The sequence below is a fragment of the Dama dama genome, chromosome 25 (assembly GCF_033118175.1).
Source record: "Dama dama isolate Ldn47 chromosome 25, ASM3311817v1, whole genome shotgun sequence".
NCBI classification, from domain to species: domain Eukaryota; kingdom Metazoa; phylum Chordata; class Mammalia; order Artiodactyla; family Cervidae; genus Dama; species Dama dama.
Genome location: NC_083705.1, coordinates 42,260,220 through 42,404,398, shown reverse-complemented (window position 1 = coordinate 42,404,398; position 144,179 = coordinate 42,260,220). Strand labels below are relative to the sequence as shown.

Below are 144,179 nucleotides of genomic sequence, written 5' to 3'. Positions count from 1 at the left end.
TCTGTGATATTTGATAAATATTTATTGAACCCTTTAACAAGGTATAGTTCTAGTACATTTATTGAATTTTACTTATAAATATTACTTAGATAATTTTTTCACCCCAAATCTCCAAGGGTAATTTTTACACTTGATCTTAGCCAAAAGGCCAAGAAGAGATCCAAGGATAATTTTTGTTAGTAGACAATTATAGATTTCAATCCTTTTAAAGAAAATATAAATGGAATGATATTTGAGATACATTAATAATTTAAATGAACATGAACTTGGGCAAACTCCAGAAGATGGTGAGGGACAGAGAGACCTGGCATGCTGTAGTCATGGGGTTGCAAAGAGTTGGACACGACTGGGTGACTGAACACACACAACACAATAATTTGCAGTTCATCACCTAAGCATGGGCACACATGGGGACATGAGGATGAATTTTTTATTTTATTAAAAAAACTAAATTTATTTATTTTTGGCTGCACTGGGTCTTCATTGCTGCATGGGCTTTCCCTAGTTGTGGTGAGCCGAGGCTAATGTCCAGTTGCAATGCATGGGCTTCTGATTGTAGTGGCTTTTCTCGTTGCGGAGCACGGGCTCTTGGGCACATGGGCTTCAGCAGTTGTGGTGCATAGGTTTAGCTGCCCCATAGCATGTGAAGTCTTCCCAGACCAGGAATAGAACCCATATCCCCTGCACTGGCGGATAGATTCTTAACTACTGGACCACCAGGGAAGTCCAACATGAACCTTGACTGCATGCATTTTTTGTTGAAGACTTACTTTCAAAATTATATTTTATATTTTGTATAAATTCGCTTTAAGACTATTTTATTATTATAAAATATCAAAGAATATAAAAAAGAATAAAATAAAAAGCAAAATTTTTTTCCACCACATTTTTTTTTTTTGCACATTTCTCCCTCAGTCTCTCCCAGACCAAACCACTTTTAAAAAGATTTGGGTGAATCATTTAGAGTTGTGAATTTTTTGAACTAAAAATCTAATTTCAAGAAGATATTTTTATCCTTCCTTATTTTTATAGATGAGAAAACTGAACCTCAGAGAGGTGGAGTGACTAGCCCAAGATCACACAGTAAGCTTCAGGGTCAAATTTTGAAATCATGACATTTGATGGCAAGGTCAGCTTTCTTCTCACTTCAGCAGTAGTTTCCATTCATGACCACATGTTCGTGACTGGTATGCTTTTAAAAATATTAGGCTTTCCTCTCTTCTACTTCTCCACTATCAGCTGACTCTTTAAAGGTGAGTCTTAGGCATTTGCATTTCTGAGAATGCTCTTAAGTATTTCTGGTCAGAATGAAAAATTGAGAACTCCAGCACCACTCTTGATTATAAATCTGCCAATGACTAGCAAGAGAAGTAATATTTATACCAAGCAATTTGTATTTCTTTAAAAAGTTATGTACTGACTTAACATTAAGGATGGGTTAGGGATTTTTCCATTTTCACCCAGTTTTATTGAGATATGATTGACATATAACGCTGTGTAAGTTTAAGGTGGACAACATAATGACTTGACATACACACATATATATATTACAAAATGATTGTCACAAAGTTTAGTTAACATACATCACCTCATATGGTTACAAAAACGATTTTTTCCTTGTGATGGGAACTTTTAGGATCTATTCTCTTAGCAACTTTCAAACACATCACACAGCAGTGTTAACTAGAGTCATCATGTTGTATATTACATTCACAGTATGTGCTTATCTTATAACTGGAAGTTTGTACTTTTTGACCAGTTGGGTGAGGATGAATTAGGGATTTTGAGTCAGGTGGAAAATTAGAGTGTTAAGGAGATGGCTTTGGCCTTCTCCTCTCTTGATGGACACAGACAACACCTCCGCTAGGCCATTCAGAAGCTTTGTTAAAATTAGGGGAAAATAAAGAAAACTTTCCTTAAGATATTTTTCTACCATTGGTATTCTACCATTGCCATGATAAATATACAAATCTTCCATGACCACTGTGCCAGAGTTGTGCACTTCAGGGCCCAGCCATTGAATACATGTCCCCAAGTTACTTTTGTTTATAGCCATTTGGAAAACACTATAAAGATAAAATAGTTTTGGGGAATTTCCTGGCAGTCCAGTGGTAGGGACTATATGCTTTTACCACCAAGGGCCCAGGTTCGATCCCTAGCCAGAGAACTAAGATCCCACAAGCTGGTGTGGCTCAGCCAAAAAAAATAAAAAGAAAGAAAAAAATGTAAAATAGCTTTAAACACTTTTAGTTTTTGTTTTGTTTTTAAATAAAGAATCGAGACAATAAAGAAGACTCATAGTGACAGGGCAATTCTCATGGACATTTCTTCCTTCTTTTTACCCAAGTAAGTTAGATCATACTTACCCGTTTCACCGCTACCCTTCTTTGAGCAAGGGTTTAAACCAATATTTCCTGTAACTTCAACTCCAACCCTCAGAGACAAATCCAGATTAAACCCGAGGCATCTCTGTACGTCCCTCAGTTCAATACCTGTTTAATATATTTAATTAGAAATTATTAGATAATATCTATCAAGATCATCAATAAATTCCAATTTTGTTATTTTGTAAGAAACATACTGACTTAGATTCCTAGATATTATTACTGAACTCAACTGTAAGGTTATATCTGCCCCGCTTTGCCCTCATACTAGAATCTAGTGGTCTCCTTTGACTTTGCTTGTCAACTTAATGGTAAAGGACAAATATATTTACTGCTTGTGAAAAGGAACATGAGTCAGACAAGGGTGGTTATTGTGAAGACCTTTATCTCTAATACCATAAAAGGGAGACAGTGTCTAACATGTACTGAATAATTATGTGCCCAGCATCATTCTAAGTATTTTGTGGAATTAACTAACTTAATCCTCACATTAACCTCTGGAGGTAAGCTTTATCATTATCCTCATTTTACAGATGAGGGTACAGAATCATGAAACAGTTAAGGAACCAGCTTTGGTTTAAACCAGCAGATGGTTTAAATACATGACACTTTGTTCTAGTCCTATGAATGCTCTTTAGTAGACACTGGTCTTGGGAGCTGACTCATTGTGGTGTGTGGATGCTCCAGTAATAAGGAAGAAAAATCCTAATATTTATTTTAGTGTATAATTTATCATCTCTTCCCCTGTTTAAAAGAGGAAACTATTTCTTTAAGAGTAACTGTCCAGGCCTCAGCTCATTGACCCTATAGCTTTTGCTCTTATTTATCATTTCTGATCACACACACATATATAAACATGTAGTTATTTGTCCTGGAAGCCAAAATACTCTTAGCCTGAAGGGCTCTTTGTGATTTGATCACCCTTCTCTTCTGATTTTCAGGTTATTTAAGACATATCCCTTTTGTGCCCTTTCTCCATGTGATATCTGTCAATATAGCCTACCAGTCAGGGCTCCTAGAGACCTATTTATACCATCTCTCAGAAATAGCCTTGTGAGGCAATATAAGCCAAGAAACATCATACTCCACTTCCCCTGGCAATGCTTCTACTGGTCCAAGACTGAGGCATCAAAAACAATTGGTTCTGGCTATTCAGATTTGTTTCATCTACAAAATGTTTATCCATTGTGGGGACAGGTCAGGCTTTAGGATCAGAACTGAACCCCCTTTTATTTTCACTTGACACAGAGGTTAAGGATAAGAAGCCATAGAAGTGGTTTTGGCAACATTTCCTTTGCTAAGAGATACACCCCAAAACTTTGAGAACAGAGAAAAAAGATATGCTGACATCTATCATCTCTTTAAAGAGTATTGTAATTAGCCATAATTACCCACAAAATCAATAATTAAAATTTATTAACATATAAAATTTGCATTTAGTTTATTTTTAAAAGGCTTTGAGGAAGTCTTTAGGCTAGGATTTTAATTATGTAGATCACAGACCTATTCTGTACATATGGCAGACACTGAGGATCAATAAGAGTCTTTTCTATGATTTCAACTGTGGTCAGAAACCTACTCAATATGGACCCAATTCAACTACCACTCTATGGTTAGAATTGTTATCATATGAGGTAAAACTAATTTTCCACACTTGCTTTAGACTTATATGATGTTACCACTGCTTCTTCCTTCTACTCTCGGAGAAACTTTACAACATTTTCTTTCCAATTCTCAAGAATACTTTGAAGATAATTGGCACAAATATAATTGAACCAGTCTACAGATTAAGCAAGAGGTTATATAAATGATGTCTCTCGTACTTTCTTTCACCTTGTAAATAGTGCTGTGGACTGTGATAAGTTGCCTCTGTCAGGTCCAACTCTTTGTGACCCAATGGACTGTAGCCCACCAGGCTCCTCTGTTCTTGGGATTCTCTAGGCAAGAATACTGGAGTGGGTTGCCATGCCTTCCTCGGGTCTATTCCCAACTCAGGGATAGAACCTGCATCTCTTAGGTCTCCTGCATTGGCGGCTGGGTACTTTACCCATTAGCCCCACCTGGGAAGCCGTTTGTAAATAGTGCTTCACTAAAAGCAGCATCACCAAATAACATTATATTGCAATATGAATTTGTGCATTTCTCAGTAACCTTGCTGAGTAGTACATGGCCAAGTTATCCTGTCTGAGGTGGAAGTCAACTTGCTGTTTGATAGGATTTTAGAGGCCAAAAGGCAGGGAAAGAATTTTTTCAAAGAAGCAGGTTATAGAACTCTACCACCATTTTTAGTGCTAAACACTGGAAGAGGTTAGTGCTAGAAATAGTGGTAGATTCAAACAACATTGGAAGCTAGAGCTCTATTTCTCAGTATACCTTTCCGCTCCATGGACTTTTTATCCAAAATATATATTAGTTCATAGAATCCTCCAAGAGATCCAGAGCTACTGTAGTGGGTTCCATAGGTTTCCAAAAATGCAAAATATTCCCCTTTTTCATAAGTAGTTGGCAGAGTATTTATAGAATCCAAGAAAGTTGTTTGCAGCATGACATCCCGACTTCTCATCACAAATCTTCCCAGGTGAACTTTTCCTTTTACATGCAGATACATTTTTTCCTTTATTGCAGAGCAGAAGAAAAGAAACATGAATTTTATCACCCTTATTTCAAATTCAAAACTCACAAAATTTAGACTTTCCATAGTCAATACGTTTTTTAGCCATGACTGCAAGGTAACACTTTAACCCATATGAACGACAAACTAAAAATCCTATCAAAAGTGTTGATGAAGATGTACAGAAAATGGAACTCTCACGTATTACTGGTGGAAGGGTAAAATGGTACAACCACTTTGGAGAACTGTTTGGCAGTTTCTTAAAAAAGTCAGCACTTCCATGGCCAGCAAATTCATTTCTACATAAGATCAGTAAAAGCAGTTCACAAAAAGATCTGTAAGAGGCTTTTATAGCAACTTAGAGCAGAATAGCTTAAAATGGAAAATGACAAATGTCCACTGACAGAAGAATTAATAGACAAATTGTACTCTATTCACACAAAAGAATACTAGTGAGCAATAAAAGGGAATAAACTACCAATACAACAACACTACAAATAAATCTCAGAAATATTTTCCTGAGTGAAATATACACCAAAGAGTTTATACTGTATGTGTGCATGTGTGTATGGTTGTTTCAGTCATGTCCAACTCTGCAACCCTATGGACTAAAGCCTGCAAAGCTTCTCTGTCCATGGGATTTTCCAGGCAAGAACACTGGAGTGGGTTGTCATACCCTCCTCCAGGGGATCTTCCCAACCCAGGGATTGAACTTGTCTCTTATGCTCCTGCATTGGCAGGAGGGTTCTTTACCACCAGTGACACCTGGGAAGCCCATATACTATATGACTCTATTGTATTTATATAAAGTTCTAGAAGAGGTGAAACTAAGCTGTGGTCAGAGAAATCTGGTCAGCAGTTGCTTTCTAGGTGGTAGGGGATTGATTCAAAGGGCATGAGGGAATTTTCTTGAGGAGATGGAAATATTTTGCATTTGTTTGAAGAGGTGGTTACAAAGGTGGATATAACAGTCAAAACTCATGGAACTATATGCTAAAATATTTTCATTTTATTTTATGTAAATTATACCTCACTAAGTTGACTTAAAATGTTAACAATGGAAGGATATGTAGACATTATATATGAAGCCCAATCTTATTTTACATACAAGGAAACTGGGATACAAAGGTATCAAATTATTTTCCCCAAATCTGTGGCAAAGATTGGTCCTGAAAACCTAGGTCTCAGGCCTTTCTGTGCCTTCTCCTAAGTCCTCTGAAGCTTTGATAACAGGGAAAGACAGACAATGTTTTAAGAAGTAGTTTTTAAGTCAATCTAAACACCTCAGCACTTAAATGTTCCCAGGGATGATGGCTTACATTTCCCAAGGAAAACTGGGGTGGTGACAAAGAACTATGTGATTCAATGCTATAGACTGTCCCAGGCAAAACTAAACCACAATTCAGATCACATGATTTTGTGGAAGGTTCTTTTAAAATTTTCCTGCTGTAGTTGTGGTGAACACATGTTGATTGCATAGGAGTTTAAAACATTTTATTATTTTTTTTAAAGGTGAATCTTGGTATGTATAAACATCACAGCAACTTTTTTATGTTTTAGAAGCACAACTGTTTACACTGTAGGGCTTAACTTCAACTGATACTGGGTGATTCAGTATCTAACAAGAATCTTAAAAAAACTTATTCCATATTTATATGTTTTCCATTTGGTTAATTGCATGATAATTCTTAACAAAATCTCAAAGATGCACAAAACATATTTGAATTTCTTTTCATTTGCTAACATTGAGAGGTGTATCTTGTCAGAAAGACATTATATTCTTTGGTTCAGCTTATTTTAGAGATAGATCATTCCCATCCAAATCCATTCTTGTTTCTTCCATCTTAAGGGAATAAAATAATTTCTTGGTTTTACTTGTCTGACCACTTGCCATCCATTTCTTTGCCCTCATTGTGTTTAGTCTACAGTCATGTCCGACTCTTAGTCACCCCATGGACTGTAGACCACCAGGCTCCTCTGTCCATGAGGATTCTCCAGGCAAGAATTCTGGAATGTCTGCCACGCCCTCTTCCGGGGATCTTCCCAACCCAGATAATGAACCCATGTCTCCCGCATCGCGGGTGGATTCTTTACCATCGGAGCCACCAGGGAAGCTCAAGAATACTGGAGTGGGTAGTATTCTATCTTCTCCAGGAACTCTCCCCAGCCCAGAAATTGAACCTGCATTCAGATCTGAATGCAGGGGTCTCCTGCATTGCAGGCAGATTCCTTACCAGCTGAACTACCAGGGAAGCCCAATTAGAAGTAAAATTCCTTTAAAGAGTTTTCTAGTCTGGTTGTTTCCAATTCTTTTCCCATTTTCTCTTAAATCTAAACCAGTCATGCTGCTGCCCTCTCCACTCCCAACAAAACTTCTCTTTTATTCAAAACCTCTTCTGAAGGTGCCAGTGATCTTCATAATGCTAAAGCCAGTGGTCACTTCTACATATCCTCTTACATATATTAGTACATTTGACACAGTTCATCACTCTTTTCTTTTTTGTCATCTAGGATAGTCCTTCTCAAATCATACAGTATAAACATCTAGAGAATCTTGTCAAAATGCAGTTCTGACTCAGTAGGTTTGTTGTAGGGTCTGAGATCCTAACTTCCCAGTGACATTGTTTCTACTGGTCACAGAACACACTTTGAGTAATTAGGTTCTATGGCATTACCCTGGCTACATTCTCTTTCCTTCACTCCTCGTTCCTCAGACCACTTTCTATTGAAGTTTCTTGAGTTTAGTCTTTGATCTTCCCTTTCCTAACCACACTAATTTTTTAGTGGTCTCACCAAGGCCTACAGCTTGAAGCAACCATCTATATATTTTGTTATTCAGTTGCTTAATTGCATCTTACTTTATGGGACCCATGGATTGCAGCACACCAGACTCCTCTGTCTTCCACCATCTCCCACAGTTAGCTCAAATTCATGAGCTATCTAACCATCTTATCCTCTGCCACCTACTTTTTCTATTGAACTCAGTCTTTCCCAGCATCAGGGAAATGAGTAGGTTCTTCGCATCAGGTGGCCAAAGTATTGGAGCTTCAACTTCACCAACTGCCCTTCCAACATATGTTCAGGATTTATTTCTTTTAGGATTGACTGGTTTGATCTTCTTGCTGTCTGGAGAGTCATCTGCAGCACCACAATTGCAAAATAACAATTCTTCAGCTCTCAGCCTCCTCTGTGGTAGAACTCTCACATCCATACATGACTTCTGGAAAAATCATAGCTTTGACTATATGGAATTTTGTCAGCACAGTGATGTCTCTATGCTGTCTAGGTTTGTCATAGTTTACTTCCCAAGGAGCAAGCATCTTTTAATTTCATGGCTGCAGTCACCTTTTGCAGTAATTTTGGAGGCCAAGGAAAGATAATCTATCACTTCTCCTTCTTTTTCCCCTTCTACTTGCCATGCAGTGATGGGACCAGATGCCATGATCTTAGCTTTTTCATGTTGAGAATTCAAGCCACCTTTTTTACTCTCCTTTTCATCCCCATCAAGAAGCTCTTTATTTCCTCTTCACTTTCTGCTCTTACAGTGGTATCATCTGCATATCTGAGGTTGTTGATATTTCTCCCAGCAATCTTGACTCCAGCTTGTGAGTCATCTAGCCCAGCATTTCACATGATGTACTCTGCATATAAGTTAAATATAGCCTTTTTTAAACTCCTTTCCCAATTTTGAACCAGTCAGTTTTTCCATGTAAAGTTCTAACTCTTGCTGCTTGACACATGTACAGGTTTCTCAGGAGATGGGTAGAGTGGTCTGGTATTCCCAACTATATAAGAATTTCCCACAGTTTGCTGTGATCTATACAGTCAAAGGCTTTAGCATAGTCAATGAAGGAGAAATAGATGTTTTTCTAGAACTCCCTTGCTTTCTCCATGACCCAAAGGATGTTGGCAATTTGATCTCTGGTTCCTCTGCCTCTTTGAAACCCAGCTTGTTCATCCGGAATTTCTCAGTTCATGGACTGCTGAAGCCTAGCTTGAAGGATTTTTAGTATAACCTTGCTAGCATGTGAAATGAGTGCAATTTTACAGTAGTTTCAACATTCTTTTGCATTGTCCTTCTTTGGGATTGGAATGAAAAATGACATTTTCCAGTACTGTGGCCATTGCTGAGTTTCCTGAATTTGCTGACATGCTGAGTGCAGCACTTTAACAACAACATCTTTTAGGACTTGAAATAACTCAGCTGGAATTCCATCACCTCCACTAGTTTTTTTGTAGTAATGCTTCCTAAATTTCACTTGACTTCACACTCCAAGATGAGTGACACACACGCCTTAGATGAGTGACCACACCATCATGGTTATCTGGGTTATTAAGGCCTTTTTTGTATAGTTCTTATCTGTATTCTTGCCACCTCTTCTTAATCTCTTCTGCTTCTGTTAAGTCCTTACCGTTTCTGTCCTTTATTGTGCCCACCCTTGCATGAAATATTCCCTTGATTTCTCCAATTTTCCTGAATAGATTTCTAGTCTTTCCCATTCTATTGTTTTCCTCTATTTCTTTGCATTGTTCATTTAAGAAGGTCTTCTTATCTCACCTTTCTATTCTCTGGAACTCTGAATTCAGTTGGATATATCTTTCCTCTTCTCCTTTGCCTTTATCTTCTCTTCTTTCCTCAGCTTTGTGAAGCCTCCTCAGACAAACAGCTCACCTTCTTGCATTTCTTTTTCTTTGGAATGGTTTTGGTCACTGCCTCCTGTACAATGTTATGAGCCTCCATCCATGGTTCTTCAGGCACTATATCAGACCTAATCCCTTGAATCTATTCATCACCTCCACTGTGTAATCATAAGGGATTTGATTCAGGTCATACCTGAATGGCCTAGTGGTTTTCTCTACTTTCTTCTTTTTAAACCTGAATTTTGCAATAAGGAACTCATGATTTGAGTCACAGTCAGCTCCAGGTCTTGTTTTTGCTGACTGCATAGAGCTTCTCTATCTTTGGTTGCAAAGAACATAATCAATCTGATTCCAGTACTGACCATCTGGTGATGTCCATGTGTAGAGCCATCTCTTGAGTTGCTGGAAAAGGGTGTTTGCTATGACCAGTGTGTTCTCTTGACAAAACTCTGTTAGCCTTTGCCCTGCTTCATTTTGTACTCCAAGGCTAAACTTGCCTGTTATTCTGGATGTCTCTTGACTTCCTACTTTTGCCTTCTAAACCCCTATGATGAAAAGGAGATCAAACCAAACAATCCTAAAGGAAATCAGTCCTGATTATTCATTGGACAGACTGATGCTGAAACTGAAGCTCCAATACTTTGGCCACCTGATGCAAAGACCTGACTCATTAGAAAAGACCCTGAAGTGGGAAAGATTGAAGGCAGGAGGAGAAGAGGATGACAGAGGATGAGTTGGTTGGATGGCATCACTGACTCAATAGACATGAGTTTGAGCAAGTTCCAGGCGTTGGTGATGGACAGGGAAGCCTGTTGTGCTACAGTCCATGGGGTTGCAAAGAGTCGGACATGACTAAGCAACTGAACTGATGATGAAAAGGACACCTGACATTAAGTGTCAGTTCTAAGAAGGCATTGTAGGTCTTCACAGAACCAGTAATCTTCAATTTCTTTGGCATTAATGGTTGGGGCACAAACTTGGATTACTGTGATGTTGAATGGTTTGCCTTTGAAACAAACTGAGATTATTCTATTGGTTTTGAGATTGTACCCAAGTACTGCATTTCAGACTCTTTTGTTGACTATTTGGTCTACTTCATTTCTACTAAGGGTTTCTTGTCCATAGTAGTAGATATAATGGTCATCTGAATTAAATTTGCCCATTCCCATCCATTTTAGTTCACTCATTCCCAAGATGTCAATGTTCAACCTTGTCCTCTTCTGTTTGACCACGTCCAATTTACCTTAATTCATTGGACCTAACATTCCTTGTCCCTACACAATATTAAATCCTATGACTTTAGGAACCATCTATTTATTAATAGCTTGTGACTCAGTTGGTAAAGAATCTGCCTGCAATGTGGGAGACCTGGCTTCGATCCCTGGGTTGGGAAGATCCCCTGGAGAAGAGAAAGGCTACCCATTCTAGTATTCTGACCTGGAGAATTTCATGGACTGTATAGTCCATGGGGTCGCAAAGAGTCAGACATGACTGAGCGACTTTCATACTTTCTCAAACTTTAAGCTTAATTCCAGACCTCCTTCCCAAATGTCAGACTCATGACATCAACTTACTACTTTATGTCTCCAAAGGAATGTCAAATAGATGTCTCAAACATAACCTGAAACTTAACTACTGGTCTTCTTCTCCAAACCTGCTCTACCTGAAGTTTTCTCCATCTCAGCTGATAGCAACTCCATTCTTCTGGTTGCTCAGATCAAAAACTGAGTCACGTTTGACTCTACAACTTCCTTTTCTGAACTGCCATCATCTCTCACCTAGATTCTTGCAGTAGGTTTTAACAAATCTTCTTGCTTTTGCTACTAACTTTCATAATCTTGTCCCAACAATATCCACAGTAGTCATTTAAAATATATGAAAATATGTCAATCTCCTATTCAAAACATTCCAATGGTCCCTCATGTCACTCACTGAAAAAAATTAAACTCTTATCATAGGCTGTGAGTCCTTTTATTATCTGATTCAGGGTAATCTCACTAACTTATTCTCCTTCTGGTTTACTTTGGCCCAGTGTGCAAGTATGTTCCCATCTTAGGGACTTGTCTTTAATAGATCCTTCTGCCAGTTATATTTGACTATTTCCTCTCCTTCAAATCTTTATTCAGATCTTATCTTCTCAGTGAAGCCTATCCTAAACTTCTTTTTAATTTTTTTTTAAATTTATTCATTTATTTAGCTGCTCCAGGTCTTAGTTGCAGCACATGAAATCTTTTCTTTTCTTCTTTTTTTTATCAGTTGTGGCATGCATTCTCTTAGTTGCAGCCTATGGGATCTAGTTCCCTGACTAGGGATCGAACCCGGACCGCCTGCATTGGGAGCCTGGAGTCTTAACCACTGAGCCACCAGGGGAATCCCTTAATTTTTTATTTTAATTTTTTTGTGCTGAGCTGAGTTTTCATTGCAGAGCATGTGCTCCTCTAGTTGTGGTGCACAGGATCAGTAGTTGTAGTGTGCAAACTTAGCTGCCCAGTGGCATGTGGATTTTATTTTCTTCATCAGGTATTGAACCCAAGTCCTTTGCATTAGAAGGCAGATGCTTAATCACTGAACTGCCAGTGGAGTCCCCTAAGTTTCTTTCTAAATACTGCCATCTGCCCAGGACTCCTGATTGCCTTATGCTACTCTACTCTTCATTTTATTCTGTAGCACCTGTCATTTTTAAAATAATCTATAGCTTCCCTTTTTTGCTGTTATGCTTATTTTTATCTATCTTCCCTGCTAAACTTTCAGCTCCATGAGGAACAAGAATCTTTGTTAGTTTGGTTCACAAATGTATTCTAAGCACCCAGAACAATGCCTAGCCACATAGTAAGTCCACAATTAAATAGTTGTTGAATGACTTCAAGGATTTTCCAACTGCACTCTTTGAGTGAGTGTGCATGTGAATAGAGGCAATGTACTGACCTATAAGAAACAGTTATATGGTTGTTGGGAGTTAGGGATAGTTAGGGAGTTTGGGATGGACACGTACACACTGCTGTATTTAAAATGGATAATCAACAAGGACCTACTGTATAGCACATGGAATTCTGCTCAATGCTATGTGGCAGCCTGGATGGCAGGATAGTTTGGGGGAGAATGAATACATGTATATATGTGTGGCTGAGTACCTTAGCTGTTGACTTGAAAACTATCACAACATTGTTAATAGGCTATACCATAATACAAAAGTTTAAAAAAAAACAATTATACAATTAGGCATAACATAAATACTAAGAGTAAAGGAGTATTATTTTTTAAGTGGTAGGAGGATACCTAAACAGGTGACTGTGATATCAGAAAAGGGAGGTGAGCATTTTACCAGCATCATACTGATTATGGAAAGTATATTCTATATTTATTCCAAAGATGATACAAACCACTAAACCTGGATTAAATATTAAAAAACAAACACATTTTCAAAGTCTCAGATTAAATGAATGATTACAAAGTAAGCAGACAATTTCATATGTAATGTATATAATTTCATGGCATTGTTACTTTAGAAGTACACTTTATAGTAAGTAGTCATCATTTTAAGACATTGCAATGAATTACCAAAAAATTCCTGAGCATGATTTTTCATTGTAATTCTGAAGAGAATATAGATTAAACAGTCTGTTACCACAATCTCAGTCAGAAAGAATGTTCTGAATTCTTCTCTTTTTTTTTTGGCTGTACCACAGGCATGTGGGATCTTAGCTACTCCTAACTAGGAATCGAACCTGTGCCCATTACAGTGGAAGCACAAAGTCTTAACCACTGTATTGCCAGGAGAGTCCCAAAACATATGCTCTGAATTCTTAATATGCTTGTTCTATTTGTAACCACAAACACTCACATTACTACTGAATTGAAGTGATTTTTCTCCAGTTAACTTTCTTCCTCTGGACCCTCTAGCTACCTACACATTTGAAGATTTGTTGAGTATTATTTTTCTCTATCTTATGAGCACTATCTGTTCTAAACAATTAAACTTAAAAAAGGATGCTTGGTTAGTTTGCAAAATACTCCATTATATTTTCTATGCTAAAGTTTGATCTTACCTGCTTAGAAGAAAATGATGACAACAGTTTGTAAATTTCATCTTTGGAATATGTAAATCGAAATGCAGCCTCAGCACCCTTGTTGGAAGGACTTGAGATGTATTCTTTGTTAGAATGTCCACAATCCATACATTTATGCTTTTCAGTTGCTTCAACAGGTGTATATTTTATACTTAAATCTGCATTAAAATTTAATTTCTTCTCTTTGATAATAGTTCTGAGTACCTGTATCTCTTCTTCACGATTTTCAGTTCTGAAGTTCTTGTCAGCTTTCGTCTAAGAGAAAATATACAAAAACCACCCACAATAAACATGAAAAGACAAAAATCAGGCAATTTATTTGAAAGAGAGTAGAGCAAAGAAGTTAAGAGTGAAGGCACAAAAGTGAGACTGCCAGTATTTAAATACAAATTCGATAACCTTGAGAACATTGCACAATAACCTCTCTGTGCCCAGTCTGATCCCTAGTCTATAAAATAGGGATAATCACCACACCTGGCCCAAAGGTTGCTATGAGAAATCAATGAAATAATGTATATGAAGGGCTTAGAACATAGCAAGCTTTCAAAACTTAACATATTGATAATTAAAAAGCAAGTTGCATAATAGATCAGATGTACAATATATTTCTATTTGTGTAAAAAAAGAAAGAAAAGAAATGATAAAGCTAACCCTTCAGAAGCCAACTACTGGAAAAATAGACAACCCACCGAGTGTTCACCCTTGGGAAGGCAAACTGTGAAGAGACAGATCTCTGGAGTAGTGGCAGGCTTGCTTTTTCTTGCATTATCTTTTATGTTGTTTGGACTTTTTGATTTTTTTTAACTGCGCTCATTTTTGCATGAAAAAGACTGAAGTAAACAACCTAGTTGTTTAGTTAAAACTAGCTGTTTAATTAAAACAACCTGGTTGTTACTAGTTAAAACTAGTTGTTTAGCTAAAACAACCTAGATGTTTAGTTAGCTGTTTAATTAAAACTTTCAATTAAAACACATGAACTTATTTACAAAACAGACTTACAGACATAGAAAAGAAACTTCTGGCTACCAAAGAGGAAAGGATAGGAGAGGGATAAATTAGGAGCTTGGGCTTAACAGATAACAAGCTACTATATGTAAAATAGATAATCAACAAGGTCTTACTGTATAGCACAAGAAACTATATTTAATATCTTGTAATCAATAATAGAAAAGAATTTTAAAAAGAATATATGTGTATATATATATATATATATATATATATATATTTGAATTAGCTTTCTGTTCACCGGAAATTAACATAACACTGTAAATCTACTATACTTCAATAAAACAAAACTTTCTTTGCCAACTTGGTTACTGTCAGGCGTCAGTAGGAGAGCTGTTAATCTCGACAATTAAACTCTCTTTCCAGAGGTCCCCTGAAGCAGGCTGCAACTCTTGTCTAGAAAGAGACAGTCATCTCTTTAGTCAGTGACACAGATGGGACTTAGTAGCATACATTGAGTGACTTTTATGCACGGTGAATGCTAAGATCTGAATGTGTATGTCTCCCCTTAAATACATGTGTTAAAATCCTAATGCCCAATGGGATGGCATAATTAATAGAAGGTGGGGCCTGTGGAAGGAGCCGGTCATGAAAAGACTAGTGCTTTTATAAAAGTGACTCCACAGAACTCCCTAGTCCCTGGAAACCATGTGAGGATACAGCAAGAAGTCTGTAACCCAGAAGAGGGCCCTCACCTGACCCTGCTAGCTCTCTGATCTGAGATGCCCAGTCTCCTGGACTGTGAGCAGTAAATTTCTGTTGTTTCAAAGCTACCTGGTTCCTGGTATTTCATTATAGCAACCCAAGAAGACTAAGACAAGAAACCCAAAGTTATCATCTAATGGGAAAGATTGAAATGTATATAATTTTCTTTAAAGGAAGGTGCTCAATGAAAAGGGGAAGAGTAACCTAACCATGTCACTTCCCTGCTTAAAATTTTTGTCTTCCCACTGCCTTTGAGATTAAAGTCTAAACCAGATTTGTTCCAAGTTAGTCTCTCCCTATCTACACTCCAGCCCGCTGATCTCCTTTCCATTTCCACCGCCTATGTTTCCTCCCACCACAGGGCTCGTTTATATTGTCTTTACTCTCTGGAAACTTCTTTAATTCCCCTGCCTCCTCCACCTTCCCATAACACAAACATTATACCCACTCATACACACATACGTACTATATATCCCTTGGTCTGGTGAATCCCCACTACTATTTCAAGTCTGAGCTTAAACATTACTTCTTTAAGGAGATGTTTCCTCATCCCACTGACTAACAAATCTGTTTCCTATAAGTTCTCATGGTTCTTCTTACAAAATGAAAAACTCTTCCCTTTTATAATTGCTTATTTAATAGACTTTCAGATGGTAAACTCCTAGAAGTCAGGGACCATACCCATCTTACCCACATGCCACTGTAGTTTCACCATTTAGTAAATTGCCTGGTGAAAAGTGGATGACAATAAAAAATTTATTAAATTTAATATGCAGCTTCAATATAGCTAACATAACATATGTTTTGAGTGCTTACTCTGTGTCAATAGTTGCTAAAAGTATTTTGCATAAATATTTAATTTCCTATCTTTTAATTTCTCAAATTATCCCCATTTTACAGATAAGAAGATAAAAGTTAAAAAATGCGTCCAAGATCACACAGCTAGGGAGTGGCCCAGTCAGCAATGAAACCCAGGAAATCTGATTCCAGGGCAGAATTGTTCATTTTTATGTTACACTGCCAAAGAGGGCTTGACAAATTCTCTGTGGTAAACAAAGAAAAGGTTCATGGAAAAGTTTTTCTGGAACATTTGGCCTTGAAAAATTAATACATATATATATATCATGCAATAATATTGTATGCTATATTAAACTGAATCACTTTACTGTACTCCAGAAACTAACACAGCATTGTTAATCAACTATACTTCAATTAACAAAAAGAGAGTGAGATGAATAAATTTCTATTGCCTTGAAATCTAAGGAGCGATTGAAGACAATTCCACTCTTTCCACAATTTCCATGCTGAGAAGTGCCAAAGCTGAACAAAATGGCACCGGAAAACTCTCTCTCTCTAACTCTTCTAGAAGGCTAAGTTCTTCCTAGTTCATTGTCTTCTAATTGGTTGTAGGATTAGAGTGGCATAATTTGTAGGCTCTTGTGCTTACATCTGAATTGGCTAGAAAGGAACCAGCCCTGGGCAAGGATCAACTTAGTTGTGTGAAGCACTGCTTGCTGGTATAAAGGAATATTAGTCAGGGTGTCAGTTAGAATGCTGTTGAATGGTCTTGTTTCACTATGCTAAAATGGTAGTAGTGAGTAAAGCCTGAAATAGTGAGGGTTGGGTCGTCCCCCAGAAAGCCTAGAGACAAGAGCTGGATTGAAAAGCCCCAAATCCATCCATTCAAAAATAAGTCTGAGCTCCATGATAGGCATTCAGAGACGGACCAATATGTGGGATCATTCTGAAGAGAACAAAAGCCTTTGAAGAGAGGTCAAGAGGCAAGACTACAGAAAGCAGGAAGACACAAAGATGGAAGTAAGTTTCTTTATGAGAATCAAATAAACAGATGTTGGAGAAGCTGAAAACAGAGGAGGGGGGCAAGTGTGGCTGTGTCTTCCAGAAGGTCTTTATAGGGGTTAGAGAAATCTATCCTGTTTAAAAATTTATCAACGGATGCTTCTTGAATAGAAACAAACACTACTTGTGGCCCTGGGAATGGAAGAGATAGAACACCTCAGAAAATACTTCATAGTTCAAACTGAGGAGGTTTGGAGAGAGAGTGGAAATAAAAAGTAAAGAGAAAAAATTATTAGAAGTTTCACTAAAAGTTTGTATGTACAAATAAAGAATAAAAAAATACATTACTTACTATTATTATTAAAAGCATCTCTCACTAATTGACAAAAGGAACCTGGAAAGAGCAGATTGCTGAAACCTTATGAGTCATCCTCAACTAAGGTACCTAGTCAAACACCTAGCCATCCCCTTTTAACTGTTAAATTTCAGGATAATTTGAAAGATAACAGTAGATAATGAATATAGTTCTCTATTATCTTCAAAAGATCATCTTCTCTGCCTAGGTCTTCAATATTGGCATGTTCTAGAATTCCATTCTCTCTGTTCTTTCCTCTCTCATTATACACCTCCTGGACTGGCCTTAAGCACTCTCAAGACTTCAGTGATGCTCTGGTATACGCTGTTGGTACCTAAATTTCTGTCTCCAGTTCAAACTCCACCCTCACATTTATATATTTTATATAATCTATTTTGGGCAAGATAACTCTACCCAGAGATCAATCGTTATCTTCTTCTTGGAATTAACTCTTCTTTGGGAACATTCCCCATCTCCCCTTCCAACACACACACACATGCATATGCACACACACCCACACCCACATCTCAGGTCTTCTCTGATGGCCTACCATCCACTGGAGGTCTCCTTTGACTTCATGTCTCCATATTTTTCATCTATGGTGAGTTTACTTTGCATTGGACCCTGTTCTAAGCACTTTGTACTTATTAACACATTTAATCTTTTCCAAATTCCTATGAAGTATATATTATTATTACCCCACTTTATGATAAGAAACTGAGATTCAGGAAAGATAATTAAGTTGCCTGGAGTCATGTAAATGATAAGTGAAGGAATTTATCAGAATTCAAACCCAAGGAGTCTTATTCAGAACTGAGCACTTGACCTTATGCTCTACTGTCTCCAATTCACTACTGAACTGTTGGTTCTTAAGCTGAGCTGCATCTCTTATCTCCTTCTCTGCTTCTAGAATTACAGACAGAGTTCAGTTTTTCATCATCTCCTTGGACCATAAAATAGCCTTCTTCACTTATTATCTCTGTTGTCTCCTCAAAATTCATCTCCACAAAACACAAAGATTTCAAATGCAACTCTGACCATGTTATGATCCTCAGAGGTTCCTTTATCATCCTCAGGATTATGCCCAAGTTACTTAGTATGGCATATGAGTATCTTCATAATTTGACTCCTACCTATGACTCCAAATTTGAATCCATAATAAGTTCATTGCAGACTATAGTTCCTTTCAAGATAGCAGCTTCTATAGGCATAGTCTTACTTGTTCCCCAAGAATATCAATATATAACAGATAAACTAACATGTAAATATACAATAAATTTTATTTGTTCACTGCCAAGTTTTCTAAATGCATGCAGAGAGAGTAGTTGGAATGTTTATTAAGCCTGTTTTCACTTCCTGTCAACTTTAATGGCAATTCCAATTATATGTTCACTTGAATATGGGTTATTCCCTCCATTAAAAAAAAAGCATTTGCTTTTCTAAAGAGTGTCAGTATTCTGCATGAATTTAGTTACTATTTCAGTAATCATTTATTTCCCTAGAGGAGGAAATGCAACCCACTAAACTATTCTTATCTGGAAAATCTCATGTACAGAGGAGTCTGGTGGGCAATAGTCCATGGGATTGCAAAGAGTCAAACATAACTGAATGACTGAACACACAATTATTTATTTAGCATGATATATGATGTTAGTTTCTTAGGATTCCATGGTAGATAAAATGACTAGAAACTCGACTAAAGGTAGACATGATACAGCAAAATCAGCACCTGAACAGAAAGAAAAAGCAAAGACTATTGCATAATTTGCAGAAGAGGCATCTAACCAAAATAAAAGATTCAGAGGAGAAAGCGGAGGGTGGTGTAGCAATTAAAAGCCAGATGAAGAATGACCTTTTCCTCCCTGTTAAGGAGATTGATCGTTATTCAGAAGGCTATAGGGAGACAACACCAAATTTAAGCAACAGTGTGATAAGGTCAGATTTATCATATATCTTCATACTGAAGTGTGTGGAATGAAGTGAAATTGAGCAAAACTAGAGGTCTCAGACTGATAGGAGGACTAACAGAGTAGCCCCGATGGAAATGATGAGAGCCCAAGGCAGAGGGCATGGCAGTGGGAATGGAGAAGAAACAGAGATAAGAGACTTTACAAAATAATGGAACTTGCAGATTGATTGGATGTTGTGGGCTTTGAGGGAGATGGACCTGTAGAGGGCTTTAGGAAGATTTACAGATTTTTGAGTTTAATGATTAGGAAGATATTGTTTCAATTACTAAGCAGAGAATTCAAGAGAAGAAACAGAGGATTGGCAATAAGATGGGATATAAGGTTTGGATATGTGAACTGTGTGATGTTTGCAGTCAACTAGCTACACAGACCAACCTGAAAGTGAAAGTGAAAGTCACTCAGTCGTGTCTGACTCTTTGTGACCCCATGGACTATACAGTCCATGGAATTCTCCAGGCCAGAATACTGGAGTGGGTAGCCTTTCCCTTTTCCAGGGGATCTTCTCAACCTAGGGATCGAAACCAGGTCTCCCACATTGCAGGTGGATTCTTTACCAGCTGAGCCACAACATAGACCAACCTAGAGAGCATATTATAAAGCAGAGACATTACTTTGCCCACAAAGATCCTTCTAGTCAAAGCTATGGTTTTCCCAATAGTCATGTATGGATGTGAGAGTTGGACCATAAAGAAAGCTGAGTGCTGAAGAATTGATGCTTTTGAACTGTGGTGTTGGAGAAGACTCTTGAGAGTCCCCTAGACTGCAAGGAGATCCAACCAGTCCATCCCAAAGGAGATCAGTCCTGAATATTCATTGGAAGGACTGATGCTGAAGCTGAAACTCCAATACTTTGGCCACCTCATGTGAAGAGTTGACTCATTGGAAAAGACCCTGATGCTGGGAGGGATTGGGGGCAGGAGAAGGGGAGACAGAGGATGAGATGGCTGAATGGCATCACCGACATGATGGACATGAGTTTGAGTAAGCTCTGGGAGTTTGTGATGGACAGGGAAGCCTGGCATATTGCTGTCTATGGGGTTGCAAAGAGTCGGACACTACTGAGTGACTGAACTGAGTTACACAGATATCCAGTTCAGAGGGAGACCTGGGCTATAAATGCAGTATTTGTAAGCCATCTGGATGGAAGGGAAATCTAAAGCCACAGGAGGGAATGAAATTGCCCAATGTACAGAGAGATTGTGAAACAAGATGGAAACTCTGGTAGCAGCAATATTTAAGGGCTGTTTCAAGTAAAGGGAACTCAATGAAGCTTAAGATGAACTTTGGTGAAAACAATTTGGGTAACAAGATAACAGAGGTTTGGTGTTATGGGCTGAAGTGTGACCACCCCCCCCACCCCCCCTGCAAAATCCACGTGCTGAAATTCCTGATGTCAGTTACCTCAAAATGTGATGGCATTTTGAGACAGAATCTTCAAAAAGGTTGTTAAGTTAAAATGAGGTCATTAGGATGGGCTGTAATCCAGTATGACCAGTGACCTTATAAGAAGGGGAGATTAGAATCAGTCCAGCATGGAGGGAAGACCACGTGGAGATATAGGAGATAGCCCCCTACTGTTAAGGAGAGGGACCTCAGGGGAAACCAACCCTGCCAACATCTTGATCTTAGACTTTCAGCCTCCGGAACTGTGAGAAAATAAATGTCTGCTATTTAAACCATCCAACTTGGGGCACTTTGTGACGGTAGCCCTAGGAAACAAATCCAGTTGGGGAATTCATGGGAAGTACAAAAATTGAGATAGCAAGTGTAGATGAGAAGAGTATGTAGAGATGAGGACATCCTTTCTGTGTTTTTGTGTTTTAAACGAGAATCTTAAAGATACTTACATATTAAGGACAGGGTGGAAAATGAGGGAGACAGAGGTTGAACTGAGCATCAAATAAGTGTGTACATAAGTACAACTTTGAAGAAAAAAAAAACCTGAGAAGATTCTTATCTGTGGCTTGGATATTCTCTGTCCAGTTGGAGCTCCTGCCATCTAGTAAGATAGGCAGAATAATAAGTTAAAGAGCTGGAGGAGGTTGTCTGACATTTAAGCTACCCTGTGGAGACGGGGAAGGGTGTGGACCTGCTGAGATGGGTGGAAGACCTGGTTGTGGTTATAATGCTACCCGTTCCTGAATTATTAGCATGATTTTCTCTATGGTGCCCAGTAAGGTACATTTACGTAGAAAAATAATAGGGTTCATCCAAAGATGGAGTTTTTCTAGAAGGAATAGAAAGCAAGGACAATGATAATACTATCAAGAGTGGTCAAAAATGGATGTAGATTGATTAGAGGAAAAAACTGGACATAGGAGGAGCAAAACAGACTGGAAGGAAAATAGATGCCCCCAAACTGGGTCTGCTGCTGCTGCTGCTAAGTCACTTCAGTCGTGTCCGACTCTCTGTGACCCCATAGACGGCAGCCCACCAGGCTCACCCGTCCCTGGGATTCTCCAGGCAAGAACACCGGAGTGGGTTGCCATTTCCTTCTCCCAAAACTGGGTCTAGATGGGGTTTAAGACTAGATGAGTGGTCACAAGTGAGGATGTGAACTGAGAGACTGGATAGTTGTGATGAGGCAAAACATAAAATGTTTCAGATTTCAGAGGCAGCATAGTTCTGGTGAATACAAGGTTAAGGATGTGTCTAGAAAATTGGTGACTCTACTAGAGTAGATATAGGAAGTTAAGAGGCAGCAAGAAATTACTGGCAATGTACATGATATAAAATCACTCAATATTTTGTTAGGATTTGGGGTGGAAAGGATGATTATAATCCAGGTGCACTTTCCAAACCTTTGTTGACCTCCAAAATCTTACATTCTCATGGAGATTCAGGTTTAAAAAGAATTGTAATGAAAACCTGAAACCTGATTTACAAATTGTTACTTTCAACAACAAAAGTAGAAATGACTAAAGATAGACAAGTGAAAAGGAACTAATTCACTCATGTAATCATCACTTCTGATTTACAGTAACCAATAAACCTTGAGTGAGAATGTAACTGCTAATCAACCAGAACTGCATTTAACCAGAACTAAGTCTTCTTCTGTTTATACTTTTAAAAAGAATAGCAAATATTTATTGAGTGTTTGCTATGTGTCAGTAACCTGAATGTTTCACCTATTTAGACTCATTTATCTTTACAGGGTAGGCATTATTATTTCTATTTTACAGATGAGGAAACTGAGGCATGATGAGGAGAAGTAATCTTCCCAAGGGCTAGGATTCCAAACTCTGCAGTGTGCTCTGGAGCCAAAGCTGCCTTTGAGAGAAGAGGCATTGAGGGAAAGTGAATGTGTCAGAGTAAGATGTCATTATTAAGGGATATTCCCTGTGGAATGATAGGTTCATAGAATTCTCTCAAAAAATGAAAGGTAGTAAATTATTGCCCATAAGTAACTGAAACAAGTTTTTAAAAATTGTCATCCAGTACAATTTTGTTGAGCACCTATCCTACACATACATTGAGTGACAACTGGTAATAGGTTATAAGGAAGTAAAATATGCATTCTCTGCCTTTAGGCACTATCATAAGAATATACATGAAAAAGTAGGTAAAATATGCCAAAGAGTATTAGAAGGTGTAGAAAATAACCCTTTCCTAAGAAGTAAAAATAGAGATTTCCACTCAATAAACTCAAGTTCTTTAATGTCGAGCTAGTTGTGGACCTTAACAGATTAGGATACTGGGAGCATTAGCGTTACTAGCACCAAGGTGTGGGGGATGATTTGGGGACTTTAACAGGCCCCCAGCCAACTCTGTCAGCATCCTTCTTCAGGTGGCATGAAATAAACACTCAGGTCCACAATCCCTATCAACTTTTTTATAAGCTTGATGCCAAAACTCATTTGGAGGCATTAATCTGATCTGAACTGAAAAAAAGTTATTTATGGTCTTCATTTCTCCCACTTTTTGTAAATATCAGTTAATTTTGCCATAGATATGTTAATGTGTTTGATTCTAAGATGCTGCTCCCAGCTCCACCTGGGATGTAAGTAATATACAGGATAAGCACCACATCATCCTTGTAAAATTCATATCCTTCTGAATTAGGAATCACATCCGTTTTCAGAGTTGTAGATAAGGGACAACAGTTTGCTTACTTTCCAACTGTAGCTTCAAGATCAGTCCTGAGCAACCCTCTAGCCCTCATCTCTTGGTTCACACCTGTTACGAACCTCACAGAGAAGCTAACAGGCTGGTGACAGTGTCAAAGAAAAACTGTACAACACAGACCTGAGAACTAAAAAAAAAAAAAACCCACAATAGCCCTTCTTGCATCAGCAATGACAAAGCTTCCCTTCTTTGGTATACTCTTGCAAAGAAAGTAGAACATGTGTAATACTTCTTAGAAAGATGAAAACTCCCCTTCAAAAAATATGCTTAAAGAAGGTTAACCTGGCATGATGGGAAACATCAATAATGTTCCCTTAGATTTGTGGAAAACTGATTTTTTTTTCTGGACTTACAGGTACCAAAAATATGACAGTGTGCACATGGGGGAAAGAATGCCAGTCAAATATTTGAGACATTGAGCATCTTTAACATTCACAAGACAGGATGATCACTTCAGGCTGCAATGGGTAGGGACTGATTTATAACATTGTTAGAAATAAAAGGAATACTAACTACAATTATGGAAAAGTAATATGTTTCTCAAACTGATGGGATTGACAGCAATAATAAAGGACATTGTTGTGACTAAATAAAGTAAATTTTATGGGTCACCAGTGGAACCATTTAAAGAAACAGATTATTGTAGTTCCTGGATCAGAGTAAGTTATTATTCTTTATTATATCTTGTTTAAGTCAAAAATGAATCTCTAAAGGTGATAAATGCTATTCCTTTGAATGGGGGCAGGTACAGTTTGTGGATCATTTTAGAGAATTTAGGTGACTTATAGAGAGGCAATAGGCTTGAGCTGGCATTTTATAGAGTAAAAATCACTCTAGGAAATAATTTCACTAAAACTGGAGATGGGGGGTTTTGAGGTGAGTGAGAATAACCACTCACATTAGTCAAGCAGGTGTTACAAAGGGGACATGAAGGAAAACAAATCTAGACATGTTCTTGGTAGGTTAGCCAAAACCAAACCTCGAGAGTGTGGCAGCAATGTACTCAGTCCTTAAGTCAGCACTAATTTAATTTTTAGTTTCATCGGAACCTCAGATGATTCTTTTCAGAGATGAGATATTTGCCAAAACTCTACCACTAACTGCATGCTACTGAGGATTGATCATAGACTGCTGTATATTAACTAAAGAGACTCAAGCTATACCTCTTCTTTAAGTCAATCTTATGTTTACATTGAATTTTCATTCTACTGAATTTTTCACATCATTTAGAACGAAACTCATGGAAACAATTGGTCAGCTAAAGTTGAACAATGTATTGTCTTCTAAGAAGACTTACGTCATAGGTCAGCGAAGCCACGTTCCAGGGCCTGCGGTAGTACGTCAAGGTGTTGCCATCCCAAACTCGGTCACAGAGTCCATTGTAGTACTGGTTGTCAAAAGGGGTGCTGAGTGGATCCATGCCTAGGATGTTGATCCTGAGAGTGAATAGAGTAACTTCAGGTGTGGAGATACCTGTAGCGAATGCCAGGAGCCCTCAGGAACTGGGAGAAGAGAGCTTCAGCTCATCGTGTCCCCAAAACCCGTGTGATGGTGTGATAGAATCAGGAACAGAAGCCAGAGCCTGGTCACCTCTGCTCTGCGTCTGGGTGGGAGGTACACCTTAAGAAGGTCTTATAAACTCTTTTCGGCAACTAGGCCACTGTTGAGCCCAATGAAAGAAATTCAATAAGTAGGAAGCAAAGGACCATCTGGCTGTTAGAGTTGAATTCTCACTGATGTAACTCTTAGCTAACTTCCCTTGGTGAACTATAAGCCAATGCTACAATATCACCTCTTAAAATTGAGAATAGAGCATCTCAGGGGGAGGAGTATAACATATGCATATGATTTTTAATCTATGAATCAACATGGGGCCTCTTTTCTCTCCATTCTCTTTAAACTTAAACCTTTTCCTCCAGCTGTCTCATTGTTTGTCACAAACCTTGTTCCCTCCAGACTTATTTTACTCTTATCACACTTTCCAAGAGGAACAAAAAAATGTCATCATCCGGCAAGGCGTTCTCAAAGGTTCTCTTTTTTTCTCCTAGCAAAATATTGTTATTTGGCAAATTTTAATTCAGAAATAGGAAGCTTGTGTAGCCTAAAAAGTATTGACTTTGATTTGTAGGCCAAAAATCATTATATGAATAAGAAACAGTTCATTCTTTGTGAAGTGCTAATTGGTGAAACAATCCTTGCTGTCTAGACTGTATCTGGAATAAATGGCCCCAGGGCAGAGAGGCCAAAATAGAGGTTTGCTTCTCATATCCATAATGTAGCTTGGCACAAAAGCATAAATATGCTCTAAGCAAAACTCTAAGCAAAAGCTATTGCTCTGGACCATATCCCTGAGTCCAATGAGTTGGATTACAAATCTGGATGTTGGTTTCAAGAGCAATTTGTCAAAGGGTTTGGATCGTAAACCCATTGCTAATGCAAGAAAAATAATTGGAAAAGTATCCTATTTCCAATGGGTTAAAAACAACATCTTTATATAAACAGCACATTCTTAATAAACTTTGAATCTACAAAGAAGATGAACATTATAGCTCAACTCAATGAAAGGCAAATTAAAGAAATGATTTGGTAATATCTTTCTTAAGGCTGATAGTATAGTTAGAATTAACTCCTTCTCACTATTTGCCCCACCAAAAGTACCTTTCATGAAAAATGCTATGGCCCTAAATTTCCAGTAAAGGGTCAGTTGAACAAGGAAGAGAGGAAAAAAGAAACGCTATATATCTAGTTTACATTCTTCAACATCTTATGCTAGATGGGAGTTTAAAATTTTGGCTTCAGCTTTTCACCCATCCCTGTATTCACAGACATGTGAGCAATAAATATTTTAAAAAATATTGCTAAGGTTTTGATACAAATACATAGAATACTGGAAATAAGTGATCTGTGTTTGTTTCTTAAACAAGACCTCAAGTACTTTTTCTTTATTCTGTTGTGAACTTGTCTTCCATGTATCTTACTAACAATGACCCCGTACCTCTTTGTATTAAGTGAATAATGACATTAATCTTGGCTTATAAATATGCAGAGTCAACTCATTGGAAAAGACCCTGATGCTGGGAAATATTGAAGACAAAAGAAGAGGGCAGCAGGGGATGAGATGGTTAGATAGCATCACCGACTCAATGGACATGCACTTGAGCCAACTCTAGGAGATAGTAAAGAACAGAGAAGTCTGGCATGCTGAAGTTCATGGAGTTCACAAAGTTCAAGCAGTTCATAAACAGTAGGACATGATTTAGCAACTGAACAACACAATAATGGTGATGTACTGTTAGGTGACTGTTGCATCTGTTTTATCTATGAGTAGTGTAGTGTTTGTAATAAACAATGGGTAATATTAAGATAGTTAATATAGTCTGATTTCATTAAAATTATATTCAAGGTAAGAGTTGGATACAATTACCAATTTCAAACAATAGTCCAAGGATGAATGTGCATGTACCAAATGGGTAGTACCGGTAAGTGATGTGCAAAGTTCCAAAGAGGAAGAGGTCCCCATGGCAGGGTCATAAAAATGGTTTTAGAAGGAGTATCATGATTTGATTTGAGTTTTGAAGATGGGGTCTGGAGGGCAGAAGGAATGAGTGTACAAAATACTGTAAGTGGAAGGACTGCTCTGGTAGTCCAGTGGCTAAGACTCTGCACTCTCAATGCAGAGGTTCCAGATTTGAACCCAGGTCAGGGAACTAGAATCCACATGCTGCAACTAAGAGTTCTTGTGCCACAACTAAAGATCTCAGAGTGCCACAACAAAGACCTACTGCAGCCAAGTACATTTAAAATATTAAAAATGTTCTGTAAGTGGAAATACATATAGCATATTTTTGGGTGGTAGTCTTCAGATTTTCTGGTTGTCTACTCTAGTAAATCATGCCTCCTTGTATGGTTTTAGGTTGACATCTAAAATGTTTCCTTTTAAGTTTAAGTAGTTGCAAAGGATAAATTGGTGAAAGTGAAAGAGGAGAGTGAAAAGTTGGCATGTTAAAAAGCAGAGACATTACTTTGCCAACAAAGGTCCGTCTAGTCAAGGCTATGGTTTTTCCAGTGGTCATGTATGGATGTGAGAGTTGGACTATAAAGAAACCTGAGAGCCAAAGAATTGATGCTTTTGAACTGTGGTGTTGGAGAAGACTCTTGAGAGTCCCTGGGACTGCAAGGAGATCCAACCAGTCCATCCTAAAGGAAATCAGTCCTAAATATTCATTGGAAGGACTCATGCTGAAGCTGAAACTCCACTTGGCCACCTTATGTGAAGAACTGACTCATTTGAAAAGACCCTGATGCTGGGAAAGATTGAAGGCAGGAGGAGAAGGGGACAACAGAGGATGAGATGGTTGGATGGCATCACCGACTCAATGGACATGAGTTTGAGCAAGCTCTGGGTGTTGGTGATGGACAGGGAAGCTGGTGTGCTGCAGTCCATGGGGTCACAAAGAGTCAGACATGACTGAGCGACTGAACTGGACTAAAGGATAAGTTTCCCAGCATGCTGCAAATATTTACACTTTAAAATATAATTATTGTGCTTATTTAAAAAATAAATCCAATGGCATATAAATTCTGTAGTGATAGCAGGTATCAAGTAATGACAATGTTTATATTTCTATAACAGCTAGATGCTTTATGTTATTCCTTTTGATTATTCTTTTTTAAAAAATAAACTTTATTTCTTAGAGCAGTTTTAGGTTCATGGCAAAATGAGTAGATAATAGAGTTCTTATATTCCCCCACCCCCTTTTATGCTTGAATCTGTATTTCTATTTCACTTCTGCTATAGAATTTTAACCTGAGATGGCTGGATGGCATCACTGACTTGATGGACATGAATTTGAGTAAACTCCGGGAGTTGGTGAGGGACAGGGAGGCCTGGCGTGCTGCGATTCATGGGGTCGCAAAGAGTTGGACACAACTGAGTGACTGAACTGAACCGAACTGAATGGACTTTTAGGCATGGAAGTTTTAATTGATCACTTTTCACACTTTTCTGTACTCAAAAGTTATTAATTGAAGTTTTAAAAACATTAAATATTCTTTGACCATAAGGTCTAAGTGTTTAATAAATTCTTCTGGATTGAGTTACCATTTTTAGTAGTACATTTAAACATATTAAAATTTAGCAATACTTAAACATAAAATTTTTATTGGAAAAGCATCTCTCAGTGAGAGAATGGGGCTTCTTTTTAATTAATTGATTAGTTACTATAGCCATGGACGAATATTACTTACTGCTAGAAAAAACATTGGGCTCAGCATCAGTTTCATTTCTACTTTCCATTTGTATAGATGTAACTGCTGAGAAATTTTATGCACATAAATAAGTAGATAAGAATAGAAGGAATTTTGTCATAGCAATATCACTCAATTCCTTGATCTTCTGAGTTTTATGCCAAAAAAAGGACACATACTAGTCTTTAGTTAAATGTTATTTTTATAGTCCATCACCTGACAATTGATTAGGACATCTTTAAATGCTGTTGGTAATAAGAATTGGAGAAAAAAAAAAAAAAAAAAAGAATTGGAGACCACTTGACTTACAAGGCGTTAGAGTCCAAGTCCAACTGAGTACAAAATTTGGAATTGATTCTTGGTTTTTCTATCTCATAGGGAAATATGAGATGGGTGAGGGATGTACTCTTCTTTTGGGAAGTGGGAGTTAGATGATTGTGAAAGAAGAGGTGAGACAGGAGAATGGATTTGACAACTGAATGAATGATCCTGAATCTTCAAGCTTATCAGTTGAAAAATCTGTATGTATGGAATCGAAGATTTATTATTCGTTACATTAGCTAAGTAACTAATAGTTGGGGAAACTGTTTTGTAAAACTCACCTATCTCCCTCCCCAGAGAGTTTTTTTGCACCCCGAAGTAAGAGTACCCCAGTTTGAAGGGTTTTGTTCTAGGAAACAGCAAATTGCCCAGTTGGCTGGGTCCATTTGGAATGTTACAATGAAGCTGATCCACAGACTAAAGGACAGCTAAGGAAGAAATGTTTCAAAACTTTTGACTTGGTTCCACTGCTACAGAGACAGCCAGTCTAGTCTAGTATGAGCCAATTTTTTTTCTGCCAAGAAACATGAAAACTTCTCATGGATGGAATGTCATCGCTTGGGAAATAAAAAGCATGTGTTCTTTGGCAGCACTTGGAGATGGCTGTTTTTACACCTGCACCTAAAACCCAGGGCAGTTCCAATTTACCAGGTGAGCAGAAGAGCGGCTCCCTCCATAGAAGTGGTGTGATGCTTAGATCACACAGAAGTAACTCCTTGTGTATAGCACGTCATTTACAGCTGGTATGGATTTTTTATTTTTTCCAATGGATGCAAGATGGGTTGGGGATTTCCCTTAAACACTTCTGAAGAATCTCAGATACCAACAAGAGGCTGAAATATTTGTGATACAAGTGAATTCTCCTGGCATGAGAATTTAAATGAAGAGTCCTTCAAATGAAAACAACTGTAAATTTAATTAATTTATGAGTACTTGTGACTTTCATGTGTAAAAGAATCTGACTGTATGTGACTGATATGACTTGTTGAGGTTTTCCAAACTGGAGAGTTTATAAGCATGTAGCTGTGATTAGTTTGTTTATTCCTATTATCTCTATTTCAATATAGTTCCATAGCCCCATATAAGCATAATGGAGATATATAGTATTGATATCTAAATATGTAACATCAATGGTATTGAAAAAATCATGATTATTGATATAACAAGGCATGCTATTTTGAAATCTCTTGTTAAATATTAATTACTGATTTTTAGTATTCTCTATAGTCTTAATTCAAATATTTGGGTAATAAATAGCTACTTAAGGAGTTTCATTTTCCAAGGTTAGCTATGCTTTGAAGTTAGGGAGCTGACATGGGCTTTGTAGTGATGTGGGAGGAGTGATGTGAGTAGTGAGGGGAATGTGGGAAGAAAGAGGGTTAGGTGACATGGTGAAAAAAAAACACATAGTTTTCTATCAGTCAGGGAAACTTGGGTTTTAGTTCTGCTAGCAACTTACATGCCAAAAGGCCTTGTTTATTTTACTTAGTTCTTATCTATAAAGTGAATATAATGTCACCCCTAACTATCTCACAGGATTATTATGAATAGCTAAGAGAGGGAATGCGCAAAAAGATTTGGAAAAATTCAAAGTTACTATACAAATGAAAGCTGTCAGAGAACAATAGCTTTATGAAGACTAAATTAGCTACTGGTGATTGCTCATGGTAATGAGGATCTTAAAATTGTTGGTGGACAGATTCTATCAGAGCCTACCTCATTTTCCACCTCTTAGCCAAATTTCCACACAGCTCAGACTCCACCCTCTCACAGTCTTGCAGGCTTGGCTCTGTGATGTCATTAACAGCCGTGATCAAGGTAAGGCAGGAGGTATTTAAGGAGTCTTGGCTGCTCTCTGGGATGCCTCATTGGGAAACTCCCTGGCAGATACCATAGAATGAATTTTCTCTTCGTGTACAAAAGAAACCTATAGATTGCAAATGATTGTTTTTCAGCCAAGAGGGCTATGATTTCTGTATCCTTTTCCTATAAAATCAGATGTAGATTTGCATCAAATGAGAATCCATAACACAAGTAATGCCCTGCTTTGAGCCTGTTTGTTTAGTTCAGAGAGAAAACTTCCTTAGATTCCACATAAAGCAATAATTGTATGGAAACAAGTGAAACTTCAGCCCTGTAATGAGAAGCAGAGTCCAAACATCAGTCCCACATGGCATCAGAACTGCTCCCTCTGATCTTTACCTCTTGGGCAAACTCCAGAATGCTGGGACCCCCTGAGAACTTATACCCAAGTAGAGATCCAAGAAAAGTTCCAACAGAACATTTCCAGTCTTCCTGGGCATTCAAATATTTGAATCGAATTACCAGACCTAATACTGGCAATTCAACTTCAAAGGTTAATGTGTCATTTTAATCTTGCTTTCATCTTCCAGAGGTTGATGACCAAGGGGTCTCCTCTCCTATTGAGCTCAGAAGTAATCACCTATTATCCTGATAGTCTAATCTATTCCACAGACACCTACTGAAGATAGGCAGTTTGTCCAAATTATCTTGAGCTGCTGATTCAGCACTTAACGTCTTTCAAGCTCAAATGTAATTCAAACAGAATACAAACCCATAGGCTACTCTCTGTACCAGCTCAAACCATCTAGCACTCTAGCACAGCAAGAGAGGTGGGGATCATTTTCACTCATCCTCATCTACAAGGGCCCAAGCGGAGTACAGACCCATATCCTGCCGTCCGTGCCAGTTCTGACTCTTCCACCACTCTGTTGCGGCAAGGGGGGCGAGGATCACGTTCACAGTTATCCTCATCTGAATAGTCTCCGCAGTCATTGTCGTCATTACACAGAAGTCGATTCTTTATGCATCTGCCTGCAATCAAAATCAGGAAAGGCAGAAAGACACTGTGTATCTCATGCCAGATTTCCTTTCTTTCTGAAGTTATCAAACATACTTTAAAGTGAGGGAGGAGTGACCACACATTATATTTGGATTTTTTTGTATCCACACTTGGAAGTATGAGGGTCAGGAAGCACGTTTCCTTCTTTTGGCTTATAAAGGCACACAGAAACCCACACTAGGCAATGGGAGGATTACCTGTACCACACTGAAAGTCGTTGCCACAGTCATCCTCGGGGTCTTCGCAGGCCTCTGTGGGCACACACTGCCGTCGGTCTCCCACGGCATCCACACACTTTCGCCCATTAAATTGTCCAAAGATCTCAATGCTCCTCGAACGAAACTGCACAGAGACAGCTGGAAATGTTAGTATTTCTAAGGCTGAAAAGGGCTTCTGGTGTAAAACTGCATCCATACCTCTGCAGACCTCCAACCTCCAGCTGAGTCAAAGGTTTTAAGATGGAAGTCTGAAACACAGTCCCCGACATCACTTGAAGGAACACCTCATGTGGTGGGGTTGGCAGGCTCTTGTATAGAACATGGTTCCTCGTGACATTTGTTCAGTCAACTGTGCAGCATTCAGGTTTCCCAGTAAGGTTAGCCTAATCCATTTAGATATTTTCCTTTCATTCTGAGTTCACAACGCAGCTGGTGGTGGTGGCGTGGGGAGGGAAGGTTCCTACCTCTTTGTCATTTTCCTGGCAACGCTGGCAATACAGTTGCCATCTGGGGACACCAGTGGGGAATGGCAAAGAATACTCACCATTTGTTTGAGGCAAGGGTCACATTTTGACCACGCACTCCAGGAGCTCATCCTGCAGTCTATGGGCAATGGTGTGCCGCTTGTTTCTGCCGACTCATTACTAAGATAATAAAACATACCCGTTAATAATGACCATTATGTGTGCTTGCTTCCAAGAAGTCTTCACAAACCAGATTAATTTATTTACTCCTTTCTCTCTTTTGAATCTCAGTACTTATCCTTTTTACTCCATCTCTCATTTGACACTTGATCACATGCTATATTGTATTTTCAACTCAACATTTTGGCTTAATTCTTGTATTGCATTATAATTTAACCTTCAGCTTAAGGTGAAGAAAACTAGTAAGTCATCCAACTCAGGAATTTCTCATTGATTAGTCTTATCTTTTCAAATAGTGTGAAGCTAGGAACAGTCTTTCACTCTGTGCCCCACAGAGAGTCTGGCAAAACTTCAAGTTGCCCTATTTCCTTGCAAATTTAAGCCAGTCCACCCAGCCATTCCTGCGACATGTCATAAATCAAGCTTTCCCACCCCTGCAATATGTGTGTCCTGAACTTACAGCATCACACTCCACATGAAGACTTATTCCTCATCCTTTTTGAATTTCAATGTATATTTTTTGGCACTTTTAACCTTTCCTCCCACCCCTAGCTGTGCTTTTCTGGCTTTGAACTTTTCTCTCTGTCTTGGTTCACCATTTCAGGCTCTTCAGGTTGAAATACCACCTTGAATTACTATCTTATTCAATGGCTGAAAGGAAACCAAGAACAGAAGGTATGAAACAATAACCCTATACTTCCTGCCCCGTTTTCCTAAAGTGGCACCTGTCCTTTTCATAATGCAGCTTTTAATTTTTATTTTGGAGGGATGGTAAGGCCAATCCCTCCTCCAAAGCTCTAGTTGTCAGCATCTCTTTGAGCCCTTGTTAACTGAGTATTTCCTCTATTAAAAACTCTCCTTCACCACCAGCTCCTTTCCATTTGTAGCAGAATGTATTCAAGTCCTTGACATTAAACATAAACAAATGAATGAACAAATAGAACACTCTTTCTGAACTTTACTTTTCCTTCCAGCTACCCCTACTCCCCCCCCCCCCCCCCCCCCCCCCCCCCCCGCCGGCCTTCACAATGACACTTGAAGGACTTCCTAGAGATACATTTCTGTTTCTTTCTGTTCCAAAATAATAATATGTCTCAGTTCCCCCTTTTAACTACCTCCCAAATTCTCTCATCTTTTTTAGGCCAACTTTCTGGAAAAAGTAGTTTGCATTCTGGTATTTTGTTCCTTACCTTCCAATCACAGCTCAACTCTCCTGTTCTAAGGTCCTAAGTCTTGCCAAAGTCAACAGTGACTCCAAGAGGCCTGCTCCCTTGATCCCCTTCAGTCCTTATCTCACTGACCACTTCACAGCCATCAGTGAGGTTGACCACTCTTGCTCTTTAAGACAGTCTCTTTCCCTGGACTGAATGACACCAGACCCCTTTCATTGCTTCTTTCCCCTCTGTCCTTTGCTCCTACTCTCCTGGGTGGATTCCGTGTCTTTTGGCAGTCTCAGAAATGCTGTTTTTTCTCTAGTTGCTGTCTTTGGATTTCTTTTTCTTTCTACATTTTACCCAAGGGTTTGGTGTTCATGTATATGTTAAGGACACCCAGAAATAAGTCTGCAGCCCAGAAATCACTTCTGAAATTTAAACCCTTGGATATAACCCCTAATTGGATATCTACATGTGAATGTCTTCATGGCTCATGAACTTAAGAATGTGTGTTTTCTATATGTCCAACTCTTTGCTACCCCATAGACTGTAGCCCACCAGGCTCCTCTGTCCATGGGATTCTCCAGGCAAGAAAACTGGAGTGGATTGCCACTCCCTTCTCCGGATGATCTTCCCTACCCAGGGATCCAACCCGGGTCTCCTGCACTGCAAGCAGATTCTTTACCGTCTGAGTTACAGGGAAGATCCCATGAACTTAATGTTTCTCCAAACAAACCTAGTACATCTTCTCTCAAGGTTGTTCCTCCTGTATTTATTGCCTTGGTAAACAGTGCCTCCATTTACGCAGTCACCCTAAACAGAGTGGTATTTTTGTTGTCGAACCTCATCCCCCAAAGAGAATCAACCACTAAAACATTTTCTTTATCTTTGTAAATGACTCTCAAATCCTTTTACCCTTCATCTTTTCCAGACATTTCTCCAGTCTACACAAACATTTTAACTCTCTTAGATGACAGCAATTTTTTCTAATCTGGTTTCTAGAAATCATCAAGAGAGAAATTTTTAAAATACAAAGCTGATCATTCATTCCCCTACAGAAACTCTTTAATAGTTTCTCTCTGTTTTGAAGAGAAAGTCTGAATTTCTTGACATGATACAGTAGGCAGAGTAACAACCCCAAAGACATCTATGTCTTAATACCCAGAATCAGCGAATATGTTACTTCACATGGCAAAACTCTGAGCATGTGATTAAGAGGAGATTATTATGTATTTAATCTGTATGAGCCCATTCTAATCATGTGAGCTCTTAAAAGCAGAAGAGTGGTTCAGAGAGATATGCAGTCTGAGTGGCAGGAAAAATTCAAAGCATGAAGAAGGACTCCACCCACTGTTGCTGGATCTGAAGATAGGAGTTTCACCAAGGAATGCAAGCAGCCCCTGGAAGCTGGAAGATGCAGGGATATAGATTCTCCCCATGAGTCTCTAGAGCGGATTCTAGCCCCACCAGAGCCTTGATTTTAGCCCAGTGAGACCTGATTCAGACTTCTGACCTATACAACTGTAAGATAATAAATCTATGTTGTTTTAAGCCACTAGTATGTGGTCGTTTGCTATAACTGTAATAGGAAACTAAGACATGTAGTTTAGAGTACTCTACACGGCCCATCTTCTTTCTAATTCTTCAACTTCACTTTTCCCTCTAGCCACACTGAACTTGAAATGCCCAAGATAAGCACATTTTCTTACATCTTTAGGCCTTTAAATCTACTCTTTCCTCTTCACCACACTGATCTTACTTTCAACATAGCTTTTTCCCCAGAGAACTTCCCCTAACCCTTCATGTAATTTACTTTTCCATGTACATACTCATTGTTCTTCCCTGTATCATAAGTGCCTTTGCAATGACATATTTCATCTAATCAATTTATCTATTCACTTATATATTCATTCATCAAATATGTATTGTCAACTATTTGCTAGGCTTTAAGGATACAATGGTATGCAAAACAACCAAACAAAATAAAACAGAAACCATGATCCTCCAACTAACAGAACTTATGGCCTAGATAAAAACATCAGTGAGCTAAGGAAATTCTCAATCTTGCTCAGCTTGCATATCAAGTGTCTGGAACACAATAGGTGCTCAGCAAATGTTTTATGAATGAATAAATGAATAAGTACATGAAGAAGAAGAAAGTTCTTGATCTTGTGGTCTACGACAGACCCAGGTCTGTGTTCCTCTAGACTCTAATCTCCTGGTGAACCACTTATATTATATTCTTACAAGACTTGCTTGTCATTCAGCAAACTTCATGACTGACAATACCATTTTTGTAAGACTGACCTTTCCCTATATCATCCAGAAAATCAGGACACTTGATAAGCTTCAGTCTTCTAAAAGTACAGGGTAAAAACATTTAAGACAAGCTGCCAAAACTCCTTAAAGAACCTGATTTCACAGAAGTTTGAATATTTACATCTATCTAAGACCATGTGGCTGAAAAATTCTCTGCTAGAACTTTTCCATTAAACTAAATCCAGCCTTAATCAAGAGTCAATGGTGGATGCACATTTATGAGTTAGAGAAACAGGAAGGTCTCACTACTGATTGCATATCATAATCCTCCAATAGTGAAAACAGGAATTGTAAAATTATAATCCCCTATTCCACATTAATTAAGGCATCAATTTCTAAAGATGGGGTTCCTTTCTAATGATGCCTTAGATGGGCTTCAGGCACCAATTTTTTTTTTTTTGGCACCAATGTTTTTTAAAAGTATATCCCATACTAACACCATACACAAAAATAAACTCAAAATGGATTAAAGATCTAAATGTAAGACCAGAAACTATAAAACTCCTAGAGGAGAACATAGGCAAAACACTCTCCGACATAAATCACAGCAAGATCCTCTATGACCCACCTCCCAGAGTAATGGAAATAAAAGCAAAAATAAACAAATGGGACCTAATGAAACTTAAAAGTTTTTGCACAACAAAGGAAACTATAAGTAAGGTGAAAAGACAGCCCTTAGATTGGGAGAAAATAATAGCAAATGAAGAAACAGACAAAGGATTAATCTCAAAAATATACAAGCAACTCCTGAAGCTCAATTCCAGAAAAATAAATGACCCAATCAAAAAATGGGCCAAAGAACTAAACAGACATTTCTCCAAAGAAGACATACAGATGGCTAACAAATACATGAAAAGATGCTCAACATCACTCATTATCAGAGAAATGCAAATCAAAACCACAATGAGGTACCATTACACGCCAGTCAGGATGGCTGCTATCCAAAAGTCTACAAGCAATAAATGCTGGAGAGGGTGTGGAGAAAAGGGAACCCTCTTACACTGTTGGTGGGGATGCAAACTAGTACAGCCACTATGGAGAACAGTGTGGAGATTTCTTAAAAAACTGGAAATAGAACTGCCATATGACCCAGCAATCCCACTTCTGGGCATACACACTGAGGAAACCAGATCTGAAAGAGACACGTGCACCCCAGTGTTCATCGCAGCACTGTTTATAATAGCCAGGACATGGAAGCAACCTAGATGCCCATCAGCAGAAGAATGGATAAGGAAGCTGTGGTACATATACACCATGGAATATTACTCAGCTGTTAAAAAGAATTCATTTGAACCAGTTCTAATGAGATGGATGAAACTGGAGCCCATTATACAGAGTGAAGTAAGCCAGAAAGATAAAGAACATTAGAGCATACTAACACATATATATGGAATGTAGAAAGATAGTAACGATAACCCTATATGCAAAACAGAAAAAGAGACACAGAAATACAGAACAGACTTTTGGACTCTGTGGGAGAAGGTGAGGGTGGGATGTTTCGAAAGAACAGCATGTATATTATCTATGGTGAAACAGATCACCAGCCCATGTGGGATGCATGAGACAAGTGCTCGGGCCTGGTGCACTGGGAAGACCCAGAGGAATCGGGTGGAGAGGGAGGTGGGAGGGGGGATCGGGATGGGGAATACATGTAACTCCACGGCTGATTCATGTCAGTGTATGACAAAACCCACTGAAATGTTGTGAAGTAATTAGCCTCCAACTAATAAAAAAAAAAAAAGTATATCCCAGGTTATTCTCATATTCACGTGAAGTTGACAAAAACAGCTTGGCACCATCTGGTGGATATCTGTGAAATCAGGGGTGTAAGGGGGTGTCCATTACATTGCATAAGCCAAGCTTGAGATCACCACTGACCTGAGTCACTGCACTGGTTTATTACCGGTTTCAGGAATTATTCTAGGCTTTACCTACTAATGTACTTATGGATCTTTGTAATCTACAAATCTAGCTTTTCTAGTATTAGTTAGGCCTGCTGCCATCAACTGGATTATTTGTTCCTGTCTTTTTTGTATTTATCACTTTTTAGAATATCATGTTAGCATTTTGTTTCAGTGTCTTCCCTGAAGAGATTAATTCCTTGGTTTTAGAAATAACACCCTAAATATACCAGTGGTATGACACATTATGCACCCAATATGTCAGTAAATCTGAAAGACCCAGCAGTGGCCACTGTACTGGAAAAGTTTAATCCTCATCCCAATTCAAAGAAGGGTAGTACTAAAGAATGTTCTAACTATCGGACAATTGCACTCATCTTCCATGCTAGTAAGGTCTTGCTTAAAATCTGGCATGCTAGATTTCAGCGTTATGTGAACCAAGAACTTCCAGATGTCCAAACTGGGTTTAAAAAAGGCAGAGGAACCAGGGATCAAGTTGCCAACATTTGCTGGATCATAGAGAAAGCAAGGGAATTCCAGAAAAACATCCATTTCTTCTTCATCCACTATGCTAAAGTTTTTGACTATGTGGATCATAACAAATGGTGGAAAGCTCTTAAAGAGATGGGAATACCAGACTATCTTACCTGTCTCCTGAGAAACCTGTATGCGGGTCAAGAAGCAACAGTTAGAACCCTGGGTGGAAAAACTGATTGGTTCAAAATTGAGAAAGGAGTACGACAGGGCTGTCTGCTGTCACCCTGTTGGTTTAACCAATATTTTGAGCACATCACGAGAAATGCCAGGCTGGATGAATTACAAGCTGCAAATAAGATAAGCGGGAGAAATATCAACAACCTCAGATATGTGGATGCTACCACTCTAATGGTAGAAAGTGAAGAGGAACTAAATTGCCTCCTGATGAGGGTGAAGGAGGAGAGTGAAACAGTTGGTTTAAAGCTAAATATTGAAAAAACTAAGATCGTGGCATCCAGCCCTATTACTTCATGGCAAATAGAAGGGGAGAAGGTGGAAGTTGTGACAAATTTCCTCTTCTTGGGCTCTAAAATCACTGCAGATGGTAACTGCAGCCATGAAATCAAAAGGCTATTGCTTCTTGACAGGAAAGCGATGACAAACCTAGACAGTGTGTTGAAAAACAGAGGCATCACTCTGCTGACAAAGGTCCATGTAGTCAAGGCTCTGGTCTTCCCAGTGGTCACGTATGGTTGTGAGAGCTGTGCCGTAAAGAAGGCAAAGCACCAAAGAATTGATACCTTCCAACTGTGGTGCTGGAGAAGACTCCTGAAAGTCCCTTGGACAGAAAGGAGACCAAACCAGTCAATCTTAAGGGAAAATCAACCCTGAATACTTGTTGGAAGGGATGATGCTGAAGCTGAAGCTCCAGTATTTTGGTCATCAGATGCGAACAGCTGACTCGTTGGAAAAATCCCTGATGCTGGGAAAGACTGAGGGCAGAAGGAGAAGAGGGCATCAGAGGATGAGATGGCTGGGTGGCATCATGGATAAAATGGACATCAACTTGGGCCAACTTCAGGGGATGGTGAGGGACAGGGAGGACTGGCATGTTGCAATCCATGGGACACAAAGAGTCAGACACAACTGGGAGACTGAACAACATGACACCTTAATCTTTCTCACCTGCCATTGAGACCAACTTCAAAGAATAACTAGTTCGGAGAGTATGGTACAGACTTTGGGATTATGAATGGAAGGTAAAACTCAGTGCAAATACTGTAGAGTGACTTACAGTCCTTTGTTTGGCAAGCCTAGAGTGCAGTCAGTACTGGGGACCAACCAGAAAGACTGTTCGTGATGTCACACATCAGTGACTAGGACCCTGCCCCCGTGATACTGGCATTAACTATAGAAGTTTCTCTAACATCCTTCACATTAAGAGTAGTCCCACATTAACAATGCGCACACTAATTGACTCACACTTGGACTTAGAACAGAGCACCAGATCTTTGCCTTTGATCTTTTATTGCCCTCTTAGACCGTGATTTCAATTCATCCTCTGAATGATCCAACCTGGTCCCATAGGTAGGTCTTCACAGATCCCACTCTTGCCTCGGAAGGACTTACACCCCTCTAAATATCAGGCTCAGTGTATTTTTTTAGTTTGCTAGGACCACCGTAGCAAAGTACACAGGCTTAAACAACAGAAATGTACAGGTGTCTGCAGTGTTGAATTCTCCTTGCTTTGTAGGTGAAAGTCTTCTTCCTGTGTCTTCATTTGATCTTTCCTTGGTACCTTTGTGTGTTCACAGTCACTCTTCTTATAAGGACACCAGTTATAATGGATTAAGGTCTGCCCTAACGACCCCCAATGCAGTCACATTCTGAGGTACTGGGAGTTAGAATTTCAACATATAAATTTTGAAGGGACACAGTTTAGCCCATAACACTCAATAAAAGTTTTTTAATTAAAAAGATATGTTTTCCACTACTTTTTCTAGACAATTTCCAAAGCTTATTTTCTCAAAAAACCTTTGTTTTACCACTGAGGATAAATTCTAAGGTGTTATCAGTTATATTTTACAGACAGGAAACTAAAAACAGAAAATTATTCTGCTTATTCAAAGTTTGACAATTAGTAGCAGAACTGGGTTAAGAATCTCTGTCTCGCCACTCTCTCTTGCTGTTATTTAATCGCTAAGTCATGCCCAGCTCTTTTGTGAACCCATGGACTATAGCTCGCCAGGCTCCTCTGTCTGTGGGATTCTCCAGGCAAGAATACTGGAGTGGGTTGCCATTTCCTTCTTCAGAGGATTTTCCCCACCCAGGGATCTAACCCTCATCTCCTGCATTGGCAATTGTATTCTTTACCACTGAGCCACAACTACACTTTTACTTCCTCTCTTAGGCTATCTTTTCTCCCCACCTAAAATCCTCTTTGAAATAATCTAAAGAATCATATCTTATTCCACAATTTATGGGTGTAATAGTCTGGTGATTGTTAGACATTTAGAGACTCATTAAGTTAATAAAAATATATTTATTTTTTAAATATAGAAGCTCCAGGTAAAGGTCAGCAATTAGGCAGTCTAGTTCTTGCCTGGATGTATTTTTAAAGCTTATATTCAGGTTAGCCATGAAGTTCACACCCAAATGAACTTTTTGGCCAACCCAATATAAATGTTGTCAAATTAAACAAAACTGAAAATTACTAAAAAATGTGTGAACACCTGAATGTTTTGCCTTCACTGCAGCAGTTACCTGGATATTTAGAGGCAAAATAAAAGTAGGGCTTGAGGGAATTATTAGGAGGAAATACAGATTATGCAAGAGGAATGTGTTATTGAAATGAAAGCACTCTATAAATATTAAGAAAGAAGATGAGTAATCTTGGATAGATCCTTTTGTGCCCAGTACTCCCTCCCCAGACCCTTTAACTCACTAGACAGACAATCTTTTGTAGTACAAAGACTGTGTCTGTGCAAAGCCTACCACCTGCCTTTCACCCTGCTGAGCCATTAGGCTGAGTGGAGAGGTATTTATAATGCACTTTCTGGATTCTTAGATGAAATCTGTTTATCAAGTAAAGCCTGCTTCCAAGTGCTTCAATCTCAGCATGAAAGACATTTCCTAGATCAAAGAGATGTACATCAACTTGGCAGGGGGTCTAAATCTGGACCAGAAATGCATTAAATGAACAGACACTGATGTACACCCGGTTGCATCTCCCTGCCATGAAGAGAGGTTACCAGATTCAGAAAAGGAAAACCTCAGGAGAGTAGTTCACACCCCAGGACACTTGGTGGTGGTCCCAGGCAGGAAAACACCTGCTGTAGCAAGGAATCCTTTTGTCAATAAATAAGACAATGTGGTTCCTTTGAGTGAAGAAATATAAACTAACAGGACTGCATTCCTAACCCATGGATCCTCCAGCTTGTTTAGTTCCTGTAGTTCATCAGGATGAAGAAAAAATATAACAGCAGTGGTCACTACTCTAAAATTTCATGTCACCTCCTGGTTTCCCAAGTCTTAGTTAAGAGTTTTCTCTCATGTACTCCCAATGAGCCAACATGCAGTGATATTTATGGAGGATCTGCTCTGTGTCATGAATTGTCCTGGTGACTGGGGCCACAAGATAACGTCTTGACCATCATGGAGCCTATGTTCCAGTGGGTGAGATACAATAAAAGAGTGTACTAAAAATGCAATATGCAATATCAGTTAAGAGATGTGAGCTGTGAGGGAAAAGAAACCAGGGTAAGAGGACAAAAAGTGCCATAGGCTGGAGTGGAGGTGGGGGTTTCTTGTAGAGGGTGGTGATTGAGCCCTCTCAGAGAAGGTGTCAGTCACTCAGTCATGTCTGACTCTTTGTGACCCCGTGGACTGTAGCCCGCCAGGCTCCTCTGTCCGTGGTGGTGCTTTACAAATACATTCACAAATTGTTTCATGTTAAGACTATCAAAGATGGGATCTATGTGACCCCTTTTGAAGCTGGTGGTGTCTTTGTCAATGCCTTTGATGAGTAGAACACAGGGGAAGTGAGCCTGCATGACTTTTAAGGCTAGGTTAGAGAAGCTCATGCAAGGTCTGCTGGTTTATCTAAAGACACTGGCCTGGGAGCCTTTTTACCAATATGTATGAAGCCAGCTATCCTAAGCCCACCATGTGGAAAGTACACACGCATGTGCGTACACACACACAAGAGATTCCTAAGGAGAATCAATTGCTCCAGTCCCCCAGCTGTTTGGGTCTTCCCAGCTCAAGTGACAAACGTGAGTGAAGTTGTCATGATGACCCCAGACCCAACCACATTTGCCTACATCCATATGAGAGATCCACGACAACCACTCAACTGAGCCAATCCAACCCCGAATTCAAGTCAAAGAAATAATTGGTATGGTTTAAAGCTCCTGTTTTGTAATGATTTGTTACACAGTAAAGAAAAAAATGACAAGAACAAGAGATGCTATTTGTTTAAAGACCTGAATGAATTCAGAGAGAAGGTATGTGAGGGTCTAGAAGGAGTGTTCTACGCTAAAGGAGTAAGTGCAAGGGGCCTGAGATGGTATGTTGGAGGTACAGCAAATGGGGGCAGAGTGACCACAAAGGATAGTGGGATGCATCTGGAGAAGCAGGCAGAAGCAGCTCATGGCTTGCTGGCTGTGATGAGGAAGTTGGATTTGATCCTCAGCTTGATGGGAGTCCTTAGAGGAATATGAGAACAGTAACAACACTCAAATTTGTGTTTTCAAAAGATTTCCCTGGTTGTTGGATGGGTAGTTGACTACTGCAGAGTGAACAAGAGTGGATGCAGGGCAGAAAGGATAGTGATTTGAGCTAATGTGGTCACAGTAGAGACAGCGAGAAGTGGGCAGACTTGAGGCATATTTTTTTTTCCCCTTTATTTATTTATTTATTTTTTCAGTGGGTTTTGTCATACATTGATATGTATCAGCCATAGATTTACACGTATTCCCCATCCCGATCCGCCCTCCCACCTCCCTCTCCACCTGATTCCTCTGGGTCTTCCCAGTGCACCAGGCCCGAGCACTTGTCTCATGCATCCCACATGGGCTGGTGATCTGTTTCACCATAGATAATATACATGCTGTTCTTTCGAAACATCCCACCCTCACCTTCTCCCACAGAGTTCAAAAGTCTGTTCTGTACTTCTGTGTCTCTTTTTCTGTTTTGCATATAGGGTTGTCATTACCATCTTTCTACATTCCATATATATGTGTTAGTATGCTCTAATGTTCTATATCTTTCTGGCTTACTTCACTCTGTATAATGGGCTCCAGTTTCATCCATCTCATTAGAACTGGTTCAAATGAATTCTTTTTAACGGCTGAGTAATATTCCATGGTGTATATGTACCACAGCTTCCTTATCCATTCATCTGCTGATGGGCATCTAGGTTGCTTCCATGTCCTGGCTATTATAAACAGTGCTGCAATGAACATTGGGGTGCATGTGTCTCTTTCAGATCTGGTTTCCTCAGTGTGTATGCCCAGAAGTGGTATTGCTGGGTCATATGGCAGTTCTATTTCCAGTTTTTTAGGAAATTTGAGGCATATTTTAAAGGTAATACCAACCAGAACTGCAGTTACATTGCATGTAGCAATGACACTAATAGAGGAATCAAGTATGGTTCCCAGGTTTTGACTTAGTAACTCGGTGAGTAGGGCTTCCCAGGTGGCACAGAGGTAAAGACTCTATCTGCCAATGCAGGAGACATAAGAGATGAGAGTTCGATCCCTGGGTTGGGAAGATCCCTTGGAGTAGGAAATGGCAGACCGTTTCAATATTCTTGCCTGGAAAATTCCTCGGACAGAGGAGCCTGGTGGGCTATAGTCCATGAGGTTGCGAACAGTAGGACATGACTGAGTGACTGAGATCACACAACACAGACAACATGACTCGGTGAGTAGTGGTGCAGGTTGGGTGGGGATGGGTGGAGAAATCATTAAGTCTGTTCTAGACATGTTTAGTTTGGGATGCTTGCGATATTTTCAAGGAGAGATGTTGACTAAGTAACTGGACATTGGGCTCAGGAAAGAGATCTGTACCCTAAACATAAACTTGAGAGTTGTCAGAATATAGGTTAGATGACATTTCTCACCATGAGGCTGGAAGTGAGTGGCTGTCTCTGGAATAAGGCTGAGGACTGAGACAACATTTAAAGGAAATGTTACAATATGTCTGAAAGCTCATGGGAATGATTTTGTACAAAGGGAGATACTGTTGATGTCGAAGAGGGGGCAGAATTAAAGGAGCAGTTTTTAGTGAGGCTGGAGCTGATGAAGCCAGTGTACAAGTGACCGGTTAGGTGCAGGGAACGTGTCGCCTTTAGCATTGTGGGCCTCAGAGAATTTGGCTGAATGGCTCTTGCCATTTACTTGTTGATATTCCTCACTAGACTGTAACCTCACTGAGGGCAGAGACCTCAGTAACTGGCTCTGTATTACACTATATCTCCCAAAGCAACACCTGGCCCACGTTGCAAACTCAAAAAATATCTCCTGTGTTAAATGGGTGAATAAATAAAAGACCATACTTGGCCAAGAATCATTCATAAACAAATATCTACTAACTTGTATTAAATATGGATATTAAAAACACAGATAGATACAACCAAACAAGGAGATTTTGGATATTTTCCACTTTATTTTTTTTGGCTGTGCTGCATGGTCTATGGGATCTTAGTGACCCAACTAGGAATTAATCCCACAACCCCTGCAGTGAAAGCAATAACTCCTAACCACTGGATGACAAGGAAATTCCCTGGATATTTTCAATTTAATAGTTAGGCCTAAATTTTCTATTAATGAGTGTTTGGATATTTTTCCAGATTGCTAAGTTTTAAAATAAATTGAATGATAATTGCTAACTTTTATGAGTGCTTAGTTTATGTCAGAGTCTCTTCTAAGTTTTACATTCATTATCTCATTTAATTTTTACATCAGCCTTGTGAGAGATCTTCTACTAGTATCATCATACTTGAAAGATGACAAACTAAGCCACAGTAACAATGAGTAATTTTTCTCAGGTTACATAGCAGCTTCTTGGTGGCAGAGCTGGGATTCAAACCCAGGCAATTTATCTCCAGAAGTGCCATACCCAGCTACCCTCTGGATTCCTAACTCCCAGTCTAGAATTTCTTAACTGTTAGAAAAATGAAGAATAAAGTAAATATGACAACTAGAAACATGCCACATAAACAGCCAAAAGATGAATGACAAAACTGGGAAAGATGTTTATTATTCATACAAGAGATAAAGGATAACTAATATATAAAGTCATCATAGAAATCTCTAAGAGACTCAACTGAAAAATGGGCAAAGAATATAGATAGTTCATGCAAAACGAAACAATCCATACATATAGCCTTTAAACATATGGAAAGATGTATAGCCTGATGAAGAGAAAGGCAAATTAATTCTATTCAAAGATACTATTTTTTTTTTTTTACCTATGAGTTCTGCAAATATAAAACTTGGCCTAGAGCAAAGCTTCAGAAAAACAAGTACTTTTATACTCAGCTGACAAAAGTGCAAAATAATACCTACCCATGGGACTGTGTGGCAATTTCAACAAAATCTTGAAGCAAAACCTTTTGACCCAGTGATATATTAATACCACTTCTGGGAATTAATCCTCAGGTACAATTATCCATTTTCAAAATGCTATATGAATAAGGATATTCATTGCAACACGGCTTATATTAATAATACAAAGTTGGAAACAACCCAAGTATTGGTCAATAATATACAAGTTCTCTGAACTGTATATCCATACAATGGAAAATTAATCATTTGTGAGAGGAGGAAGTTCCTTTTGACTGACACAGAAAAGTCTCCAGGATATATTGCAAAATGAAAAAGAAGAAAAGCAAAGTACAAGATAGTGTATATGATATAATACCTTTTATGAAAGAAAGGGAGAGAGTAAGATTATAGTTGGTTCTATGCTTTAATCCATGCAAAGACATACTGGAAGCACACACAGGAAACTAAAAAGGTGTTTCCCTGTTGGGAAAATGTGAGGTGAGGCAGGGTGTGTTCTAAGTACTTTACATGTAACACAAATCTCATGAAAACTTTTCAGTGTTTATTTGTTAATTTTTTGATCTTTGCTGCTGCTGCTGCTGCTAAGTTGCTTCAGTCATGTCTGACTCTGTGCGACCCCATGGACAGCAGCCCACCAGGCTCCTGTGTCCAAGGGATTCTCTAGGCAAGAATAGTGGAGTGGGTTGCCATTTCCTTCTCCATTTGCTCTTTGAACCATGTAAATATTTTGTTTTTTACAAATGAAAAGGAAGAAACTAACAATAGCTATACTCATAGCACTCTCACTGTGTGCTGGTCACTGTGCTAGGCACATTGCATTTGTTATCTTGGCTTTCTCACAGGTCACGTTGTAATTTCCCTTGTGCAGGTGCTAGGAACAGGTTTAGAGAAGTTAAGGAATTTGCCGAGGGTCACATAGCTAGTACACTGTGAACCTCAAACTCAAGCTGCCTGGCTCTGGAACCTACATTGTGAGCTGTTATACTATTGTACAGGGTTTTTTTTTTTTTTAATATTTCTCGTCTACCTTGGGAGTCACAAGAGATGATGTGCCATGACCTAGTCTCATAGGCACGATCGTGTTTGCAAACAAATGATCACTGAAAATCCCCAATGGTTCACCAGTTGCAATAGCAATCGCTTCAGAGACTGCTTCACTTGCAGTGTCTCTCCCCTGAAGGCTGAAGTTCCTCCCCTCCTCTCCTAAACCAGAAAGCATATTGAAGTGAAAGGAATACCAAGGTTATTACTTGAAGGAACACTTCACATTTATTGAGTTCTTACAGCATGCTGCGCACAGATATTGTAAGTCAATTATAGGTATAAAGATTTAATGTCTACATCGAACCTTATTAGATAAGAACCATTATTTTCACTGGGGCTTCCCAGGTGGTGCTAGTGGTAAAGAACCTGCCTGCCAATGCAGGAGACATAAGAGATGCAGTTCGGTCCCTGGGTTGGGAAGATCCCCTGTAGGAAGGCATGGCAACCCACTCCAATATTCTTGCCTGGAAAATCCCCATGGACAGAGGATCCTGGCAGGCTACAGTCCATGCGGTTGCAGAGTCGGACATGACTGAATAACTAAGCACACACGTGTGTGCGCGTGCACACACACACACACATCGTCTTACAGATGAAGGAACCAAGCTATGCAGAGGTTGAGTAGCAGTTCAGAAAAGTTGGCCAGAGTTATATGGTTAGTAAGTAAGTAATGGCACCTCAACTTGAGCTTGAAAAGTCTGGCTCCAGAAGATTGCTCTGTTCTGATCAAATTTGTACTTTAAAGTTGCTTGCAAAATTCATTTCTTTGGCTGAACTATGTGTCTCACTCCATGACCAGTCTGAACACTCTGTTTGACTTCAACCCTGTATCAAAGGGCTGAGCACGGTGTTCGGAACGGGGCAGCCTTACCACCCTCCTGAGGGCATGGCAATGAGAGTGACTGCAGGCCAACCCCAGCCAGTGGTGCAGCTGCTCAGAGCTGGGGGGCAGCCAAGGGGTCTTTCTGGTCCTCTCTGAAACTGCAGGGCATGACCAGAACCTACGGGATCCCAACTTCAAAGCCATGGAAGCCTTCCCAGCGGCCTCTCATTCTTGATCAGCAGGAGTCACGATCAAGGAATGTGGGTTGTTTAAATTATTTTTTAACTTAAGAAAGGGTCAGTACAAGAGGGCTAAAACAACTTTCAGTAACTGCCTTCTCCAAACTCCTTTGTACCTGATGCCCAGTAAATGCAAATAATGCTTCTTAGATAATATGGGAAGAGGTAGTGATGGGATGAAGGAAAGCCTGGTGAAGCACTTCACCCAAGCCCGGGCTGGTCTGTGTAGCGTGTCTGTGTGTCCCCTCCTGGACAATGCAGCCATGTGAGCAAACACTGCATGTCTGATGGGGCCCAGACAGAATGGTAGCCTCCACGCCAACTGGGAGGCAGGCAGTGATGTGCTTGAGATGGGCACCAGCACCCACATGGAAGTTGGTGAACCTGAGAGTCAAATGGGCTTCCCAGGTGGCTCAGTGGTAAAGAATCCACTTGCCAATGCAGGAGACCTGAGTTAGATCCCTCCAGGGTCAGGAAGATCCCTTGGAGAAGGAACTGGCAATCCACTCCAGTATCCTTGTCTGGAGAATCGTACGGAGAGAGGAGTCTGGTGGGCTACAGTTCACGGGACGGCAAAAAGTTGGACATGACTGAGCGACTGAACACCACCACTGAGTCATATGACCGAAGGGAAATTGAATACAGGTCACAGTCACATTGGGTAGATGGACAGTGTAGTTGATTTCCCCAGGCTGTGTTGTCAAAGGGTGGGATATTTTAATGCTGTCACCAGATGGGATCGTGCTGTATCAGACGACACAGGACTGTGCGTTCTCTAACCATTCTGAATTACAGCGTAGGTAGTTAATAAGCACATCTTGTTTGGTTGGTTTATTTCCTGGATTGGTTTGGAATGGGCTTCCTGTTCCCAATTAGGATCAGAGCAAAAGAAGAGAAAGTGTCTTTGCTGGAAGCCTGGCCTACAGGTCTGCACCATGGTGATTCTTCCTGAATGGAAGAAAACACTCCCCTAAACCTAAAGACAAAATGTGTGCCTCTGGATACCTCTTGGGATGTCAAGGAAGAGAAGAAAAATGGCCAACCTCTGCCTGGTGTGGAGGCAAAGGCAGGATGTAGCCACTTATTGAGAGTGTTAGACATGGAGGCAGAGTGAGGGAGAGATTTATTTCCTTAAATAACTTCTCAGACCCTAGATACTGATGCGTGCATATGTGCTAGTCGTTTGCGACCCAGTGGACTAGACCACCAGGCTCCTCTGTCCATGGAATTCTCCAGGCAAGGATACTGGAGTGGGTTGCCATGCTCTCCTCCAGGGGGTTTTCCCAACCCAGGGCTCAAACCTGCATTTCCTGCATTGCAGGCAGATTCTTTACCGCTGAGCCACCAGGGAAGCCCCCTAGAAACTGATAAACCCAGGTTTATTATATCCTAGTAAAAACCAGCTTTGCTTCTTCAGTCCAGTATTTGAAGACTATCTCAGCCTTAACATTTGAATACTTTGTTTAAAAGAAATCCCTGGAAACGGCAGCAGGTTTCCTGAAAAACTCTGAAAGACATACCTGAGCTTTTTCTCATTCTTTTTCAAAGTTTAGATTCTCTGGTTCCATATCTTAATGTGAGTGAAAAAGTTTTACCTGCTTTGCTGCTATAGAAGCAGACCCTGAAATGGCAAAGCCCGCAGGGAAATTCCAGAGAGAGAGAGAAAATGACTCACCTGGGAGTGGGCCCCGCTCTCAGGAGACTTATTTCTAGAATGCATATTACAAAGGCGAACCTCTGGTCGGCAGACATTTTCACTAGCGAGACAGCTCCCGGAGTGGAATGGCCAGAGAGTTCCTGGAAGACACTTATTTGCAAAGGACTGGGGAACAATTATTGTTTGTTTTTGCTCAGTATTATCTTTAGAATTGGGCTTCCTGGGTGCCAAAGTCCAATCAAAGGAGAGTCATTTCGTAACTCGGGGCCTACCATTTTTGGCCAGGAGTGTATATATCAGTTGTATATTCAAGCGAGGAGCCCGTGACTGCTAAATAGCTGAGATGTGTTGAAAACAAAAACCCAACAGACAACTCCAGTGGTTCTCATTTTTGGAGACTCTGGGCGGGATCATGTGGGACTGTGTAATTTGGGGGAAAAAGGTCTGTGGATAATTTTTATAGAGGCAGAAACTCAAAATTAGTAAAAGAATTGCACTGACTAGAAACAGAGTTACAGACATAGCTGTTGCCCTCTGAGGGTGAACTGTGTGGTATTTCCACATGGACAGATCTTAAAATGCATCTACAAACTGACATCTTTTTATAAGTGAAGTGAGTCATTTTGAAGAATCCAGGTACATTCCCTAAGGCCTTTCCAATATCTTCCAGAAGAACATGGTGTCTTTATCTAAGAAGCACACCTGTCAGCAAGGTAGATTCTAAGATGGAATTACTTGCTCCAACCCATCAGAAAGAATTTTTTCCCCTCATTTTCACATTCTTCAGAACTTGTGAAAAGGGCAGGCTATTTTGGAAGTACTGGAGAAGGGGGATATCACAGTTGCTTTTAAAACACTGGTTGCACAAGAGAATGACTTGGGGGACCTGTGAATAAACACTGATGGCAGCCCACTCTCATCTGATACTAATAATTGATCCAGGATGGGACCCTGAATCAACATTTTAAAAAATTTTATTTATTTTTGGCTGTGTTAGGTCTTCGTTGCTTTGCTTGGGCTTTCTCTAGTTGTGGCGAGAGGGGGCTACTCTTCATTGCGGTGCTCGGGCTTCTCATTGCAGTGGCTTCTCTTGCTGACAGCACAGGCTCAGGAGTTGTGGCACACAGGCTTAGTTGTTCCATGACATGTGGAATCTTCCTGGGCCAGGGATTGAACCCATGTCCTCTGCATTGGCAGGTGGATTCTTATCCACTGTGCCCCTGGGGTCGTCTTGCATCAGTATTTTTAAAATTTTGCTGGGTCATTCAAATGTGTGACCAGGGCTGAGATTTTGAATGATCACCTTGAGAAGAAACACAGGAGGTACAATACGTTATTGATGTTTTAAAAATTTGCTGACACTTAAGGGGACTTCATGGGCTTCCTTGATAGTTCTGCAGATAAAGAATCCTCCTGCAATGCGGGAGACCCCAATTTGATTCCTGGGTTGGGAAGATGCCCTGGAGGAGGGCATGGCAACCCACTCCAGTATTCTTGCCTGGAGAATCCCCATGGACAGAGGAGCCTGGTGGGCTACAGTCCATGGAGTTAGAGTCAGACAGGGCTGAGCAACTAAGCGCAGCATAGCACAAGCGGACTTCATAAGTATTCATTAATTAAAAATAAGCAAATTTCAAATACTAGTACTTACCAAGCCCGGCAAAACACAGAGTAGAGTTGGGGAGGTAACAAACATAGAGCTAGTTTTCCAGTACTGCCTACCTTTGGCATCTTCTCTATTATTTTACCTAGAGTAAGAGTTAACTACTTTCATCACCCGTTCTTGCCCCCTCTTATAAAAACTTTATTTTCTTTTTTATACAGAGCAAGAGCTTTCTCATGGGATTAGTTTCATCCATTCCTGAGTCTGCTGTGTACACAGTCAATTGTAGATCTTGCAGAATTATGTAGATCTTGCAGAATTATGTAGATCTTTCAGAATTGCCAAGTAATAAAGCAATTCAAACATGTGTGATGACACTTGTACCTACATTGACGAATAAATTTTGCCCAAAGGACTCTGCTTGGAAATACTTGCTAATGACAAGTGGGCTGTATCTAGATAGTGTAAATCTTTCAGATATAATGGAGGAGTGCTGAACCCCCTCTCTTACATGGCCTCTCTGAACCCTGTCAGGATATTTGTGGAAAGAAGGACTTGGAAGCAGGCATGGTAGAATGATGCTTTATGCTAATTAGACTTAAAGCTAATTGTTTAGACTTTGTGATAACTGACTCATCAATTAGATGTAACTGGAGATTGAAAGGGCTTCCCAGGTGGCGCTAGTGGTAAAGAATCCACCTGTCAATTCTTGAGACCTAAGAGATGCTGGTTCGATCCCTGAGTTGGGAAGATCCCCTAGAGAGGGCATAGCAACCTACTCCAGTACTCCTGACTAAAGAATCCATGGACAGAGTAGCCTGGCAGGCTACAGTCCATAGGGTTGCACGGAGTCAGACATGACTGAAGTGATTAAGCAGCAGCAGGAGATTGAAAACTCCCCTCTCTCCTTGGAAACTGACTCACTGGAGGTGGAAATGGATAGGGGTATTTCTTAGCTGATTGGTTTAAATATTGAATTGCTTTGTAGAAGTTATTTTTTCCCCCATGGTTCAGGAAAAATGTAATGAAGCAAAGCAAAGTATAATAATAATGTACTGTATTAATAATAATTATAAAAATATAGTATGTTTTACATTTTTGTAGCATTTTTTACTCTTCTTTGCCCGTAACAGCTATCATGCATCAGACATTTTTTGAAATGAGATTTGTGTTTCCATGTGTATCTCAAGGAAATGAGGCATCGTGATGCATTGGATCAGAGAAATGAAAATGATAGCATTTAAAATTTGTGTAACACTTAGTGGCTTCCAAAGAACAGGATGAATAAATGTTTATGGAACTTCTCTAATGTGCCACATTGTATATGTGTCATCTTATGTAATCCTCAAGATAACCCATTTTACAGTTGAGGAAGTTGAGGTTCACTGAGATAACCTCATTTGTCCAGCATCACCCACCCTCAGTGCTGGGTAGCTGGCATTTGAACTTGGTGAATCTTAGGCTTTTCTCACCACATCATCAGTTCTGTTGGTACTATTCTAATTCGTCTGGTCTTGTGCTCAGTCGGGTCCAACTCTTTGCAATTCCCTGGACTGTAGCCTGCCAAGATCTTCTTGGTCCTCAAGGAACATGAGATTTCCCAGGCAAGAATACTGGAGTGGGCTGCCATTTCCTCCTCCAGGAGATCTTTCTGACCCAGGGATTGAATCCGTGGGTTTCATTTTACCACATGGGTCTTCCTTTACCTTCAACTTGTTGCAGCCTGCCTTTTACTCCACTGAAGACCTTCATATTACTGAGTCTGAGGTACATTTTTCTGTCCTTGTCTTTGTCTCATAGAAGCATTTGACCCTACTGGCTGCTCTTATGCTTGAAAGTTCTCTGTTTCTTTGGCTTTTATGATACAACATTTCCTGTTCTTCCACTTTTCATTTGTTAACTCCTCTCCCTTGACGGTCAGGGAAGTCTGGCGTGCTATGGTCCTTGGGGTCACAAAGAGTCAGGCACGACTTAGTGACTGAACAACTCCCGTGTCCATCAGATGCTCCTGTCAGATGCTCCTTGTCCATCCAGCAGATGCTACTATTCCCTTGGGAGGAGGGGGTGGGGGTGGGGGAATCTGTCCTTTGCCTTCTTTCCTCAATCTGTACCTACTCTTCTTATCTACTCTTAAGGGTACATCCATCATTTAGAACCAGCAGTCTCAAGAGGTGGTCTGTTGGAACCAGAAGTCTCAAAAGACGGTCTGTTGAAACTCCTTTACCAAAATCTTCTGGGTTCTTGTTTTGAAAGTATAGATATCTGGAAGTGATCATTTTAAAAGATGTAAAATATATTGTGTTACTTTCCAGCTTAATAATCTTCAAGTACTTCTAAGAAATGGATTTTAATTTTTTTGTGTTAAGTTGAACTGATCATGTCTAAAATCAAATGTAAACTTCTTGCCCTCTCTCTGTCAAGGAAGTTCTTATTATATTCCTTATTTTGTTAATGAGTCACCATTTCCTTGTTTTTCTGTTTCTATATCTCAAAGTCATCTTTGTATTTTATTGCATTATGATTCTGATAGTGTATGAAATATTAAGCAGTTACTTCATAGTTATTTTATAGTTACCGAATGATCGGTTGATTTCATTTGTTTCAGTTATTTACATATTTGGCTTTGGAACTTGAGACTTTGACAAAAAGGAACTAGTGTTTGAGGACCAAACTATATACAGACTTATTAGTTAACAATATGTAAACCCAGGTAAATAGAATAAGGGATGATGCTTTGCAAATCTTAAATTCTCTTTAATTTTATCTTTTAAAATCATGCTTTCTTGACACTTCACAATTTCAGGGCTGTTCACTGAGGCATGCCTAGGGAGGATGGTAAAATACAGAAGCAATTGATCACCTGTGAATCTCAAAGCAGTGTGGACAGCACAGGTGATAGTACAGAGAATGTTGTTCCTCAAAGATTATAAGAAGGAAGGAACTAGAAGTGAGAGGAGCAGGCTTGGAGATGTGTGCTCTGAGTCCTGTTTCAGGCCAGAATGAGGCCAATATGTTAAGCAGATTGAGGTCAAAGACAGATGCTTCTGTCCTTGCCATTTTGAACTCTGGGAGAACAACTTCCAGACTTTCTCAGTTTGGGGGAAAAAGCTAACTTGAAATAAAAGTGTTTGTGCTGTGTGTTTGGGCAGAGAAGGAGCGTTTGATCTGGCTTTCTAAGTTTCTTTGCCGTGTGTCACAGCAGGTATTTGTTCCCCTCTGTCCTGAGGAGGTTCCCCTGGAGGAGGGCATGACAATCCACTCCAGTATTCTTGCCTGGAGAATCCCCATGGGCAGCGGAGCCTGGGGGGCTACAGTCAGTCCATAGGGTCGCACAGAGTCGGACACAACTGAAGCGACTTCGCATGCATGCATGCATGTCCTGAGGAGGGATGGGGTGGGTAGTGTCAAGTTTGCTGTGTCAAGGGCAAAGTGACTTTGGAGGTGAGAGCAGGGATAGGAAAGCATTTACAGTCGGATCTCAGGAGTCTAGCATCAGTGAGGGCCAAGGTGAGGGTCCAGGCAGCAGGGTGGTCCACCAGGTCCTATAGACTCCCCCAATTTCATGAAGAAGAACAGATCCGACATTCTTCAGTCAACAATTCTAGCTACAGATACTAAGATGTTAGTGCCCAGGTAAATGAGATATTACAGCATAATGCTGTAAATACTGGAAGGAGGATTGTTTAAGGACCTGACTGAGGGTCTAAACTTCTTTCTCAACACCTCCCTCCACATCCCCCAGAAAACTAAACAGCATCGTGGAGAAGAGCAGGAAGAAGGGGAAGAAATCTAAAACACTGTGCACGTATGAGAAAGAGATAGTGTTACCTGGCACAGAAAGCCTGAGGACTGGATTGATGTTCTAGGACCCGACTCTGCATCCAGGAGAGTGGAGACTTGTAAGGAAGAACAGATTCATAGGAATAAAAGAAGAAGGAAAGGAAGGGAGGGAAGGAGAAAGAAAGGAAGGAAAGAAGAGACAAAAGAATGTGGATACATTTTTCTATCTGCATTTGAGTGTGAAAGTGAAAGTGTTAGTCCCTCAGTCGTATCTGACTCTTTGTGACCCCATGCACTGTAGCCCGCCAGGCTTCTCTGTCTATGGGGATTCACCAGGCAAGAATACTGCAATGTGTTGCCTTTTCCTTCTCCAGGGGATCTTACCAATCCAGGGATCCAACCCAGGTCTCCTGCATTGCACAGAGTCTTTACCATCTGAACCACCAGGGAAGCACCTGAATACAGTATAAGCAAAATTTTGTCTTCTCTAGACATGTTTTACTAATCCTTCTTCTCTAGGTATGGGGCTAGCCCATAACTATAGATGATTTAAGTCAGGAACTTCATCTTGTTTCTGGTCCAGCATTGTCTTCATTTTTTACCTCTCTACTGACTTGAGCTTTTCCTCGTCTTGGGGTTTTGTATGACTCATTGATGGACTGTAAGAAATCTTCCTGCTTTGAGTTCACCTGGTCAGTTTCCATTCTTTATAAGTCTAGAGTTTGTGTTTATCAAATTAGAAGTTGAAGAAAGTTGCCACCACTGAAGAACTGAGGAGGAGAGAGTAAGAAAGCACTATAAAGGAAGAACAATTAAACCATCTGTCATCAACCCTTAGCTTTGATCCACTTCATGAAGAACGTGATACGTTAACTGGATGCTGGGTTGTAATAAAATTGTGCAATTTTGTAACGGTAGTGCTGTTATAAAATGTGTGAACTTATGTGAACAGCTTTCTTCACTGACTGTGAACCATGCACCTGGTCTGACCATGAGATGAGGCAGGAGAGTTTGCTATTTACAATGTAGAAGAAATTGGAAGAATATTACTCACAACTCATTACTCACTGTGAGCAGTCTGATTAAAAATACTTCAACATGCTGATGGGAAATATCTGAATTAGAATAAACTGAGCTTGAGGTTAAGTTGGTTGTTGCATTTGTAACAGCCAAAAATTTACGCTTTGAAGTGATAATTTATTTTATCCTGAAAAATGAGCTCTGAAAGAGCCAAAGGAAAAAATGCATGAAAAAAAATTTTTTTTCATTCAATTTTGTAAGCATTTTGGTTAGAGGACGTGGAAGAGGAGAGAACTACTGTAGAGACGATACAGTCTGGGTAAATATAAGACATGCCAGTCTAATGACAATGACACCAGTTTTTGGAGGGAGTGGAGTGGGTAAGTGGTTCTCTCGAGGTTAAGTGCAAGGACTCTGGGCCCGGGGTTGGGTTTCCACTTCAGCCACTTCCTGGCTCTGCGACTTTTGGGCAATGACTCAAGTTCTTTGTACCTCGGTGTCCTTTTCTATGAAATGTTTGCAGTCAGTAGCAGCAGCCCACTTCATAGAATCAATATGAAATTAAATTGCTTATTGTTATGCTCTCAGAAGAGCTTCTGCCCATGATAAATGCTGGGTAGGTGTTTGCTGTTATCATTCCACGACTTCTGTGGACCATCCCTGAATCCACTATTCGTGCTTTTCAAGTCTGGTAGTGTTGTGCTTGCGGTGAAGTGAAATGAATAATTGCAAAGCTGTTTAGAAAGTAATTACTCAGGAGTTTCACAGTCCTCCCCTCAGGATCCCTTCAACTGAAATGGCACATCCCTTTGAGTTCAAATTAGGTTCGTATTAGCATTAAAGCCTCCCAGGCAGAGACTTGTAGTTCCCCGCCCCCTTCTGTTTTGTTCTGTTTGGTAACCTCCTGGCATTAACACACAGAGACTAGTCCTCTGCATTCTTTAGCTTCTACTTGCTAGTCAAAGTGCCTCACTATTAACTTTGCTGAATATGCTCTCTAACTGTGCTTCTCTTCTGCCCTGAGGGTGTTGTGGAGTCAAAGACTGCCTCCACCTGCATTGGGAGGTCAGCCAACTTGGGGTTAAACAATGACCCAGGCTTGTGGGAAGCACATTAGCTAATCCATCATCCATTTCTAAGCTCTCTGGCCAGGACTGGCTTCAAGACCATGTGAGACAGCCCAGGGCTCAGCACTCAGGCAGGCCTCAGGCTTGGGTTAATGCTCCTGCAGCTGCCATCTTGAAATTCTGAATTTTACGCTGGGACGCTTGTTTTGAAAAGTTAAGTTTGATGGTAAAGTGGAACATGTGCACAAGCAGAAGAAATATGCACTGTGTGTTCCTCCTTCCATGGCACCCCATTTGCACAGAGTGTTTATGTTGCCCTGTGAGCATAGGATTCAAGGATTCAAGTGGATTTATGATGTGTGGGAGTTCAGTGAATCAAAGTAAAAGTGAGTATAAGGTGAGACATAACACACATTATGTTTAATACTGAGTAAGTGGGGGGTCACGTGGGGATGGGGGCTAGGTGACACTGACAGCCCTGAGCGGTCACACTCTCTGAACCAGAACTTGCTTCCAACACACACCTGCATGTGTGCTCAGTCATGTCTGACTCTTTGCAACCCTATGGACTGTAGCCTGCCAGGCTCCTCTGTCCATGGGATTTTCCACACACAGAACTCCACAAATGACCAGGAAACATCAATAAAGGAACACTTTATTACTAGTGTTCCTTCTGTGCATTAGCGTCTATGTCACACTGGAAGTGATGGTTGGGTGGCATCACCGACTCTATTGACATGAGTTTGAGTAAGCTCTGGGAGTTGGTGATGGATAGGGAAGCCTGGCATGCTGCAGGCAGTGGGGTCGCAAAGAGTTGGACATGACTGAATGACTGAACTGAACTGAACACTGAAAGTAACAACATAGAAGGAAAGAAAAAGATAGGGCAACACTTAGTTTCTTTTCTTCTGTCTTTTTCACTCATAAGTGAGACATGCTGGTGAGATGCACATGTATCAAGAAGTGAATTAAAGACAATTGAGCTAATTCTGTACCGTGTTTCTAATGGTTCTGGTAGGAATGAAATGCATGCAAAAGAGGGCAGGAGGAGAAGGGGCGACAGAGGATGAGATGATTGGATGGCATCACTGACTCAATGGACATGAGTTGAGCAAATTCCAGGAGATAGTGAAGGACAGGAAGCCTGGCCTGCTGCAGTCCATGGGGTCACAAAGAGTCGGACATGACTGAGTGACTGAATAATAGCAACATGTGTATATATGACTTATGAAATATGAATTGTACAATTTCAGTGATTCCACATATGAATGAAAGCTTACAGGCAAAATTCATACTAATGTTTTAACATTTTAATTTTTCTTTACTTAGAACAACATTAAATGGCACACAGAATACATCATGTTAAGAGAGAGATTTCATAAGAAAGGAGAGAGCTTTATATTTTACTGCCTTCAATAGCACTTTTACCTTGCTATTTGAACAATGGAGATTCCTCCATCTGTGTTTTGCCCTGGGGCCCACGAATGATACAGCCAGCCCTGCCTCTCCTCAACTCCTTTTACTATGCTTTATGCTCAGTAGTTCAATCGTGTCTGACTCTTTGCAACACCATGGACTGTAGCACCCCCCCTGCCCCGCTCCCCAGGCTCCTCTGTCCATAAAACTCTCCAGACAAGAATACTTGAGTGGTTTGCCATTCTGGTAAAGCTAAAAACTTGGTTTCCCAGCCTCCCTTGCACCTCACCATGACCATTTGACCACATTCTGACCAATGAGCCATAGTTGCAATTCACTAGAAAGCCTTTGGGAAAACTGAAATGCTTGGTATGAGGAGCAGATATTGACTGTACCACCTTTCCACTCTGCTTTCCTTGAATGGTTAACATCCTACTCAAGAGCTACACAGCCATCTTGTGACCATTAAGGAACAAACTGAAGAGCAGAAAGCCAAAGCTACAAAAGTTGGAGTGAAAACTTAAGAGTCTGTATCCTTGAGGGTCTTGTTGATTTGCTGAGGCAGCATCAGCAGCCATCAATCTAGACTTTTATGGGGAAAAAAAAAAACCCTATTAATTTTAGCCACTATGAGCCTTTCCATTACTATTGTCTGTTGATTACCAGTGGACATGTGGGCCAGTAACTGCCTGCCTTGCCCAAGGTCTTTCATCAGAAAGAGGCAGTTCCTCCTGTTTTTAGCCCTCTTGTTTCCACCATCGAGACTCAGTGAACCAGGTTCACTGGCCAGTGAGGGAGACTGGAAGGCAAATGTCACACTGACCCTTCTTTCCCTTCCTCCTCCTTCTCTGCTAGCTCCTGTGCGCCAACACTGCCCTCAAACAACAGGTTCTGTGATGATCCATCAGTGTAAGTAAGAACCTGGTGGAGGCAGCCTCAGACATACTCCAGAAACATCCCAAATCCAGCCTCAGCCCAGTTGGTTCACCCTGTAACTTTTGGAACAGCAATCATTTTCCTTTCTTACAAGTAAAGTAAGATAATAGGGACTGAAGTCAAGCATACACAAGAATACCCAGAAGAACTATACAAAAAAGATCTTAATGATTCAGATAACCATGGTGGTGTGATCACTCATCTAGAGCCAGACATCCTGGAATGAGAAGACAAGTGGGCCTTAGAAAGCATCACTACAAACAAAGCTAGTGGAGGTGATGGAATTCCAGTCGAGCTATTTCAAATCCTAAAAGATGATGCTGTGAAAGTGCTGCACTTAATATGTCAGCAAATTTGGAAAACTCAGCAGTGGCCACAGGACTGGAAAAGGTCAGTTTTCATTCCAATCCCAAAGAAAGACAATGCCAAAGAATGCTCAAACTGCCGCATAATTGCAGTCATCTCACATGCTAGTAAAGTAATGCTCAAAATTCTCCAAGCCAGGCTTCAACAGTACATGAACCGTGAACTTCCAGATGTTCAAGCTGGATTTAGAAAAGGCAGAGGAACCAGAGATCAAATTGCAAACATCCACTGGATCATTGAAAAAGCAAGAGCGTTCCAGAAAAACATCTACTTCTACTTTATTGACTATGCCAAAGCCTTTGACTGTGTGGATCACAACAAACTGTGGAAAATTCTTCAAGAGATGGGAATACCAGAACACCTGACCTGCCTCCTGAGAAATCTGTATTCAGGTCAAGAGGCAACAGAACTGGACATGGAACAACAGACTGGTTCCAAATCGGGAAAGGAGTACATCAAGGCTGTATATTGTCACCCTGCTTATTTAACTTATATGCAGAGTACATCATGAGAAATGCTGGACCGGAAGAAGCAGAAGCTGCAATCAAGATTGCAGGAAGAAATATCAATAACCTCAGATATGCAGATGACACCACCCTTATGGCAGAAAGTAAGGAACTGAAGAGCTTCTTGATGAAAGTGAAAGAGAAGAGTGAAAAAGTTGGCTTAAAACTCAACATTCAGAAAACTAAGTTCATAGCATCTGGTCCCATCACTCCATGGCAAATATGTGGGGAAACAATGGAAACAGTGAGAAACTTTATTTTTTTGGACTCCAAAATCACTGCAGATGGTGACTGCAGCCATGAAATCAAAAGGCGTTTGCTCCTTGGAAGAAAAGCTATGACCAACCTAGACAACATATTAAAAAGCAGAGATATTACTTTGCCAACACAGGTCCATCTAGTCAAAGTTTTTCCAGTAGTCATGTATGGATGTGAGAGTTGGACTATACGGAAAGTTGAGCATGGAAAAATTGATGCTTTTGAACTGTGGTGTTGGAGAAGACTCTTGAGAGTCCCTTGGACAGGAAGGAGATCCAACCAGTCCATCCCAAAGGAAATCAGTCCTGAATATTTATTGGAAGGACTGATGCTGAAGCTGAAATTCCAATATTTTGGCCACCTGATGGGAAGAACTGATTCACTGGAAAAGACCCTGATGCTGGGAAAGATTGAAGGTGGGAGGAGAACTGGATGACAGAGGATGAGATAGTTGGATGGGATCACCGACTCAATGGACATGAGTTTGAGTAGGCTCCGGGAGTTGATGATGGACAGGGAAGCCTTGTGTGCTGTAGTCCATGGGGTCACAAAGAGTCAAACATGACTGAGCAACTGAACTGAACTGAACTGAACTGAACTGAAGTCAAGCAAATAAAAATGAATTGACAGAAAACTCCACAGGGAAAACTCAGTCATGAAGACTTACAGAGGTGAGATTTTTTTCCTTTTCTTTTATAACCACATCATCTTTGGTCATGACAGAAGCCCAGTTTCCTTGCCTCTGAGTGGCCACCACAGTTGTCTCCTTGGAGACTGGCACTTGTATGATCTTCAGCACATGGTAGAGGTCTAGTAAATTAAGCACATTCCAGAGAAGCACGAGAGAATGAGGGGCTAAGTCCCTCATCGAGTGAGATGATGCAAGACTGAGCCTTGTTCATCAGCACTGCTGTAATTAGGACCCATTAAGAGGGCTGCTGCCACCACAGCCTGTGTGTGCCTACATTTGGCATAACAACTTAGAACATGAGACTTAGTTGTTTTTAACAGAAGGGAGTTTGTTAAAACATAACATTTCCCAGCAATAATCTAGTGTTTTATTATTTAGCAATCTCCTCCAAAGGTTATAATAGCTTAACTATTTACCAAGGACTGTTGGGGAGCTCTTGTCTTTCACTAGGAGACTTTATATTGAACCTATTCCAGGAATACGGGTCAGAGTCCTCACTCATCAGTTTATTGCAGGGTCAAGCAAATGCCTGAGTTAGCTACATCCTCTATTCTTTCCCCTTCCTGCTGTCAGCACAGTAAAGACACAGAATCACACTCTGGTTCTTGAGACACAATGCTAATACTTTGATAGAGGAATTTGAAACCACTGATTGAAAAGATCTCCCTACATAGCTGAATAAGACCTCAATAGCCAGAGTGTGGTCACGTGACCACTTCTAGGTACAAGGGAGGCTGGGAGATCAAGCGTTCAGCTTTACCAACTTTTATAGTAAAGGTAGTTAAGAAACACAGTTTTACAGTAATATACCATGGAAACCACTCACTTGAAGAATTGAAGCGGATTTAGCCATTTTAAAGCACAGTGCCATTCTCAGATGAGCTGGAACAGTAATAGATCCCATCTTGCTGAATCACAGTGGCAAGAGAATGAAGTTATATTGTGTAAATGGTAAAGTACTTCACAAATGCAAGATTATTTTGAAAAAATTAATACCTTCTCTCTTTGTATCAGCTATGTGTGAGAGATTGGAAGGCACATTGGCTGTTAAAGTACAGCTTTTAGCTTAGATTTATGTGATGCTTCAATGAAACCCTCTTCCAAGGCTAACAGTTTTACCCTAAAAGCTGAATTCCCGGCTTACAGGTGTAAACACCACTGCTACTGTGCTGTGCTGTGCTTAGTCACTCCATCATGTCTGACTCTTTGCAGCCTCCAAGGACTGTAGCCCACCAGGCTCCGCTGTCCATGAGGATTCTCCAGACAAGAACACTAGAATGGGTTGCCATTCCCTCCTCCAGGGCATCTTCCCAACACAGGGATTGAATCCAGGTCTCCAGCATTGCAGGTGGATTCTTTACCATCTGAGCCACCAGGGAAGCCCAAACTACTGGAGTGTGTAGATTATCCCTTTTCCAGTGCATCTTCCTGACCCAAGAATCAAACCGGGGTCTTTTCATTGCAGGCGGATTCTTTACCAACTGAGCTACCAGGGAAGCTACTGCTGCTACTAAGAGACTCTAAAGAGGTCTGTTTCCACTTCACAGGGACACTTCAGGAGGCACCTCCCTCTGCTTGGTTAACAGTAGTTCCTACTGCACTGAAGTGAATGTCATCCCCTTGTACACACGAGCAAGGGTTAACCTCTGGCAAGAGCTTGCTTAAACCACATGGAAATATCACACAGGTTCAATGGGTTAGATACACTGCAGAGTATTTGGATACAATGTGTAATTTGTGCAACATATTCTTATCAGCAGCCCTTTCCAGCTCATCTGTGGTTTACTGGAAGCTGCTTATGTGTGGAGTCTGTTTCTCTATATTCTACTCAGAAACAGATCAAATGTTTCCGTTAGAAGGAAAGGTAAGACAGTACTATCAAATATCTCAGAACAGTAAATGCCAATCAATGACACTTATTCTGTCAAGTTCATCTGATTTACCTGGAGATGTCAAGTTTAATACCAAGACTTCTATTCTACACTCAAGCAGTGTCTGCCTTGGGGTCATCTGTTATGTAGCTCTAGGTCTTGAAATGAATGAGAGCCTTGAATGTCTTTTTTTTTTTTTAATAGGGGAGAGTGTTTAAGAGTGTCCTAGTGCTAAAGACATTTGACCATCAGCTTGCCCATCTCACTTAGAAACTTAGAAGCTCTTCTGAGTAGCTTACAGCAGCTTGAACCAGTCCACAGAGCTGTGTTTTGATGAAGTCAAACATTGCTGAATAAAGAACAGGGGAGGAAAGGGTAAAAGGCATGAACCAATAGTTCACTAATGAATGATTTTTATACTAGACATAATTGAGGTTGTTTTGGCATAGGTCTTATCCACTGGACTCCCATTAAACTCCCAGGAAAGGAGAATGTATAGGTCTAAGAGAGGAAAATTGAGTCTTGAAAGGCATCAGATATTAATTTACTTATGGTCCTATTTCACAGATTTCTACTTTTTTATTTTGGTGGCAATCCAGAATGTGTTATAATTAACATTTGCTCACCTTACACTAGTATATGTTATATCTTGACCCTATCACACCAACCCAAAGCAGCAGTCAAATGAACTGACGGTAACACATGAGATTCTGCCATTCCAGTTTATTGAAATGAGTAAATTTATAGCTTTCTTTGCATACAGAAAAGTGCACAAGAAAATAAGTATGTACAAAACAATTGTGTGGCTGGTCATCAATTTCAAAAAATTTGTCTACCTTCAAAAATTCAAACTATCTAGAAATAATTGCCTCCAGTTTAGCACATTTAAGTATTTGGACATATAAAATATTTATTTCAAGTCTGTTGATAATAACTGAGTAGAAAGTCAGACATTGCCATACACGATCAGCTATTACCGTTCAACATAAAACCATAGGACTTTAGCTTGGACTATTTGGGGCTAATCAATAGAGGTTCATGAGGCCACCATCTTGTTTTGATCCTGAGCGGTCATCCTCTTCTTCCACCTAAAGATAACATTGTATGTGGTTGATTAACACCCACAAGAACCTGAGCACTAGGGGTCAAGAAATAACATTAGAAACCCAACATAAACAAAATAAAACAAAACTCACTATGGCAAGAACAAACCCTTCAGATCTGTGCCAACAATAGGACTGAAAATGAACTGGAAGAGTTTCCAAGATTGTGAGGAGAAAAACACTTCATACATTAAATTTTTAATGATAACACCAAATACTTGCTCTACAGATTCTCCCCCGCCCCCATTTATCTTCTGACTGTGAAACAGTGGCATCAAGAAAGCTTTCCAGTTACTTGATAAAGGTCTGGCATGACCCCAAATAAGCACCTAACATGATTGGCACAATCACATTTAGCTGTGATGTGCTTCTCTTAGGAATGTAGTCCTACATTGCTGAGTCGAGTTCAATTTTTCCTCAATGTGAACTGTTCTAGAACTTCAGCTCAAGAAGATAGCCTCTTATTCCACAGAAAGGATAAAGGTTGTGTGCATTTGCAACTCTAGTTACTGAGATTAGAGATTACTGAGAAGGTAGAGCATAGAGGCTTCAGACCTGTGAATCATTAGATTTTTTTGCCCCATAAAACTCTATTGTTTATGAAAGAGAAAAGCCCAGGAGCAAAAATGACTGAAAAGAGAATTGGAGGGAAAAGAAGAGGAGAGATGAAAAATGATTTTTCCCTCCTTTGCAATAGCTAGCAAGAGATAAGAGAAAGGACAATCTCACCCTTGAGAGAAAAAGCATCTTCAGAAAGAAAAGTTGTATCTTTAAAAACATTCTTAGGTGTGTCAGACTCCAAGGAGATTCTCCTAAGGAGAAGTTGAACTTGCTTCCATTTTACTTTAAAAATGCTCTGTAAGTGACGGTCTGAAGCAAGATTTAAGAAGGTGCCTTGTTCTACAATTTTAGGTTTAATTAATTTAGGTTTAATGCTCTGAAACAGATCCCCCATACACTATGAACAGTAGGGATTTCAAAATTTATTCAAAACAGTATGATCTGAGGGGTTGTGGTGGCTCCATCGCCCAACCAGAGGGTACATGGGTCACATGGGTTCCAGAAGGTTCTAGGGTCACAATAGACAAGGGTCCAAATAGGAAAACTACTTCGCTTACATTCAGCTAGTGAGTTTAGGTTCTTAATTTATTTAAAGCCATAGATTCAGTTTAGCGAAACAGAAAGTAGAAGGTATTCTACAAGTGGGAGAGGCAGCAAGAAATAAGGCAACTGATAATATGTCAAAGCTAGAACAAGGGCAAAGGTCACGACTTGTCTGCCAATTAGCTTTGTCCTTGACTACCAAGGCCAACCTCTTTGTTTCTCTGGACAGTCAGCATGCCAAGTTCCTTGAGAAGTATGGAAAAGAAAAAAACCCATGGTTAGAATTTTGGGGTGGAATATTTAATGTGCTAAACATTAAGTCATTATTTATGTTAATGGTAGTATCTCCTAGGACTGATTCAAGAGGATAAAACAACTGACATATAATCTGTAATATAGTGATTAGCACAAGTGCTCAATAATGTTACCCATTTTGTCCTGTGGTAGTTCTCCTATTCACTCCTCCATCTACCATTTAGCAGGTTAACTAGAATTACCCTTTCTTCATGACCTAAAGAAGGAAGGGCTTCCAGAGAGAACTCTAGTCAATTCAATTAGGCGCAAACAATCCTCCTAGACTTTTAGTACACATTATTCCTTTTGATTGGTTCATGGGTGCCTCCCCGGGAGAGGAGGCAAGAGTGAGTCCCTGTTAAGATTCAATATATCATACCATTTTATTAACATTGCAACTCATCTGGATGCTTGCTAAAATAAAGCTTTTCCTCAGCACCAAGGGGGATTCCTCAGGGCTAGGGCTCAGGAATTTGCCTTTTCAATAATCTTACTCTGCAGCCTATTTTATGGAAAAGTATTTTCAGAAAGACTGTAATTATAGAATTGGAGTGAGGAGGGGGGCTAATTCAAATTGCAAATAAACTCAAATCTCATTGTTAGTATCAGACTTAAGATATGTATCTATTTAAGATAATTAAGTTCTACATGGGTTGAGAGAGAGTTTGGGTCAAGAGACAGTTTGGTAGTCCCACATGAATGGGGGCCAGGGGGCAAAACTGGGAAAAAAAATGGGTTTGGGTTCTTTTCATTCTTCCTGTTTTTCTCCTCTTCCAGCTATCCCCTACTTCCTCTAAAATGCAGATAAGCCTCTTCTCCTCCAAAAACTGCAATCTTTTAAGATCAGATAAAGTTGCTTCCACTAACTGGTGAGAAAGAAACATACTCCCATCTTCACTCCCAGATCTCAATCTAAGGTGGTGGTGGTTCAGTCGCTAAGCCGAGTTCGACTCTTGCGACCCCATGGACTGTAGCCGGCCAGGCTCCACTGTCCATGAGATTCTCCAGGCAAGAACAGTGGGGTGCATTGCCATTTCCTTCTCCAAGTCTAAGCTGGAAACACACAATAACTGACTGAGGATAAAACCCACCAGTGGACTCATCTGAACTTGCCTTTCAAGGGGTTACTGGAAGCTGTCACCATTTTGAGATTTAATACCACCAGACGATTTCAGACCAATTTTGAGGCCTCCCCCACAAAGAAATGCATATTGAATTGGATGGCAAAAGTGTAATCATGATTTGTTTGGCTGACCTCTTTGGTGGTATCAGAAGGCCTTCAGAATTTGAAGCTTCTATAGAAAACTGAGTAGTTACTAGGAAACTTTGCAATCACTTCAATAAGAAGATCAAAAATCTAGAAGGTTGTTATGTGTTTATGGAGTTTTACCTCTATACAGAAGTGAAATATTAAAAACACAGGCCAGAAACCTATATCCATGAGTATATTACTATTTTTTATATGTATGAGCATTCATAAATGCTCAGCTTAGTCATTATGGAATTAGTTAAGCATAGTGTTCCATATCTTTTACTTCTCCATTTCAGAAGAATTTTTTCTTTCCAATTCTAAAATTAAAATTTCACCGTTATTCTCTGTGCCACCCTTTCTTACAAAGCCTAAGCTCAGCAGGATCTTCTACTTACAGAAGTTAGGCAAAAGGATTTCCAAATGGATCTCTATATATATCGGATGATGTGGGTTGAAGAGAAGCCATCTAAGGAAACAAAACCACCTAGTCAATAACTATAATTACAATGATAAGAAAATACCTATCATTAAGACTTCTCGGATTCCTTTAAAAATCACTTAGGTCACAGACTAATCAGATATTGTATGGGTCTACAATGATTTGTGTTTTTCTGCTTGTGATTGATATATATTTAATATTTACATCAAAAGCAAGATTCAGAATTATGTTTGCTCCCCCAAAATGCAAAATATTATTTTTATGAGCTATGTCATTTTGTGTTAGGAAATTAAACATTTGAAAGATTTTTAAAGCATAGTGTTTTGGCTCAATTTTCTTTCAAAGTGCTTTCCCAAGCTAGATTAAATGAGAGACAAAGGACTTTTCTATATGATATTTACTTCTCAAATTCAAGAGAGTAGTTCCTGTAATAATAATCTTTCCCCAGTTTGAGTTGAGGTTTACACTGCAGTGGTTCGCAGTGATAAATCTTATTCAAATGTCCTTTACCGTCAAAGATACAAGCAAGGTTAATTCAGGGGGTGATAACTCTACGTGGTGTGTACTTTGGAATATCAGCTTCTAATAGTTGGTACTTACAGAGGCTGGTGATGAGTGGAAAGACTCTTTAGAGAAGGGATTCTCAAATGCATTGTCAGCAGATTTGGTAACTGGCAGGGCACTGTGTCGGGGAGCTGGCTTTGGTAGTTCTAGAAGGTGAAAAAGTAGTCAGTAAACAAGCTTTCCTCCAATGCAAGCACAAATCCTCCAGTCAGGCTTATCTTAGAAATTAAGTTTCATATTTTTGAAACTGACATTGACCAAACAAAAATTATCACACCAAATACCAGGACTCCCAGTGATGATTACAAGCAAATTCATCCCTTCTTGGAAGAGGAAACCAGGCATATTCACTAGAAGCGGAAGAGATTCAGAATTCCCTCAGTTAAAAGCACCTACATGGCAAACCTTCATTAAGCCTTGAGGCCAACATAGAAATAAAGGCTTCTAGAGATTCAATTACCTGATGGATTAACTAGCCAGTAAAAGTACAACTAGCATTCAAATACTGGTTGCATTTCAAAGCTCTTTCTTTCTACCACGGCTTTTAACTTCCCTCATTAGATGGGTAGTATGATCCATACACACCTACTCATGAAAAAAAGGAGCCTACAGCCCTACACACCTACCTCCAGTCCTCCGGGGGCCATAACCCATTGAACTGCAATAGCTCTCGGCAGCCCTTTTAAGAATTGTCACAAGAGGGCAGCACTGGGCCAGTCCTTAGAAATAGCTAACTAAGGTAACCTGTTAACTCCATAAGGCAAGTGGCTACGTTGTCTCCATAACCCCCGATAGATGGAAAAAGCAAGAGTAGGGGTCTGGAGGGGGTTCTGAGAGACTCTCCGGACTCATACGACTGAAGTCCTTGTGGGTGCAGTTGACAGAGAAATAGGTAGCTTACCATTGATCTTTCTCAATAGTTGATTAGCATCCAGATCATCATGGTCTGCATTCTCCTGAGGAATGCCAACTTTGCTGTTGAAATAATTGGAGAAGGCACTCGAGGTCCCAGAGGAGTTCTGTTCTCCCTTCCTTGCTGGCACAGTAGGTGGCTGCCGCAGTTGGAAGTCCTTAAACATTTCTTTCACTTCCTTGACTTCTCTGTCCCCAAGAGGGTCCAAGGCAATGAAGGCATCGCTGGGGACATCCTTTGGAGGGCCAGTTCTGGGAGGTGGTTGAGGAGGAGTGACCAGGAGAGAGGAGAGCATAGAAGGGGGCTGGGTGGACACAGCAGGAGCTGGAAAAACATTGCCCTGAAAAGGATTCCCCAGAGGGCTGTTTGCTGACCATGTGTTGGGTGTTATGGATGCCGATGTGCCCCACGCTACAGGGGGTGGAGAGGAAACTGAGACTGCGAAAGAGGAAGGCTGGTTCCAACCCGGAACACTTGGGCTTGTGGTGAAGACGATTGGCTGACTGAATCCTGAAGGCTGACCAGCCATCATGGCGCCCGGGACCATTGACGGGGACTGACTGAAGACTAAAGGTGCTGGGCTCCATGGCCCTGCCTGGGCAGATAGAACTGGCACGCCACCTGAAGGAAGGAAGCGGGATAAGGGACTTGAATCAGAAGACCAGCTTGAAGAGGATTCTTGAGTTCCAGAAAGTCAGCTCTCTGGACAGCATTTATAGAGAGCATCTACATGCCAACCTTTATTAAGCCTTGAGGCTGACATGGTTCTTATTAGATTAAAGCACTCTAAAGATGAATTGGGCTTCCCTGGTGGCTCAGATGGTGAAGAACCTGCCTGCAATGCAGGAGACCCAGGTTCGATCCCTGGGTCAGGAAGATGCCCTGGAGAAGGGAATGGCTACCCACTCCAGTATTTTTGCCTGGAGAATTCCAGGAACAGAAGAGCCTGGTGGGCTACAGTCCAGGGGTGGCAAAGTGTCAGACTTGACTGAGCAACTAACACTTTCACTTTCTTTTCAAAGATGAATTAGCTGTAGCACATATTCACATGTTTGTTGCACTTCGAAGCCCTTTTTTTCTACCACACGTTTTTAAACTTGACTCATTAGATAGGTAATACAGTCCACAAGTACCAAGTCATAAAAGAAAATGAGCCCTTTTCATACATTCATTGATGTAGTTCTAATAGCTAGAACAGAACCTGTCAGTGGTATGAATCTACATGTGGAGTAAATACATTGACATATATAAGCCATGCTTATTATGAAGTAGTTAATTAAGATAATCCATTGGATACTCGAGTCATTGATGTAATCTTTTCTTTGGCAAATGGCTCAGGTCTGGAGTCTTATGGAGACTAGCTATTAGGCATATACGTTAGGCTTTAACATGCTTACATCCTGAAGAAACCATTTCAAAGTTTCTTTTCTTTTAAATGTTGCCAAGGTTGACACAGCTATATAAAAGGATAGTAAAATTTGGTTTATGCCAAGATAGTTTTAGACTTTTACATACAAAAATGGAGGAAAGGCTGGTTACCCTAGGAGAGCTGTTTCAAATAAAAGTGCTTCCTGCCATGTGTCACTCACTAAACTCTGAAGAGGGAGAGGAGATAATGTGAAGGAAAAACAAAGACAAAACAAAGACAAAAACCCTAAACAAACAAACAAGAAACAAAAACACTTGCAATGTGAGTAACTACCCCTGTCTAGGCATCTGCTCTTTGTGGGGAAATAACTCTATAACTGGACCCCTGCCATTGTTGATCTGTAATTAATTAAATCACTAAAATTTAGGTCTCTTCAATGCTCGCCCTCCTCTTCTTGAGAAGCTTATTCCCGACATCTTGTTCTAAAATGTAGGACATTTTCTCTTTTGTGACCTCCCAAGTGTATTAATAATCCAGTTAAACTGTCACCACTAACAGAAAACCTAAATTCAGCCTCATACCACTACACAAACGATGCTCTGCTCTCAAAAACCTACTTGCTTTGGACTTTGGAGCAGAGCAGTTCTTTAGTTATGAATGCTTTCTAACCAAAGAAGGAAAAGGCCTTCAGACTTGGGTTAGGAATGTTTTTGTTTCCAGAGTGAGAGATATTTTGAAATGGTGTTCAGGGGATGATGGAGCAAGATATTCTATCTCGAATTTTCTTAGGATTGGAGCTTGGTGTTACCTGATTCAGCTTTGTCGTCACAGACCCCCTCCATCTGACCATGAACACACAGGGTGTGCTCATGAAGAGTGAGTGGCTTTCAGTGGTGGCTCATCTTATTAAATTAATATGCTTTCTTTTGAGGTGAAGAAATTGGGTAGAAGAATATTAATTATTAAAATTAGGAAGGTCACAGTCTGTGATAGAGACCAAAACTCAGGCATACCACTGATTCTAGTCCCTACCCTCCTGTTCTGTCTCCTTGACATCAAGGAACAGAACTACATTTTTTATTGGAATGTTAATTAAAATGCTTATTTTTTATTCTTGGCCACACTGTGTGGCATGCAGGATCTTAGTTCTCCAAGCAGGGATCAAACCTGTGCCCTTGCATTGGGAGCACAGAGTCTTAACCATTAGACTGCCAGGGAAGTCCCTCAAATACTTATTTACATGAACACAGAAATTAGACTTCATTTACACCAAAGAATATGCACACAGGCAGACCTTGGAGATATTTCAAGCTTGTTTCCAGACTGTCATAAAAGGGAATATGACAATAAAGTGAGTCAAGCAAGCTTTTTGGTTTTCCAGTGCATATAAAAGTTATGCTTATATTATACCATAGTCTAGTAAATATGCAGTAGTATTATGGCTAAAAAAACAAAGTACAAACCTTAACTTTAAAATAATTTATTGTTAAAAATGTCAACCATCATCTGAGCCTTCAGCAAGTCATTCTCTTGGCAATAGTAACATCAAAGATCATCAATCACAGATCACCATATCCATTTAAGAAGAAAATGTTTGGAATACTGCAGAAATTACCAAAATGTGACAAAGAGACAAGAACTGAGCAAATGCTGTTGGAAAAATGGTGCTGATACACTTGCTTCACTCATAGGTGCCACAAACCACCAATTTGTAAAAAAAAAAAAAAAAAAAAAAAAATCACTGTCTCCAAAGTGCAATAAAATGAAGTGTAATAAAACAAGGTATGCCTGCATTCCTTTCACAACCAATCAAGGGAACAGTTCTCTTAGATTCGATACTACAGGCTTGTCAAAGTAGGTTGAGTTTGAACAAAGTTATTGCCATCATTTAAAAAAAATAATTTAAACTTTATTAACTGAAGCCAGAGTCACTCACTAATAATTTACTCCAATTGAACGTACAAATTGGGTAAAACTGTACCATCTTTCAGCTTGGATGACTTGCCTTCCCTTAGGAAAATGTGTAGCTTTAGTCACAGACAGTATTAGTGGGAGTGGTGATAAAGGAGAAAAACATAGTGATATTTGCCAGGAATTAAAGACTTTCCCTGGTGGCTCAGACAATAAAAAATCTGCCTGCAATGTAGAAGGTCTGGGTGGGGAAGAACCCCTGGAGAAGGGAATGGCAACCTACTCCAGTATTCTTGCCTAAAGAATTCTATGGACAGAGGAGCCTGGCAAGCTGCAGTCCATGGGGTCACAAAGAGCTGGACACAACTGAGCAACTAACACTTTCACTTTCTTTCTTTCAAAGACTTTCCCAGTGTATACTTAGGCCAGCCTTCATTCCTGTCTACCAAAGCCCACGCATTGTGTTTCCAAGATATTTAAGGCCCTGCTGGAGAAAGCATGGAAAAAGAAAGTGTGGGTATAAAAAGTTAATTTTATTAACTTCCTGATGCTATATTAAAACACAGGGCAGCTAGTCAAAGCTTTCTACAATACTCTTTCCCCACCCCCAGTTCTCCAGAGGAGATGGTCCCCCAGCTGGGTCCAGTGGAAGTCAGACCTACAACCTTCCATGGCTTGGCTGAGGATCCCTGCGAGTGGACAGGGGCTATACTGTAGGGCTCAGTTTGAGTCCCAGGTCCAACTTAGAAGAATCATCAGTATTCGGCAGTTGTATACCCCAGGGCCTCAACAGGGGCACCCAGCCAAAAAGCTTTACTTCATCTGCATAAATTAACTGTTATAGGGTCCAGCTGTATTTTCAGGCTGATTTGTTAAATATTGGCTGTGAAAATTCTTCAGGGCCTTGATATCAGACTACAAAGCTCTGTGATGTGATCTTGGCACAGCACTGCATGCCAGCTCTCTACCCCTCTGCAGGGAAAGCACCAACCAGCTCCCCTCAGGGGTGTATGAGAAAGGGCTGCAGAAACGGGAAGACCCCAAGAAATCTGAGGTGCCTGGAGAGTCTCCTGATGACGTAAATGCCAAGCAGGGACCTGAAATGAGCTGGCTTTCACACTTGCAGGGCCTGCAGCCACTCAGCAGTTGGGAACCAACTCCCTCTTGCCACCACACCTCCAGATATGATTGAACTGATGTAATATGACAGAACCAAAATATTTTCCTTTGCAGGAAAACAGCAGGAAGAAAGAGTCCTGATGACGGACTCTGCAGGAGGCAGAGAAAGCCAAGATCCCTGGTCAACTTTTATAAAATAGGGAAGAGAGGCCCCTTCATTTATAGCCCCCCTCCCTTAGCTCTCTCGTGAGACAGAGTCTGTTTGGGGCTTGTGGAAGTGCCAAGAAGTAGGAAAACAAACAGAATCCCCAGTAGGGCAGCAAAAACCATTGTCAGAGTTTCTGAAGAACTGTTCCATGGAGGCAGGAAAGAACGGGAGGTGGTGGGGAAAAAGGAGCAGGACCAGCTCTCAGCCATGTGGCCTTTCCCAGAGTCCTGCCACAGAGGGGCTCAGTGGTCCACGTGAGCTAATGACATGGCTTTGAATGCTGCTGGTTTTGACAGCAGCAGCATGTCTTAGGTATCTGATAAAATTCCATCTCTTCCATTATTTCTGTGTTCTTTTCCCCTTCAGGTTTCTGTACTGTAGACTTATCTTCTAACTCTAATAAGGGACACAACTAACCAAAATATCAGCAAGGAGCTGCTAAGGCTTAAGTATTCAGAGACTGATCAGGATACACACCTTACTCACACCCACCACATGAAGAAGAGCAGAGCTGGGCTCAGAACCCTGCACTTTATTCAGTGACTTACACTTGCTTCAGATTTCACTTACATCCCCCTTGAGGTGTATATTCCTTCCAAGAGGGGCATTAGTTTAACAGGGGATAATAGGGTTTTGAGTTAATAACGACAAGATTACATGGAAGACATGCATGTTATTACTTTTTCAAGTGGAGACGATCTCAACCCCATTTCGCCAATGAAACTGGTCTGAGCTTCAGAATCCCTTACAACTGTCTTCAGTAAGCCATGACAAGTTACTTCAGGTAGGTGCAACACTTGGAAACGGATTTCTTCTCACATGCCAACTCAAGGAGCCACTCCAGCTACAAGTCAAGAGTTCCAAATGGAGGTGGATTGTACAGAAGTAAAAGTGGAAGAAAGGCTCCCTAGGATGTGCAAATCTTATGCCCCAGGAACTCCTATGGATATGAAGTGCTTCCTCCTATGAATTCATCTGATGAAAGTAACAGAGCCAAACCTAACTCCATCTCTAAACACCTACCTAGACCCGGGAGGGGCCCCAATGGGGCATGAGCACTTGTTTTGAAGAGATCCAGAGGGTTGGTCTGTAGGGTTGCAGGTTGTCCTGTAGATTGTCCTGGAGGTTCTGAGATGGGAGGAGCAAAGATGTCTGCTGCAAGTAAGTCTTTTGCTGGAGACTGATGGGACAGAGAGGGATATGGAGGAGTTACTCAGGAACAGGGAAATACAACTCTATTCTGTTTCCTACTCTGTAACTCGACTTTGGGTGCACAAAAAGAAAAGAAAAACTTTTTCCTATTATTGATAAATCACTACAAAAAAAAAAAACCCAAAAGACAAAACAAAACAAAAAAGACACAGATCCGGGCAGTGGACAGAATATTGGATCTTGGTGACTGATACAATGGAGGATGCTCAAAGTGAAATCTAATTTGCTTGTTCACACATTTGTATCTGTCTGACCTCCTTATCAGCTGAAAGCTGGAAGCTGGCAGTGAAAGGACAACTATAAGTGAGTAGCTTAAATATTTCGGTCATTCTCCTGGATTTAAATCATTCTGCATGAAGATGATACAGTAGTTTAATCATTGAGCCAGCTTGTATATTCCAATGAGATTTTTAAAATGAAACTTACATAAACCACATTTTAAATTGCTTTTGAATGAAGTGGTAATAGTAAATATATAAGTTTCTTTTAAGACACTGGATTATTCTGGCATTAGTCAGAGGAGACAGACTCGAGAATTTTATACCACCACCTGGACAGGAATGCAATTCAAGGGGTGGGGGGTGTGGGGGGTGTGGGTTAGTACCGGGAGGCTACAAAGGGAATCATAGGAACCCTTGTCCTCCCCTCCCATTACATGACGATCAGACTTACCAGAGGTACAGAAGCATAGCAGCATTAAAAATGGAAAAACTTGTGTTTAGTTAATAATACGTGACAAGACATGCAAACGGAAAGTAGAGGGTGACAAACACTGCCGAGTGAGAAGCTTAAAAAGGGTGCCGATTAGAGGAAAGTGTTCCTGGAGAACCATGTGCCTTATCCCACCTTCTATTTTACAGCCACACAGGAAACTACAATAGCAGCAGGAAAGAGAGCTTGCATCACACCACCCTTTGGTACCGCACATGCATTCTGCCAATGGCTATGTGGAGAAGACAATTCACCTTAGCAGTCCTTCTGCCTCTTCCGGGTTTGGTACTTTGTGGAGGTGGGATAATGGCTATGGAGTCATGTGGTGAGGACTGGACAGAGCTTTCCAAGTCCTGCTTTACGCCATTCGGGACGGGCAGTCCTTTGGGAGGGCTTCCCACAAAAGGGTTCGGGGAGGATCTGATATGGAAGCCGTTCTGTTCTCTTTCAGATACCTCATTGTGAGTTCTCACTGCTGGCTGTGTTTGCGTACTTGATAAGGGCCACGGGCCTGCCTGAGTTTCCTGTTTGCCAGTCCGGTTAGAGATCTGGTCAAATTGCTGACCAAAGTAATCAACATCCCCATTCAGGGGCCCATTACTCAGAGGGGTAGACGAGCTACTCAAATTCTCTTTCTTCTGATCTGGAGATTTGAGAGAATCAGACGAAGAGGGTGTCGATTGGTCTGGCTGTGCGAAAGGATCATCACGGAAAGGATCAGGATTAGGGGTGGGAAAGAAGTTGAGATTGGCAGAAAAGGCATTTTCAGGCAAGAAAGATGCCTGAGGCTTTGGTCGAGGAAGAGAGCAGGAGGTGATGCCATTTGTTAAGAACAGATTTTCTTGTAAAGAATTCTGATTGGTGTCGATTTCAGAGTTTAGATCCACTAACAGGATATCTTTGCTTTCCTATCACATTTGGAAAGAAAAAAAAAAAAGAAAGGGTTAGTCCATGTTGTGACTTCAAATGAGAAAGCTACATACTGATGACCAGGATTATAAAAATTTCCATTATATTTCAGTCTTACTGGTTGACCCTTACCTCCTCCCATCACGTCCCTGAGTGTATTCACTAGTTATTGTAGAATAGGTCCTCCTTGCATCTCTCAGGCCCTTTTACTTACGTTTCCACTTCATTCACCCTTCATTCAGTGAAAACTTACAGTTGTTTGTTTTACATGTCTCCCCTCACCCTTTCAGACTGACTGAGCTCCTAATCATTGTTTCAATTTATGCCTTGGAAAGTCTTAAAGGGAACTGATTGTAAATCATTCCAAGTGACTAAGTATAATTGAACTTGAAGGAAATGACCTCAGACACCTAAACCCACTTCATACCTGATGTACACTCCTATTATACCCCTAGAGTCACCTACTATCACCTTTCTCAATAAGTGCATCCACCGGCTAATATATTCATATTTTATAGTTTTGGCTGTGATAAAGTTTAAGGTTAATATATTTCCCTATAATTGGGTTTTCTTCTGGGAGGGGGTCAAAAAATATTGTCCCCTCCCATCACAGCCTGCTAGGTATGCCTCTCCCTTTTTTTGTTTTTAATTTTAATTTTTTTTAGGTATGCCTCTTTAAATACCTAGGGGTCTTTTTGAAGGTGCTGCCAAGTTGGATCTCTCATTTTCATCATCTGAATCTCTCTTTTGGACATAACTTTTTGTCTACATCCTTCTCAGAACACGATACTCAAAATACTGATGCAATCTAATAATTATATCTTTTGTCATAATACAGCTTAGCATTGCTTGTGTTGTGACAGTAATCTCATCTCTTGTTGTTCAGTCACTAAATCGTGTCCAACTCTTAGGGACCCCAAGAACTGCAGCCCACCAGGCTTCCCTGTCCTTCCCTATCTCCTGGAGTTTGCTCAAACTCATGTCCATTGCTGTCAATAATACCATGAAGTAATCTCATCTATTCAGTGGATAAATTCAACTAATTTTAAAGTCATCTTTAATTTATGTATAAGGTGGAGACATGGGTTTAAGAGTTAATTTGAAAGACACACCAAATTCTATTCCTTCTTTATCATTTTTCAGATACGTTAATTATTTGAGTTCTCAATTGTCAGATAAGACATTCTTCTCAACATAAAAGCAGCAAATTTGATAAATCTGACATGTCTTTATTCAGGTCAATGATACAACTAATTAAGATTCACCCTAGGATACAGCTGTCATACTGACAGACCTTCCTTCTGATTGACTGATCAATTAAATACTTAACTATGCTAGCCATAGAAGAAAACAAACAATAAAAATTGCCCAACTGAAATGGAAGCTAATTTTCTATCATTAGCCTGGGCAGATTATGTAATATTTTGGTCATTGGGACAATGATCAAGACATCTTCAAGGGAATATAAAATCCTCAAACCAGCAAATAAAAAGGGAGATTGAATAAAAGAATAAATTTTTAAAAATTTTAGGTCCTATATCAGATCTAATTGGTATTTATCTTTTGGCTTCCTTTACTGTTAGGGATAAAGACACAATTTTTAAAAAGTCAATTTTTCTCCTGATAACCAGAAGAACTTGTCAGAAGAGACAGCTTGTGATTACAAAAAAAAAAAAAAAAAAACCTTAAAAAAAAAAAAATCAAAGAAATTGATTGGAAGATCTCAATGTAGGGATCTTTAACAATCAAAAGGTAGGACAAAATGTACTACAAAAGCTTGTGATTTCAATATTTATTCATTTATTATGAGCCACCTCTGGATTAGAACAGTTGGGTGTTCACAGCTGGTAGAGTTCTCCTTCAAATACTTGAGAAGAAGTTCTGAGGACACGAAACAGGAGCCACAATGTTAGACTTCTGAATAGTCACCCTATAAGTAAAATGTATAAGGCTCTCCTCAGGTTGTGTTTGTTGTTAATTCAAAATCAAAAACCCACTTCATAGACTACAACTGAAAAATGTAAGACTCCTCATCTACCTCCTCCGTCAGCATTTATTTAATTCCGCATTGGACTGTAAACGTAAACACTTCATCCACTGGCTGTCATGTGAGCACCTGAGAGACAAGAACTGGTGACATGAACATGAAATCTAGTCCCTGCTCTTAAGAGGCTCCAGTAAGAAGGGCAAGCAGGCAACCAAGAAGCTGTCTGCACAGACCAGGTTTTAAATACTGAGTTCAGTAGACTAGCTTTTCTTCAGGTAATTCATCTTGCCTAACCATTCCAGCCTACCAAACCCTGGGACTCCCTGCTTAAAGCCTTTGGGGACTTCCTGCTGCTCCCCATTTCAAAATAAACTTCATTAACCAGACTTTCAAAATGACCCACAATGGAGGTGGGTCACTTGCTTTTAACCTAACCACTACTCTCTACTTTCCTACATACTTCAAAGACCTAACTCAAGTTCAGATTCTTTAAAAAGCTTTTCCTCAATGATCCTTCTATTTCAGCTTCACTTGTGCCCACCCATTGCATCTGATATATACATGACACTGTGTTTTGTGCCCTGATCCCATCCCCGTATCAGATTTGATGGGGGAACCACATCTTACGCCTTTTTTCTTAATAACCAGGCTTTCAAATGGTAAGGTTTTTAAAGTTAAAGGTCATGTTTTTTTGTCCTTTTTTTTTTTTTTTTCTTTTCTTCTTCTTCTTTTGAGATACAGTATGGAAAAATATTGTTCAAGTGATTTTGTGATAAAAATTACTTTGTAAGGCATGTCACTTAGTTTGCAGTATGAGTTTTACTTGAAATGCAAAAAAACTATTCTTATAAGTGTTGGAGGGAGGCACAGATGGGTTAAGAAACTGCTCATAAAGTCTAGGTAATTTAGATTTCTGTCTCTCTTCATCTCTTTCAGAGCAACTGTTGTGAGATTTCAAAATTTTTAAACAGGTTGGTTTTATCGAGTAGAAATAAATCTATTTCATGACATGAATATGGAGTCATATGTAGAAACACACTGGCAAAGTCTAATGAGCACATAATTAGCACCATTAACATTCTTTTACAGATATCATCACTTTGATGTTATTTATCATTTAAATTTAGTTTAACTAAAACTTGCATTTTATTTCTATAAGCCAAAAATTCCTAGAATGCACAAAGTCTAATATAAACAAGACTTAAGATTACTCCTGTTTTTCTTCATTTCATTTTTTAGAACTTTCTAGAATTTAACAGAAGCACATTAAACATTCAGTGCTTCCCTGCCTATCTCATCTCACTGGAATTCTACATACATTGAGTGTTTTGACCTCTTCCAATATACTAGTTGTTTGAATGTTGTTGGAAAGAAGGTTGTTCAGATGTCAATTTACTTTGGGGAGGGAGCTTCCCATGAAGGAGGGGCAAAGTTGCCTAGCAACCAAAGAGCCTCAGAGCAAGGATGGACCTTTCAGGATTATCTAATCTGGTATTTCAAAAAGTTTATCTTTACAATAGTAACAAACATTACAAAGAATGAAAGGTTTCACAGACAAATGAGTCAGGACTTCCTACTTGAAAGAATATTAAATGAGCTTCTCTACTGCAGGCTTTTTAGGGTCACTAAAATGCTATGCTTTGCGTTTTGATTCTCATAAAGGTGGGGGTAGAGATGAATATCTGCAGTCCCTGCTCCTTCCCATCTCACTGGGCCTAGGTATTTGTGTGAAATTTCATAAGCATGCCATTCTCTGCAGTACTCCATCAAGCAAGACTTTCACCACTTCTCAATCTGCTGTTTCTCTAGTTTCTATGACCTTTTTGGTCACAGAGGTTTGCTTGACAGTTCTACAGGAGACTCCCAGATAAACATTCTTCCCATCATTCTAGACTGACACCCTTTTTCTTGAGTTATGTCTAGGTGCTTTCTCATAATTTATGTTCAAGTCTAGAAACTCACTTACTCAGAGGCATTATCTGAACCTCTAAACTAAATAAAAACCCTGTAAGTAACATCAACTGTTAGGCTTTGTGATTATTTTAACATTGGTCTCCCTGCTAGACATTACTCTCCATGACGTCACTGGATTATGAATCTCACTTCTGTACCCTGCAAACAGCAGATACTCAAGAAACTTAAATAAATAAAAAAGTTTTAAGAAGTCATTCAAAATTACAAGTATTTTCACTTGAAGCCTGTTTTAGAAGGTCTGAGACTTAGGCTTTAGCCTTGAAACTGAACCTCTGCTTGGGTAGATGAGAGGTTTTTTGAATCACCATTTCCTTATTTGTAAAGAAAAACATCCCTCCATTCTCAGAGTTGTTACAGATCAATAATAAGAAGATTTGATGTACTATAATATCCTGTAAAGAATGAGCACCTTTTTAAACAAAGACAAGCTTTGGTTAAACATAACTGAGCCTCTTAATTGTTTGGTCTTACTTTATACCAAGCTTATGCTGCCAAATTATAACAAAAGAATAGGAAGAAAAAGAAGAGGCCAGGAGTCTACAACCAGTCATCTAACAAACATATTTCCTTCAAGTTGGCTTACACCAGGGATTAATATTCAGCTCCTCCTTCTGATCCTAAGTAATACCAAGATGGACTACATTGCCTGACCTATTGCTCAGATTTAACTTCTAAGCAATATTCATGTGTCCGATGTAGTGCTGATCGGCTCCTACGGTGACTTAAGATGCAAATTTGTTCTAGTAGCCATTTACACTTTATGCAGAAAAATCAACAGTCACCTTCCAAGTTTCAATGAAATGCTCAAGATTTCTGGTTAATTGCCAATTTGAGTTATAGATGCCATTTCCATTACATTGCAAATTTAAAAACAGACACTTACTGTTGGACTACTTAGGTCAGGAGGTGTAGACATGTCCCCAAACAAATCCATCTGGTCAACACCCTTAAAAAAGTATTTTGATTAGATTCAGATGTGTCTATTAAAAAGGATTATTTTGTATATTGTTGTAATTGCTTCCTAAGCTAAAGTTTAGGAAAATAGTTGTCACAATTGGATTTTCACTTATCCAATATAGATTTGATATTAGGTTAGTTAGGTCAGGTAGTGTAGACAAGTCCCCAGACAAATCCACCTGATGCATACTTTTAAAAAAGCATTTGGATTAGATTCAGAAGTTTTTACTAAAAAGATTACTTTGGATACTGACACAAATGCTCTACTGACTGTTAAAGAGTTGTCACAATTGGATCCTCATATAGATTCCATACATATTCGGTATTAGCAACATCATTAGGAAGTAAAACCTGTGTTCAGGTAAGTAAGAATCATAAAAATTCACATACATACCAATTTTAGTTTGCAAGGTGGGTCATCAAGATTCATTAGGGCATCACTCCCATTCTGAAAAGATGGCAAATATTAAAGATTCAGTTGGTGAGTTTTATCTAAGCAATTTAATTTCCTAGTGTATTGCCTTACTAACAGTTAAGATTTTGGCACTAATCATTCAACTGTACATCTTCTAAGACAAGGGGTCATGAACACACAGTAATAAGCCAGGAGGGAAGTCTGCTTGGGTAGATGGCAAATAGGGCTTATACATATGACACATGCAATTCGCAAGAACAAAAGATGCTCTTTTACCTCTACTGTTTTGTTGGCTTCTTCCATCTAAAAAGAGAGACACAAATTCAATGATCTTAATAAATTATCGGTAAAGTGAGTTCAAAGTGAAAGTGACAGTTGCTCAGTCATGTTCGACTCTTTGCGACCCCACGGACTCTACAGATGGTATAGTATATCATCATGGAATTCTCCAGATCAGAATACTGGAGTGGGTAGTCTGTCCCTTCTCCAGGGGATCTTCCCATCCCAAAGATCGAACCCAGGTCTCCTGCATTGCAGGCGGATTCTTTACCAGCTGAGCCAAAAGGGAAGCCCAAGAATACTGGAGTGAGTATCCTATCCCTTCTCCAGCAGATCTTCCCGACCCAGGAATCGAATGTGGGTCTCCTGCACTGCAGGTGGATTCTTTATCAACTGAGCTCTTAAGGAAGCCCCAAGGAAGTTCAAGAGGAAAATAAATATACCTATAGGTTCACAGGCATAAGGCATAAGAGAATCTTGCATTTGATTTCTGCCCTACATTCCCCTCCCCTCCTCATATCAATACTGGATTTGAATAGAGCTATTAGACTTGGTACTCATGTACAGTCCTTGGAATCAATGTGAAGCTTACAAGGAGAAAAGACAAGAGTCAGGGACTGGAAATCAGAAGGGCCTAACTATAACACCCATCTATTGCCCTATTGGAAAGAAGAGAAATACATTTCCTTACATTCTACACGTTGAAGAGCCACAAAGAAGCCAATTTTCCAGAGAGGACATATGTTCACATAATGTACAGACACAGTCTTGAATATTGTATTAAGTTTAATAGGGCCTGTATGGTACAGTACTTGCCTTTTTCTTTTCTTCTTCCTTTTTCTTTGTATTATAGATAACTTGGAAAAGGTCTTTCAGATCAATGACTAATGGCTCAGCCTGAAGCAAGACAAAGCATCTTTATCAGCATTTTAATCTATTTTCTTCCGTTTGCTCCTCATCACTTCTGATTAGTATTAGTTTTCTTTCTTTCTCTTAAAGCTCCTTACTACCCTCCTCTGGTCTGTGGGAGATCTCCACCACTCTCACCCCTACCCCCAGAAACATAAAGTATATAGATAAAACAAGAAGTATTACTATAATCTTCCAAGTCCCTTCAAACTTTCTGGGAATAATTCACTATTGTTCTAAAATCAGCAATGACCTTATGACAAATCCATTCTGACAGCCCTTGTGCCACACATTACATGGGTATCAATGACATTTAAAGATCCCTTAGACCAATTAAAGAGAGTCATCCTCTGAAGCATCGTCTAGTCCTCCTACATCCAACTGTTTCCAGCAAGTTCTCTAGTTGAGAGACAGACACCCTTATGCTTAAGTCCCCCTCCAGGCATACCTCAAGGATCAGAGCTTACCTGTTGCCCTGTTTTTATGGCAAAAAACTGGTGTTGGCCTTCTCCTCCACACACATAACCAAATGCTCGGTTATCTGTCACATCACGGGCAATGAAAGAAATCTTATTTACTGGATGTTCATGTTCTATTACCTTAAAAAGGAACATAAAAAGTGATGTATTGAGAAAACTAGAATCTATTTGCAGGCAAGCATAACTAAGTATCAGATACCTAGCCATATATGAAAAGGCTAAAACATCTGAATATTTTTCCCTCCTGGTTGAAGGCCACATTTATCCTTGCTAGAAGGGGTTCAAAATGGGAAACAAACAAAAAACAAACAAACAAAAAGGAAACTAATAACAAAGAGTAGAAAACAGAAATAGAAAGAATGATCCTTCTTAAAAAATCTATACTTGAGTCTCTCTATCCCAAAGACATGATACCAAATCGTAAGGAAGAACTGAGGACTAGAAGACCAAGATTTTCTTAAGCAAAGATGGGACATATAACCTCTAAAGCATTCCAAGTAGGTCTACTTTCCAAGTTCAGTTCAGTTCAGTCGCTCAGCTGTGTCTGACTCTTTGCAATCCCATGGACTGCAGCACGCAAGGCTTCCCTGTCTATCACCAACTCCCAGAGCCTCTTCAAATTCATGTCCATTGAGTCAGTGATGCCATCCAACAATCTCATCCTGTGTCCTCCCCTTCTCCTCCCACCTTCAATCTTTCCCAGCATCAGGGTCTTTTCCAATGAGTCAGTTCTTCCCATCAGGTAGCCAAAGTATTGAAGTTTCAGCTTTAGCATCAGTCCTCCCAATGAGTATTCAGGACTGATTTCCTTTAGGATGGACTGGTTGGATCTCCTTGCTGACCAAGGAACTCTCAAGAGTCTTCTCCAACACCACAGTCCAAAAGCATCAATTCTTTGGTGCTCAGCTTTCTTTATAGCCCAACTCTCACATCCATACATGACTACTGGAAAAACTATAGCTTTGACTAGACAGACCTTTGTTGGCAAAGTAATGTCTCTGCTTTTTAATATGCTGTCTAGGTTGGTCATAACTTTTCTTCCAAGGAGCAAGCGTCTTTTAATTTTATGGCTGCAGTCACTGTCTGCAGTGATTTTGGAGTCCAAAAAAATAAAGTCTCTCACTGTTTCCATCGTTTCCCCATCTATTTGCCATGAAGTGATGGGACCAGATGCCATGATCTTAGTTTTCTGAATGTTGAGTTTTAAGCCAACTTTTTCACTCTCCTCTTTCACATTCATCAAAAGGCTCTTTAGTCCTTCACTTTCTGCCATAAGGGTGCTGTCATCTGCATATCTGAGGTTATTGATATTTCTCCCAGCATTCTTGATTCCAGCTTTTTCTTCATCCAGCCCAGCGTTTCTCATGATGTACTCTGCATATAAGTTAAATAAGCAGGGTGACAATATACAGCCTGATGTATTCCTTTCCCTATTTGGAGCCAGTCTGTTGTTCCATGTCCAGTTCTAACTGTTACTTCTTGACCTGAATACAGATTTCCCAGGAGGCAGATCAGGTGGTCTGGTATTCCCATCTCTTGAAGAATTTTCCACAGTTTGTTGTGATCCACACAGTCAGAGGCTTTGGCATAGTCAATAAAGCAGAAGTAGATGTTTTTCTGGAACTCTTTCTTTTTCAATGATCCACTGGATGTTGGCAGTTTGATCTCTGGTTCCTCTGCCTTTTCTAAATCCAGCTTGAACATTTAGGGTTTGAAATAGCTCAACTGGAATTCCATCACCTCCACTAGCTTTGTTCACAGTGATACTTCCTAAGGCCTACTTCACTTCGTATTCCAGGATGTCTGGCTCTAGGTGAGTGATCACACGATCATGGTTATCTGGGTCATGAAGATCTTATTTGTATAGTTCTTCTGTGTATTCTTGCCACCTCTTCTTAATATCTACTGCTTCTGACTTTCCCAACTCAAACTCAAGTGAATGGCATATCTAAGCTAGAGGAATGTTCACAAAGATTCTTTGACAATGGCTCAGCCAGGTTAGAGAACCATCCTAAGTATTACTGGGGCAATTACCCCTGGGACATTCTGGAAGTCACAAAATTCTGTCATCAAACATTTACTAACCTCACTTAGATGTTCATGTCATTATCCAGGAATGTCATATGAAGGGGGCTTATTGATTTAGTAGTGCCTTCCCCTCAGTTCCCTATTCTCCTTTCTCTTGACCCTTTCAAGTAGATAGTAGGGCTCAACTCTTGAGCATATTATTATATTGTTATATTAAGCATATTATTATATTGAGCATATTATATATAATATAATATTATATTATATTGGGCATATTAGGAAGTTTGGGAGTAAGAGAATGCTTGTGAGGAAAATCTGTCACTATTCTCTGGCAGGCTTATGAAAATAAAAGTCAAAAGATAAGGGACAGTAGTGGGACAGTGGGGAATTCTTACCCAGCAGTGCAGGAAGGTAGCAGGATGGCTAAGCTGTACCAGGATTCCAGGGTCCTAAGTTTGACCGATGGATTTTTGCATATTAAATAATGGGAATCTCTAGGAAGGGCTGAATAGCAATGGGAGATCTCCCCACAGTATCCTGATACAATGAACTATTGTGTAGCAATAAAAAACCATTTTAAATGGATGAATCTAATGTTATATTGAGTGGAGGGAAGAAAAAAATCCCAGAACACTTGAAGTATGACAGTTTTTTGATAAAACTCAAACAAACCAAAATTAAGAAAGACTATTCATGTGATAGAATAATAGCAACCACAGAAAATGAGCAAGGTGACACCTACGGGGTGAGAAGGAATGGGAGAGGGAAACAGAAAGGAAGATGTTTTGTTCATCAAGTTCACCCATGACCAATATATTAAAATAGACCCATACACAGATCTATGGCAGAATCACAAACCAGGGGTAAGGATTAATCTCTTAGTCCAAAAAATACCTGACTGATACTGGTACCTATGGTATACCGGTGTTGAGGTTAGACTTATTGACTTGAGGTTCACATCTATTACAGGAAATAAAATTCAAAGTAAAGTATCATGACTCCTCACCTCCTACTCTGTCTGTTTCTTGCCTGTTACTCCTGGAGAAGTGCAGCAATATGTACTATTTCCCTTTTTTTTTTCCTACAGAATTTTGAAAAGGGAAAATGGCATCTGAAATTTACGCCACAAATTATTTGTCAGACTCAGATGGTCAGAAAGGTGTCAGCAAAAGTGAATTCTTACCCCAGTTTTCTCATCAATGATTTTTATTCCAGAAAGAGAAATATTGACCCAGATCCTTTGCTTGTGTTGTCCCTGAGACCGAGCAGCTGCCGCCATTCCCTGATGACATTGGGAGAACAAGAAAAACTCTAGTTAAAAGCACCCTATGATGCCTCTGACTCTAAAATTTTAAAAGACAATCAGCTTTGTTTTCAGCTTGGTTTACCATCTATGAAAGGATTAAGCATCTTTCATAACAGATAGCAGGATTAAATGGAAGACAGCGAGCCAGGAGATCACTAGTTAGCTATGTGAACTTGGGCAAGTCCTTCTAATTCCTTTGGCCACTGAAGAGTCACTGGCAAAGACAAGGAGATTGGACGGGAAGATCTTCAAATGTCTTCAAAGATGTTCCTTCTAGGCCTTGTCTTATTTAATGAGTATTACTTCCTTAATGAGGTTTGTAGTGTGGCAGTATTAGAATTTAAAAATTTAAATAAACCTAAAGGACTAACACTAAATAACATTTATTTCAAAGTAGAGTCCTGAGTTTTACCCGAATACCTCCAGGCTCTGAAATTTGGTCTGCTCAAAGGAAAAGGCATCTAGGGTCCTGCTGTACATGACTGCATGCTAAGTTGCTTTAGTCGTGTCTGACTCTTTGCTACCCCATGGACCGTAGCCCACAGGCTCCTCTGTCCATGGGGATTCTCCAGGCAAGAATACTGGAGTGGGTTGCCATACCCTCCTCCAGGGAATCTTCCCAACCCAGGGATCAAACCCCAGTCTTCTGCATTGGCAAGCAGGTTCTTTATCACTGAGCTACTAGGAAAGCCATAAGTAAATACAAACTTCTAATATCACTTCCTCTGTTGGACATTTGCTTAACATAGCAACAAATTATCCTTTCCTCTGTTACCTTTAGTTTCATCATAGAATCTTGGCTCATTTTATCTCCTCTTGCATCTGGCACATCATCAATGCCAATTAGCTTGGCCTTGTATTTCACACCATCACCTTTGAATCTTGCCAAAAGATACTCATCTGTCTTTTCGGTGCCTGAGAAAAGAAAAAGTTAAAGGATCAAGTTTATACATGTGCTGAAATATCAGCCCCAAGTATGACCAGAAATGCTGTAGAATCTAAAAATCTGAGTTACATAAACCTTGATTATACTACAATTGATCAATGCAACATTCCACCATTATCCTTACTTCCTCTGAGTTAAAAAAAAAAAGAAAAAAATCACACTGTGTAAAACTGTGTATGGCATTGGGGTGGAGAGAAAATAAACTTTTAATGATGCAGAATGGGCTGAATTATAGGAAACTTATGGGAATATGTGAGATAGGATTGGGGGATATTCTGGGATATTTGTCATGATAGTTATAAAAATATTTTTTAAAAAGAATATAAGGAGGCTAATACTTTTTCTAATAAAAGGAAAATAAGCTACTGCACAATTTACTAACATTTTCTAACCATCAATAAAACATAAGAGAGCTATGGGTAAATTTCCTTGAAAACCATTAAGATGATTATTTCATCAATATAACTTCTTTTGCTTTTCTTCTCATTCCCATTTCTAAAGCATGGATGTGAAAGGCAAAGAAATCATGGCATATTCTCAAACTATGAATGATTAAGGATGCTGGCATTTTCTAGTGGTACTTTTGTGTCAAAAGAAGAGGGTCTTATAAAATAAAGATCTTGATTTTTATAAAACAGCTACTTCAGTAAAGCAAAATTGTACATAGGTTACTGAAAGATAACTATGTAATACTTGACAGTTGCATTTTCCAACTGAATAATATCTATGAAAGTTTCCCAGCAGGATCCAAGTTGAGGCAATTACTGGGTTCATATATATATATGTATGTCTTATCATAGAGGAATTGAACCAATCTCCTCCGCAAAAGTCTTATTTTCATATTTAGGAGAACTTGAGACTTGGCTGAGATTGAATCAAGGCAAGGACCAAATCTTACTTTCCCTTGAACTTCATCCTTCTTCACTGGTAACCACCACTAACTCCCCTCATAGGGCTCAAGAAGATTTCTCCATACCTTTCTTCTTTTCCTTCTTGGATGGGGCCTTTGGTGCAGCCTGTTGGTCAGGCTGACCATTAGTTGCACTTGTTTCTACTTCGTTAGACATGGCAAGAAGGCAGACGGCCAACTCCAGCACCAGCAGACTCTTAGTGACAGCAGGCGATCCCTGATGGAGTCGTCTCAAACAAACATAACCGGCTACAGACACCTGTGGGCAGAGTTTAGAGGCACAATGAGATCATAACACAGCAAACCCAGACTTTATGTCCTAACAGGCCCACAACCAGTGACTTCTGAGTGTAGTTCTTCAGACTCATTTTGTTCTTACTTCTCTGTTAGACTGAACTCTGACAGCACAGGAGTGGGTAGGACTGTTTCCTTTGTAGTTTCCAAAATGGAAAGAAGGTATTCACTAGGTTTTCCTTAAGTAATTATTATCTGGTAATGTGATTATAGGTATGACTCCTATGTACAAAATAAACAAGCTACGAGGATATATTGTATAGATGGGAAATACAGCCAATATTTTATAATAACTATAAATTGAGTATAATCTTTAAAAATTGTGAATCACTATGCTGTACATCTTAAACATATAGTGTTGTAAATCAACTATATCTCAATAAAGTAGAACTGTTATTATCTGGCTGAGAAATTCGTATTGGAACTTTGGATAAGAAGCTAGTATTAAAGATAGGGATCAATACATGTCACATGTAGGGGCTTCCCTGGTGGTCCAGTGGTTAAGATTCTGGGCTTCCACTGCAGGGGGCACAGGTTTGATATGTGGTCAGAGAACTAGGTCCCACGTGCCATAGCTTAGAGTCACATGCTGCAGCTAAAAGAGCCTACACGCCGCAACAAAGATGCTGCATGCCACAAGTGAGAACCAGCACAGCCAAAGAAATATAAATTGCAAAATTTTTTTAAATTTCAAAAAAATGTTCTCACCGAATGAATATACTTTGTGCTATTATTTAGCATTATTATCCTCTAAACAGCTTTCCAGGTGGCACCGTGGTAAAGAATCAACCTGCTAATGCAGGAGATACAAGGGACATGGATTCGATCCTTGGGTGGGGAAGGTCCCCTAGAATGGTAACCCACTCCAGTATTCTTGCCTGGAAAATTCCATGGACAGAGGAACCTAGCAGGCTATAGTCCATTGGGTTGCAAAGAGTCGGACACAACTATGCACACACAGGGGTGGGGGCCCTCAAAACCGTCTAGAATGTTCTCCATAAAGCTCCCCCATGTATCGCAGCACGTAAAACAAAAAAGCAAAGTCATTGCAAGCACACAGAAGCGAGTTAACATTTCAAAAGGTTCTTTCGCCTCTCAGGAGTGAACATTTCTATACTGCATCAGAGAGAGAGCTAGGGAAGGTTAGCTTTCTATGTGAATTGAAGACAAAAGGCAGAGAAAAGCCACTCACAGTGTGGAATCCTGTGAGGAACACTTAGGGGCTCGTCCACTAGTCTCACCCCAAAAGCTAGCTTCATTCTTTGCAATTTTAATAGTCTTTTGAAACACATACACACACACATACATAAAATCTATGTATGGTTAATGTTATCTGAATTATTGCATTTGAAGATTTAACAGTTGTTTTTGCTCAAAGACACCTGACTGGTAGGTACCTAGAGAGACAGTCTATTTACAGGTAACAACATTAGGAGACTTGAAGTCCTATTTGCCCATGACTTAGTTGGAGGCCAGGCACTATTAGCCGTTTAACTGCATTAACTCCAGAACACTCATGGTAACCCTGTGAGTAGTATGATGCAGTATTATTTCACTTTTCCAGAGGGAAAGCCAAGGCACAGAAGTTTTAAACAATGCAGCTGCTGAGTTAAAACCAGGTCTCCAATCCAGGCTGTCTGGCCCCAGACCAGAGTTCCTCAAATGCTACACTGATGAGTCTCAAACGGGAAACCTCATGTTGGCTGCAGAGATGTTCTATTACATACTTGTAGTGTCCTTCACCTCCCCTCCAAAAAGATACACCCAAGTCCTGACCCCTGAACCTTTGTATGTGACCTTATCTGAGTAAAGGCTATTTCTAACTGTCATCAAGTGAAGGCTTTTGAGTTGGGATCATCCTGGATTTGGGAGGGTCCTAAATTCCATAACTAATGTCCTTATAAAAGAAAGGCAAGAGGAGATTAGAAGCACAGAGACACACTGCAGAGGTGATGTGAATACAAAGGTAGATATTGGATTGATGCATCTACAAATCAGGAGTGCCAGGATGACCAATGTCCCGCAGATGCTGAGACAGACGTGCAATGAATACTCTCTCAGCACCTTCAGAAGGAATAAATCCTGATGACATATTAATTTGGGGCTTCTGGCCTCCAGGACCATGAGAGAATAAATTTCTGTTGTTTCAAGTAACCCAGTTTTTGGTAATTTGTTGTGGCAGCCCTTGAAAACTAATACAACATCTCTGTTTTTTTGTGTGTCTTGGTTGATTTCTAGTGGCTTCAAGATTTATTTTCCAGCACTGTGATAAATCTCCTAGTCATATTCCTAGTCTTCTAATTTCAGGAAGCCAATAATAATGCTCTTCTTTCAAATCAAGAAGATATTTCCCCATGTTAACAACATCAGGAAGTGAGACCAAGCTCTGATCTAAGGAGAAACATCAACATCCATCCTCCCGCATCCTCAGCTTCTCCCCTCGGGCCCTTTCCTTTCTGAGTTGCTCATCGTATCTTAGAAATAAGGAAAACACTTCCAAGTGACCCCGCAGTCCTCCAGTTACCACTTCATGATTTAAACATCTAAAATTGATGCTCTCTTCCTCTCAAAGGACTATTCATCTTAATGCTAATCTCAGAAAGTCAACTCCAACTGCTAATGGCTCTTCTGACCGAATCCAATTACTTTGCTTTCATTCTTTTGAGCGTATCTGACGGCATGCATCACACATCGATACGTTTTTGTGAGCCCCTTTTCCCCCCATTTTTTTTGCTCCCATGACAATCTTGAAGTTCCAGTCCATGGCTTATGTTCACTGAATTAGGATAATCTGAATTTTTTCTTAATGAAGGCATTCTAAATTTTATTTTATTTATTTTTTATTTTTTTTACTTGAAAGATGTCACTTTATTGGCTTTTGGCTTACATTTTTCTTTTTTCTTTTTCATTTATTTTTATTAGTTGGAGGCTAATTACTTCACAACATTGCAGTGGGTTTTGTCATACATTGACATGAATCAGCCGGCATTCTAAATTTTAAAGTAAAGCTTCCCCACTTAATCTTGGGCCTCCTCTTGCACTTAGGACAAAGATTGAGACATTTTCATTTTATATTAAATATTTTACCCCTTGTTGTTTCTGTCGTTCAGTCGCTAAGTTGTGTCCGACTCTTTGCAACCCCATTAACTGCGGTACACCAGGTTCCCCTGCCCTTCACTATCTTCTGGAGTTTGTTCCAGTTCATATTCCTGCATATCTTTAAGATCCTTTTCTTTCATTCTTATATAGAAACTCCAATATTTCTCACCTCTTTCAGAAATTTTTTCCTTTTTGACTCCTTTCGTTTTTGAATTAGCAGAGCTGCCTTATCTCTCATTTTCCTACCCATTCCTGCTACTTGTTTGTCCCTGAAGACTTCCACTCCTTCCTACCCAATTCTGGCAGGAAAGAACCTGGCATAAGAATTTGTTGCCCCGTCTTTGAAGTCTAATATCATACTTTTCTGTAGGATATTATTGCTGACAAGAAAAGTCTTAGCTCATTAAACACAGCAAATTTTATTCAAAAGTGAGTATTTTAAAGGAATTTGAGAAATGCCACAAAGCATTTTGAGGGGGCTTGGGAGAGGGAATGGTGGTGTGTGGTTTAGTCATAAAAATGATACAAGACATAACAACCTTATAACTCAAGACCAGGCATTAAATCTGGTGTCAGCAGACAGCTTTCAAAACGGAAGAGGTCTACAGTGAGTCGTGCTACCATGGTTTTATAGCAAAAACTTCTCTTGTTAGCCACTGAATTTCAACATTCATAGCATTAGGATTGTTTTAAGGTACTTGGTATTCTTTGACTATATCCTTTCTTGGTTTGGGGACGAGCAGTTACAAGGAGCAGGGGAGAAAAAAAATGGGTATAAAACGTTCCTTTAGCATCTTAGCATATTTTTTGAAGAAAAGGAATGTGTCTGTTGGGTTGTAATAGCCAAGGGCAGGTCTCTAATGCAGGCCATACAATTTAAAAATTATCTGTGCTTCCTGAAATGATTGGAAGGTAGATTTTTCCCACAGGCTCCAAGACTCAAAGATAAATCTCTTCATAAAGAAACATCAAAGGTTTACCAAAAAGTTTTTAGCCAAAGCGTACAACCAGTTATGTGTATAAGAGAGTGATAAACACTCACGTTTCTCCACAGGTTTAAAGAGAAATTCCCTCATCACAGACCTCCCAAATGCCCAAGTTACCATTTGACCTGCGGGAGACAGAGGAAGTCTTGCTTCCAGACTGATGTCCCTCTGTACGAATAATCAACTTAAATCCAGTGTTTAAAATTCAAATGCATACTCCTTCCAACAATGTTACAGAATTGTCAACTGTGCTCATAAAACCTCTAATAGATTTTATAATGAATTGATTTTTGGGAAGGCTTTGAGCCTGAAAAAGGAAGCTGAGGACCAAAAGAGACCCTACCATTTCCTGTGACTGCTTTCCCAAATTAGGGTATTGTTGAAAGAAAAAGAAAAAGAAAAAAAAAAAGGCATCTATTTTAAAGCTCTAGTAAGGTAAAAAAGATTTTTAACTTTTATTTTTAAAGGAGAACCACTGGGGGTAGGACAACCAGCAAGGATAGTCCTTCTGACTAAGGACCGAAAGTTAATCAGGAAACACACACAAAGGATGTGATCATAAAACATGGATTACTAATAAAGTCCAAAAACATAATCAAAAAGTCACATGGACTGCCCCCTCACCTCATCTAAACCTAGCTGGTTTGTTATTCTAGTTCTTAGGAATGATCTGTTTACTTCTTTAGAAGCCCAAGAATAGAAATAAGATGATCATCTGAAAACAGATGAGAATCTAAAGTTACTGTATATTTTGACCCCTTTTTAAGGTCTAATACAGAATAGAAAGTTGTAAATGAAAACTATGCTAAGTCAAAAAAATGAGCTTCATTTGAGTGAAGATCTCTAACTTGGATTTTGGACTTCATGCAAACCATGTGGGGACTTCCCCTTTCCACAGCACAAGAATCAGATGATCAGGAGACATTTTGCAACATTTTTTGTTTTTATGGTTTCTGAGAAAGTTCTGCGGAATGTATACCAGAAGGCTGTGTGAGTCACCTTAAGATGATTATGTCCTTTACACTAGAAAACAATCTGCTATAGTTTATTTAGCACTTAAAGTGATTCATGCAAGTATTTAGAACCTTGGAATACGGAGCATAGGGACACACTTGTGCAGGGATAAATTTGGCTGCTGCCTCGTTATTCTTCCTCACTTTTCCATCAGGAGGAATAGTATTGGCATCAGCAACGATTCTAATGAATGACTACAGGGTTCTAAAGCAACATCATGACACAAGTTTGCCACCTCCCTCCCAGTCTATCTTTTTACCTATTATTCGGAGCAGATAGGAATTTTCCTGGTCAGTCTCAATGCTGGTAAAAGGAATAACTTAAGAACTTATTTAAAGGTGGCCGCATTCTACAAATGATAGAGGACCTGTTTTTAACATTAAGGGGAATAGTACAAAACCCTAACCTACCAAGCCCTTTGAACACTTGTCCTCGCAGCTCTGTGAATAGAATGTGTCTCCATCTTATGAATACTGAAATGGACTCAGTAACACAAGATCAATCACTAACTAGCTGATGGGCTTTAATTGAACATGATCTGTGTTCCCTTTCTTTTTATATATGCTGCTGTTCTTATCTTTTTTTTTTAAATTCCACTGATGTTAACCTGTATTCCTCCAGCTGCTTTCAGAGTCATAATCCCATGGACTTTCACATATCAGTTAACTTTCCAGAAAGAGCCGCATAAAACAGACACAGGAAAGGGAGTTAAGGAGAATCAAGGACAAAGCAACATCGATGTCTTTGCTAGTGTCTAGCACTTTGGAAGGGTCAGAAGTATGCTTCCTTGTCCTTTGGAACCTTTTGCTTGTCTCAGCTGAGATACTGAACTAGGACATGTGAAATATTAACCTCAGGGCACATCTTGGGGTCCAAGAGGGCAGCAAACAGCCTTCAGCACTATCTTCAAAGTAGCCTTTTGAGAATAAGGGACCTTATCAGAAATGATGCAGCCAAGTTGCTGATATTTGGTGCAAAACTAGTCTCCCTTAACTGCTTGAATCCCTATACTGTTAGGAAAACTGATTCTACCCTGCAAAGGCCAAGCTGAGTAGACAGTAAGATTTTTGCAGACTATTTAATTGGGGAAATGAGACTATGTTAACACACATTGAAAAGGAGTCCTTAGGAGATTTTCTTGTAAATGCTGACTCTGCTGTAGGGGCCTCAGGAACAAAATGTGCCTGAGTCAAGGAGGTATGCACTGGTTAGGCATTTACAGAGAGCACATATCATTGCCTGTAACCCCTGGGAAGGATGCTGCAGGAAGACAGGACTTAGAAAGCTCTGAACTGGAAAACTTCTCCAAGCCTTTGAAACCAAGTCAGACCAGAGTTAAAAGTTCCCCAGACAGTTAATTTGGGAAAGAGGCCAGATAGTGTAGCAGGTCAGAGTTCAGGCTAAGAAGTCTTTCACATTTTCACTACTTTTTAGCTCTATGGCTTGAGTCAATCTATCTAATATTCATTTCTTCACCTGTAAAATGGGAATATAATTTGTAGTGTTGTTATAAGAAATCATTAATAACTGATGCAGAGACCTCAGTGCCTCAAATACAGAAAGCTCTCAACATGTGGTAACTACGGTTAAATCACGTCTAGGTTTCATGGACAATTCAGTTCAGTCACTCAGTCATGTCCAACTCTTTGCAACCCCATGGACTGTAGCAAGCCATGGACTATGTGTCAGGTATAGAGTCTTGTGTTGTAGTTGACACTGCTTTTCCACACCAAGTGTTTAAATGATTTTAGAACAAGTGGGACCAATAAGTAAATAGCTAGTAAGTCAAAATACTGTTAGAACCACCTCCTGTCCAGCTCTGGCTTCTGTGACTGTAGAAGATAGGTTCTTGCTTGGAGAATCCCAAGGGCAGAGGAGCCTGGCGAATTACAGTCCATGGGGTCACAAAGAGTCGGACATGACTGAGCGACTAACACACGCACATCTGACAGGAATAGGACTATGGGAATAAAAACTACACCAAGTTATCCGGAGAGGCCTGTTCTAATGAATTCCGAGTCAAATCTTGGCCTCCATTATCACCACTGGCAGTGTGAAGGGTCTACCTCACATCCCCTGGGGAACTTTTATGAGGAGCTCTTAAGTTGTCCAAGTCCATGACACACGCAGATCCATTAAGTTGGAATCTATGCGGAAAGAGATGCAAGCACCAATATATTTTAAAGATTCGCAGATGATTCTAATGCACTGACAAGTTTGAGGTATAAGTCTAACTTCCACAATCCTTTGTTGCCTTAAAGAAACAAATACCAAGTGGGTTAGGCTACTGAACTGCAAGAAACCTAGGGAATAATTTCATCATACCCTTTCATTATAAGGATTAAGAAACTGAGGGCAACAAAGAATATATAACTTGTCTAACTGTTAAACAGCTGGTTGTAGATAAGAGTTGGTACCAGGAAAAATCTAGATCCTAAAATGAGACTCGAGTGTCCTATTTTTAGAGGGTATGAGTCTGTTTTTTTTTTTTTTTAAAAAAAAAACAAACAAATTATTTTTTAAGAAGTCCATACAAGGCCCATTATATTGAGACTGAACCAAGAATGAATTAATAGATATACCAAAGAACAGGAAGATAAATGAGCAGAATAGCTTGAATAGATGTTTTCTGAACCGAAACAGAAAAAGGAGTTTATGGGGTCTAATGATACAGTATCACTAGATCCTCCTTTGCTAGGTAGCTGGAGTCCTACCTGGTCAAACTAGCTCACAAATGCTAATTTGGCTGCTTGGAAGAAAGTATTTGGCTAGGCTTGAGACGCAACTCACAGATCAAAGAATTCACATTATTTCAGTACATTCTCTGCTACTCAGTACTTGGCCTTTTAGTTATTTTTTCTAAAGCCTGCTAGGAAGTTTGAGTTCTTCAGTTGGCAACTTCCAATGTTCTTGACTCATTATGACCTCTCAATTTTGTACCCACCTCCACCCATTTTGTTTTTAAAATAAGTTTTTATTAGGAGTATTTCCTAACAGAGCCTAAAGAACAGTCATCATAATAAAAGTGTTTAGGAGAGTTTAAGACTTTAAAAACAGGCTTGCATGTGTCACTTCAGTTGTGTCTGACTCTTTGTGACCCCAAGGACTGTAGCCCTCCAGGCTCCTCTGTCCACAGGATTCTCTGGGCAAGAATACTGGACCAGTTTGCTGTGCCCTCCTCCAGGGGATCTTCCCAGGGGTTGAACCTGAGTCTCATGTCTGCTGCATTGGCAGGCGGGTTCTTTACCACTGGGAAGCACCCAAAATAGGGGGCTTCAGATAATAATGTTATTATCTGAATAATAACATATATGTAATATCTGATATGTTATTATCTGAATGAAGACCTATTCCCTAGACTGTGCAATGCAACCAATTCACTAAAAATGTTTAAAAATTACTCACAAGGTGAACTGAAGTATTGTAGATGATCAATTTTACAATCACATTACTTAGTTGTTTCAATGCAATGACGTATTTTGAAGACTTTACTAGGATTAGAAAAGGTAGAATGCATAGATTCACAGAGTAACTTGTGTAAGCTGGGCACAAGTTAATATGCTTCTGTGAACAAAGACACAGCCAACTGACTCTAGAATCTCTCCTTACACTTGGTCAAACTCTAGGAAAGAAGGTACTGTTGGAAAATCTCTGAGGTCTATGGACCATGTAGAGTTTTTGTGAATACAGACACATGATGCTTAGGATTGGATTAATCGACCTCAGAGAGTATACCTGTCTCAACATTAACATCTCCTTTTACTCATGCCTCAAGAGCTATGTGGGGAAGAGAGATTGGGAAGGTAATGACTGCATGCTTGAGTCAGGTTCATAGATGTTTCATTAAGCACCATCTTGAACTACCTTATTAGCTGCTTCTCTATTAGATAATATATCACCTATGGAAGGATACATGAGTGATTCTCATTAATCCTAAGGAAAGGGATTCTCCAGGCAATAATACTGGAGTGGATTGCCATGCCCTCCTCCAGGGGATCTCCCTGACCCCTGACAGAAGGAAGATCTCTTCTGTCTCCTGCAATGGGAGGTGGGTTCTTTACCACTAGCGTCACTTAGGAATCCATTGTTCTGGAGGAAAGGAAATTATGCCTTTTGAGGGGGTAGGCGGGGCTTGGAAACAAAGGCTACCCTTCTCCATACACCTTGGGCTTTAGGTCAGAGGTAGCTGGCAACTTAGTAGGTAAATTTGTTTATCAAGGTAAGACATATCTGGGAAATGGCCAGTGGATTGAAGTGGTCCAACATAGAGTGGGAATGTGGGGGGAGGTATGCGGGGAAGGGGAGGGAAAACTCCTTATGTCTGAGGAACAGATGAAAAATAAGAAGGCTAGATTCAAGCCCGGGGCTCAGGACTTTGCTGGTGACACCGTGGATGGGGATCCACCTGCCAATGCAGGGGATACGGGTTTGATCCCTGCTCGGGGAAGATTCAACATGCCTCAGGGCAACTAAGTCGGTGTGCTGCAACTACTGATGCCCACGCATCTTAGAGCCGCATACCATAATTACAGAGCCCACACGCTGCCACTGCTGAAGCCTTTGTGCCCAGAGCCCGTGCTCCACAACAAGGGAAGCCACCGCAATGAGAAGCCTGTGCACCGCAATGAAGAGCAGCCCATGCTCGCTACAACTAGAGAAAGCGCAGCAATGAAGACCCAGGGCAACGCCCCCTCCCTGCCCCCTTGCGCCCTTCAAAAAAGACCAGACTCACATGTCAGGGTCCCCAGCTATGTCTTGACTGTCCCCAGTCAAGAAGACATGCTGGCACTTTGGGCAGGCTTCAGTACCCTGGTTCAGGTGGCGCTAGTGGTAAAGAACCCACCTCCCAATGCTGGAGACCTAAGAGCTCTTCCTGGGTTGGGGAGATCCCCTGGAGGAGGGCACGGCCATCCACTCCAGAATTCTTGCCTGGAGAATCCTGTGGACAGCGGAGCCGGGTGGGCTCCAGTCCATAGGGTTATGACTGAAGAGACTTTGAACACACAATACTCTGGCTGGTGAGTGGTACGTGTGAGCACATCGAAGGAGCTGTGTGACCTGCGGGCCTGTGGGGACACGATGGAGCCCTGCAGAGCACTTCTGCCCCCACCCGGGGACAGCCTGGCGGGACCAGAGACGGCACCCCTGCCTCAGTCACCAGAGCACTTGCTTCAGGGACAAAAGTCACCACGGTGTTGTGGTAGCACAGTAACTCACCCTGGGTGCTGTTGTAAGGCCGGGGACCCCGAGCTGCAGTTTTAAAATCTGAATTCAGAAGAACTCTACTTCATACTATTAGATAGTAAAGGATACTATATTTCATTCTGCTTCCCTCCCATTCTAAAGGCAAAGGAAGAGAGTAGAATACTCTCTTTAGAATAAAGAATAAACAATCTATGAAATATTGTTAAGTTTTTTTTGTTTTTTTTTTTTAAGGACTAAACTACTAACATGGAAGCCTCTGGAATTCTTCTATTGCAGGGCCTCTGGGGTTGTGATTTGAGAAGCATCATGGAGCTGGTACAAAATCACAGAAACATGATTTTTACTTTGAATTTGGCACCTAAATGTACAGTGGATATTATGCTTGTCCCTTGCAAGAAAATGTAGTCAAAATACGAATAAATCAGAACAAGGGAAAAGGACTGCCGTACATTTGATTTCTAGGCCAATACACTAACACTATTCACACCTTCTTCAATAATCTTCCCTCATATCTATGCATACTTGCCCCAATTGACCAGTAAATACTTCACTGCTCTCATATCTATGCTTCCCAAGTTCATTTAATAAAACTCATCTCTCTTCCTAATTTCAAGCTAGCTTTTAAATAAATCATACAGATGAAACTTAGCAGTTTGTTTCCTAGAACACACAGCATCAAGCTGTGCTTTCTCGTTCCCAGACGAAGTAACCCCAAATGAAGTCAGCTCAACCATGTCGTACACCTAGCACCTGGACTTCAGGATACATGGTTTATACATTTGAACCCTTCTGTGATTTCACCTATGATGCTTGTACACATAAATCTTAACTGTTAAACAGGTCCCACTTTCTACTTGAGTGCCATTACAACAGTCACCTCGAAAGTTAGAGGACTCATCTTGAATGTTAGAAGAATTCAAGAAAAAATACATTATTTAGAAGCACCTGTATTTTATTTATTTACTTGTTTTTTTTTTTTTTTTTGCTTCTGCATCTGCTTTATTTTACTCAACATAATATCTATGACATTCCAGCTATGTTGTATCTTGTTCATTATCTTTACCACATATCTCATTATATGAATATACCACAAATTTTATCCAATTTGGAGCTGTTATGAATTGTGCTTCTATGAACATTCTGCTACATATCATTTGATGCATATATGTATGCACTACGTTTTACATTATTTTATTTACTGTAGTATAGTTGATTTACAATGTGGTGTTAGTGTCAGGTGTATAGCATAGTGATTCAGTAAGTTAACTTACTGTTAACTATTACCTGTGTACTTGATAGATCAATTATCACTCTAAGGGTGGTGCTTCATGATTTAGCTGATTTCCCTTAGGAAGATTTGGTTGCTTTTAAATAAGATAAAGGAAAAATGAGTCATTTAAAAATAAAAAGGAATTTTCTATTAATATTTGTTGAATTTCAGGTTGACAGAGAAACAGCAACCTGATAACCAGCCCTCTCCTCTCACAACATCAGTGATCTACCTTGCTGAAGGTTAGGAAGTCACCAGAATGAAATCTAAAAGGTCAGGGGAACTCATCTGGAAGAAATATGCATTTACACTCATTTGTTTACTTCTTGGTTACTGGCCAAATTAGATAAGTGAACAGGTAAGAAATCCCTAAGTAATTGCAGGTTCTGTTAGATAAGCAGAAAGGTGAATCTACCAACTTGCTTTCTTGCTTCTTGCAATGATATATTAATATTACTCAAGTGTTGAAAATTTAGGTGACAGGTTCTAAAAACAGTCTGAAATAGCTAGACCACCTGCTTTGAACTTGTGAGCACACAGATATTCTAAGAAGTTGCTGCAGAGTGAGATGAAGGAAGTAGTGGAAATGCACAAGCGTCCTTAAACTAAGGTTCACACTCCATCATTATTCCCTTATCTTTTGGGAAATGGTATTGGACCAAATAAGTATATGGGGATAAATCAATGCATTTTTAAACCAAGGGGTGGAAAAATTCTAAACAGCAGCACATTAACTCATGCTAAATGAAACAGTTTTGGGATTTTAATTGCTGGGCAGTTGAAGCAACTACATTGAACAACATATGTAATCAGGTGTTCCAAGTATCAAAATATGTGTATATGGTTCATCCACTGCATGAGCACTGGAAGTTCCAATTACAAGAAAAAAAAAATCTACCACTTCTATCAGACTTTCACTTCTAAAGTCTAAGTAGGTGAGACACTTTGTTTCATGAACTCTATACATAAATCCATGTGAAAGCAACCAAATTAAACCTGTTACTGTTAGGTAAGTTGTCACCATTAACTGGTCCTCTCTTCCACAAACATTTCTAGGCATCTACCTTAGCAATCCTGATGTATAATTCACAAGTTGGGAAGAGTAATTCATGGATACTTATAGCTACTAAAGCCTTTAGGCAAAAGCCACTCCTATATATTCCAAACAGTAAATGTTAATAATCTAAAGAAGTTTTCAGGAAGTCAATTTCTATTCCACGTTTGGCAATCATTTAAGTGACTTCTGTAAATTAAATTAAAACGGAGGGGGTGTTTCAGTGAACTAAGTTAAGAGTTGTTAGAAAATGAAGATACAGGTTACTGGTTTTCTTTCTTGGTTGTAATAATCAAGGAATACAAGGAAAAATCTCAAGTATCATCTTAATCTGAACAGATGTCGAAAAGTTTACTCTGGGATTGAGAGTGACTTTGAAGATTTTCTAACACATATAGTCCACTGGATTGGTTTCTTAAGTCATCTTTTCTAATATTAAAATCATCTCAGAGCTCGGTGGGTGGGGAGGGGAGGGAATGACAAATTTGTGCCAGCCGCATTAAAAAAAGGTACTTAAGAAAATTGTCCTGGTTATGTCATTATCCGTATTTTCAAAGGCTCAAGTCTTGACTATTTCATTTACTCTTTTCTCTTTTTCAGAAGATAAGTTCCTGAGGTGGCATTAACCAATGACTTTGTGAGGAGCCTAGAAAAATGATATTCTTCTTGTCCAGTTCCAACATGATTGCTTTTTACTGTTGATCTAGATATTTTTCTGCAAGATCGAAGAAGTAATCAGTGTCTTAACTTTGTATTTCCATGAAGTACTATTCAATGCAGTATGTTGTTTCCTATAAACCTATACTATTAGCCTGATTCAACAGCATAGTTTGAGTATCTAATGGGCCTTCCCTGGTGGCTCAGTGGTAAAGAATCTGCCTGCCAATGCAGGAGACACAGGTTAGATCCCTGATCCAGGATGATCCCACATGCTGCGGTGCAACCGCTAAGCCACTGTATACCACGTGCCACAACTACGGCGCCTGTGCCCTAGAGCCAGCGACCCGCAACTTCTGAGTCCTATGCCGCCACTTCTGAGGCCGTGAACCAGAGAACCCGTGCTCTGCAACAAGAGAAGCCTGTACACCACAACTAGACAGTAACCCTCACTAGCCACAGCTAGGGAAAAGTCCTTGCAGCAATGAAGACCCAGAACAGTAAAAAATAAATAAATTACTTAAAAAACTGCAAAAAGGCAATAAACGCATTAACTAAATAAACCATCAATTCATATAGAAGCAAAGGAATCGCTACTTTCCAAAGAGCTGAACATATTTGAAGTGATAAATCTATATACTAAGACAATCTATATAATTTTTCTGGCTCTCTGGACCATAAAGACATTTATTAGATCTGTCTCTGTGTCTGTTCAAATGTGTTATTCATCTGCAGCTTAAGATAGTGTGAATCTGATACTGGGTAACCCTCTACTCCTTTCCAATTAAATGAATTTGACTTAAATTAATAGTGAGAGTACTATATTGTCTAACAGTTGTGCTAAAAGCCTGTGAACTTTGTCTCTTTTCTAGTTCTCAGAGCTTTGACTACAAATTGTAAGAAATTAGCACAACACTGTAAATCAAGTATATTTCAATAAAATTTTTTAAAAAAGAAATCATATTGAATATTTGTCCTTTGCATTAAGTTACCATTTATAATCTGCCTAGCACTCATAGTTACCAAGTATCACCTCATGGTCAAGCCTTGACTTTAAGGCAAATAATTGGTCAAAAATTTAATTTACTATGGGAAGACTTTCCCAGAATAAGCCGATGAGATGGGAATCCTCCCTACTCCAAGGCCTGTTGCATGTACACCATCTCTGTTGGTTTTCATTGCCTTCTTAAGATGACAAATCGTGGGTGTGCCACACAGCTCTACAGATTTAGCATGAGATGAGCTAGTGCAGTAGAGCTAGTAGAGCTTCCCAGGTGGTGCCAGTGGTAAAGAACCCACCTGCCAATGCAGGAGATGTAAGAGATGTGGCTTTGATCTCTGGGTCAGGAAGATTCCCTGGAGGAGGGCATGGTAACCCTCCTTACCATGCCATAAGCTTACCATGCCACACTGGCATGGTAATCAGTATTCTTGCCTAGAGAATCCTATGGACAGAGGAGCCTGGCGGGCTACAGTCCACAGGGCCGGAAAGAGTTGGACACGACTAAAGCGACATGATATGCACACACAAACCAGTGGACGTGGTTCCTTATCACCGGCCACTATGCTGGGCTTCCACTGAAATCTTCTGACCCATTATGACATATCATATTCATATTCATCTACAAAAAGGTTTCTGATTAGTCTTCACAGTCAACGTCAATGATTCACTGAGCAAGTGGTTTCGTTAGCATTTAGAGCAATCTCATCTGTTATCTGAACCATTAATGACCTGTTGCAAAATTGTGTCTGCTACGCAATTGACATTTAAATACTTAAGGAAATGGAGAAGGAAATGGCAACCCACTCCAGTATTCTTGCCTGGAGAATTCCATGGACAGAAGAGCCTGGCGGGCTAGAGTTCGTGAGATCGCAAGAGTTGGACACAACTTAGCTACTAAACTACCACCACCACTTAAGGAAAATATGAGTGGATAAAAGTGATTAGAAAGGGACTCCATTTGTAGCTTCTCTTTATAATCCTTATTATATATGGTCATTAAATAAAAGGAACTTCAGTTGGTCCTTGAAGCTTTAGAGTCATTCCACAGTGGCATCTGCTATTTTCCAGTCTCATTAAGTAGGCATTTTTAGCATGAGAGAATGCAATTAGATCATTTGTTTCCTTAGCTGAACTCTATAGCTCTGTGCAAGGACAAGTCTTTGAAAGCCACTATTAAGTTCCTAATCCAATCTTTATTAAAAAGACTCAATATTGTACACAAGGAGGTTAAGACAAGTTCTTTAAAAAAAAAAAAGCAATGATGTCTTCTACTGCGGTAAAACTTGAAATTAGAAATATATTTATAGTTTTAATTTTTTTCTTTTCCATTATGGATAATTACAGGATATTGAATATAGTTCTGTGTACTCTGTAGTAGGACCTTGTTGTTTATCTTTTTTATATATATTAGTTTGTAATATAGTTGTAATCTCTTTAAAAACCAGAATGTATAGAAGCATGTAAACAATGAATTTCACCAAAGAAAACAGTGAGAGGAACAACAATAACATGCTTTCTTAGTCTTTCTAAGATAAGCAAAGTTTTACTTTTAAGATTAATTATCAGCTCAATTGGTAAAGAATCCACCTGCAATGCGGGAGACCCGGTTCAATCCTTGGGTTGGGAAGATCCCCTGAAGAAGGGGAAGGCTACCCTCTCCAGTATTCTGGCCTGGAGAATTCCATGGACTGTATAGTTCATGTGGTTGCAAAGAGTTGGACATGACTGAGCGACTTTCACTTTCACTTTCATCACAAGTAGGATGTGAATAAAATATCTGGCCATTCTCTGCAGAGTTGAGATTCTCTAACTGAAATTTCATTCTACATTTTCATCTTCAACTAAGAAATTCTCTTAAGAGTCAAATGCCACCCCTGTTGTCTCTTAAGAGCATTGTGCTTAGTCAGTGTGACTCCACAGATGGTAGATCATTGGCTACCCTAGATTTCGCTCTGAAGCTGTGCTACTAGAAAATTCAAAAGGCCTTCAAATACAAGCAGCTTTATTTCTTTGCTATTGTTAAAAGCATAAGGGTTTAGTGATTGATACCTGCTCAAAGCCATTACAATTCAGAGCCTGGAAACAAAGTTAACCCCTGAATGCCAGTGATTAGTGCCAACAGGTTAATTCACGTAATAAATTTACATCCCTACTATGTGCCAGGCACTCTTCTAGCTCTTGAGATACATCAGTGAGTGAAATAAAGACCTATTCCCTTATAGAGTTTATTTATTTATTAAATTTATTGATTTTTAATTGGAGGATAATTGCTTTACATATTGTGTTGGTTTCTGCCATACATCTACATGAATCAGCCATAGGTATGCATCTGTCCCTTCCCTCTTGGACTTCCCGCTCACCTCCCATCCCATCCCACCCCTCTAGATTGTCAAGATTGTACTTCTAGATTGTACTGTGCTGAGCTCCTGAATCATATAGCAAATTCCCACTGGCAAGCTATCTTACATGTGGTAATGTATATGTTTCAGTGCTACTCTATCAATTCGTCCCACCCTCTCCTTCCCACTGCTGTGCACACAAGTCTGTTCTCTGTGTCTGAGTCTCCATTGCTGACCTGCAATTGGGTTCATCAGTACCATCTTTCCAGATTCTATGTATATGCATTAATAATGCAATATTTGTTTTTCTCTTTTTGACTTACTTCACTCTGTATAATAGGTTCTAGGATCATCTACTTCATTAGAACTGACTCAAGTTCATTCCTTTTTACCTTATGGGGTTTACACTCTAGCATGGGAAACCCATAAAGTGACTATGGGTTTCAGAAGCTGACAGGTGGTCTGGGAAAAGACAGCAGAGTAAAGTAGGTTGGGAGTTCAGGGTTGGGGATGGCTTTAACAGGTTTTTTAGAAACACAGAAGGAATACCATATTTTTAAACATTAAATTTATTGAATATTTATTACTTGCCAGGTGTGAGGCTATGTATCTCTTATTTAGTCCTAGAAGACAGTATTGTCATCTCTATTTGACAAGCGTGGATGCTGAAGTACAGAAGTCAACCAGCTCCCTGAAAGTCACACGGGTCTAATATCTATGCTCTGAATTTCTTTGTTTTAGAACAACACAGGCAAAAAGAGAGAATTTTTGTAGCTCTTATGATAGGTGGAATGAATGTTAGCCAGATAAGACATTTGGGAAAGAGGAAGTGATAGCAATGAGAAAAGGATATTTATGTCATCTTGGCTAGAATACTGGACCAGTGCTGGGTTATATTATGAAAAAAAGGTTGAAAAGTGGGTCAGACTGGATTAGAGTGGATTTACAGAACTCTCTTTTGTCTAGACGGCACTGAGAAGACTTGGAGGTTTCGAGCAATGGTGTGGAGGTCGAGGTGGTGACAAGTCTGTATGGAGCCACAGCATCAAAGAGCCAGATAGCTTTGTAGTAGGAGAGTTGCATGAACTTGCCATTTTGAGTGATTAAACACTGCCGGTTTCTTTCATTTACTTATGTGGCTAATCTTTTGGAAACAAAGCCTTTTAATTGAAAGGTTAAGGTCTAACAATCTTAAATGTCAGATTCAAGGTTATCCCATCTTACCAAGCTAAGATGCTTGGTGACCCTCAAACTTCAAATAAACAGTGTGTCCTAAAGATGGCTTTAAAAAAAAAAGGGGGGGGCAATACATCTTATAACTTTCATTCTAAAACCTAAAAGAAGAATTCTCATGTCAGTTTTATAAAAATGTATGTAAGTAAAGTGATATTTGAAATTTGAGCACTTAAAGGGACGACTTTTGTAAAAGGCAACTGTGGACTAAAGTAGTCATGTCATTATAGCTCCTTGTTTAAAGCAGAATATACAGCATTTTCCCATTGTGTGTACGTTTCTCTATAAAACTAGGGAGAGACTAGAAGGATCAATACTAAGGAAATGCTGGCTAAGAAGAGTAACAGTAGAGTGAGAGACAGATTTCTGCTTCTAATAGATTTAGAATAGTGATATGAGGGTGACACGTGCCTTTCTGTATTTCTAAAATGAAATTCCCTAGAGAAGTGCTAATTTGTCAGATAGCAATATTTAAAATGTAGGCAAATCTATAGTCTCACTTGGGCCAAAGACAGAATCATGAAGCTACTCTAGGATCAGTCACCTGAAATTATACTCAAAAGCTAAAAGAACCTACAAATTGAACTTGAACATCTCTGGAAACATGTGGAATGCTGCCCACAGCAAGCTTTCCATACAGTCATCTTAGACTTCGTTAACTGATGTTTCCTTATCCAGAGGTGTTGAGGAAAGCTCCTGATACATTAAAACAAATGAACAGTTAGTTGTGAATCAAACGTTCACTATGGCTTGATAAAACTCCTATGCTAGGATTTTTAAAGTTGGGGTCAGAGTATGGCCTAAAGTCAATTTCCAGATTGGTTTCCTTAGATCCAGTGAGGTCTCTGTAGAGACCAAAGTCAGCATTTAAAGAACCTGATGGATATCAAATCTGTACCTGTAATATAATTGCACACACAAATTAAAACCCAGGTTTCCTTGATTTGAGCAGAAATTGTGCTGTGAAAAGGGAAACCTTAATTATCCAGTACTGAGCCAAAGGTTTCATTTATTTTTCTCAATTTTTATTAGTTCTTTAGTAAATAGTTTGGTGGATGCTTTTAAAAGGAGAAACAGGAGGAGAATAAGAAGCTGTCCTTGGAGGAAATACCAGGTTGAGAACTATTCACCACTATGATTATTATCGGCCAGTGATTGTGTTCACGGGGTCAGATAGATTTGTGTGCCATGATGAACATTCCAGTGGTAGAAGTTAAACCAAGGACTTGAAAAGACTACACTATCTGTTAAATTTCAGTAACAGCTTGTTGGCCTTTCTCAGGCCCTGTGCTGATATAACTTAGAGGAACCTAGGGATATCGCTCATTATAAATAACCTTAAAATAAAAAAAAAGACTCAAAACTATTTTGCTTATACCAAAGATAAGGCAAGCTGAAGCTCCCCATTCTGCTCAATTTATAATAAATTCCAAATAATGTTACAGATGAGTAGCCTGAGTCATTCATTCACCTGGTGAATGTTTATTGAACACCTGCTATGTACTAAGCACTGTATTATGCTATATATACAGTGACAAAAATAGATACGGTATCTAACTCTCAAGGGGCTTACAGTGTAGGCAGGGGAGAGAAAATAAGCATGTAAAATAAGCTGAGTATTTTAGAGGAAATGTTTCCAGTTAGCCTATAAAGTTTCACTGCCATTAATAAAGTTTAGTAAAAGAAGGTAAAATTAGACTACTTCAAGGAATTCTATAAACTGCTCTCTTTTAAATATTGACCATGGAAAGATGAAAATTTTGTCTAAGAGCATAATTATCCTTTTCAAGACAGTTTAAAATGATAGTTACTTAAAACATTAATTAGATGGGGAATATTTACATTAAATATTTGGAAATATTCTATAACAATATTGGGCTTCCCTGGTGGCTCGGATAGTAAAGAATCTGTCTGCAATGCAGGAGACCTGGGTTCGATCCCTGGAACGGGAAGATCTGCTGAAGAAAGGAGTGGCTACCCACTCCAGTACGCTTGCCTAGAGAATTCCATGGACAGAGAAGCCTGACGAGCTATAGTCCACGGGGTACCAAAGAGTCGGGACACAACTGAGCAACTAACACTTTTCACTATAATAATATTGCAATCTGGAAGACAATATTGCCTCTCTGTGACAGAGCCAGTGGGAGGAAAAAAATCTTGTGATATGTTAGATCATTAAGGACTGTCAACAATGTTTCCTGCAAAGTTATCTTAAAACTAGAGCCCTAAATCAACAGTGTTTTCATAAACATGGGAAAGAAACACCATGCTCCTTTGACAGAAGTTTTGTCACTTCAGGAGCACAAGCAATTCAGAGATGACACAAACCACTATATTCTAGAACCAAAAATAGTCTGTGGCACTCTTAATTACAAGATTTATCTAAGAGTACAACAGTGTCACTTTCAGATCAGGCCAAACAACTGAACTGTGGATGTAAATGAATCCATATTTTGAAAATATAACCATGGGTCCCTACCAGTATCTTTGGTTCTTTAAAGAGCACTACCTCATTTACAAGAGTATTAGCAAGAGAATATTAGGTAACATTTGGTTAAGGTCAGCCTTCATCAAGGAAATGGCTTTAGTATGACTCAGGAAATTCAAATCAGGGCTTGGTAACAACCTAGAGAAGTGAAAAGGGGAGGGAAGTGAGAGGGATGTTCAAGTGGGAGGGGACATGGGTAAACCTACAGCTGATTCATGTTGATGTTTGCTAGAAATGAACACAGTACTGTAAAGCAATTATTCTTCAATTAAAAGCAAATAATTTTTTTCTTAAAAAAAGGAAAATGGCTTTACCATCATCCTGAATAGCAGCGAGGCCCTCAACAAGTGCTGGCTGCATGAAATACAAGAATCTGGATCCTAAAGCAGTACGCAGTTGCATCCATTGTTTCTATTATAGTATAATAGAGTTCTTGTATGGAAAGCTGAACATTTGTGTCTCTACACACTATCTGGAAACAGAACTACAGATTTTATTTTGTTTATGGATATACCTAAAAGATTCACAATGAAGCTAATATTGTATCTTAGACTGTTCACATGTCTACTGAATGTGGCACACTTCTGGCCCTGTTTTCCATAATTGCTCTTCATTTTCATCTCTCCTTCCTCCCCACCAAAAAATGAATTTGTTTTTTACTTACTTCTGGCATTTCTCCCCAATCTTTCCTCATGACCATTCTGATTTCCTGCTTCCAAAAAAGGTGTACTACCTTGTCTCACATACCTTGCTCCTCAAAATTAGCCAACTCTTAACACAGTGCTGTTTTGATATTTTTTATACACACAGTACTATGTTTTTCCAGTAGTCATGTATAGATGTGAGAGTTGGACCATAAAGAAAGCTGAGCACTGAAGAATTGATGCTTTTGAACTGAGGTGTTGGAGAGGACTCTTGAGAGTCCCTTGGACTGCAAGGAGATCAAACCGGTCAATCCTAAAGGAAATCAGTCCTGAATATTCATTGGAAGGACTGATGCTGAAGTTGAAACTCCAAGACTTTGGCCTCCTGATGCAAAGAACTGACTCACTGGAAAAGACCATGATGCTGGAAAAGATTGAAGGTGGGAGGAGAAGGGGACAACAGAGGATGAGATGGTTGGATGGCATCACTGACTCAATGGACATGAGTTTGAGCAGGTTCCAGAAGTTTGGTGATGCACAGGAAAGCCTGGTGTGGTGCAGTCCATGGGGTTGCAAAGAGTCGGACATGACTGAGCAACTGAACTGAACTGAACTGATACACACAGTACAAGTATTTCACAATATTAGAATATTTGAAGTAAAGAAGTTCTTTGTGAGGTGAATTCTACCTTTCATTTTCTCAAAAGGATCCAATGAGAATCTAAATTGTACGAGACTTTGGTTGTCCCTGACCTATTTTCATGGTTGAATTCTTGTAGTGGTACCCTAGCAGATCTCAGGGTTTCCTGATTTTGTATTAATTAGGCATCACTGTTCAATTCCTCCATTCAAAGTCAACCTGAGATTCAAAGCCTTGCATAATTAGAATGCACACTAAATATATACATAGCCACCTGTTCCCTGGAGAGGCTGATCGCTTGCATTTACCATGGACACACACACAATGCCTTCTCTTATTACCTCCCTAGGCTGTAGCATTTGCTGCCTTCACCTACTTGCATTCATACCCATCATTCAAAGTCCATCCAAGATGTGTCTACCATGTACAAAATAGATAACTAGTGGGAAGCTGGTACCTAATACAAGGAGCCCAGTTTGGCACTGTGATGACCTAGAGGGATGGGATGGCAGTGGGGTTGGAGGGAGGCTCAGAGGAAGGGGCTGTTTGCTGTTCAGTTGATAAGTCCTGTTTGACTCTTTGCTACCCCATGAACTGCACCACGACAGGCTTCCCCCTCCTTCACTGTCTCCCAGAGTTTGCTCAAATTCATGTCCATTGAATTGGTAATGCTATCTAACCATCTCACCCTCTGCCACTCCCAAGAAGCAGAGACATCACTTTGCCGATAAAGGTCAGTACAGTCAAAGCTATGGTTTTTCCAGTAATCATGTACAGATGTGAGAGTTAGACCAACCATAATGAAGGCTGAGCACTGAAGAATTGATGCTTTTGAACTATGGTGCTGGAGAAGACTCTTGAGAGTTTCTTAGACTGCAAGGAGATCAAATCAGTCAATCCTAAGGGAAATCAACCCTGAATAATCATTGGGAAGACTGATGCTGAAGCTGAAGGTGAAGCTTCAATACTTTGACCAAAAAAAAAAAAAAAAAAATACTTTGACCACCTGACGCAAACAGCCAACTCACTAGAAAAGAAGAGGGTATATGTATATGTAAATATATATATATATAAAATATATAATTATGACAGATTCATGTTGTAAAACAGAAACCAATACAACATTGTAAAACAATTATCTTCCAATTAAAAAACACCAACAAAAAAGACATATTGTCTGAGGTCTTCACTGACCTCTCACTAACCCTACCATTTCTCTACACTTGACCTATTGCTGCCCTCTGATCCATGTAGAAATCTTCCCCTAATTCAGTGAAATCTTGAGGTCAGGGAATTATTTATCTTACTTTTCTAGCCCCACCTCCACCCCTGTCCCTCCACCCCCAGTCTAGTAAAGAGCAGTGCCCTTAAAACATTAGGGGGAATACACAGTTGCCATTTATTGTTCCTTAATATTAAAATCTTTACTTTTCTGATTTTTCATGAAATACATGTTTTTCTTCAACTGCTGAGCAATTGCCACTCAAACTCATACTGCCACGATAGCTAGGTTAATTGATCTCAGTCAGCATTATGTTCTCCTGATTTAAAATACAGATCTACTGAGGAGCAGATAAAGATCTAAGTTCTTGCCCTGACATCCAAAACTCTGCAATCCAGCTCTCGTTTTCAAATCTATCACCTCTGACCTCTCTCTCATTTTGTTCTTTCTCTTGGTCAGACTGGCCAGTCAGTATTCTTTGGTCATACATCTGCATGATATACTTATGAGCTTCTGCCTAGAACGCATTTTTCTTCCTCGCTTTGCTGATCTGACTTCCACCATTTGCTTAAAGGCCAAGTCCATCATCACACAAGTCCTTTCCTTTCTCTGGACCCTACTGTGTACCATTTAGTTAATAATAAAACAATATATTACTTGAGCGGTTTGTCATTTTCTTTAAATTTCTTGTAGGAAGCAACTGTTGACAGTTATATGTTCCCTAGTGGGTGTTACCATTTAGAGGCTAACTTTAAAGTTACCATTTAAAGTTACCACTAGAAAGTAGACGTAGACACTTTTATCCAAATTTCAATTACAATCAACAAAAACTTCAGACCATCTGACAAATCAAAAACCCCAAGAACAAGTTATCAGGCAGCCAAGCAAATATCTGTGCATCAATATATCTTTCAGAAGACAGGCTGAACATTAAATAAAACTATCATTTCAATTCAAGTACCTGAACACTTCTGAAAAGTTTCAGCTACAGCTGAACCTTGGTCCAGGGAGAAATCAATATTAAATCTCCATACTGTCAACCACCTATCGCCAAAAGAGCCTATTTGATCAGTTACATATTTGTTTTCTATTTTGAAGCTGGGATTTTATTTGAGATGTCTGACTTCAGAAGCAAAGGTTTAAAAAAGAAATCCCAAAACAAAACCCCCAAATCACACCACCACCACTCAATGCTGATGTAGTAAAGCACAGCTGATATTTCCTTTGAAGGGATTTGAGCACCTACTATATGTACCTTTCCAATTTCTGAACAAGTTAAGTTATATGTTTCTCATCAGGATTAACGTTGTGTCCCAAAGACAGACTGGTTCAGTAATCTTCACAGGACTATGTGAACCCTCTGACAAATATTCACACACATGTGGCTTATTTCTGCTGCGCTAAATGGTTACAAAAAGCATGTTAGAATCTGCATTACATATTATAGGATATTAGAACAGGTCTCGGTCCCTTAATAGGACACTTAAAATATGAAAAATAAGTGAGGTCACTGGGTGAAATGTTTATTAATAGAACAAGGAGAGCAGCTGCACCCACCACAGATCCATTAATGAAGTTATTCTTCACTTTCCGGTTCTTTGGGCATGGATTAATGTTAACCTCAGGAGGACTCAACTGTCCTGCCCAGAGAACATTTGAGAGGTGCCTTAAGAGTTAACATCTGTGTGCCTGTACTGGTCTATGAAGCGTTGCCACATTTTCTTGCTTGACCCTCACGTTTAATAGTTTCACAGTATGTAAGAAAGATGGGCTTCTCGTTTGCAGCCTGGATGCATTCATCTCTAGATTTTAGCTTGCTTAAAGACCACAAACAAGACCATTTGTATCAGCTTAGTTGCTACGGACACAGTCATCTGTGGTTCAAAGCCCAAGTTCTTAACCACTAACCTCTGCTGCTTCTTCAGAGTTCCAGTTCTCTCCTATATCACACCCTTGTATCTTTCCAGCTAAGAAGTGACCCCTGCTAAACACCAGTCTCTCTGATTAACACCAGTCACTCTTAGGACTGTTGTACAAGGTGAGTGAAGTGACTCAGGGTCAGAGACATCGAGTAGCATGCCTAAGAAACAGCAGTGCGATCATTCCACTGCGGGACTAGGGTCTACTCTCTCTCCTTTAAGTAACTCAGACTTTCTTCTAGATTTCTACTCACTGGGAGTTCTTCCATTGCTAGCCTAACCACATACTTCACATAATAGGTATTTACTAAGTATTCTGATAAACATCAAGATTTTAATCATAAAGATTCATGCTTTTATCCTGACTCTACCACTTTACTGGAATGACCTTGGGCAGGCTGATATCTATTGATCACACTGGAGCAAAGAAATGGAGATATTGTTTCTACCTTAAGTTATTTAAAGTGAAAGTCAGATGGGAGAAGAACAGTACTTCACTAACCATAAAGCACTATGAAAACCAAGTGGAACAGATTCATTTACCATGATGGAGAGACCTTCATCTGTACTCTGGGCATGGCATGAAAAAACAAAATAAAAAGTTTTATAGGTTAGAGAAAACCATCTGGCTTAAGAAGAATGATCTAGTTTACTGAAATCTTTTTCAAAAAGAAGTAACTGGGACAGTTTCATAATAAATGGAGATTAATTATGTTCCTTTAAAACTCCAGAAGAGGGAAAAGAATTTGGAAGCAAGGTTATAATATAGAACTAAGGAGTAGATTGGTTTTCCTACAATCAAGAAAGCAAAACTTGAGATAGCAGGGAAAAAGTCAGAGTCTGTGCTTTTTCATCTTTTTAAGATTCAGTTAAACTGAGCTCCGTTTAAATACTTTGCTTTATTATTTCCATGATTGTAGGAATTCAGTTACTTTGTTATGCTTTCCATTGAACAACTGAGTTATGAAAGTTTCTCTTAGATCATGTGAAGGGTTTGTTGGAATATAGCTGGATGGACCCTACTGCTCATATTTGGTTTAGTGGTTCTGGGATAGGAACCAAGAATTTGCATTTCCAACAAGTTGCCAAGTGATGCTAATGTAGCTGATCTGGGGACTACACTCAGAGTTAGTCTGAGATGAGTTCTTTCTAGCTGTGAACTACACACTCTAGTTAAGTGTCCAACACTGAAAGAATGAATGAATTTAACTGTTAAATGAGAACTTACAGCAGTTTACCTGTCACACAAAGATCTAAATCTGTTTCAGAGTAACACATTGCTAGAGAGAAATGGGATCACTTTTTACCCAGAGGAAACATTCAATCATAAATTCCTTGCCCAAATCTCTTCCAGGTTGGAGAATGTTTCATACCCAGCTTTTCCAGTATTTTTACTTTCAAACCCAGCAGCTCCTTCTCCTTTGTGGATACCTAAATATCTAAGTGACAGCCTTTATACATTCTGCCTCCTGGTAACTTCCCTGCAGCTGAACATTCACTCAGGCTGCTCTGTTGACACAAAATTCTTACCAGTTTGAAGAAGTTAAAGGTCACTTGCCTCTAGCTATCCTAGAGGCTAAGTTATAACTTATAGCTGCAGAGAGACACTGCTGGGCTGCTTCTACATTGAGGCAGCAGCTTTTATGTTCCTGAAATTTTATAAGTCTTAATGTGTCTTCTTTACTGTGATGATGTAAGTATGAGCTGGAGTTGGACAATTAGGAGTAAAGTTTTGGATTAAAATAAGTTCAGAAGGGAAAGATGAGGTAGGTAGAGAGGACATTCTATGTCACTTAAGAAAAAAAAGTAACTTCCATTTTTAGACCAGGAAGCAATTTGTTCAGATTTTGCTTACCTTAAGGTAGCAGGCTTCCTTCCAAGGTATGAAAAAGATTCGGGAAGGGGAGTAACCATGGCAACCTGCCCAGCTCTGTGGGTAAGGACAGTATGGGGCCCTAGGTACTTAGAAGGCTTTTTATTTCTAGTCTAGTCCCTCAGTTTAGTACAGGGGTCCCTCCATTCCCCCTTCCTTCTGCTCCAATGCTGACTTCATGGGGAAGGCCTGCTCCCCCTCTGTAGGGAGTCTGGGGGTGGGGGGAAAGACTGAAATGAGACCAGAGATTAGCTTGACCAAACCAAACTGCAAGCTCCAGGCAGAGAACAGAGAGAAACTCCCAGTTGGTTTAGTGTAAGCACAGCAAATTCCCTGGCTTTGTTCATATGAAGAGCTTAAGGGATTAACATTTTTCAGGTAGATGGGCGGTGTCCAACTTTGACAAAGATATTCCCCATTCTGCCTTTAATTTTCACTAAAGATATGTAATTCAGGAGGCAAAATGAAAACAAAACAATGGAATAAAGGAGTCTAAGCATATTAGATTAACAGTCTTCCCAGCAAAACTGTGGGTAGGTATTATTCTCTTCGGATAAGAAAGCTTAAATACAGAGAAGTGATGCAATTTGCTTAAGGTCACACAGGCAGCAGTGCAGTCCCTGGGATTTGAACTGAGGTCACAGGACTGCAGAACCCACTTGCTCGCCACCACTCCCTGGCTTAGCTAGGTGGGAGGCAGAAACGGCCTGTGGGCCAGCGCTTTGTGTTCACTCTCAGCATATTTGTTCCCCTCACAGGAAATCAGTGTGTTCTCTGTAGAAGAAGGGGACTCCAAGGCCTGCTTTCCTTCTGAGTCACAGGATTAATCCGGTCAGGATACATAACCATGAGTTAGGTTTCCCTTAAATACAGAGATCTGGGGTTACAGCTATTTCAGCTAAATGTGATTTTGGCCAACCTCTGTGCAATTCAGTGGCACAGCTTCAACTTTAGAATTACACAGCAGCACCAGAGAATTTTTAGATATCACATCCTGTTCCTCAGGTGTTTCATACTGCCAGTCCTCATTCTGGTTCTGCTTGGAGGGTGTGTGCATGCTCAGTCATGTCCAACTCTTTGCGACCCTATGGGCTGTAGCCTGCCAGGCTCCTCTTGTTCATGGAATTCTCCAGGCAAGAATACTGGAGTGGGCTGCCATTTCCTACTGCAGGGATCTTCCCAACCCAGGGATCGAAACTGTGTCTCCTGCACTGGCATGTAGATTCTTTACCACTGCGCCACCAGGGAAGCCCCTGGAGGGTAGAGAGCCATAGAAAGTGAAAGAAAGAAAGTGAAGTAGCTCAGTCATGTCCGACTCTGCAACCCTGTGGACTGTAGCCTACCAGGCTGTTCCGTCCATGGGATTCTCCAGGCAAAAATACTGGAGGGGGTTGCCACTTCCTTCTCCAGGGGATCTTCCCGGCCCAGGGATTGAACCTGCATTTCAGGCAGAAGCTTTACCCTCTGAGCCACCAAGAAGCCCTAGAGAGCCCTAGGTGTTTAGTAAAATACCAAAACTCCCTCAACCAGTCCACTTTCAAGTCTTTTCTCCTGGGGAGGAGGCATTTTCTGCTAATCCTTAGGGCAACTTAGCACCTTGGAGCTCTGTCTTTGGTAGCCTTTTAAGTATTTCAGTATCTTAGATTTGTTTTTAAGAAAAACCCTGATTAAATCCTCAAGTTAGGAAAGACTGAGGAGGGGAAACATATGGAACCTTCAAAACTATGGCTTCCCTGGTGGTCCAGTGGTTAAGAACCCGCCTACCAATGCAGGGGACACAGGTTCGATTCTTGGTCTGGGAAGATCCCACATGCCACAGAGCAATTAACCCCATGTGCCACAACTAACTGAGCCCACACTCTAGAGCCCCTGTTCCACAACAAGAGAAGCCACTGCAATGAGAATCCAACACACTGCAACAAACAGTAAGTGGCCCCCATTCTTCAAAACTAGAGAAAGCCTGCACACAGCAACAAACATAATGCAGCCAAAAAAAAAAAAGAAACTACCCAGGTAAAAAATATCTGTGGTAGCTAGTGGAGGTTTACAGACATATGAGGGTAGGATGAGAAATAAAACAGCACTTACTGGCTGTACCACCAAGAGTCCACGTCTCCACAAAGCCTCCTACTGACCAGGAGCCATGACCAAGGCTTCGGTTTTCCTCTCTGTAAATCCCCAGGTAACAGAGGCATGGCTGAGCAGGAAAATAAGGGTCACCCCAACCAGCTGGACAGCCCCTTCCTGGGGTCCCTGCATGCCAACAAGCGTCTCAAAATCAATTCTGTTCAACCCAAACAAGGTGGCTGAACATCATTCGACCTTTCAGGCAAAGCAAGGAGCAAGCCTAAGGCACAGGAATTTGGACTTTTAGTTGAATCCACAATTATTAAAAGGTCTTGAGTGGAAATGCAGATCCTAATTTCTGCCCTTAACAATGAGGCAAGGCCTTGAACAAGCAATGGGACCCCCTTCCCTCTCTCACATCCTCAGGAGAAAATCAGGTGTGTCTAAGACCACCAGAATGGGGGCTACCTATGTGTCAGAGCTCGAAGCTGGGAGACAGTCCTCTACCTTCTATTTTAAAATGGAGGAGGGTAGAGCGTGAGAAGGACTGATTTCTAGGGCATCCATTTGGATAAGAAGGAAGAGAGCTGGGAGTGGGAAGGGAAGGGAAAATGAACTTATTCATCATCAACAGGAAAAAGAATCCAGTCTGCCTTAGGAAGGGACTGACAGGGATTTAGAACTAATCTGTCCCAGAACTACACACTGGAAAGAAAACCACCAGGCCTCCTCCTTCGTGCTTTTCCGACAAGATTGCACATTGTATTAGGTGTAGCCACATACCTAGCACTTCAACCAAAAGGGGTGAATTCTCATGGCAACAAACTTTCTTACAGTGTCGTGGAAGCCCATCTCCCCTCAGAGAAGAAGAGTCAGAACCTGGAGAGAGGTAGGGTGGGCACCAGGCCCAGAGAGAGTAGCCTAACCAAGGTCTGGCTGCTGATTTAAGAAGCCAGGTAGAGGTGACCCAGAGAAGGGAAGACAAGCCTTTTGGTAGCTGTCATGCTACGCCATTCCCAGCTAGTTTTTCCCTCGCCAATAGCCAGGAGACGCTCGTGTGTGGGGAGCCAACCTCAAGCCTGCAGGAAGATCAATTAAAATCCCATCAAAGCCATTTCGAGAGCCTTATCGGGCATCTCGAAGGCATTTTTTTTTTTTTTTTTTGCAGCTTTCTTTTCCTCAGCCATTCCTTCTATTTGAGTTACTTCTGTCTCACCTCCTTCTACCCCCACTCCCCTGCTTTGTCTGATTAGGGCCAGAAATTTTTTCATTAAGTCACTTTATAGTGCAATAACAACATTTACTATTCATGAAGTCGCCCCTTCAGAATTTTTAAGTCTTTCCATGTGTCTGGAAGCTGATTTCTGCTCTTCTCATTTTACAGAGCTCCTCTCTTCCTTCCAAACACAAACTAAAAAAAAAAAAAAAAAAAGAGGATAAGGTGGGGGTGGAGATAACATCCAGATTCTTTAAGCATTTTTAATCCAGTTAGATTTCCCTTTGGACTCAAAGGGCTCCCTGCTAAAACTGACTGCGGACCTGAATTCCGGGCTAAGAATTAAGTCTAGAGGGAAGGAACAAATAACACAGTCAGCTCCATGCTATGAAACCCGCTATGCTGACTGGGGCTCCACGCTGTTAACCCATTCATTCTTTTCCCCCCTTTCCTAAAATTCTTCCTTAATCTTTCTAGCTTACAGCAAGCAGGCAAACACCTTTTAAATCCCCGGAGGATTTCAAACAAGTTTGTTCAGTCTCTTAGGCAGATACTTTCTTAAGAAGGCGGGTGTAAGACAAAGTTCACATTTTAACGCCACACGTTGTCAGTCACTGGGAAAAAGCTTCTCGTGGGTACAAACCAGGTCCCCAGCCTTTGTCAAGCGGCAGAAATAAACACTCTTGGAGGAGTTAATTAGGCGGTCAGCGGCCACGCCAGTGGGGCTTTTGAATAAGCAGACAGACACGCACACACACACAAGGGAGGCGCTTGTTACATGTCACTAGCTGGACATCTGGAGTCCGACCCCAAAGGTAAAGGCTTTCCGTGGAAGCATTCCTCGGATGTCAGGCCACAAAAGCGCCCATCTGCTCAAGTACGCCGTCTCCTTAATAAGACAGTCCAACAGTCCCAGTTCTGCATCCCAGGAGAGGAAAAGAGCAAAGGAGGGAGGGAGGTCGCAAAAAATGGGGCCAAAGGGAAGAAGGAACCAAAGCTACTCACAGTCTAGCTAGCGTCTCTGCGATGCGAGCATGACTCCTCCGTGCCCGAGCCTCCAGGCTGCCGCGCTGCCCACACGGCTGCCGCGCTTAAATAGCCGCCGGCCCGGGAGCCTCGGAGCCGCGGGCCACTCCCGGCGAGATATGGTTCTAATCAGATGCTGGCAGCTTTGGACGCCCCAGGAATGCGCCGGGATGTTTTTGCTGCCTGGGTTGGGTAACTCCCCCTCAACGTGTCTGCTGAGTCTTCCAAACTTAACTGTTTATTAACTCGAGCTGGGGCCGCGCAAAGTAGCCGGCTCCGGGGAGCGGGGAGCCCCACCAGCGGAGGGCGATCGCCCCGAGCCCGGCCAAGGGGAGGAGTAGGGAGTCGGGGCGCCGTCTGCAGCCCAGGCTCGCGGGGCTGAGGCAAGGGACCGGGGAGGGTGCGCTTAAGGACAGGAAAGGGAAACCCCGCAGGAAAGGGGTGGGACCCAGCGACCTTCATCTCAAAAATTCCTTCTCTGGACTGCCGCTTCCAGTGATGTGGCGTCCCATGTCATCCGAACCCGATGGGGCCCTTGGAACAAAGGGCTGCCTTTACTCCTGACTTTCCTGGCTAGAGGCGGTGGATGCTAGCTCAGAATCTGCTGTCTCGAGAGTTGCACGTGTCATCGCACTCCCACCCCGGTTAAAGGATTTCGTTTGTCTTTCAGGGCAGACGTGGGTAATCTGTGTGTATATGTAAATTGGTGGGTAATCTGTGTGTATATGTAAAACACACTGCATTTATGTGTCAAGTATAATCCTGTATATGCACATATAAAACAATACTCTCTATGAAATTGAAACAAACAAAAATGTGCAGGGCTATATAACTTATCTAAGTAAGCTATATATTTGATGTAAACAGGGATTATATACTGGCTTTCCCCACTGTATGGTCATCCCTGTGTAGACACTTAATATGACTTTATCTGATTTCCATAGCGTTTCCTATACCACTAAGAAAAAATCGGAAATATGAGAAATAAAATGTTTGCAAAGGGTCTTCCCTGGCTGTCCAGTAGTTAAGACTCCACTTTGAATGCAGGGGTCACAGGTTAGATTCCTGGTGGGGGAACTAAGATCTCACAAGTCTCCTGGCTTGGCCAAAAGAAAGAAAGAAAGAAAAAAAAAAAAAGAATAGAAAAAACTGAAAATATTGACACGCAGTACTTAGCAGTAGAAGGCATTCCATAGTTGTATCTTAGTGGACCTTAACAAGCTGGGGATTCATCTTTCCCATATTTTAAAATCATGAACAATTGTAAAACATCCCCAGAAGCTTTGTTGCTTTTTAAGAATTATGAAATTATGCTTGTGAAAATGTGTCTGTTTCCTTCCTTTTTTTAAAAGTCTGAGACAGTGTTTGGCATGCGTGCTCAGTAGTGCACAATTCTTTGCAACCCTGTAGACTGTAGCCCACCAGGCTCCTCTGTCCATGGAGTCCTCCAGGCAAGAATACTGGAGTGGGTTTCCATGCCATTCTCCAGGGGATCGTCCCCACCCAGGGACTGAACTGATGTCTCTTGCATCTCCTGCATTGGCAGGACGACTCTTTACCACTGGCGCCTCCAGTGTGTAGTAAATGTGAAAATACTAAACTGTGACTTGGATGGGAGGGGGTAATTGATTTTATTCAGTAAGCAACACACACTGGATTTGCATTTTATCTCTGGAAACTGGGGGTTCAAATCGGGCTCATGGGACACCAAGGATGTATTTTGTGGTTCCAGCTTAGCCCCGACTGCAAAGCCACTGTGTAATTTGGGACAAATCAGTGTGAGTGACAGTCCCTACTCTCAAGTAGGTCAGACTTGGAACAGCCTAGGAGCTAGGGGTGCAGAGCAGCAAAAGCCGGTAACAATGAGAACACTGCCTCTTTTGACCTTTACTGTTTCTGCCACCTGTCTCACCTCCTCACATCTGGGGAGGTAGAGGAAGGGAGGGCGGTGCTGACAGCTTTCAATATTCCTCTGAGGTAATTTACTATTATTAAGAAAATGACTTTGTGTGAATGACAAGAGGTATATAAAATTCAGTCTTGGGACTGTTTATAACTTTTATGCAGAGAACTTTAATTCTGGTATATCTTAGGACCTGGTGCTTTATTTCTAAGATCCAAGAGTGCAGAAGGTTAGTTTCATTTCCCAAAGCTAAGTAGTTAGAAAAATGACAGCTGATTTCAGGCACATACAGGCTTTGATAATTTGAGGGGGGAAAAAAAGATTCTCTCTTTTAACCTCACTATGTAACACTTTCTCAGAAGTGACCACCCACATCTATTTTTTTTAAATTGACTCTTATCAAGAAATGTTGACTTATGTTTGCTCTACTCCACCAAATGGAAGGGATTTGTCTAAGAAGCCAGAGAAAATGATTTCATTTGCCATGAGTTGCAGTTTCAAGAGAAGATTTTGATGAAAACAGTTCGTTTTTGAGCAGTGGGCTCATACATACAGCTTCAAGTGGACAGCTCTATCATTTCATACAGAAATCTTGAGTCGACAGTAGAGAACTCTGATTTGAGTTGAAGTGTGTTTTTATATTTCTAGGGCTCTGATATTGCTTCTGGCAGTAATTCAGTGTCCTTCTCACATTAAGAAAGAAAGAAAAAAAGACAGAGCAAAGAATGAAAATAAACATAACCCTTTTTATCCCTGGTAGGACAGAGTCCCCTGTCCCAAGGAAGCTGTTGGTTTTTCAGTGGATCTAAAATGAACAGACTCGCAGCTGGAGAATCACACCCAAGCCCACCCAGATGGTAACCATGCCTAAGCCGTGGTATTTTCTTATCATTCCTGAAATGAATGTTTGGAAAATTAAGGTGAGGAAACTTGAGTGCAGTGCTTAAAAAGCTATGGTCCTTGCATGACTCTCCTTGCACAAAAGCTGCTTGGGAGGGAGAAGGAAGAAAAAAAAAAAACCCTAAACTGACGACTGTTCCCAGCTAAGGAAAGGGGTAGTTAATCTCGTGATGGCTTGCTGAAGAATGCATGGTTTATTATTAAAGTAATCTCTTAAGATTTTCCTGGAATGTGCTTCCACAGCAACTCTGCCTGTGTGAGCTATCCTATGTGTATGTGTCTTTTCTTCCATAATTAAGCTGGCTTTTTCCCCCTTTCAACTCACAGACCTAAGGCTTTCTCTCTTCTTTCTCGTGGCCCTCTTCTATCTCCTTCCTTACTGTTCTCATCTTCCTTAAACATTCCATTTTGCATCCTGCCATGTCTCACGAATTGTAAATGGTTCTTTAGACTTGGCCATGGGTAAGCCATCTGTGCACCTTGGTGCCTTGCTGGATGCTTCCAGATATTCTAATCAAACAAGGACTGGTTGAAGTCTGTGACTCTAACAAGGTCACCTCTTTTTTTCCTCTCCTCCTCAGTGTTGTAAAAAAAAAAAAAAGGAAAAGAATAGTTATTGTTCCCAGAAAATGTTCTTTGACCTTCACTTGTTCTGCACCTTCATAAATGCAGATAAACTGGCCCTATCAGATTTGGCTGTTGGCAAGGCAGGGCAAATATTGGAGAGTTCTCCGTATCATCTATCTCTTTATCTAAAATCCAAAATATGTGGAGGATAGTCTCACTGAAGGCAGGCTACTTCTGTTTTGCTTTGTTGGTAGCTTTTGTTTGCTTTCTTGGTTATACCCGTATGTGTGTGGCGTGCATGCTCAGTCGTGTCCAACTCTTTGTGACCCCATGGACTGTAGCCCACCAGGCTCCTCTGTCCATGGAATTTTGCAGGCAAGAATACTGGAGTGGGTTGCCATTTCCTGCTCCAGCACCTGTATAGCACCTCAGAACTCAATATTTGTTATTTGCTTTTGATGCGAAACACTAGTGAAACGCAATTGTTCCTGGAAAAGCTGGAATGATGTAATGTGAAAAACATTTTAAAATTCCATATGATAGATCTACATAGCTTATTACATTTTGCTAATAATATAAATTTTTATAATGAGAAGTTGTAAAGGGAAAGAGTTCTCATGTGAATTATACATTAAAATACCACCTTATTTGGAAAATAAGTTAGAAAGTTGTTAAAAACAAAAATATGTGTAATCCTGCAAAATGCTAATATCAATTATTATTGTAGCAAATGCTTATACAACTCTCTATCCTGTGAACAAGAATCTAACCCTAGAAGTAAAACATACCTAAAAAATACAAAGATGTTAACTGCTGCAGTGTCCATAGCAGCAGGAACCTAAGAAAAAATTACGTCTGTCAATAAGGGAATGATTGAATAATTTACGATTCATCTGTACTCTGAAATCATGTGCAACCATTTAAAAGAATACATTAGAGCTGAACCTTGTAATGTGAGAGGATTTCTATTAGGCAGTATTGAGTGAGAAAAGCAAATATAGAAAAAAACGTAAAATATGTTTCTCCTTTAGTAATACAAAAAGCAACATCCATCTATGTAGGTTTAAGTGTGTGTGTTTGTGTGTGAGTCTGTATATATGGTTATCAGGGAGACCAGATACTGGACTGCAGTACAGATTACTGGGGACCCAATGGAGGTGAGGATAAACAAGGAGAGGAGATAGGGAGAGAGCTGCTAGAAGGGAAACATAAAAAGAGTCTTTATGTAGATATAGTTATAGATCACATGTGTGCATTTAAGTGAGATGACATGTGCATGGGCTTCCCTGGTAGCTCAGATGGTAAAGAGTCTGCCTGCAATGCAGGAGACCCGGGTTCAATCCCTGGCTCAGGAAGATTCCCTGGAGAAGGGAATGGCAACCCACTCCAGTATTCTTGCATAGAAAGTCCCATGGACAGAGGAGACTGGCAGGTTACACCCCATGGGGTCGTAAAGAATCCGACATGACTGAGCAACTAACACACACAGTGGATATATGCATAGATTTGCACAATTAAAAAGCATGTGCTCCAGATGGACTTCCCTGTTGGTGCAGTGGATGAGAATCTGCCTGTCAATGTAGGGGACACAAGTTTGATCCTTGGTCCCGGAAGATCCCACATACAGTGGAGCAACTAAGCCCGCTCTGCCACAGCTTTTGAGCCTGCGAGTCACACTACTGAGCTCTCAGCCCAGGCGCCTGGAGCCTAGGCACCATAATGAGAAACTCTTGCACCACAACAAAGAGGTTGGAGCCCTCGCTCACTGCAACTACAGAAAGCCCGTGCAAAGCAAGGAAGACCCATCGAGGTTAAAAAAAAAAAAAATAGCGAAAAAAATACACCAAGTATTTTTCAGGTCAGTAAAGAGAGTTGTAGAAGAAAGCCTATCGAATAGCATTTCTCTGAGGTGTTTTCCTCAAGGCCATTCAGAAGCGGGTTCTCTTCAGTGTTTTCCTCATCGTCTTTGGCCTCTAAAACAATAATTCTCAAACTACTGTTCACCACATGCCTCCTGGGGACTTGCTCCAGGGAGAATTCCTGGGCCCAGTCGCAGAGCCTGGAAAGGTGTGTGGGTGGGTTGGTGGGGGCGGCGAGGCATGCAGTACATGCGAATCTGCATGTTTAACCAGCTCTTCCTGGTCATTTGGAGGCTGTGGTCTTGGGGACCCTCTTTGAGAAACACCGTTTTTCTCCTGTGGTCAGAAGACACTCAGTTTGTTCCTCTCTGAGCCCTGAGAACTGTGTGTCGAGGGAAAACAGTGAGGGTGAGAGGAAGCCTGTGCTGTTGGTCTCTTCATTTCAGTTCAGTCGCTCAGTCGTGTCCGACTCTTTGTGACCCCATGGATTGCAGCACGCCAGGCTTCCCTGTCCATCACCAACTCCTGGAGTTTACTCAAACTCATGTCCACTGAGTCGGTGATGCCATCCAACCATCTCATCCTTTGTCATCCCCTTCTCCTCCCACCTTCAATCTTTCCCAGCATCAGGGTCTTTTCAAATCAGTCAGTTCTTTGCATCAGGTGACCAAAGTATTGGCTTCAGCATCAGTCCTTCCAATGAATATTCAGGACTGATTTCCTTTAGGATGGACCAGTTGGATTAGATATGCCCTTTCTCCCTCCCCTTGACTCTCTGCATCCTCAGGTGGTATCCTGGTTCTGGTGGTGACTTCTCTCTCTGCTGCCTCCTATCAAGACTTGTTTTCAGAGGAAGACCTGATATTAGCCATTTGCATGCACCTATACCCAGGTATTTGCATTTCCAACCCTGACACTGTGGAGTGAAATGCACTGGCTAGTGTTAAATAGATCTTATGCACCCATTAGTGCAGGGAAAGAATTTTTTCTTATTTTTGAGCAAGTGGAGGTGATTGTCAACTCTGCCCTGCACCCACCCAGTTTAAGGTTACTCATAAAAAGAGAAGATTGTAGGACCTCTGACTCCTGGGATGGTCCTCTACTATCCCTGAAGTCATTTTACATCTTGCCTTCAAAGAGGCCATTTGAAAATTGAAACTATATTTTATGTATACAATTGTTTTTCTGATATAGCAAAGAAATGTGAGATTTAAGATCAGATCTTGAGTAAAGTCCAGGCTCCATCTCCTACTAAACTGCAAATGTCTGCAAGTTTTCTAATTTCTAAAAGACTCAATTTTCTTATGTATAAAATGAGCATGCCCTGTCTTCCCTTCCCATTTTGGCTTTTGGTGGGAAGACAAAGAAGCTATGTACATTCCTGGGAGAAGAAGTTATATATATTCCTTTGGGTGGTTTTGAGATTATATAGATACTGTGCATGCATGCTCAGTCACTAAGTTGTGTCCGACTATTTTGTGATCCCATGCACTGTAGTCCACCAGGCTCCTCCATCCATGGAATTTTTCAGGCAAAAATACTGGAGTAGTTTGCCTTTCTCGGGGACATAAAATTATGTAAAAATTATGTAAAAAATACATTATTTGAGGGGACAGGAAAGGTGCTTTTTTCCCAAATTATTTCCACCACCAATATCAGAAATTCTATTACTAGTAAATCATGTGTTTATATAATGATGCTCCTCTGACTGCAGTGAATTTTCCTGACTGACCCCTTGGCTAATCCTAGACCCTGATTTTCTAGCAAATTAGTGAGGATTACTTTAATGGATCAGTTTCATCCTCTCAGAGAGAGATGAGTGAATTTCTGCTGAAATGGGGATGTTAAAGGGGAGAGGGGGAGGCAGGAAATATGAAAATGGGCACCAACCTCTTTCATTTTGGAGATCTGCAGACAATTCAATACAAAAAAATTTCCACTCTGCTCCAACTATGGCCACATGTTGTGCTGGGGTTCCTGGGTTGGCTTAGTAACCTCATTTCTAAACTGGAGCAACCACTTGTGAAACAAGGAGGAATACTATTTGTTATACTCATTTAATGTTCAGGTTCAATATCACCTCTTAATTAAAGAATGATGAGAAACTGTGTCTGGACTCCAGGGTAATTTTTTCCCTAATTATTCTGAAACTTAATATGCATGTGCATATACTTAATATGCATATACCCATGCTGATGTGCATTTTCTAAGGAGGTGAACCATAGATTTCACTGGATAATCCAAGGACCCCATGGCATAAAAGACAATTAAATTCCATTGCATTGTGGTTGTCTAGTCACATTCTTCCTGTTCATTTTTATCTGAGTGTTTTGTACCAATCTGATGAGTGTTCTCACAACACCATTGTCAAACAAGTTAGGGCAAGCATTTCTTTTTCTAAAGGTTAAGAAATTTAAGTACAGAAACCTTGATTTACTTCTGCTTACAAAGTTGGAGACAGAGCTAGAACTATTACTCAACTTTCTTGAATGATCTAGAACATATGGCTTATTTAGTCATGACCCAATCATACAATAGTGGTTAGGACAACTCTTAGGGTTTACTGGATTCTGTACTGGTCTGTCCAATATCTGTAGATACTCCTTCATGTGAAAGACATTGGCAAATGAAAGGGTGTCCAGGGTAGGGCTGCTTGGATAGCAAGGAAATTTTCTTGGTGACTTAGAACTACTGGGTGCTCAGCCAACATGGCCTGATTGAATTGGGCACATATGGCCAGGGGTCAGGAGTGGAAATCAATGTATAGTAGAGCTCTTTCTGACTATCAGAAGGCTCGCTCTGTGGAAAGTAGATTGGATTCTTCTCTTTGGCCACAGGTGATAGAGGGAATCCTTTGCTGGGTTGAATAGTGTTCCCCCACATAAGATTCATGTCTACCCTGGAACTTCAGACTGGGTCTTACTTAGAAAGAAGGCCTATGTAAATGTGATTAGTTAAGATGAGGTCAAACTGGATTATATGAAGTCTCATCTCCTGCAATTAAACCTTGCTATATGCTTTGTGAAACTTTTCGGTCAGAATTTCTTGGCTTTTTGTTTATCTCATTTTCATTTCGGAGAAGGCAATGGCTGCCCACTCCAGTACTCTTGCCTGGAGAATCCCAGGGACGGGGGAGCCTGGTGGGCTGCCATCTGCGGGGTTGCACAGAGTTGGACACGACTGAAGCGACTTAGCAGCAGCAGCATTTTCATTTAGCACAACTCTGAAACTGGGGGCTTCCCTATTAGCTCAGCTGGTAAAGAATCTGCCTATGATGCGGGAGACCCCAGTTCAATTCTTGGGTTGAGAAGATCTGCTGGAGAAGGGATAAGCTACCCACTCCAGTATTCTTTGACTTCCCTGGTGGCTCAGATGGTAAAGAATTCACCCACAAATTGGGAGACCTGGGTTCAATCCCTGGGTTGGGAAGATCCCCTGGAAAAGGGATAAGCTACCCACTCCAGCATTATGGCCTGGAGAATTCCATGGATTGAATAGTCCGTGGGGTCGAAAAGAGTCGGACATGACTGAGTGACTTTCACTTACTTACTGGAACTGGTATATCTAGGTGTGAATCCAATTGTGAGATATGAGAATTGCTGAACTTACCCTCAGTAAATTTAGGGAAATAACATCCTACATAGTGTTGTTGTAAGGATTAAACAGGTGAATCTGTGAAAGGACTTGCAGTAATAGTTAGCACTATCATCAGTAGTACTGATGATAACATGATTTTTGTCTAAATATCTTAAAAGACTAGTTTTTTGTTTTGTTATGTTTTTTGACCTCAGTGTGTGGTATGTGGGATCTTAGCTTCCCTACTAGGGCTCAAACCCTCCAGTGAAATCATGAAGTCTTAACCACTGAGTGCCAATAACCTTAAAATAATAATTTTTAAAATATCAAGTAAAGTTGAAAACAAGCTTACCTTAAACCTCAGAAATTTCACTTCTAAATCAGCATAGAACTCTAGCTCATTTGCTAAGAAATATGTCTAAGAATGCCTAGAATAGCAAATAGTAGAAACAACTTAAGTGACTACCAACAGGAGAGCAGATAAATAAATCATGGTGCAGGCATCCATTGGGAATACTCTAACAATAATAGGAATGACTTGGATATATGACCCAGAACTGCTTATATCAACACAGATGAATTAAGTAAGCAGAACAAAGAACAGATAAATACATAAAGCACAAAGTATTTACATATGGTTTAAAATATAAAAAATAAAATTATGCATTACTTAAGAGATACAACTATTCATATAAATGAATATAAAAATGCTTCAGTTCAGTCACTCAGTTGTGTACGACTCTTTGCGATCTTGTGGACTGCAGCATGTCAGGCTTCCCTGTCCATCACCAACTCCTGGAGTTTACTCAAACTCATGTCCATCGAGTCAGTGATGCCATCCAACCATATCATCCTCTGTTGACCCCTTCTCCTCCAGCCTTCAATCTTCCCAGCATCAGAGTCTTTTCTAATAAGTTGGTTCTTCACATCAGGTGGCCAAAGTATTGGAGTTTCAGCTTCAGCATCAGTCCTTCCAATGAATATTCAGGACTGATTTCCTTCAGGATGGACCAGTTGGATCTCCTTGCAGTCCAAGAGACTCTCAAGAGTCTTCTCCAACACCACAGTTCAAAAGCATCAATTCTTCAGTGCTCAGTTTTCTTTATCGTCCAGCTCTCACATCCATACATGACTACTGGAAAAACCATATCTTTGACTAGACGGACCTTTGTTGGCAAAGTAATATCTCTGCTTTTTAATATGCTGTCTAGGTTAGTCATTGCTTTTCTTCCAAGGAACAAGTGTCTTTTAATTTCATGGCTGCAGTCACCATCTGCAGTGATTTTGGAGCCCAAGAAAATAAAATCTCTCACTGTTTCCATTGTTTCCCCATCCATTTGCCATGAAGTGATGGGACTGGATTCCATGATCTTAGTTTTCTGTATGTTGAGTTTCAAGTCAATTTTTTCACTCTCCTCTTTCACTGTCATCAAGAGTTTCTTTAGTTCTTTTTCGAATTCTTCCATAAGGGTGGTGACATCTGCATATCTGAGGTTATTGATATTTCTCCCAGCAATCTTGATTCTAGCCTGTGCTTCATCCAGCCCAACATTTCCCATGATGTACTCTGCATATAAGTTAAATAAGCAGGGTGACAATATATAGCCTTGATGTACTCCTTCCTTGATTTGGAACCAGTCTGTTGTTCCATGTACAATTTTTTTTTTTCCATGTACAATTTTAACAGTTGCTTCCTGCGTACAGATTTCTCAGGAGGCAGGGGCTTGGAGATGATAAATCTCAATTTCAAGATGGAGGTTTCTTTTGAGAGAAATAAGAGGAATAAATAAAAGAGAACTCCAGTCATGATAGCAATTTTTATTCCCTGAGGCTTGATGCAGGATACATGGGTATCTATTATTTAACTTTTATGGCTTTTTAAAATTGACTCTTTTCTAAACACTTTATAGACATTAATTTACTTAACCCTTGTAATATTTCTGTGGGTTAGAACTTGCATTATTATCTCCTTTTTGCAGTTTAAGAAGTTGAGGCAACTGATTAACATCACAGAGCTAATAAATGGCAAAGCCAGGTTTCAAAGCCAGGAAGTGTAGGTCCAGGGTCTGCGACTTAACTCCTATGCAGTCTTGACTTCCCTTAGAATTTATGAAGAAATGAAAAAGCTGCTAGAAATGAAACGAAAAAGCTACTCTCCAGTAGGGCTCTGGAAGAAATGGAAGGGTGCCCGTTTCTTCTCCCTCCTCATTGCTGGGTCTGCTCTGAACCCTCTGCTTTCCGGAATTCCGGTGCTCCACTCTGGCTTCCCACCTCTGCTCACCTTGTTCTCCATCTGTCATCTCATGTGGATTCAATTTTCTGTCTTTGGTCATTACCTCAGCATCCTTTCCAGGCCATCTCTGGTGTCTGGACGTTGACTATAAATGGAAAGTTCTGTCTTGACTTTAAGCCTGGGTCTGGCCCTTTTGGACAGGGTTGTGAGAGGGAGAAGAGAAAGAAAAAGGGGAGGTTTTGCTCTCTAGCTGAGGACTGCAGTGTCAAGGCTGTGCAAGGAGTGCTTCTGAGAAAGGTTTTAAGAAAGACTGGGTAGAAGTAGAGGTGGTAGCAGATGTGTGTGTCCATGTGTGTGCATGTGTGTGTGTGTATATATGTTGGTTCAAGATGCAAGCTGCTGATTTATATAAGAAATACTGGTAGAAGATACAAGATATATGGGGATGATTCAAAAGAACCAGTAACCCTCAAACAATTTGTACCTGGCTTTCGGAAGTCATCACCCCATCTGATTAGAGGTAATCTGATTATTTCCCATGGCAAGGAAAGCATACTTATTTTAGTTAACACTCAGGCTGATTGCTCTTCTCAGTCTCTCCTTGGTGAAAGACATTCTTCCAGGCCAACCAGGCAATAGACCAGCCTCTGCTATGGCTTTGATCTTCCGTGGAGGAAATGATCCCACCAAGGTGAGCTTGCTGGAGAAATCCCACCAGCCAAGGCTAGGCTAGGTGTGTCTGGGTGGAGGAGGAAAGCTGGTCTAGAACTCTGCAACTGCAGCTGAATATGTCTAAATCCTAAAGTCATTTTGTTGAGGTGAACTGGGAAATGAGTAATCATAAACTTTAAATGTATTTATCTGTCAAGCGGACACTTTGTTATTTCATTTTATATCAGGCAGTTTTTAAACTACTCTTAGACATTAACTCTACCTAGCAGTTTGATAATGCTCTCCTTTCTCTCTGTCTCTGTCTCCCCCTCCACACGTTTATATTTAGTTGTGACTGGAGTCTGAGTTATAGGTAATAGCATATTGGTAAGCCAGTTCTCTGAAAAAGAAAGCTTTGTTTTATTTATTTGGGATAGTAGATTTTCTTTTGTGCCTTAATGTTTTTCCTTTTTCCTTTGTATTTTGTATGGTTGATTAGAGTATAGCTGATTAACAGACAATGTTGTGACAGTTTCAGATGAACAGTGAGGGGACTCAGCCATACATACATATGTTTCCATTCTCCCGCTAACTCCCCTCCCATCCAGGTTGCCACGTAACCATTAAGCAGAGTTCCTTGTGCTATACAGAACGTCCTTGTCAGCTATCCATTTTAAACATAGTAGTGCATAAATGTCCACCCCAAACTCCCAACTATCCCTTCCCCTAATCCTTCCCCTGGCAAACAATAAGTTCATTCTCTAAGTCTGTGAGTCTGTTTCTGTTTTGTATTACTTTTTATATTATTTCTTTTTGAAGCATAGTTAATTTACAATGTGGTGTGAGTATCAGGCGCTTAGAACAGTGATTTAGGGGGAAGGAGTAGTTGGGGAGAAAGCTCTGCTTTATTATGTTAGCTGATTTGCTTGGGGTAACTACCTCTTTGCCACTCCTTGGATTGTACAGTCCATAGGATTCTCCAGGTATGTAGTTACTGCACCAGTACAGATCCATTAAAACAAACAAGACCCAAAAGAGAGCGTATATATTGTTTAATTTGAGGACTGAATTTCTAGTAAGTCTAGAATATGGATGTGCTATACTTGGCATGTAGGCAGGCCAAATTGATTTCTGCCATTTGATGCTTTTTCAAAGATTCCATGAGATGCTCTAGGAAGTATTCAGCTAACTATGAAGTACATTTGAAGTAGACTGATTCTAAATAATCCTCTAGCTACATTTACCAGTTTAGGGAAGATACACATGTAGGGGATCAAGTTAAATGACACCACTTGATGCGAAGAGCTGACTCATTGGAAAAGACCCTGATGCTGGGAAAGATTGAAGGTAGGAGGAGAAGGGGACGACAGTGGATGAGATGGTTGGATGGCATCACCGACTCAATGGACGTGAGTTTGAGCAAACTCTGGGAGGTGGTAAAGGGCAGGGAAGCCTGGAGTGCTGCAGCCCATGGGGTCACAAAGAGTCGGACATGACTGAGCGACTGGACAATGACAGCAACAACCAGTCATGTAAGCCAAATCCAGAGTGTGGTGCATTCTATAGAAAAGCCTGCTTTTTCCAACCAGTCAGCAGTATTAATAAAATGGAGGGGGATGGTGGAGAGGCCACAGTAGATTTATGAAGGCAAGGAAAATACTGTGCTATTTTGTGAGTCTTGTATAGATTCTGATTCTAGCAAACAAATGTTAGCAAATATTTTTGAGACAGAAAAATTGGGATTTTAGAAGATATTAAGGTGTTACTAATTTTGTCAAGTTGCGTGCATGTACTGTTCTTATGAGTTAGAGATGTTAAGTGTTTATGGTAAAATGATGTGGTATCTTGGATTTTCTTTAAAATGTTAATAATCTACTCCATTCCCCAAACCGAGGGAGAATAGACAAAACAAAATTCTTGAAGCAGAGTGATGGGTATATGGGGCGGGGGGGGGGGGGGGGGGGGCGTCTGTCTACAATTCTTTCTGTTCCAGTTTATATTTTAAAATTTCCATAATAAAAAAATTAAAAATGACTGCTGCCATTAGGTATTCCATGGAGTTTATTCATTCAGGTTTTCCATGTGCTAGTTACTATGGGGTTACAAATGGGTGCTGTAGATAAACAAGGCTTAACTTACTCTAAGATTTCCATGATTTAGCTCAGAGAGCTTTTCACATGGAACTATTTCATAGGAAAAAGAATATTCTGTCAGTGTTGAGCTCAGAAATCAAACTCTGGATATAATAGTACCACTTGTCTGGAAGGGTGACTGTTTTACCCTAATTCCTCTCCGGAGGAGACCCAGACATCTGTGTGATGGAAGAGTGCCTTCTGGGATCAAGGATCAACTGAATCATATGCATCACTCTCCACTCAGTATTAGGTTTTATCAGCAGGCCCAGGCCTGGCCCCTCTTTGATGCCCCTATGCTCCCAAGATTTTTTTCCTCTTGGTTACTGATTTCAAGCTGGAGTCAGATGATTTGGGAAATGACCTCGTCTGTCCTGTGGGCTTCACACCACAGGGGTGAAAACAAATAGGTCCAAAGTCTGTTTGGCTTCTGAGCCCTAGAAAGAGGCCCATATTGCTGTCATGTGCTTGTCTGATAAGATGTTCCAGAGTTTGTTTTTTTCTATTTTCTGACTTCATAAAGTCAGGAAACTACAGTGCTTCAAGTAGATCTGCTTCCTGGGGTGTCTTTGGTAGTCAGGATGCAGCTACCAAAGGCATTTCTACATCATGAAATTACTGCTGATATTTGGGGCGGGGAGAGGGGAGACTTCACTTCTCTTCCTTGTTATTCTGTTGCTCAAGAGTTGTGGCACGTCTACCAAGGGCAGAAAAGGAATGAGATAGAACTTGGAAATTAGTTTGACTTTGATGAAGATGATGCTGGTTATGCATTTTTATGCATGTAACTTTCTAATTTAGTAAACTTTCAAATATATTCTTATTTGATCCTAATAGCCATCTTGCAAATTAAACCAGTATAATTGCTTCCATTTTAAAGATGATAAAATTATATCGCAGAAAACTCAGGGAATGCCTTCAAGTGCAATTAGATTGCTTGTGAAGGTGCCAAGATTCAAACCAATCCATCTAAGTCTTATTACCCCACTCAGTGACCTTTCAACTACTCTGTATGACCTCTTAAACATTTGATGAAAAACAAGGAAGAGGAATATAGATGTTAGAGTTTTAAAATTATAATGTCTCCGTAGCACAGATGCTATGAACTTAGCTATATTTTATCGCTGTTTTTTTTTTTTTTTTTTTGCTAGATACATACTCATTTTAATTTCCAAGAATCTATGGGTGTTTTAATGTAAAATCAGTCTTCTATTTCACCTAAAATATTTTCATTGGATCAGAACATTATTCTGGTACTGTATATATGGCACAATTCAGGGCTGTCTTCAAACAAGTTGATTTCTTGCTGCACAAAAGTAGGATCCTTGTGGCTTATGCCTGCTATCAATATAGGAAAACTGTCCTTAGTTATTTGGATTAATGTTAAGTCTCAGAGTAAGTGGCAAGTCAGCACACTTGTCCTTTATGAAGGAAGATTGCCCAGAGGACATGTGAGGGGAACGTTAACTTCTCTTCATGGCCATCTGGTTCTTCTTAGGTGAGGAATGCTCACTGATTATGGCAGTCCTAAGCAAAGCCCATAGGAAGAGAGAGTCTTCCATCCAAGCAAGGAAAACAACGTGAGGGTTGGCAGAGAAGTGTTAGTCACACAAAAGATTAAAGCCTGAGATGAATCAGGTGGAAACCTTACTGTTTGGACTGGGAAAACTTAGGGGTTGAAATCATGTTTTCGAAGAATTTGTACTCTTTATTATTATTGAATAGTCTCCAAGCTGAACTGGTAATAAGTCCAGACACAAGAATAATTCAAGGATTTTTAAAAAAAGAAACAATAAAAGTACGATGTTAAGTAAAGAAGTGAGTTAAAATATTTGTTATTTATCTGAATAAAGTTAAGTTGCTCAGTTGTGTCTGACTCTTTGTGACCCCATGGACTGTAGCCTACAATGCTCCTCCATCCATGGGATTTATCTGAATAGGTCTTCTTAAAATATGTTAGTAGACACTCTAAAGAACCCAAATGGTAATGAGGACACAAAATCATAGGGTAGTTTACTTGTAACAAGGAAGAATGAAATTTGAGATTTCTCAGTAGAAGAGATACCCTTTTCAGATCAATAGAAGATACACTGGGCTGAGGTAGAGCAGCTGTGGTGATTAATATTGACCCAATTGTTAGTTTGTGTCCCATAGCAAATGATCCATCTCTATATGTGACATTCTTCAATTTGAAAAATACCTGTCCTGCATATCATGATAAAATAGATAAAATCAAGCATAACGAAAATGTTATATAAAATTATTCTATTGTTACACATTTTTTATGTGAAAGGAGAATTAAACATATCAAGTTTGCTTTTGTTTTCAACTGATTTATGTAAATCATCAAAATTTTAAATTGCAGATAATTTGGCAAAACTCCGAGTCTTGTAAGAGATCATCTTACTTTTTAGGGCAAGATTTTTGTTTATTAACCTTTTCCCACATTATATATGAAAGACCAGACAGAGAAAGATACTGGTATTGCATTGAATATGCAATATGTCTACAGAGTCTAAATAAATACATGTCCCAAAGCAACCAGCTCAGTGAAGTTGAAAGTGGATTGCATGCATGCTAAGTCTCTTTAGTTGTGTCCAACTCTTTGCAATCCCATGGACTGTAGCCTGCCAGGCTCCTCTGTCCATGGGATTCTCCAGGCAAGAATACTAGAGTGGGTTGCCATGCCCTCCTCCAGGGGATCTGCCTGACCCAGGGATCAAACTTGAGTCTCCTTTGGCTCCTGCATTGCAGACAGATTTTTTTTACCACTGAGTTACAGGGAAGCCCTGAAAGTGGATTATGTCTCTTTTAATAATGATATGAGATAATTCATATTTGTCTCCTAGCAACTAAATACTATGGATAGTATTTAGAGAAATTCTGAATACAACTTTAATCATCATGATGATTATTATAACAGACATAAATACAGTATTTAAAAATGTATCCAAAATACCATCTCTTTTCAGTTATAAGGATTAGGGCCTCCCTGGTGGCTCAGACGGTAAAGAATCTGCCTGCAATGCAGGAGACCCCTATTCTATCTCTGAGCTGGGAAGATCTACTGGAGGAGGGAATGTCTCAGTTCAGTTTAGTTCAGTCGCTTAGTCATGTCCGGCTCTTTGTGACCGCACAGACTGCAGCATGCTAGGCCTCCCTGTTCATCACCAACTCCTGGAGTTTACTCAAACTCATGTCCATTGAGTCAGTGATGCCATCCAACCATCTCATCCTCTGTCATCCCCTTCTCCTCCCGCCTTCAATCTTTCCCAGCATCAGGGTCTTTTCCAATGAGTCAGTTCTTTGCATCAGGTGGCCAAAGTATTGGAGTTTCAGATTCAGCATCAGTCCTTCCAATGAATATTCAGGACTCATTTCTTTTAGGATGGACTGATTGGATCTCCTTGCAGTCCAAGGGACTCTCAAAAGTCTTCTCCAACACCACAGTTCAAAAGCATCAATTCTTCAGCGCTCAGCTTTCTTTACAGTCCAATTCTCACATCCATACATGACTACTGAAAAAACCATAGCCTTGACTAGACGGACTTCTGTTGGCAAAGTAACATCTCTGCTTTTTAATATGCCGGGAATTAATATGAGGGAATGGCTACCCTCTCCAATATTCTTGCCTGGAGAATTCCATGGATTGGGGGCCTGGCAGACTATAGTCCTTGATGTTGCAAAGAGTCAGACATGACTGATACAGACCCAGATACTGGATTGTGTAGCAATGAAGTCATGTATTCCAATTCATCCTTCTAGGAAGTAATCAAATTAAATAGTCTTTTTTATCTTAATAAGTCTACAGGCAGGTATGAAATATTGAATAGACTTTTTAACTCTTCTCACAGCTGTAGGATTCTTCACAAAAAATTTATTCTGCCTCAGTTCCCAACTTTACTCTTTTATGCTTTCCTCTTTGTGCCAATAGAAATTAAAGTTTGTAATAACCAAAACGAGAGTTTCTCTTAAAATTGTTAGATTTTTATCATACAATATGTATGATGTAATCATACAACATGGTAGATATAAGAATACAACAAGATAGAATAAGAAACATTTTGCTTCTTGTGGATACTTTTTGGAAGTTACCAAATACAAATCAGTGTGTCAAAAAGTTTTGATTTAAATTTCAGGATTTACTTCCTCTTCAGCTTAAAGCTATTTGGGTGGTGGGATGGAGTGGAGTAGGGTGGGAAAGAATATTCCTTTAAGAGTTTCTATAGCAATATGATTTGTCTTTGAAACTGCAAACATTAATGAAGGCTTGGAAGATGACACCTTACAGAAATATTTCAGTTATTTTGAATAAGACTGGAAACAACATGTCTACATTTAACTCTGGATGAAAGCAGGAGGCTTGGGCATACAAACAATGCTGCTTCTATTAGAAAGCAGCCCTAAAATGAGCTAAAAATCATTCTTTTATTGTCCTCCCCTACTCTTGCTCTATCACTTAAAAGAGAAAAAATGAAGGAAAAAAGAAGGCAAAGAAAGGAAACCAAGCTGAATCGAACAAAAGCTATCTGGACATTTTTGAGGAATGTTGCATGCATATGTGAGTGTGTTTATGAGCGTGTGGTAAGTGTATGTTGGATTTCAGCTAGAGTATTTTCTACATCTCTGCAATTTCTACACCAGCTTGAAACCAAATAGTATTTAATCACTTCCATAAAAATGCCAAAATAAGAAAAACATGCATGAAAAAAGCAGGATTAAGAAGAAGGCATGCTATATATGTTATAGCTGACCACAAATGTCATTCACAAAACAAGCAAGTAGCCTAACTAGGAATTTTCCAAATGCTTTTTTTGGGTGAAGTTAACTCCCATACAGAGAACTTCAAAATAGAAGAGGAAAATGACAGGTTAGTGCAGACCCTTTTTACTGATTTATCCCTAAAATAAAGACCACATCTTGAATTAAAATGCCAGTCACCAGAGGGTGCTTATGAGAAAGCTTCATAAATACAAATAATAATTTAGCACGCCAGCCCTTTTCAGAGAAATAAACCCTACTTCCGACCAGGAGGAGACCTCTGTGTAAGAGGCTGGGCCTGCTTTTCCGACCTGGCTCAGTCCTCCTGGTTTGGGAAGATTTTTACTTCTGTCTCTGATCACTCCTTTCGGTGTTTTAGAGAATGATAGAGCTTATCCAATAGGAAATATTGGAATAGTTTTTGCAATACCTTTATTTCTCCACCACGCGCTTGAACAATACTATCATATGGTGGTGTTGAACTTTGCTAAGAGAGCTATGAGGCATTAAATATAACATCAGTTTAACTTGAGCTACATTTGGGGAAAATTGAAACAGTCTGCATAGTGCCCAGAACCACAGATTTTCAGGATCTTAAAGAACCCTGCCCTTTCCCATCTCCTATCTAAGTCTTATATTTCTTCTACCATCCCCTCTCACCCAAGAACTCTCCCTAGAACACTCTCAGCAAAAGGGATTTCCTGAGGCACTCTGTGGTATGTATTCAGTTCAGTTCATTTCAGTCGCTCAGTCATGTCAGACTCTTTGCAACCCCATGGACTGCAGCACGCCAGGCCTCCCTGTCCATCACCAACTCCTGGAGTTTACTCAAACACATGTCCATTGAGTCGGTAATGCCATCCAACCATCTCATCCTCTGTTGCCCCCTTCTCCTCCTGCCCTCAATCTTTCCCAGCATTAGGGTCTTTTCCAATGAGTCAGTTTTTCACATCAGGTGGCCAAGTATTGGAGCTTCAGCTTCAGCATCAGTCCTTCCAATGAATATTCAGGACTGATTTCCTTTAGGATAGACTGGTTGGATCTCCTTGCAGTCCAAGGGCCTCTCAAGAGTCTTCTCCAACACCACCATTCATACTTAGCTTAAATACCTTTTCTGTTTGATCCTCAGCAAAAGCAGATACAATAGAAGATTCAGTCTCCTTTTGCAAGTTTGTTTGGCTTTTTTTAAAAGCTCAGAGACATTGCATAAGACTAACTCAAATGTCAGCTGATGTGTTATGAACTTAGAGTGGGAACCTTGAGTTCTTGCCTATCTCTCTGTGGATTCTGGAGAGGAGTTGATTTACAGTTTTCTGGGCTGACTTGGAGCTCGTGTTTCTTCTACTTTTTTTTTCAGTTCATGGTTCACCCTGCTGTTCCTTGTTTGACATCTCTGTCTTGTACCACATCAAACTCGACATCCTTCCTTGATTAACTCACACTATGCCATATGAAACACACCTAAATAAAGATCTTTGTGAGTACAGTGGTCTTTTCTGAAGGTGTATGGAAATAAAATGGGATTTATTTTTTTAAAGGTTTTCTTTACTTTTTTTCCTCCTAGTTGTATTGAGATCCAATTGACATACAGGACTGTATAAGTTTAAATTGTACAGCAGAATGATTTTACTTCCACCATAAAATGATCATTTGGTGAATGTGCACTGTTTCATACAGATACAAAATTAAAGAAATAAAAAATTTTTTTTCCTTGTGATGAGAACTCTTAAGATTTACTCTGAAAAACTTTCAAACATAACAGATAGCAGTGTTAATTATATTTATCATGCTGTACATTACATCCCTAGAACTCATAACGGGAAATGTCTACCTTTTGACCACCTTCATCCAATTCTCCCTTCCCCTCCTCCCTGCCTCTGGGAACCACAAATTTGATCTCTTCTATGAGTTCTTTTGTTTGTTTTCAAAGTATAGTTATCTATAACACTATTTTAGTTCTTGCTACACAACAGAGTGATTTGATATTTCTGTACATTTCAAGATGATCACAATAAGTCTAATTATGATATGTCACTATACAAAAACATTTTATAATTACTGACTATATTCTTCACACTGTACATTTCATGTCAGTGATTCATTTTCTTTGCAGTCATAAATTTATACCTCTTAATCTCCCTCACTTATTTCTTTCCTCCCATCCCTCTCCCCTCTGGTAACCACTTGTTTATTCTATGTATCTATAACTCTGTTTCTGTTTTATTATGTTTGTTCAGTTGTTTTATTTTTTTAGATTCTACATATAAGTGAAATCACACAAAATTTATCTTTCTCTGTTTGACTTATGTTTAAATATGTATTTTATTTGACACACATATATTAACTAAATATGTATTATATACCTTGCATGTATGCTAAGTCGCTTCAGTCATGTCCAACTCTTGCGATCCTATGGACTGTAGCCTGTCAAGCTCCTCTGTCCATGGGATACTCCAGGCAAGAATATTGGAGTGGGTTGCCACTTCCTTCTCCAGATCTTTCCCACCCGGGAGTTGAACCCGGGTCTTTTACATCTCCTGCATTGGCTGTGGGGTTCTTTACCACTAGCACCACCTGGGAAGCTCCATTATACACCTTAATAGATACTAAAATGCATATATATATATATTTTACATATATATATAACACAATATATATTTGAATATTAGAATACTTATTGTTGAAAGTCTTATTCCCTGCTCCTTTGTAGAGTCATACTTTTTTTCCCAAGCCCAAATTCCTATTCTTTTCACATGCAGAGTATTCAGAAATCTCTTCTGTTTTCTCCCTAGAGTCTCTGCAACCATAAAACTAGAAGAGAGCACAGGCAGAACAATCTTTGACATAAATTGTTGCAGTATTTTTTTGGATCTGTCTTCTAAGGCAAAGGAAACAAAAGCAAAGATAAACAATTGGAAACAAATCAGACTTAAAATCTTTTGCACAGCAAAGGAAACCATACACAAAACAAAAAGAAAAGGTATTTGCAAGTGATGTGACCAATAAGGAGGTACTATCCAAAGTATATAAATCGCTTATACACAAAATATCAAAAAAACAAGCAATCCAATTAAAAAATGGGCAGAAACCTGAATAGATTTTTTTTCCAAAGAAGATATACAGATGGCCAAAATGTACAGGAAAAGATGCTCAGCATATTTAATCATCAGAGAAAGGTGAATCAATACCACAGTGATGGATCGCCTCACACCAGTCAGAGTGGCTATCACCAGAAAGACCAAATGTAACAAATGCTGGTGAGGATGTGGCAAAAGGGAACACTTGTACGCTATTGGAGGGAATATAAATCAGTACGGCCCTGTGGAAAACAGTATGGAGGTTTCTTACAAAACTAAAAACAGAACTACCATATGATCCAGCAATTCTGTTCTTGGGTATATATCTGAAGAAAATGAAAACACTAATTCAAAATTATACATACAACCTAATGGTCACAGCAGCATTATTTACAATAGCCAAGATTTAGAAGCAACATAAGTGTGTCTCAACAGATGAATGGATAAAGAGAATGGAATACCACTTAGCCATAATAAAGAATAAAATTTTGCTATCTGCAAAACATGGAAAGATTTGGAAGGTATTATGCAAACTTCTAAATTCTTGTTAGTGACATGCTGATATATCTTTCTCTTTTACTTCAAACCTCTCCATGCCCTTAGGTTCTTTTCATCCATCCTAAAGGTTTATCAAGATATTTTAAACCATCCCCTAACTTCAGAGAATACATACATTTGTTTGAATTTTTTTGGTGTCTGAGAATCTTCCCAGGTTTTGCTCCATTTAGAGTGTATTTATTGAGAAAGTTATAAGGAAGATGGAAAAATTCAAACAGCTGAGCAAGCAATAGTGAATTCTGGATAAATCTGCTGAACGTACTACAAAATGCAGATTTTTAAGCCTTAGTTGTAGGTTCAGTTGTGCTGTGCCATATATGAAAAAGTAAAAAGATATACCCTTCTGAGCTAAAAGTGGAAAAGCTGGCCTTTATCTAGATTGAAAATACATCTAAGTCTGAAATTGGATGTATTAATTCCTTGGAGTATTGGTGAAACTACTCTGGAGGAAGAGAGTAAGAAAGTTGAGATAGGGAGTGAGAGTTTCCTGGGTTCAAGTTTTTCTGATGAATTACTGTTCTATTTTGGCTTATGACTTGAGAAAATTTAATTAAGGCCATAAAAAGTATGAAAATGGGGCATTTTCAATTGAAAATGTTAATTAGGAACTATGATTGTACATTTCTAATTTTTCAGGGTAGCTCTGATTTCAAATGTTTTACCATTCTGTCTCTCATAATGCTCTTATCATGCTTATTAATTTACGGTTCAGAAAATATGTTTATTCCATATGTAAGCTTAAGAAATTGAGTTAAAATATTGCAAATCTAAATTGCAAATATAGTATTCAGTTAAAGAAGACAAATTGAACTCACATGTTACCCTCCGAAACCCCCACTAAACTATTATTAAATGAATAAAAGGCTATACGTTAAATAATCTGCCTGCCAGTGTAGGAGATGCAAGTTCAATCCCTGGGTTGGGAAGATCCCCTGGAGAAAGAAATGACAACCCACTGCAGTATTCTTGCCTGGGAAATCCCATGGACAGAGGAGCCTGGCGGGCTGTAGTCCATGGTGTCGGAAAAAGGATGGGACACAACTTAGAGACTAAACACCACCACCACCACCAAAAGGTATAAACCCAAAAGGACAAAAAGAGCAGGAGACGGCTTCAGCAGGCAAGGTATTTGAACAAACCATTGATTGGTAGATGGTGGGAGGAAGGTGTAGATAATGATTTCTTAAGGCAGAAGAATCTAGACCTCATGTATTGCAGGTAGCACAATAATCACAAAGCTGCAGTTGACACTGCAGAACCCTGGAGATACCTCATGGCAGTTGCTGGTAAGATATCTGGAGGGCTGAGGCATGGGACTGGATCAGGGAATAGATGATAAGATAATATAAGTCGATCCTCTCTCCAACGAATAGAATACTAACAATCAGGTCCTTCCAACTCCCTAATGCCCACCATGGACAGAACATTCATAACTACCACATCCCTGATTTTGTCCATTATTATCATAAGACACCAGGAACAGTGGAGGATGAATGAAGGTGAAAAGTCATAGTTCAGCACAAGGAAACTAATAAAATCTACTCTCACTGGAAACTAATAGAATAGTTTTATCTCACCAGTCTCCTTTTCCTGGCTATGCACACAATATCACACTCAGGAAGCTTTCCCCAAGACAAGAGATTAGATAGTCTCTGGAAAAACTGAAAGACCCCCTACAGGCTAGTGTTTAGGAAGTTCTAACAGAATGGCCAGCTGCCTACAAGATCTACCTGGAGGGAAACCAGCTAACTCTGGTCATG

The 144,179-nt window shown here is 40.0% G+C and overlaps 2 protein-coding genes across 9 annotated transcripts in view; both read right to left on the bottom strand.

The window, feature by feature from the left end:
* Positions 1 to 50,318, bottom strand: part of C9 (complement C9) — a 64,471-nt gene extending 14,153 nt beyond the window's left edge. For 4 of the 5 annotated variants that reach the window (XR_009690573.1, XR_009690572.1, XM_061129896.1 and 1 more), the window contains exons 1-8: positions 50,160 to 50,318; positions 32,857 to 32,956; positions 32,292 to 32,436; positions 31,919 to 32,066; positions 24,961 to 25,099; positions 13,683 to 13,958; positions 4,758 to 4,998; positions 2,367 to 2,492 (exon numbers count right to left, since the gene is read on the bottom strand). Coding sequence is in view for 2 of the 5 variants with exons in the window: in XM_061129896.1 (XP_060985879.1) it covers positions 2,367 to 2,492; positions 4,758 to 4,998; positions 13,683 to 13,958; positions 24,961 to 25,099; positions 31,919 to 32,066; positions 32,292 to 32,436; positions 32,857 to 32,956; positions 50,160 to 50,236 (1,252 nt within the window). In the remaining 3 variants the exon portion in view is untranslated. The remainder of the gene's footprint in view (positions 1 to 2,366; positions 2,493 to 4,757; positions 4,999 to 13,682; positions 13,959 to 24,960; positions 25,100 to 31,918; positions 32,067 to 32,291; positions 32,437 to 32,856; positions 32,957 to 50,159) is intronic. The other variant, XR_009690574.1, reaches the window with a different exon arrangement.
* A 14,045-nt stretch (positions 50,319 to 64,363) lies between these two features.
* On the bottom strand, positions 64,364 to 120,535 carry DAB2 (DAB adaptor protein 2). 4 transcript variants are annotated; one of them, XM_061129893.1, is made up of 16 exons: positions 120,182 to 120,535; positions 119,265 to 119,371; positions 89,020 to 89,212; positions 87,873 to 88,012; positions 86,975 to 87,073; positions 83,752 to 83,883; positions 83,192 to 83,272; positions 82,373 to 82,399; positions 82,076 to 82,129; positions 81,608 to 81,670; positions 76,109 to 76,762; positions 74,955 to 75,111; positions 69,313 to 69,945; positions 68,448 to 68,557; positions 67,804 to 67,874; positions 64,364 to 66,107 (listed from the first exon to the last, which is right to left on the bottom strand). In XM_061129893.1, exons 3-15 carry the CDS (start codon positions 89,108 to 89,110, stop codon positions 67,809 to 67,811), a joined length of 2,307 nt encoding a protein of 768 aa, XP_060985876.1. In that variant the 5' UTR covers positions 89,111 to 89,212; positions 119,265 to 119,371; positions 120,182 to 120,535; the 3' UTR covers positions 64,364 to 66,107; positions 67,804 to 67,808. The 4 variants fall into 4 exon arrangements, with proteins under 4 accessions (XP_060985876.1, XP_060985874.1, XP_060985878.1 ...); XM_061129891.1 differs by lacking the exon at positions 119,265 to 119,371; XM_061129895.1 differs by lacking the exons at positions 76,109 to 76,762; positions 119,265 to 119,371 and having other exon boundaries at positions 120,182 to 120,532.
* Positions 120,536 to 144,179: the final 23,644 nt, after the last annotated feature.

What these genes read in the sequence shown, in the direction of transcription:
- DAB2 (XM_061129893.1), bottom strand. Translation starts at nt 89,110, where the DNA reads ATGTCTAACGAAGTAGAAACAAGTGCAACTAATGGTCAGCCTGACCAA. An exon ending in AGGAAGAAGAAAAGAAAAAG is followed by an intron (nt 82,400 to 83,191) that starts GCAAGTACTGTA and finishes CTCTCTTTTTAG; the next exon opens with ATGGAAGAAGCCAACAAAAC. An exon ending in GGGGCCCCTCCCGGGTCTAG is followed by an intron (nt 69,946 to 74,954) that starts GTAGGTGTTTAG and finishes TCCTTCCTTCAG; the next exon opens with GTGGCGTGCCAGTTCTATCT.